The sequence below is a fragment of the Myodes glareolus genome, chromosome 18, assembly GCF_982192425.1.
Source record: "Myodes glareolus chromosome 18, mMyoGla1.1, whole genome shotgun sequence".
NCBI classification, from domain to species: Eukaryota; Metazoa; Chordata; class Mammalia; order Rodentia; family Cricetidae; genus Myodes; species Myodes glareolus.
In genome coordinates, this window is record NC_142043.1 from 42,623,686 (window position 1) to 42,767,864 (window position 144,179).

The 144,179-nt window shown below is 41.7% G+C and overlaps 1 protein-coding gene across 12 annotated transcripts; it reads right to left on the minus strand.

Moving 5' to 3' along the window:
• Positions 1–41,640: 41,640 nt before the first annotated feature.
• Positions 41,641–116,844, minus strand: St6gal2 (ST6 beta-galactoside alpha-2,6-sialyltransferase 2). Of its 12 annotated transcripts, none has more exons than XM_085679637.2 (7): positions 116,460–116,691; positions 112,820–112,960; positions 77,741–78,730; positions 68,306–68,403; positions 64,372–64,473; positions 63,010–63,184; positions 41,641–46,303 (listed from the first exon to the last, which is right to left on the minus strand). In XM_085679637.2, exons 3-7 carry the CDS (start codon positions 78,663–78,665, stop codon positions 46,032–46,034), a joined length of 1,572 nt encoding a protein of 523 aa, XP_085535763.1. In that variant the 5' UTR covers positions 78,666–78,730; positions 112,820–112,960; positions 116,460–116,691; the 3' UTR covers positions 41,641–46,031. The 12 variants fall into 12 exon arrangements, with proteins under 12 accessions (XP_085535763.1, XP_085535761.1, XP_085535766.1 ...); XM_085679635.2 differs by lacking the exon at positions 116,460–116,691 and adding an exon at positions 114,491–114,648; XM_085679645.2 differs by lacking the exon at positions 112,820–112,960 and adding an exon at positions 61,719–61,771 and having other exon boundaries at positions 46,216–46,303.
• Between the last annotated feature and the right edge of the window lie 27,335 nt (positions 116,845–144,179).

Consider the following 144,179-nt stretch of genomic DNA (forward strand, 5'->3'; position numbering starts at 1 on the left):
GCATGGGATGCTGCAATGTACTAATTCATAAGTGCCAATTTTCTTCTTGTAAATTGCTCTAGATACTAATTGGATCCTAACTGTGCCCAAATGATTTTTGCTAAAAGCTGTTGCACCTGATTCCTTGGGATTGCTCGGGGTTCATTTACATGTTGTTGAGATGGGAGAGAGCTCAAGAAGGCCCAGTCTACTCACTCTAATCCCTGCCAGATTCAACCACCTGGAGATGCCTTAGTGGGTACCGTGGACAGTTTCCAGGTGCTTGTTTGTCCATCCCTCCCGCAGCTGTCCCCCTTTGCAGACTTGTTCCCATTCTGCTGGTGTTAGAGGTTGGAGAGTGAATTGAGTCTGACTGTTGAGTTTTCAGTATAAATTAAGGCACTGTGACCTACAGCAACAATGGTAGGTGACGTCTGTTTCATCATCCACACATAGAAAGATGCTTCAGCAGGTGGGATGATTACGTGGCTGCTGGTGTAACCAGTTAAAGAGATAACATTAAGTGAAGTCACCGCTGTGTGCTCTAATTCAATGTTACCAACATCCTTACAGGAAGCAGCAACTAAAACAGGGGTAAACATGGCAGAACATGCAAGGAGAAGGCCATATACCTGCTGAGGACAAGCAGCACTTAAGGATGCAAGGAGAAGACAGTATACCTACAGAAACTCTAATCTTACATGCTCAGTCTTCAGAATTCAGTGTAAGTTAGTAATGCTCAGTTTATTATATGTTGCTATGCAGCCTTGTAAAGCAAGTGCAAGCCCTGTGCCTGTTGCCCAGATCCTGGCATGAACATGCTGCTATCCTTGATTCACTGTTTGATTCATTTGTACACCATTCCCACATTTTTTACTATTTGTCACTACAACGCACCCCCGCCAAAGACACAGAGGAACACCGTGGGTCTCAACCGGGCAGCTATGAGTTCTGTACTAGTGAGGCATTTCTATATTAGCATGACAGAAATTATCCACCAGTCTTCATAGCTATATTAATGAAAACAAACAATTTTGTGATGCTGGTGTTTTGTGGTGTGTAAAATAATCCCTATAGAAACCACAACACAATGGGGAGTGGAAGTGGAAGTTTCCTGTTCCGACCACACAGTCCCAAATAAGCTACTCAGAGACTGACTATGAATTATAAATACTCAGCCAATAGCTCAGGCTTTTTACTAACTAGCACTTATATTTTAAGCTAACCCATATTCCTTATTTACACTCTGCCATGTGGCAGTACCTTTATTAACATGGCACGTTCATTTCCTGCTCCCTCTGCATCTGGCTGGCATCTCCTGACTCTGCCCTTTTCCTTTCAGAATTCTCTGGGTCAGGCTGTTTCACCCAATCTCTTCCTGCCCAGCTATCAGCCAACCAGCTTTTTTTATTTTATTAACAATGAGGGCAATGCACATTTATCATGTACCAAGATTGTTTCATAGCAGAATACCTGGTAGCATCTAGCTGAATTGTGGACTATTAAGGCTTCCCTAAAAGGAAAAAGCAGAAGCATTTGTACTGTGCCTTCATAACTCTTGTCAAGGGCAAGCAGTGGGATAAGCATAGTAAGACATTTCCATGGTACAAGTGGAGAAACTCAGTTCAAGACATGGTATTCCATAGTCTAATCAGAGACTTGGTCAACATAGACCCTCCTGTGGTCACCAAGTGAGGTAGACACTCCTTTAGTCTCTATCAAGTGGTGGCCCTCCTTTGAAGGAGAAGGGTGTTGCTTAGGTCTAAGTGTACATAGCAGTTCGCACACAGGGTAGATGGTCTCCTCTGGACCTTCCATTCACTATTATCAAGGTGTCTTAGTTAGGGTTACTATTGTTGTGGTGTAACACCATAGCAGACAGTAGTTTGTAATATGACGGGGGCCGGCTTGTTGGAATTTCCGTCCCGCCTGGTACCCCACAACCAGCAAATCCCAAAGAGAAATTACACACAGGACTCCATAAGGTTATAAACTGATTGGCCCATTAGGTCAGGCTTCTTGTTAACTCTTATAACTTATATTAACCCATTATTTTTTATCTATGTTAGCCATAATGGCTCCGTACCTTTCTCAGCTGGGCAAGTTACATGCTGCCTCTTCAGTGGTCTGTGCAGGAGTGGCTGAGGAACTTCTCTCCTCCCTAGCCTTATCCTATTTTCATTACTCCGCCTCTACTTCCTGTCTGGTTGACCCACCTATACTTCCTGCCTGGCCAATCAGCATTTTATTAAAATACATGATTGACAGAATACAGATAATTCTCCCACACCAGTAGCTTAAGGAGAAAAGCGTTTATTTGACTTATCCTTCCATATTGCTGTTCACCATCAATGGAACTCAGGACAAGCACTCCAGCAGGCCAGGAACCTGGAGGCAGGAGGTGACACAGAGGACGTGGAGGACTGCTACTTAATGGCCTGCTCCTCGTATCTTGTTCAGTCTGCTTTCTTATAAGACCCAGGACCATCAGCCCAGGGATTGCACCACGCACAATGAGCTGGGCCCTCCACCACCAGCCACTAATTAAGAAGATGCTCTGCAGGCTTGCCTACAGCACGGTCTTATGGAGGCATTTTCTTAAATGAGCTTTCCTTCTCTCAGAAGACTAGCTTGGGTCAAATTGACCTAAAACTATGCAGGACTTTCAGATAAATCACTGTTAGTGACAGAACCTCTGGCCTCCTAGAAAAAAGGTTCTGTGGGCAAGGATCCTTTCTGGTTTTGCCTTTTTCATCATTATCTGCCATTAAATTTAGCGTGTGTTTATTGTTGATGACAATGGAAATCTTGCATTTCTGCTACCTGGTAAACGTATTCTTGAGGAAATGAATGAATAGACAAATAAATTCTGCTTTCCTGAATGGGTCCGAGGGGGGGGGTCTTCCTAGATTCCCATAGTAAAGGTACAGCTCTCTTGTTGAGGATATCTGTGTTGCTATCATGCGGTTTGTTCTTATCAAGTATTTCCTATTACTCGATGTTGGGACTCAGTAGGACCTGCCCTTGAAACTGCTATTGGAGACTGTTGAAGGAGGCCGCTTGCTTGTTTCCCGGCCATCTAGCCCTGAAATAACCACACAGAAACTATATTACTTAAATCACTGCTTGGACCATTAGCTCTAGCTTCTTATTGGCTAACTCTTACTTCTTAATTTAACTCATCTTTATTAATCTGTACATTACCATGAGGTCATGGCCTACCAGCAAAGTTTCAGTGCATCTGTCTCCAGCAGAGGCTACATGGCTTCTCCCTTACTCAGTCCTTCTTCCTCCCAGCATTCAGTTTAGTTTTCCCCACCTTGCTCTGTTCCCCTATAGCTCTGCTATAGGCCCAAAGCAGTTCCTTTATTAACCAATGATATTCACAGCCTACAGAGGGCAATCCCACATCAGGGGACCACTAGAGATAACAGTACAAGGTATAAATATAGACAGCAATGTCTGGATAGAATCCTCCAGCTCATGCAGTGATGATGAGAATGGACAGGTAGAACTACATGAAGCCAAGAAGTTTCTGCACACAACTATCTGCAGAGCAAAGAGATTGCCAACAGAATGAGCAGTTGCCAGCTGCATCTTCCCGGAAGATGAATGCCTAGAGTCTATAAAAAAAAAACTCCAAAAACTGAACACTACAAACTCAATTCACCCCACTAATTAATGTACAAATGAATAGAACAGAAAGTTGGCAGAAGAAAAAAATAAGATGGCTAAGTAAATATATAAAAAAGATGTTTAGCACCCTTTGCTATTTGAGAAAGAAGACAAAGCATTGTGTGTCACATTAAGGTTTCTTACCCTAGTCAGATTTGCTGCAATCAAGGAACCAGGTTCATGTCCCAGTGCCGACTCCAGATCCAATATGTCTTTTGGCCTCTACAGGCTCCTGCACATGCATACACATAAAATAAAATAAATATATGTGAGAAAAAAACTGAATAACAGCAAATGCCAGTAGCTTTGTGGGGATGATCATACATTACTGACGGGAATGTAAGCTTATACAGGCAGTATGGAAAGCACTGTTCCTCAAAACACCAACCAACCAACCAACCAATCAACCAAACAAGAAACACAACCAACCAATCAATCAAACAAACAAACAAGAAACACAACCAACCAATCAAACAAACAAACAAAAAACATAACCAACAAACCAAACAACCAAATAAGAAAGCAAGGAAACAAACTAAAAATCTTGAAGTACCCTGTTCCTAGCTATACAGCTCCTGGGTATGTGTCAAAAAATAATCAGAAAACCACACAGACACTTACAGACCCATTTTAATCACTGCTCTGCTCATAGCTAGCAAGATATACAGTCAGCCTAGATGCCCATCAGAATAAGGATGGATGAGGAAAATATGATAGATCTCCACAATGGAGTATAGTCAGCCATAAAGGAGAACGACATTTGTCATTTTAAGGGCAGTAGATAGAACTGGAAATTGTCATGGTAAGAAAAGAAAGTCGAATTCAGGAAGACAGATATCCATGCTTCCTCGTGTGTGTGTGTGTGTGTGTGTGTGTGTGTGTGTGTGTCAGAGAGAGAGAGAGAGAGAGAGAGAGAGAGAGAGAGAGAGAGAGGAAATTAAAAAGGGACTATGTGGTTAGGATTGGGGTCAAAAGTGAATGTGAAGAGAAGAAAGACAAAACTACGTATTTTCACCTGGATACAGAGTCTAGGTTTAGATACACATGTATATGTATGCACAGACATGTATACTTAGTTACGTGTGACATGAAAGCGACAAGAGTACAATTTATGGGCAATAGACGTGGGAGGGCAGCAGGCAAGGACAAGGATAGGCAGAGCAGAGTTATTTTGTGTAGTAAGCTCTGCGGAGGGAGAAAGGATAGCGGGAAGTGAAGGCTGGACGCAGAGCCTGAATTCATGGAAATAGCAGAGAAAGTGTATGGCGATCAGGAATGAAGGATGACACTCAGCCATGTTTCTTAGAGATGTGATCTTCCTTGTTCTTGTTTTCAGTGCTGAAGACTGAGGCCAGGGTCTTACAATGCTAGGTAAACATTTCCCAATGAGCTGCATCCCTTTTAAGCCCCAGAAAACTTCTCAGAGGCTTCTAGGGACCAGAGAAGCCTGGTATCAGCCTCTCCGGAGTGGATTCCCAAGGCCACTGGTTACGGTGTGGACAGGAATTCCGAGGCTGGAGCCTGGATGGAAGCCTGGGAAGACCATTCTGCCTCTAGAAAAAGGCAGAATTCTTGGGAGAAGGGGGTATGTGAACTGATGGAGAAGTCATGGGATCAGTGTGTTATGTCCTGGGGGTGTAACCCAACATCCCACCCAGTTTTGCTGAAAACATAGCATGCTTTCCAAGCCCTTTATCACAATAATTTGCAAATACTCAGCAAACATGAAATACTTTTACATTAAATCTCCATATAGCCATTACCTAGATACTGCCATTAACATTTCATAACAGTTATTTTAAAGTCATGTATTATTCATCAGTTCTCCATCTGTTTATTAAACCACCTTAGTTTTAAAATCCGTTTCAGAGTAATTCGCACACATCAGTACCCTTCCCTCTGAATTCTTTGGTATCCACGTTGGGAGGAGTCAAGGCAGACCTCTGCAGGATATGCCAACATGGCCAAGGACCTCTGACAACCTGGCAATGGAGCATTACAGACGCAGGTGATCAGCTTCTGATTTTGAGCACCGTAACTGTGTCACCCTTAGCGAAAAGAGAAGAAGGTGGAAGCAGAGCCAGTGCTCAGTCTGCACAGACTGTTCCACACCAACCCTTGGGTGGCCTCCTTGCGGGACTCTTAGTCGCTCACTCATGGCTTAGCATTACCTACCAACAAGCTCGACCTTCCTTTCCTTTGTCAAAACGAGATATGAGCCGGAGTATGAATCCTTCTTTGAGTCCCTCTAATTTTCCATGATTCCTGCCATATAAATATTAGCTAAGGTCCTATTCTGTATGAAATATTAGTAACAACAGTGTCCCTTTCTCCTGCTTACTCGCCCTTTGTCACTTTACAGGCTCTCGGCTAGTGAATCTAAGAGGGCAGACGAAAGGTTTTTCTTTTATGACAATATCATTACCTCATGTCACCACGACACTGACTTTCTGTGAATGTATGGTTTTTATAAAAGTATAGAATGATGTAACCATTCATTCCTCCATGTGTTGGTGGCACCTTGTGTATCCGTACTGTATGGATTATACAACTGTTAAAGGACTTAGCTTTCTCAGACATCACATCAATTGTCGTGGTATTGAATTGCATGGGTTCGACTTACAGCTATTCAGGAGACTGAGGTAGCAGGGACCAAACACAAAGAGGCCCTGTATCCCAAAAGAAAGAGGGAGAGGAAAAGAGAGAGAGAGAGATGGAGAAGAGAGAGGAAAAAAGAGAGAGATGGAGAAGAGAGAGGAAAAAAGAGAGAGAGAATAAGTGAGATGGAGGGGAAGGGGAGAGAAAAGGGATAGAGGGGAGGGAGGAGAGAGAAAGAGAAGAAAGGAAGAGGTAGGAGAGGGAGAAAGGGGAAGAGAGAGAAGGAGGAAGGGAGAAGGGACAAAAGGAGAAAGGAGTGAGAGAGAGGGAAGAAGGAGAGGATGAGGGGGAAATGACGGTGGGAAGACATTGATTACAGTGTTCCTCCTTATTTATAATTTTGAGTTCTACAATTTCAATTATGTGTGTTTATCTGTGGTCTGATAAGTATCAAATAGAAAATTCCATAAATAAAGAATTCATAAGCATTGAAGTCAGGCAAGGTGACACATAGCTAAAATCCCATTATGCAGAGGCTAAGGCAGGAAGATCAGAGGTTCAAGGCTTGAGAAACAAAGTGAGATCTTGTCCAACAACAACAACAAAAACCGCACAAAACAAACAACAAAAATCCAAAAGAACCCAAACAACAGAAAAGTCAGCATGACCTTTTAATTTCAAATGGTTGGCGCTTAGTCCTATGTGAAATCCCACACTGTCTGCCTCTATCCTTCCTAGGATACAGATTACGCCTTTGCGTAGTGTAACCTATACACTGTACAAGCCACCTGTTAAGTACTCTGTAGCTTTCTCAGGTCTCAGATCAAGTGCCATAGAATTGTGGGGCTTGTGTCCAATTAAACTTTATTGTATTTAATAATTTCACTAAGGTGTAAGATTTGTTACTGTTTATCACTCTAGAGGCAGGGGAACCTGGAGGAGAAAAATTCTAAAAATGAGGCAGACTAAAGTCATAGAGCCAACTTCATTCAGAGCGTCAGACAGTTTATACTCGGAGAGTTAAGAGGAGTCATGGGAGTGAAGCACGCAATCACAAGGACAAGGCCCAGGTGAGGGGCGAGCCGCACGTGGCAGACAAGCCGCACGTGGCAGACAAGCCGCACGTGGCAGACAAGCCGCATGTGGCAAAAACATGCTTTTCCATACAGGCACATGAATAAATACCAACAGCTGGGTGTAATGAACAATCTCAAGCAAACTCACTCCTATCCACTACACCTGGAAGGAGCACAAAGACACATACCAAAAGCAATTCTGTGATTTGAAGAAAATGAGGTCACAAGACTTGTTTTCTTGAGGTTTCCTCATAAGCTCTGAGAATTCTCCTCACAGGACTCCATTTTTGGAGCATGTTCTGACATTTACAATTATTAGTTCTTAATCTGCCTGTTGTGGGAGTAACTTCCGCTGCCTCAACCAATAGTCGCTAAAATACGAGCCCACAGTGCAGCGGGGAGCGACTTCCGCTCCATCAGCCAATAGCTGCTAAAATACCAGCCCACTGGGGCGTGGTATATTTCTCTTTTAAAAAGAGAAGCAGATCCGGATCAGGCTCTCTTGGTTCTGGCTCTTGGTTCCGGTGCTTGCTCCTGGCTCCTGCTCCTGGCTCCTGCTCCCGGCTCCTGTGACTAGGCTCCCTTCCTGACGGTTTATGGTGTATGTAAGTTTTACCCCCCAAAATAAATAACCCCTTAAAACATAATTGATGTGGGATTGATTCGCCGATAATTGGCGCCCAACGTGACATGAAGCTCAACATTTGACATATGTATTTCATTTGTATTTCACTTATATGTATCTTGTATCTATATACACATATATTTCATATATATGAAAAAGACATCACACAAAACCCTGTACTCTTACCCATCCAGCATCTACGTCTATTCTCTGATGATATTTTTTTCTGATGATGATGTATTTTTTTCCTTAGTTCAATAAGTTTCATGAAAACAAAGGAACACAGTAGACTTTAAAGTATGTATTCTAGGTGGGCTATGGTGGTACACACCTTTAATCACAGCACTCCGGAGGCAGAGGCAGGTGTACTTCTGTGGGTTCGAGGCCAGCCTGGTCTACAAAGTGAGTTCCAGGATAGTCAGGATTGTACACACAAAAACCTTTTCTTGAAAAAGAATAAAAAAAAGCTTGTATTTCACTAGAAGAATCAAATACTTATTAAACTGTGACACTTTACTTGAAGACAATATTTTTTTAGATCTTGTAAATTGGCTTCTGGGATGTTGGTCAATGATTTCTTTTCCTTTCGTGTCTTTACATAAGGTAGCGATGCTTTATTTCTATAAACTATAAATACCAAAATTAAATATATATACATATTAGCTTCTCGCTTTCAATAGCACTCAAACTCTTTAAGAGCATCCCTTTTCAATATGAGGTAACAGCCAAATCTCACCCTGTAACTCCATCAGGGTTTGATGTGCTATCTCTGATCTCTACTGGAGGGTCTCCTGTGGGGACTTTTGAAGTTGAACTGAACATTTCTTGCATTATGATATGGTATAAGCCCACATATGAGTGGAATATGGTGGTTTAAATGATAATGGCCTCCATAGGCTCATGCTTTTGCATACTTAGTCCATCTCCACGTAAACTGTTTGGAAAAGATTAAGAGTTGTGGCCTCCTAATGTTGGAAGAGGTGTGTTATGGGTGTAGGTTTTGGGATTTCAAAAAACCCATACCAAGCCCAGTCTTTCTCCTCCTCTCCTCTCTGCCTGCCTATCGATAGCAGATCAGTATGTAAAGCACTCAGCTACTGCTCCAGCACCATGCCTGTTTGCTTCCCACTGTAGTGATCATGAACTAATCCTCGGAAACTGTAAGCAAGCCCTCAACTAAGCTTCCTTCTAAGAGTTGCCTTGGCTTATGGTGTCTCTTCAGAGTGATAGAACAGTGCCTAAGACAGGGACCTAAAATTCCCAGGACAGAGGTATGTGGGGTGGTTTGATGAGTTGGAAGACAGACCGAGAAACCTGGGTGTGGCCAATCTGGCCCTGGGGCAGTAGCAGGGTGAGAGCTCATCAAATATTGTTGGAGCAGGGCAGTGCCTGAGGCAGAGTGGGTGAGTGAGGACTGAGAAGCAGGCAGTGTCCTGGACTGTGGGAGGTGAGCTGGCCACTACTGAGCACCATCTCCTTCCTTATGGAGGGTGGACCCACCCATCATCTAAGGAAGGCGCAGCTTTGAACTGGAAGTTGTTCATCCCTATCCAAACTTGGTTGAGATGTGGCTGCCAAAGCATCAGACCGAAGACTTGGCACCTTTAACACAGAGACTTGTATCTTTCACACAAGACTGGCATAGCCTTCCTGGGTTGCAATGACCTGAGAGCAGGTCATGACAGATGGGTCAGCTCTTTCTTTTCATGCATCTCTCATTCATTTCTTTCCAGTTTTTATCATGAGTTTCACCAGAACTAATGGAGATGATAGTACCACGCTCTTGACTTACAAAACAATGAAGCAGATAAAATCTCTTTTCATTATAAATGACTAGCCTTAAGTATTCTGTGATATTGCCAGAACACAGACTAGGAAAAAAACATTATAGATACAGTTAATTGATGTGCTAATGAATGAGACTTCAGAACTGAAATACAAGGCACAGTGTAACTTTCTTTGTTCAACTCTATGTTAAATTTTAGGAGTAAAGCTACCTGCTGATATGGTCAACGTACTAAAGCCATCTGGAGTAGAGGTAGCGAACAAAGTGATGAAGGATTTCCTCTGTTCTTTGTTAAATCAGTAAGCATTGCCTGAATTCCTCTCCTATGCCAACATTGAACAACTATTTCCAAGTTATTAAACACAAAGAATGCAAAGAGGAGACGATGCTGACTAGCTAGAAAACTCATTCAGTACTCCTCAAAAGAGATCCATGGTGGCTTAGGCTAGTGGTGGCATTCAGGATTTAAAACATGGAAAAATCAACACCACGTGTGAGTAGATTGAATAAGGGGATGGAAAGAAAGGAGAGTCAAAGGAGACTTGCTTTCTTACTGGGCAAATGGAAGAAGAGCAATTGTAGCTATTCAGGTGAGGTTTGTGGGAGGTTTTGGAGAAAGACGGCAAGTTCCTTTTTGGCAATGTTGAACTTGTGATCTCCATTGAATCACAAGCAATGAATAAAGCATTAGATCTAAAAGTCTGGAATCTGTTTCGATAGAAAGGCAAGATATGGGAGGGGTCTGAGGGGAGAAAGGGAAGAGGAAAAACATGTAATCATATTTTAAGGAAATGAAAATATGAAAACCCTTTATTCATGACTTTGCTTCAAAATAAAATAATACTAGTAATAATGATGATAATGATGACGATGATAATGATTTTGATAACAACAACAACAACAATGACTTTAGCTAGAATTTGAAGCTATGAGACTAGATGTTAATATGAACAACTGTTCTTACAGTGGAACTATTTAAAACATCTGTTAAGTAGACTCAGAGAAAAATGAAAAGGACAAGTTACTTAAAAACTCTTTCCCTGAGGGGTAATAAAGGTAGAACTTATAACCAGACCCACGGCAGAGGTGGACAAATGGTGGAGAAGGTTGTAACTGGGTAGAATATGCCTAATGAGCTCTGAGATTATGCCTTTGGCCCAATGTGTGCACAGGGACTCAAACATAGCACCAGAATAAAGAGTATTGGGCTAGTAAGTAGACGAGAACCTGGTGGAAAGTCAGTCAGTTTTTCTAGGATAATTTAGTGATGGCCCAGGGTAGTATACTTGCTGTGAGTGGGTGGGGCAGCGGCTCTTTCAGTTCAGGCTGTTTATGGTCATTTCTTCTGATACGACTCGGACTTTCTTCTGGCGCGAAAATGAGCCCTACTTCCTAGTTTTTCTCTTACAAAGCGGATTGTGGGTCAGTGCTCAGGAATCACTAAGCTGAGGTGGGAAAAGAAGAGTCAGCCTCTGCCTTGGGAGAGCCCAGAGTGAGGACAGCAATGTAATGGCTTTCCTCCATCTTCTTTTCCACAGTGGAACATCCTGGTTTGGAATGCTGAGGGACTGAGGCGATCTACTGCATTGCCAGCCCCACAGATCTTCTCTAGAGAAAACAAAACAGCATTCCTATTAACTTAAGGATTGGGATGATGTGAACAGCTTCTTTAGGATGTCTCTTCTCTTCATTTGGTTAATTACTAAGGGAAACTTTATTTTCCCTTTACATCAAGCCCCAAGATGCCTTGCATACAGCTTGTCTGCTAATGAAGTATTATATTGCACAAGAAAGAATTAGGACTCTTTCTCTAACACAAAACTAAGTGTGCACTTTGTCAGTTGCTATTGTTCTGCCACTAATTTAAAAAAGGAGGCCACTGCCAGTCACCCCCAGCATGGGAAGCAACAATGCAATATTTGAAAGCCAATTCAGACTGTTCAAGAATGTATATTGTAAACCCTAGCTAACCCAACTAAAAACAAATAAGAACAAGTATAAAATAAGGAGTTTGAAGTCAGCTGAAAAACAGAACCATTTCTAAGAGAAAAAAAGTGGCCAATGGTCTTAGTTGGAATCCACTTCATAACTGCAAACAAGACCTCAGTAACTGTTTTCAACTGTAACATTTCTTAGGAGTTCTACATATATGCAGCCAGTGCTCATCTGAATGCAAACCTGTCTTTGTAATTATCCATTACCAAGCCATAGTGATTAGTGAATGACACACAGCAAAACTACCAAGATAAAGGCTGCTCAGTTTTTCCTGCAGAAAGGTTTTGGGCAATTATACAAGGACATGAGATTCTCATTTAAGATGCACTTGCAACCCAAGAGACGCCACCAAGCACTCAGTGTTTGCTGTGTGTGTACCCGGGCATGAAGATACAAAATTCATGAAATGCTCACGGCAATAAAACCCTCAGAACTCAGGTTTGTTAAGATCATTTGCAGACAGGGTTGCACAGATGAAGAGAAAACTGAAATGAACTGAAATATTGTCCTAGTCGCCTCATTCTGCTATAAGAAAATGGCATCAACCCAGTAGCTTACAAATAATAGACATGCAAGTCTCACACTTCTGGGGACTGGGAAACCAAGGATCAGGGACTGATGACTCAGTGTCTGGTGCAATAGTTTAAATATAAAATGTTTCTAAAGGTTCAGGTTTGATGCTTTTGAGATGCCATTGGATCATAAAGGCATCAATGCCATTAATGTTCAAGCTGAAAGGGCTATTGGAGGTGGAGCCTAGAAGGAAGTAGGTCACTGGTTTGTGTCTTGGATGGGTGTCCTGGTTTCATTTTTTATTGCTTTGATAAAACACCCTGACCCAAAGCCACACAGGGAAGGTAAAGATTTACTTGCAGTCCTAGGTTGCTGCCCGTCATTGCAGCAAATATGCAAAGGCAGGTATAGCTAGGTGTATCACACCCACAGTCAAGAGCATACAGAAACCAAGGCACAAATGCTGCCTGCTTCTTGCTAGCTTGTTTGCTCCCATCGATCTTTCTCCTCCTGTCCTATACAGTCCAGGAATCCCTGCCTAGGTCATAGTGCCACACACACTCTGCTGGGTCTTCCCACATCAAATAACAATTGAAATAATCTCCACAGACATGCCATTAGGCCAGCTTGATCTAAACAATTACACAATTACAACTCCAAAGTGTTTCTAGAGTGTGGCAATTTGACACTTACAATTACTGTTTTAAATGGCACGTGTTGCCATTGACTGCCTATATTCTCACCCAACGTTGTACACTTCTACCGTGCAGTTTCCCAAAGTTGGAGGATGAGGAAATAGGCGTGCAGATAGGTGGTGTGCGAACCAATAACTTGCACTTCTCCGAGGATGCAGCACTACTTGCTGAAAGTCCAAATAGGCTGCAGACTACGGTAGATAGAGTGGTGGAGGTCAGTGAAAACCTTGGTGTGAAAGTAAACATCGAGAAGACTGAGATATAACACATGGGAAGGGCCCACAAGGATTTTTAACATTGTAATAAAGAATCAGAGCCTCAAGCAAACAGTTAGCTTTGTCTTTGTCAGGTATTCTTACCCAACAACAAAAGCTAATGCACTGGTGCTGGTCTGTGTCCTCATTCATAGGTGGCATCTTTACATTGGGTTCTCACATGATGGAAGCCATGAGTTGCCTCTCTTGATTCTCCTCTATAAGTTGTCTCTCTTGGGTCAGTTCCATCCATGAGATCTACTCCCTCATGGCTTTCTGACTCCCAAGGTCTCTCCTCTTAGTGACAGTCACAGGAAAGATTAGGATGTCAAGTTAGGAATCTTGAGAGTGACAAAACATTTAGATCACAGCAGACATTTAATATCCATCTTTGTAGGAGCTGAGCATTAATTTTCCTGGGACAAACATATTTTCAAACATGATTTAGAAACACTAAGGAAGAAAATTAATATTTACTGAGTCTACAATGGGGCAGAAAATAGACAATACAGATTTTAAAATTCTGTCATTAGACATTCAGTTCATGAGGTCTAGGAAAGTGGTCTAAGCACCTAAACTATAACATGGGTGGCCAACAAGTTATACCTTGAAAACACCTTGGTAGGTACTTTCCAATGTCTTGGCCAGAGGAGTCAAGAGGGGAGTGCGAAGCAACGAACTACTTCTGAGCTTTGGAAAATACAGCCAAGAAGGACAGAAATACGGTTTAATGACAAAATAGTGTTTTTTCCCCAAAGTTCTAAACCTGTCAATATGAGAGTGAGGGCTAGGTACCTGGAATCTCACATTACACAGTGAAGGTAAGGACAAGTCAAAATCAACCTATACCCCTAGTCCTTTGTGTTGGCTGTCAAAGTCTCTTCTATGTTGAATAAGGTCAATTAAATTTCCAACCAGAACACTGCCCCAAGTTTCTATTTAAATTTATAGTTTTAGGGACCCTGAAGCTATATGAGGTGTCTTGCTCAGGTTATATGAAGACTAACTTGTGCCATCTTGGGCCATAGTTATGACTTCCCCTTGCTACGATATGGGACCAGGTTTGGCCTTTTGGGCATAACCAAGAACATTAGTCTGCACAGTTTTACTCCCAGACACAGGCTTCTGATTCCCAGGTTCAGCTTTTCAAACTGATTCCTCCTTTGGAAGATTAATTATTTTCTAAATCTAGCTTCCTCAGCAGCCCACCAGTGGTCAACTTTTATCATATTTTCCGCTGTATGTAGAACTTCCAGGCATTAACATGACTGTGTGCTACCCACCCTGGTTTCCTACAGCATCCTGGCTTTGATGCTTGGGAACTACATGTACAATCTCATACTCTGTTCTCAGCCTCAAACTCTCTCCCATCCAGAATTTCAACAACTCAAATACCTCCGTCCCTTATTTTCCTTTATGGAAGTACCTATCCCATCGGAATTCAGTCTCAGGGGCTTTTCAAGTGAATGTAGCCCCGTCTGTTTTAGATCACAAGCAATATTAAAGTGAGCATTTACCGAGCACCTAAATCAGCCCAGGCAAGGGAAGGGCTCCACTTTCCCCTTTTCTGATTAAAGGCAGGAAATGGATTTTCTCCCGGGAAGATGGTATAAATCATATTCTGGTCAGCCACTGGATTAGGAGAACAGCCTGTTTCTGGCAGGGGGAGAGACCCAGCAGGAAAGGAGTTTGCACAGATGAACCATACACAAGCATCCTTGCCATCATTGGTTCCCCCCAGGTCCCTTTCAGTTCTTCTACAGTAGATGTTCCTAAAAGTTCAAACCAATTTTCCATTTCATCATTTCTCTCCAACCTACAGCTTTTTTGTTAAAGAGGCATATTACTTCCTCTATGACCATAGAGTTGTCAGCATCAACTGATATCACATCTCCTTATCGCCTTTCAATGTGAATCTAGCTTCTGTCAAGTGAACTCTTAGGTCTCAGCTATTGAATCACACCGGGGAGTTGCTCTTCTTATATATGTCTGTATCAGGTATTATGATCATTCATAATATGATCATGAATATGGGTATTCTTATTCATTCCTCAGGAAGCCCTGTGTGGTATTTTCCCATTACACCCACATTACCACATAAAGCTTGAAAAGATTTGGAATGTAACAACTTTGCCTAAATTCCCAGAGACAGTGACCCAAAGGGTGTGTCTCCAAAAGAACAATGGAGGCAGTGGAACACATTGGTTATTTGGTGGGAGTTGGGGGAGACCATTGTAAATGTTGCTGACATTGGTTGTGTATTTGTAATTTTAGGGCTGATTAGAAGCTTAGGGCATGAGAAAAACAAATGAGCCAAATATATTTTTTAGTGTAATGTTAGTTGGGTTGACAAATCCCCCTCTGTTTTACTTTGCTCCCTATTGCTGTGATAAAACACTCTAACCAAAAGCAAGCTAAGGAGACAAGGGTTTATTTGCCTTATATTTCCGTGTCACAGTTCAGCCTTGAAGGAAGTCATGGCAAGAATTCAGGCAGGAACCCGGAAACAAGAACTGATGCAAAGACCATGGAGGAGTGATGCTTCCTGGTTTGCTCATCGTGGGATGCTTAGCTGGACAGTTCTTACCCCATCAAGGACCATCTAAGTAAGAGTGGCACTCACAGTGAGGTGAGCCCTCCTGTAGCAATCATTAGTCAAGAAACTGCCCCAGAGATTTATATGACAGCCATTCTGATTTCTCCGTTGAGGTTCCTTTGGTTCAGATGATCTGGGCTTGTGTCAAGTTGACAAAAAACAGCCTTCAAAGACAAAATGGTTTACCACAAGCTTTGTTTTATATCTTTCTCGTGGTACATTTCTAAGAAGTTCATTCCTAAGGGAGAGGAAGTTGGCCTCATGCACCCATTCACGGAGCCCAGAGAACAGAGAATCTACCATCTTCAGTTCACAGTTTCTTGGGTCATTCTGATATAACCAGAAAAGAGGAATGGGCCCAGAACATCACACAAGAGAAATGTATACGTTCCAGGCCAGTAGTCAGTGCCCATCATTACTAGTCATATCCCCTTATTCCTTCTGATTTAGGTAATTTCAGAAAAAGGAAAAGAATTAGCTGATCTTCGCAATGGGTTAGATTCTTTGAAGAATGCTGCTAAACATCAGAGGAAGAAAAACAATGAAAGACAACAACATGTGGACGCTGATGAGTTAGAGGTCAAAGATTATTTCCAATGGTGTTTGCTCCTTCTAATTTGAGTACAGTGAATGGTTACGTGGCTTTAAAAAGAAGACAAAAGCATTTGTGGCTGGAACTTTGGATGTGGAGATGGTCAAGGTTTTGGAGAACAGGTTGAAAGAAGTTGATGAAATGCACACCCTGCTGCAGCTAGAGTGTGGAAAGTACAAGTCCATCCTTGCAGAAACAGAAGGGATCGTATAGAAGCTGCAGCAAGAGGGAGTCCAAAAGAAGAACGCAGAGCAAGCTGCTAGCCAGTTGAAGGTTCAACTACAAGAAGCTGAGAGAAGGTGGGAAGAAGTTCAGAGCTACATCAGGAAGAGAATGGATTTACAAAGCAAGATTTACAAAGTAAATTTGTGGCCAAAGAAAATGAAGTCCAGAGTCTACATAGTAAGCTCACAGACACCTTGGTATCAAAACAATAGGTAGAGAGAAGACTAATGCAATTAATGGAATCAGAGCAAAAAAGGTGAGCAAAGAAGAGTCTTTGCAAATTCAAGTTCTGGATATTTTGAAACTTAAATAAGGCTTTAATTTGGCAAAATATAGTACAACACCTTCTGTTAACTTCTAACGAGTAATTTCTCAATGACTTCACTCCCATAGCAAGGAATGCAGAACAGGAGGCTTCCTGTGAAGCTACCAGTCTCTGTACCAGCTCATATTTTTACTCCTTAAATACAGATTAATTTCCTTACTCCATATTGAGCGTACTGACTCTGTCCACATGGGTTCAGTTTACAATGCATACAACTTCTGGACCTGGCTTGAAACTGTTCTCGGAGTAATTTGGATCTCCTCCATGAGGTGTGAGTGATGCTCTCTAAGGGTTGACAACCTAAGGAGCATGTGCACTTCTTCCTGCCTTGTCATCATGACCCAGTGATGAACCCCCCCCATACACACACACACACACACACAGTGGTGGCGAGGATATCGCTTTCAATGTCCATTGTAGTATTGGAATGCTTTCAGGCAAGCAGCAGATTGTAGTTGTACTTTCTTTTGTGAGACCATTGGCCCACAAATAATGATATGGAGACTTAATATTAATTAATTAATAACTCAAATTAGCCTGTTTCTCTTAACCTATGTTCTGTCCTGTGGCTTTTACCACTCTCCCATTCTTACATCTGGCTTGTTCTGCATCTCGCTGGTGTCTCGTATGCCCCTGGATTCTTCCCCAATTCCTCTCTCTTCCTGGAAGTCCTGCCTATTTTCTCCTGCTTAGCTATTGACCATTCATATCTTTATTAAATCAATTAGAATGTGCCTTGGCAAAGACTCATCCTCACAGTGTACAAGAAGATTATCTCACAACAGTAGATGCCTCTAGCGTACTGGAGCATTTCTTGATGTAACTCTGCTCTGCACGTGAAAGCTAATGATAGCGAGATGAAATCCTTCCTGACCCAGATGGCACTGTGAGACAAGTATTTTTCTCAAGGTTTTTTTTTTTTTTTTTACAAAGCCTAAAGGAAATTTGCTCTCACTTTACATGTACACCACAGTATGCATACATCATTTGCACATTTGCACACATAGACCTGTGGAACACAGTTTTACATCCACCAATAATGCAATAATTCAGACAGGATACTTGACAGAAACTCTTGCCCAACAACCTCATCTCCACAACTCTGTAGCAAACAAAGCACATCTCCAAATTGCTTATGCAAATTTTCCCTTTGTCTTCCTTCAAAATCTCCCCCTTTCTTTAATGTATCATTGCTATTCTTTTTTGGGGGTGGGGAGTGAAGGCATATGGAATTGGATCTAGGGCTCACACATGTTAGGCAATCACTCCACTACTGAACACATCTCCATACCTTTTGTGACTATTTTATTTGAAATAGAATCTCCCTAAGTTGCCTAGGCTGGCCTTGAAGTCACTCTGCAGTATAGAAAGACTATTGAGAAATTATTTTATGGTGTTTAGAACATAAGGCTCAGACAATTTGCCAAAATATGCATTTGGGTTAGATATTCCTTCTAGATTCTAATATTACACGATGGAATGACTACAAATCTTTCACACTAGACTGCAACACATCTTTTTTTCATGTTCTTTGCTTCCTCTAATATCTTACAGGAGTCCCCAAGTGTACAATCATCCATGATTCAGTAGTAAAACATTCATTTTGTTCAATTAAATGCTTATCAAGAATGATGGAGGTGCTAATGGGATGTGCACACAGGATCAAGCCTTGACATTTTGATTTATCTCTGCTAGCTTGGAGTATTGGTAAGGAGCATGGAAAAAACTGAAGTAGTAAGCATCTGCCACAGTGTCAGGGGAAGCAACACCACCAGCATCCCCTGGAGCTCCCACAGACAGCATGTGGGGCCAAAAAACAAAGGAGCCCAAATATTATGTTTGTGGTTCCTTTCCCTAGGGAGAGAATGACAGTTGAGTTCTCCAAGTTTGCCTGTCCATAAAATGGTAGCAGCCAGCCCCTAACACCTGAAAGTATTTGAGAGTCCTTGAATGGAGTTAACCTCCTCTTCCCTATCTCTACTCCACAAAGAAAAATAGGACATTCAAAACTCTGAGACTCTAACAACACCATAACCCCACCTGTAATTCGGGGGATGAGAACACAAGCATTTCTTTCCTGCTTGGAATGTTTACTGTCAAATGCTTTTTAAAATCCAGAATTCTCTTTGCCAGGCATGACTTTATTCCAGGACTGAAACAAATAATTCAGACTTTGTGAGACACTGCATCCTAGGGAGAAGTTATATTAGTTGGTGTCTGTGTTGCTGTGATAAAATACACTGGAAGAAAAACAGCTTAAGGAAGGATGAGTTTATTTTTGGCTCACAGTTTGAGGTCCAGTCCATCGTATCGGAGGAGTGACAAGAGGCTGAAGTAGTTGATCACCTCTCATTCACAATTATTAAGCAGAAAGAATGAGTGCATTTCTACTGCAGTTTCCGTTTTCCCTTTCCAGTCCAGGATTCCAGTCTAGAGAATGGGGCCACCCACGGTGGGCAGGATGTCTTGACTCAATGAGCCTAACCAAGATAATCATCCATAGGCATGCATATATATATATATACACACACACACACACACACACACACACACACACACACGTGTGTGTGTGTGTGTGTGTGTGTGTGTGTGTGTGTGTGTGTGTGTATTGCAATAAAGATTAACCATCACAAAAGTGCACATCCCCATGACTGGAGGGCATCCCTTCAAGGTCTGGATATCTATCAACTTTTCTAAATCTGTGCTGGGGATGATGTTGTCAAGATCAGGGAGAAGCTGACTGTGCTAACAGGCTATCACAACAAATCCTGGATGTGATGGCAATGAGTACTTTCTGGATTAGAGACTTTGACTCAGGGTACACAGCAGACTTCATTTCCCAATCTCCTTTGCAATTATACACGGTCACATGACAAAGAGTAGACAATTGAGCAAGTATTGGTATGCCCTCCACCACCAGCACATCCCTGAATTCTTTCCGTCGCCACAACCAGAGGGAAAATATGTGACCTCAAAAAGGCATATATTAGAATGAACGACGCCCCCATCAGTCTGCACGCCATAGTGACACTTATCCCCATTTAGATGAGACAGAACTTTTGACAAAGGATTTGTGAATATCACTCTGAAGATGAGGTAAATATTTGCAGGACCAGTTGGCTCCTGTATTGGGTATGGGCTAGGATATTGTGTGTGAGTGAGTTTTGTTACCCTTGGTTAATAAGGAAGCTGCTTTAGTCTGTGACAGGGCAGACTATAGATAGGTGGGAAACAAAACTGAATGCAAGGAGAAAGAAGGTGGAATCAGGCCGATACCATGAAGCCACCCAAGGAGCAAGATGTGAGGTAACAAACCACAAGCCACATGGTAAAATATAAAATAATAGAAATGGGTTAATTTAAGATGTTAAGAGCTAGCTAGGAATATGCCTGAGCTGTTGGTCAAACAGTGTTGTAATTAATATAGTTGTGTGAGATTATTTGGGTCTGGATGGCTGGGAAATGAAAGTACAGTCTTCTTTTACATATTTAGTGTCTTAGAATTTTTTTTAAAAGACCCACACCTCCAAGTTTTATATCAAAAAGGCTAATAAATACTTAGAGCAATGATGATTGATGTTTGACGTCCTCTTGGCTAAATAAAGTGATTCATTCTGATTGATGGCAACATCAGATCAAACCTTCTGTTTGCCACCCACCATTGTAGCACACAGTTATGAAAGAATTGTCTTTATCATGAGGCAGGCATGGGTTTCTGTAAGAAAAGGCCTGGTCTTTAGAAGAAGGTAAAATGACATGGCCAGAAAGGCATTCCCATTCCTGTGAATATACAGGTAATAGCCTGTGCTATCATTGTTGTACCAATATATACTATTATTATAACCTCTTACAATTATGAGTTAGTATTAAACTAACTAACTAATACTAATGAGTATTAAAATAGCTCATAATGACCATAGATTAATAAATCTTTCAAATCTCATGTCAGAAGTTTCTATTTGCAGTAGTTATACAACACAGATACCCACAACCGGCTAGAGTGCGGGAAAATAAGAGATTGCTAATTACAAACACCTGTGACACACCGTCTCCTCTTAAGGCTCAGGAATCTTTGTGGAAGAAGTAGCTGAAGGACTCTAAGATCTAGAGGTAGAGATGACTAGAAGGAAGCAAGTGTCCTCCAGACACATCAGGCATGTGCATATATAGACTCAGAGAGTGAATGTGACGGGTGCAGAAGACCTGTGCCAGTTCAAGTCAGACCCACCCCCAGTGTATTAGTCATGGTTCACTAGAGTAACAGAACTTACAGAATTAATATTTCTAAGTATAGAAAGGGATTTATTAGAGTGACTTACAGGCTGTGGTCCAGCTAATCCAACAATAGCTACTTATGTATGGAATGTCCAAGAATCTAGTAATTGTTTAGTCCAGAGGTAGATGTCTCAGATGGTCTTCAGTATACACAGGAATCCTAAAGAAGTTGGCTCTAATGCCAGTGAAGGAATGGACTTGCTAGGGAAAGAGAGAGAGCTTCCTTCTTCCATATCCTTTTTATAGGCTTCTAGCACAGGGTGTGGCCCAGATTAGAGGCAGATCATCCAAACTCAAAATACCTGAATTAAAGGTGTATCTTCTCACCTCAAAGACCCAGATTAGAAGTGGATCTTCCAACTTCAAATGATTTAATTAGTCATAATAAATAAATAAATAAATAAATCCTCAAACTTATACCCAGTCATTTGAGGTTTTAGGTAGTTCCAAATATAGTCAAGTTGTTAATGAAGTATAGCCATGGAACCCAGCAGGAAAAAGTGAAGTAAATCCCACCCTTAGCAGGGAGCTATTGACAACTTACAGTTTCTGGGAAAGGGAGATTTCATTTTCCTTATAACTGTTGCCCTTAGTAAGTGAACCATGCTTCATTGCAAGGCCACATATCCTAGAGCATATGGACAGCACAAACTGGACTTAGGGTACAATTAAAATTAGGTGGGAAGAAAAGGGGCATGAGTCTGGAAGGAGTTGGTAGAGTGGGATTAACACGGTAAAAATGTATTGTACGAAATTTTCAAAGACCTATAAAATTGGGATGCCCTCTTCCAACGCTATGAGTTTGTGTCAGGTTGACACAACAGACAAAAGCAAACAAATACCAACATGACAAGCACAGCCGCACGAAGACGATGTGAGAACATGAGCCAACAGAAAGTGGCCTCCAAGGAACAGACAGCAACTTTTCAATAACATTCAACATTTTGTTTTCCTAAATTCTTTTTCAGAGAAAAATGGCTTTAATCACCAAAGACAGAATTATGGAAAAGAAATGTCTTGAAAAATATATGTATTATTTGTGTTCAGTTGACATTAGTGAGTGACTGACCGAGCTACCTCTACTGGCTAGTTTTAGATTAACTTATCACAAGCTAGACTCATTACAGAAGAAAAAAAGGTTAAGAAAATTCTTCCATATGATTGCCATATGGGCAAGCCTGTGGTGCATTTTCTTGATTGTTGATCGATGTGGGAAGGCCCAACTCACTGTGGGCAGTGCCATCTCTGGGCTTGTAGTCCTGGGTACTATATAAAAACAGGATGAGAAAGCCGTGAGGAACAAGACAGCAAGCAGCACTCTGCCATGGCTCTCCTTCTGTTTCTACCTCCAGGTTCCCGCTTTGAGTTCCCATCTTAACTTCATTCATGATGGACCGTATTGTCCAACTGTGAGCTGAAGCAGTCTTTTCTCCCCAGTTGCCTTTGTTCATGGGGTTTCTTTTCTTTCCTTTTTTCTTTTCTTTTTTTTTTTTTAAAATCACAGCCATAAAAAAGAAACCTTAAGACAACACTAAAGTTTGGAGAGGCAGGAAGGGCAGGGCAGAAATTTTCTATCAGCTTATGGAAAAGGCTGTGACCATGTGTACTAGCTATGGGCAACATTATAACATCTACGAACTGTTCATCAGACCATATGTCCTTTGCACACAGCTGACTCATGCTGCATCGTGTAGTGATAGAGTGTGTTCCAATACCCAAGGACTTGTGGACATGGGTTTCATGCTTTGCCTTCACAAAGAATGAGCACAGTGGACGTTGGCTTGGCTTGATTCAGAACGGTGTCACAGGGGATGGAACTTTCCAAAATTTCGTGAATTAAGGCACTGACAGAAGCATGGTTTATTTTTATCTGTAATTTTAAGTGACGTCTGGTCAACCGTGACTCAAAAATATTAAAAGGAAATTAACAGAAATAAATAATTCATAACTTAATTTGCATGTCGTTCTGAGTGTCATGACAAGGGCTCCCACTGCCACTCCATCACATCCAGCGTACTCACACTGTGTGTGTAGCCTGGCCATTAGGAGCTATGCTTGTTATCAGATTGTGTTCAGCACCTGTGTTCAGGTAGTCATTGGCAAGTCGTTTGTATTAGAGAGAAACAATAAGATGTTTCTAACAAGAGGATAAATTACAGAAAGGAAGAAAAGGTGAAATGCCAAAGTTGCTGTGATCTACAATAAGGATGAATTGACAGTTTGTAAAACTGTGACGGATAAGAAATTCATGGTATTGTCACGGCTGTGAAAAAGCTAAAGTCATGGTACATGCCTAGTGATCAGTGGGGATGGACAAGTAACGTGTTTTATTTGGGTATGTATAGGAAGAAATAGTACAGAGAGGACTGAGAACTTCCTGTGGTACTAGGCGTCCTTTGGGGTACTGGAGCATCCCTTCATAGGGAAGGACTGTTACATCGCAGGCAGGGCTGCAAAACCATACTTGAAGTGATGGTTCAGCAGAATCACAGCATCTTTCCCCTTCCTTAGACTCACATGGGGTCCAATAGGCTGCGGTGAAGGATGAGGTAAAGGGTGTTGCCTGTTGCCCTGTACTGTGTTGGGCTCCTCGATCAGCAGCCAGATAGGTTTCACTGGTTGATTACCATCAGACTTCCATTGTTGTTCACAGATTTACTGAGCAAGCTTTCAGCAAGGCGGCCGAGGGAGTGCCTGGTCCAACTGTGCTATGCTGCCATTTCAGAAACACTCCAGCTACCAACTGCTGTAAAAGCCCTAAGGAACCAATGTTCTCCTGCTCTGTGACTTCAGGAAGAGCCATTCAAGGCTTGGTTCCCTGAGCCAATTGTGCTGTTGGCATCTCTCCTTGCAGCCGCAGTGAACCGTCCTGGGAAGCCTTCCCTCACCTCTTCCCCAGAGGTTGCTCACCTTTTGGCTGGCAGATTCATAAATGTCACTTTCAGATACAACTGTTTATATCTGCAAACAAGGGGTCCATGATTTTTTTATGACTTCAGTCACTTGATCCTTGGGGATCCCTATTAGGTCCCCAATCTGCATTGAAGAAGAAACATTGGGCAAGGGAAAGAGACAAACAGAAATTGGAGTACTTAGTCTTTAACCCTGTATTCTTAAGCCTTGCTGGAGCCTGTTTTATCTTGTGACAGTTCGACTTGAAGATGGGCAGTGGTTTCCCACACCCAATTCTGTAGCTGAGTGACTTAAAGCACATGTGATTTCTTAATGCACAGTTGGGACCATGTAGAAAGGACCAGAAGGTTTTGTTTGTTTCCTCCAGAAAGAGAGGATGAATTTGTTAAAAAAAATAAATAAAAACAACCAGCCAACCAACCAAACAAACAAAAAACCCTACACGTGGCCTCCTCTCAGAAAATACTCCAGACCACAAGGGATATGCAGGAAGATAGACTTCCTGTGAAGAGCATCTTGCCCAGCCGGATGGATTGATTCTAACCTTCTCTAACTATGGACTCACACTAGTCTGGCAGCCTAACATGGAGCTAGATTAGCAGCACAGGTCTGAATAGTATGTTCAAATGTGTTGCCTCCAGAATCCATTTTCATGTATGTTCTTTCCCTCAATATTTACTGAGAAAACTTTGCTTTTTCATCATGTGTATAGGGCCTCCTTTGGAATTCCATTTTCTGCTATGCTGCTGTGGGCCACAGTGGACCCATAACTGTTACTGAACTTTAACCATAGACTTAGGAAGCAAGGGGAGTTGCATGGCCGGTTTGACATGAAACAACCCTGCCAAGTGCCTATGTCATTGTGGCTATCACATGATCTTGAAGGAAGAGTAGACTCATCTGTCCAGCCTGACGAAGCTGTTTAACATGAGAGAGGATTGCCAGGGTATGCAACTCAACTTTCTCAGCAACACAGAGCTCTTTTCTAACAAACCCCACTCTACGTGTGGTGAGCACTCCGTTCTTTGCTGACCTCCTCATACTCCCTACAAGACCTGGTAAGGCTGTGATGTCTGTCTGTGTCATAATTCAGTCACTTTCAGAATTCCCCTCTAGGTCAGTCCTCCTACGTCTTCACTGTTCGGCTGTGGGGAATGAAGCTGTCTTCAAGGCGGCTCTCACAGCTTCCTGTTCCCTACACATCCAGTAAGTGGAGGGCTGAAAGCAACGCTATGCTTCTTTCTCCTCCAGATTCTGCAGCAATAATAAAAGTAATAAACAGCCATTAAACTCCACAATCTTCATTCCACTGGAGCCCGCTATTGAGCAGCCAGTCATCCCGAACCTGGCCTTCTATCCAATGTACGTTCAAACAATTGCAGTTAAGAATTTCTAGCTTTGTGCAGCATTCCATGGATGGTTAGCCCCTCATTTTCCCATCGAATCTGGCTCCATCTGAGGAAAAATATTGCGTTACCCAAATTGGCCCCATCAGCAATCAGATGTGAAACAGTTACTCTACAAGCTGGAGGATAAAGAACACTGGCTTGCACAGACTGCCAGGAGAAACTGCAAGTGAAGATTGCCGGGAAGCCGATCCTCGTGACCCCAGGCTGGCAAAGATTCACAAGCATACCCCTATTGCCGTTATGCCTCTTGGGATGTCTGACAATGTTCCATGAGCTCTCTCTGCTGAGGCAATAGAGCAGGTGGACCTTGGAGGCTTGCTAGGGAGGGTTGAACATCACGCATCTGTTCAGAGCTTCACCTACCCTCTCCCAGCAGCCTTTAGGAAGCCAAGCTGTTGGGGTGAGGATCCTGGGGAAATGAGATGGAAGGCTTCACCTCTGTGGCGCAAAGAACCAAGCAGAAGGTTCTTTTACTATCGCTAGCTGCTGGCAGGCTGGCACAGACTTCTCTGTGCTCTTCCTGTGGCCCTGTGCTGTTGTTTGCACTTCCTTTCCGAAACTCATGAAGCCGTTTAACTCACGTGGCTCTTTCAGAGATGACTAGGTAGTGCACACTCAACCCTCCCATTCCATCACATTTGTGTGGAAGCGATCTGCCTGTGGGGGGGGGGGTCACAGAAGTGAGTTCTCTCAGACTCCACGCCTCTCTGTGCCGCTCACTCACCATGTGTTTCATTCTTCCATGTTATATAACCACTAGACGTCCCTGTCAAAGCCTAGCATGCTGGGCCTAGATTTCTCAGTCTCCACAACTACGAGAATAAATTTATTCCTTCCTTCCTTTCTTTGTTTTTTTCTTTCTTTCTATATACGCTCTCTAGTCTGTGATACTGCATCATAGCACCAGTAAACACAAAGGAATAGTAGTTTCCTGTAAAGAAAATTTTATGGGAAAATGTAGTGGTTTAGGTATGGATGCAGGCTTATAACTGAATAAGTGAGGGCCAAGAGTCAACTGTCCAATTGCCACCTTACTTCCCCTATGCTGGGTGCATATCCTTTGACAAGTGTCACTTTGTCCCCATCCATCTATGAGGTGCCCTTGTTCCCCTCCCTCACTTTGAACCTGTAAGATGCGTGAGAGTTTTGGAGCCTGACTTGTGTTCGCTCAGAACTCTGTCTAGACACGGCTTAGGAAGATGCTGCCCACCTTGCAGAAGCCCTTCAGAGAAGTGAGAGAAACCACTCAGCAGGTAGCACTTCCTGCCGGAGGTGTGAATGAGACCAACTAAACCTGCTGGCCCAGGGCCTCCCACCAGTTAGGATGCTCAAGAGGGCCCAGTAGGTACATTTTCCAAACAAACAGCAGCACTGTGGGAAAGAGTCCTGTTTTCACCCATGACAGTTTGCTTCAGAACAATAAACAGTATCTGATAGAGTAGGGACGCGCAAATAGAGTGAGAAGCAAATGGTCACATCATTTGTTTTTGGTTATATTTTTCCCTGGGGAGTTTGTACAGATTTTGACAAGAATCGCTGAGGTATTCTTAACTCCTTCATTGGGGGCAGTCAGTCATAGACCTCTTGTAGGTCTATGTAGTAACTGTAGAAACGTAAGGGGGGACAAGAAAGGGAAAGAGGAAGTGTCAGGCAGGGCACATACTGACCTGTCATTTTTCTTTCTTTCTTTCATTTCACTGAAGATGATTCCTCTGGTCTGTTTAGGAAGTCTGGAAAACAAGCCACCAGACAATTTCCATTGTTTTTAAACATTAATGAGATGAATGCTCCTGAAGACATGGCCATCTAACCTCTATTAGAGTTTCTTTCTATTAATTAAGTAGATATATTAAACTGAAGAGATCAAAATATAATAGTGACAAGAGCGCTGACAATTCTTATTCACCAGGCATCACACAATGTTAAATGATTCATCTGCACTGTCTAAATTCATAATAGACGTTGGTAGGAGCTGCTGTTGTCTCTGTTTTATCCATGAGGAAAATCAACACATATGACTATGGTCAAAGCTCAAGGAGTAGTTTGGGAGACAAGGAGTGGACTCTGGTTTTCTACTTAACGGTGTGATTACAAGGGTGTCCGTGATACAGTGATGATTCGGGGCACAGGGCTTCTGACAGCATGGGTTGCTGTTGACATTTGGGGCTCTGATACAACCAGCCTCATCACACAATGAACTGAAAACAATCAACAAACAAAAACATGATGGAAATCTTCTCCTCTGACGAAGTCTCAGTGTGCTCTATCATCAGGACATGAAGCTACCAAAGTATTTTTAAAATTTGCTTTGTGTGTTCATATATATTGGTTTTTCAGAGACTGTCACTGTTGTGGTATAAACTGTTTATTGGTATAAACAGTGACTGTTCTGATAATTCTTTTGTTCTTTTAAAAGACTCTAAGTCCTACAGACATGAATAATTCAGTATGTACATTCAGTCAACCTTCAGTGTCCATGATGAATTCTGACCCCTGATGTCAGAATTGCATGATGTTTAAAACTTTTATAAGATGATGTGGTATTTACAGGTAACCTGCACAATCCTCTCATGTGTTTTAAGTTGTGTCTGAGTTATTTACAAGATGTCAAGTAAATTGTTCTCATACTGAATTATTTAAGAGATAATAATAAAATGTTGGCAAATTTTTCAGTATAGACAATTTTTAAGACATTTTTGATTTGTGATTGACTCATGTATAGTAAACCCATACATATGTTAGACTAAATGTACATTTTTATAAATAATGAATAGATGTATGGCGGGGGGAAGAAGAAGATTAAATCACTCTTTTCTATCCTGGTTTTCCTTAGCCCTAGTGTACACTGTCATTCTTGTGCATTTGTAAACATGCTTTTCATAGCTACAAGAGATTCCCTTAATATTTTGTTCTATTAGCTCAGATGTTTCACCAAATTTAGAGCACAGAAGAGCTAGATCACATGGAAACTTCCTTGGAAATTCTATCAATTCACTGTGTATGCTCTTCACAAAGGCAAGTCCTCCCAGGACTTATACCTGTCTTCAATTTTTTTTCTTAGGCAGAAAGTTAAGTCAACAAACAAACAACATCAACAAAGCAAAACAAAAATAAAAACAAAAACCACTTTAGGCTTTGAGTGTAAAGATTTTGGCTCAAATTCTGTCTCACTGCAGTGATCTTGGTCAAATATAAGAGCTCCCTGCAATCTTGGTTTCTCCTCATAGGAATTGTGTGATTATATCTAGAACCAAGGTTATGTGAAAATGGTTGCATGATGTTCATTCAGACTTCACAGTTATGTTCATTCCTTTCAGGATTTTTATTTATTTATCTTGTAGAAAAGGGCAGAGTAGTTAGGTATGTGTATTAATATGTGTATATGCAGGCATTCTCCTTTATTACTCTCCGTCTTATTTTTTGAGGCATGATTTCTCATTGAACCTTGCGCTTACTCACTGATTTGGCTAGACTGGCCGGCTAGCATGTTTCAGGGATCCTCTTCTTTTCATTACTGGGGTTACAGGCACAGGTCCATATCTGGCTTTCACATAGGGAACTGGGCATCTATACCCAGAGCCTCATGCCATGTGACAAGCATTTAAGGACATCACCAACTCCCCAGCCTAGCTAGTTTTTAAATTCTGATTACTTTTGAGCTCATAATATCAATAATGTCATTAAAGACATCTATTTAGTATATCTGATGGATAATGTGACTTTCAATAAGCTGCCTTAATCGTCATACATATCAGAAACACAAGAAAGAGGCTAAGGGCTGCGGATTCAGTTGCTGGGCTTGATTTAGGGCTCTGACACTTGAACAATGGTGCGGGTGTATTCTGTCAATAATGTTTTAAATAAATGCTGATTGGCCAGGCAGGAGGTGTAGGTGGGGAAAAACAGACAGGAAGTGGAAATGATGCAAGGAGAGCAGGAGAATTCTGGGGAGGAGGAAGTTGATTCCTCTCACTCCTGCCCAGATCACCGAAGCAGCAGGATGTGAGCTGCCCCACTGAAAAAGGTACTGAGCCACATGGCTAACATAGATCAGAAAAATGGGTTAATCAAGATGTGAGAGTTAGTCATTAAGAAGCCTGATCTAATGGATCAATCAGCTTTATAAGTTACAGAGATCTGTGTGTGATTTTACTTTGGGACTAAATAGCTGGGGGGCCGGGCAGGACAGAAAACCCCAACAAGCCAGCCTTCTCCAAGATAGGTATTTTGAAAATACCTTGGCTTCAAAATTGAAGTCAAAAGGTATGTTACTTTGGAGAAGAGATTTTTCTTTTGTTTCCACAAAAAGTGAGAGGCTCTGGATTTATTCATAGTTAAGAAAAATCATCTTTGACCAAGGGAGACCACCTGAACAATCTCCGGTAGGGAGAGATGGCCCAGATGTCTGAGTTCTTCATCCAGAACAGATTCAAGACTTCTGCCTGAGATGATCAAGACTCACAGGATACTTCAGTCAGGACTTGATCATAGATCTAAATTTTCTTTAGGCCCCCATAAGATTATCAGCACCCCCAACCAGCTGGAAGTAGCCTGGAATACTACGCCCACATTCCCAAAAAATGGACTATGGATATTTTCCTTTGATTTTTTTTAAAAAAGAGGGGGAAGTGGTGCGGGAGAATTGTCTGTATTCTGTCAATCATGTTTTAAATAAAACGCTGATTGGCCAGTCAGGAGATGTAGGCGGGAAAACCAGACAGGAAGTGGAAATGATGCAAGGAGAGCAGGAGAATTCTAGGGAGGAGGAAGTTGATTCCTTCCACTCCTGCCCAGGTCACCAAAGCAGCAGGATGTGAGCTGCCCAACTGGAAAAGGTATGGAGCCACATGGCTAAAATAGATCAGAAAAATGGGTTAATCAAGATGTGAGAGTTAGCCAGTAAGAAGCCTGACCTAATGAGCCAATCAACTTTTAACTTACAGAGATCTGTGTGTAATTTTACTTTGGGACTAAATAGCTGGGGGTCCGGGCAGGACAAAAAACCCCAACAAGCCGGCCTTCTCACGTTACAGAACAAATTAATTTTTCTTTTTTCAATCGATTTTCTCATATGCCAAAATGTAAAACCCAAAATGTATTCTCTTGGTCATTTCATAAGCACATGTGATGTGCTGTGGTAAGACACTAGCCAGCAGGGAGGGCTTTATATATGCTGCATCTGTGAGGACACATCATTTTAACAACTAGGCATGTGGTAGATTTCAGGCTGGGCATGTGGCTGCAGCTGTGCAAATGAAGGTTCTTCTTTCCCTGTATCCTCACCATCATTTCTTGTAGGTTGTTTTCTCGACCTTGACCATTCTAAGTGGAGTGAAGTGAAACTACAATGTAGTTTCCCATTTCCCTAGTTGTTAAGGATCCTGTACACTTTTAATGACATTTCTTAGGGTATTTTTACCCCTTCTTTTTGAAATTCTCTGTTCAGATCTAAAGCCCCATTTTTTTATTAGATTGTTTGCTTTCTTGATTTTTTGTTTTGAGCTTTTTGCATAGTTTATATATTAGTCCCTTTATTTTGTATATTAATCCTCTCCTAGGTAGATGGCTGGCAAAGATTCCCATGCTGTAGGATTCCTCTTCACTTGCTTGTTTCCTTTGTTGTACAGAAGTTTCTTAGTTTTTGAGGTCTCGCTTGCCATTCGTCCACTGCATATAAGCCAACTCCAACTAGTCCAGTGTCCTCAGGATGAAAGCTGAAATGAAGTTCTAGAAGAAAGCCAAGGCAGTGTCCTTCAAGATATTGGTGTAGAAAAAGATCTTCTCAATAGAAACTGCTAAAGAAATAGGTAGTTGTCTTAAGTAGCTATACTTTGTCATACTCCTAACTGGAATATATGGGGAATCCTAGATTTTTCCCATTATCATAGTGGGTATGCTGGAGTACGTCAACTTGGCACATTCTAAAGTCATCTGAAAGAGGAAAACTCAATTGAGAAAATGCCTCTATAAGATTCCATTTAAGGGGATTTTCTTAATTAGTGATTAATGGAGGAGGTCCCAGATCATGGTGGGTAGAGTTGTCCCTGGGCTGGTGGTTCTGGTTTCTGTAAGAAAGCAGGTTGAGCAAGTCAGGGGGAGTCAGTAAGCAGCACTCCTCTGTGGCCTGTGCATCAGTTCCTGCCTCCAGGTTCCTTCCCTGTTTGAGTTCCTGTCCTGGCCTCCTAGGATGATATACAGTGATATGGAAGTGTAAGCTAAATAAACCAAATTTATTGATTTTTGGTCATGGTGTCACACAGAAAGAAACATAAACTAAGGCAGTGGAGATATGGTGACAGGTGGCGCACTGTGGTTTTGATGTCTAGTTCCCTAGTGACTAAATGATGTTGAATGCTTTTCCATTTGTATTGGTATATGTTAATTATATAAAGGATATTCCATGATATCTTCATATCTGTGTGGCTTGTTCATATCCATCTCCTTTCTAGTTTTTCTTTTTTCGTTGTCCTCCTTCTTTCTCTTTCCCCTTCCGTATCACTAGTAGCTCCTATTTTACTTTTAAGCACTTCCACCCCCCCCTTATTCCAGTATGCAGAAGAGCATGTAATTCTCTTTTGGGGTTTGGTTTATTTCACTTAACACAACACTCTCCAGTCAAAAAGTTTATTAATGGGTAGGTAAAATGCAAACCCCCTCCATCTCCCTCTCCCCTCTGCCTTTCCCTCTTTTCCCCCCTCTGTGTCTTTATCAATCCATCTGCTGATATCCACCTACTCCAATCTCATAAGCTGTCTATGATGGAAAGTTCAGCAACAAAGTTGAAAATGCCCATATCTCTACTATAAATAGACTTTGATATTGAGGGTGTTTCTTCAGAGGTGGTATTGCTGAACCATATTGATCTTTTAACTTCGTGAGGAATCTCCACAGTAGTCAGATTGATTTATATTTATGTGAGAAGTCACAAGGGTGAGCAGAAGTCACCCCCCCCCCGGTAATGCTGCTCAGTTTGTACAATATATTTATAGAAATATCCATTTGAAACTTTCCCCCATTTAAACAAGGCTTCTGGACTGTTTATTATTGAGGCATAAGAGTTCTATCAACATGTGATCTGTGAATCATTTCCATTTGGTGACCTATTCTTTTACTTTGATGGCATTCTTTAAAGCATGAATGTTTTAAATTTTGATAATGACCAGTCTATTTTCTTGCTGCCTTTGCTTATGTGATTATATATGTTTACATACATATGTACATACACAAATATGTATTTTTGTACATGCATGTTTGCAATATATGTTCCAAATAAAGATTTCTTTGTGTTTTCTTAGAGACTATATGTTTTATTACTGGTTTATAATCTGCTTTATGCTAAATTTTGTGTATAGTGTGAGGAAATAGACAAATTTTGGCTTTTGCTTGATTCATTTCTTTTCATCTATGGTTATCAAAAGAATATGCACATATACAGGCTGAGCAGGCTGTACATATACACACTCACGCACACACACACACACTCACGCACATACATATAAAAGCAAATTTAAAATATTGGGCAGTGGTGGCACCTGTCTTTAAGCTCAGCACTTGGGTGGAAGACAGCCAAGACTACACAAAGAATCCCTGTCTCAAAAAGCCAAAAAAAAGAAAAGAAAAAGCAGAAGGAAGAAAGAAAGAAAGAAAGAAAGAAAGAAAGAAAGAAAGAAAGAAAGAAAAAGGAAAACGAAAATAAAAAGAGGTCATGAATTTGAGAGAGAACAAGGTGGGGAGTGCATGGTAGGGTTGGAGAGAGAAAAGGAAATGTGGAAAATGATATAGATTATAATCTCAAGAATTATAAGAAAACATTTTTGGCTAAGGAAACATAAAAAGGAATAAAATTAAAAAATAAAAAGTTAAATAAAAACAGTACATGTAGCTGGGGGGTGTCTTTCTGTGTGGGGACATGTCTACAGCCTTCAGCTCAATGTAGGACTTTCATACTGGCACACATGTGGCTGTGAGATTCACAGTAATGCACATGACCAATTCGAAGACAACTATGAGCATCTCATTTCCTAGTGGACTCTTAAGTTTGTGTCCTGTTGATTAATAGTTTTGGAGTTTTTTGCTACATGGTTTCACCAAACACCCACGGGTGGGACTGCTTCCTGAGAGCTGAGTCAAGTTTAGGGGCTGCAGAGGGTGAAACTTTTCACTGAGCGTCTTGAAGCTGAGACACAGTTTCTGGGGTCTTTGTGGAGGCTTCTTATCTATTCTGACCTCTCTGGCCTCTGGTCTTCTTGTTTCCCAAGTCCTGCAGCAAGACACTGCCATTGCAAGTCCATCGTAGAGTTGGGGAGTAAGGAAGGTGACAGGGCAAGATAAAATACCACAAGGTGTCCTATTCTTACTGAGACTGGGCAGTTTTTCTTGAATTGAAAATCCTTAGTTAATTTTATGTACACACACACACACACACACACACACACACACAATAGATGCTTTATTTTCTTCATCCATGCATTTGTTGATGGACATTTAGATTATTCCCTGGCTACTGTAAGTAGTGTTATGGGAGGCATCAGAGTGTGTAGTGGTCTCTTTGGCATGCTGACTTCATGGCCCTTGTATATAAATCTGATTACATGGTCATTCTGTGCTTATTTTAGGAACTCACATATTATTTTCCATAATGGCTGAATTAACTTGCCTTCCCAGCAACAGAGCACAGGGCTCTTTTTTGCCTCACTGTTACCAGCAGTGATATTCTTTTCCATCATAGACATTCAACTTTGATAAGGTTTCATCTCACTGTGCTTTGAATGTGCCTGCTCTTATTCTAATAATGGTGAGCTAATTTTCACATGCCTGTTGGCCATTGGAATGCCTTCCTTCAGAAATGCCTATTAGGTTTATTGCCAGCTTTAAAAATCTAACCATTCTTGTTTTTAAACAGCTGAGTAGCATCCCATTGTGTAAATGGACCACATTTTCTTTATTCATTCATCGGTTGAGGGACATCTAGGCTGTTTTAAGGTCTGGCTATTACAAATAAAGCTGCTGTGAACATAGTTGAGCAGGTGTCTCTTTGGTATGGTAGAGCATCCTTTGGGTATATGTTCAAGAATGGTATAGCTGGGTCTTGTGGCAGGTTGATTCCCAGTTTTCTGAGAAACTGCCAGATTGTCTCTGAAGTGACTGCACAAATTCACCCTCCCACTAGCAATGAAAGAGTGCTCTCCCTGCTCCACATCCTCTCCAGCATTGAGGTGTCAACTGTGTTTCTGATCTTAGTCATTCTGACAGATGTAAGATGGAATCTCAGAGTCGTTTTAACTTACATCTCCCTGGGATGCTGACTTTCTTCTTAAGTGTTTCTTGTCCATTTGAAATTCTTCAGTTGAGAATTCTCTGTTTAGATCTGTACCCCATTTTAAAAATTGGATTATTTGGTGTAATTGCACAATGCAGTATCACTTAGCTGTTAAAAACAAGGAAACCAGGAAACTTGAAGGCAAATGGATGGAACTAGAAAAAATGATCCCGAGTGAGGTAAACCAGACTGAGAAAGACAAACATGGTATGTGCTAACTAATAAATGAGTATTAGCTCCAAAGTAAAGCACAGCCATGCTACAATAGAAGAACCTGTGAGAAACTAGATAATAAAGAAGGTTCATGGCGGCGGGAGGAACATCCAGATCTCTCTGGTAAGGGGAAATAGCAGAGATTTTCATGACTGGACTGAGGAATGGTGCTTAGTCTTACTGAAACTAGATATGTCTTATGTTTTGTTGATACTCATGGGAGACTTGCCCTTTCCAAAAGGGAAACTGAGGAGTGGATTAGGGGCAAGGTGGGAACAAAGTGGGAATGGGAGGAGAGACTGGAAGGAGAAAAGGGAGGGAAAACTGACTGGGCTATAAAATAAATAAATAATAAACAAAATTGAAAGATTTAAAAAATAAGTTCATTTTTAAAAATCTAACTATTCTTGCTTTCCTTTCTGGCCATTGGGACATTGGAGTTGCTCTTGCATTCTGGATACCTGCCTAAGGAGGATTCAAAGTCAGCAAATACTCTCTCCTATTTTGTAGTGGCCTCCTCATTCTGATTCTTCTGCATGCAGAAGCATTTTGTTTGGATTGCATCTCATCTTAGCTATTTTGCTTCTGTCTTTTGTGCCGAGTACAGTGTTTCAAAATATTACCCCTATGCTTGATCTGAGCCATATCAGAGTTTCAGGCTCACATCAGCCTTGAAATCCATTGTTGTGTGTATCAAGAAGTCGGACTCTAACTTCTTCTGCATGCGACTGTCCAATTTCCCCGACACTGTCGGCTGGGGAGACTATCCCCAATACCTGTTTTCAGCATTTTTTTTTTGTTGGTCATTTGTTTTACTGGAAAGATCTCATTTTAAGTCCTTTTTGTTTGTTTTTGTTTTTGCTTTTTGCGGCAGGGTTTCAGTGTAGCTTTGGAGCCAGTCCTGGAACTACCTCTTGTAGACCAGGCTGGCTCAAACTCACAGAAATCTGCCTGCCTCTGCCTCCCAAGTGCTGCGATTAAAGGTGTACCCCACCACTGCTCGGCCTCAGTTTAAAGTCTTTTAGCAAGCCCATTAGACGGACTCATTTGGACTGATTCCTTGTAAATACTCTAAAATTACACTGTATGTGTGTGCCGCGGGGAAGGGGGGAAAGAGGGAAAGGGGAGTAGGCCGCATGCCCGCACATGTGGAGGTCAGAGGACAAGTTGCAAGAATAGGTTCTCTCCTCACGTTGTGTAGGATCCCAGTGACTGAACTCAGACCATTGGGCTTGAGAACAGGTGCTTCTACCATTGAGTCATCTTCCTGGCCCTGGATTGACTCTGGTAGAAGAGGGCAATGCTATGCCTATGTGCGTGACAGAAAGCCTCTGGCTAGATAGTAGTTTGTAAGGTCTAGCTAGCTATCTACTAATGACTTCCTGGGCAGTTCTGTATGTCACATCTCCACCCAGGTCAGCTGCCACTCAGATGTCATTCATTTTAATAGTAACCAGAGTCCTACTGTTTCGGTTCTTGGCTTTATAGGCTGTTGATCATGATGGTGGGGTCCACGCCAAGGATCCACAAGTCTGCTAACAGCTCTATGCAATTTTCTAACAAATATGGTAATTTTGATGTTTTTGTTAATTCATTTATATCCTTTTGTTGTGCTGGCATATGATTCCCGGTCCTCCACATGCTGGGCAAACAACTGACTAGTGAGCTACACTGACACTGCTGGTTTGCTTTTAATGTATTTTCCTATGTTTTTCAATGGATGATTAATATTGGTACACAGAGATTGAGTGTGTGGTAGCTCATGACAAGCATGCTTTGGGTAACCATCAAAATAAAGCCAGGCATCAAAAACATCCAAATCCCTGGCCACACTGACAGTCCTGGGTAAGAATCAGTGGATCTCAAGATGAAAGAAAGAGGCCATGAATGTGGAAAAGGGACTTGAAGGGAAGAAGGGACGGTGGCAAGTTTAGGATTGAGGTGAGAGGGATGAGCATCATTGGAATACACTACGTACTGTATTTGAAATTACAAGAAACGCATTAAAGAAGTTCTCTCTTTGAGGGCAACTAGGAATTCAAACCCCACCCCAAATAAAAAGAGCATCTTTCTCCTTAGCCTACCTGACTGCATATTCAATCGAATTCAACTCACTACCTGCTTGTTGTTGCTCTCCGGGTAGCCACTCTCTCTAGCCAGTTGATGGCGTACTGTGTCAGGAATTGCATACTGAGAACTGAGAAGAAAACCTGGAGAAACTGTGGCATTCCCTAGAAATAATCATCATTCTTTTTTTCTTGAGGTTTGAAGGGCAGAAAAGCATCTGGGTGACCAGTCAATTCAAATTAGCTGTGTCCTCTTGCTGCAAAGCCCGTCTATGGGGAGGGGGCCACCAGTTTGCAGTCCCCAAATCAGATTTCCAGGAAGATGGTCCTTTAGGATGAAGTCTGCCTTCTGTGAGTTGGTGTGCGATCTAGAGAAGTTCGTTCTCTTCCACTCCCTGCCTCTGGATGTGTATGTAGCAGGCAGATGGAGCCCTTGCATTACCAGTGTAGCATGAGGGGCCGGCTTGTTGGGGTTTCTGTCCCACCCAGTACCCCACAACCGGCAAACCCCAAAGAAAAATTACACACAGGACTCCATAAGGTTATAAACTGATTGGCCCATTAGGTCAGGCTTCTTGTTAATTCTTATAACTTATATTAACCCATTATTCTCATCTATGTTAGCCATAATGGCTCCGTACCTTTCTCAGCTGGGCGAGTTACATGCTGCCTCTTCATTGGTCTGCGCAGGAGTGGCTGAGGAGCTTCCTGCTTCCCAGAAAACTCCCAGTCTCTTTGCTCCACCCCTACTTCCTGTCTGGCTTCCCCGCCTATACTGCCTGCCTGGCCAATCAGCGTTTTATTAAAATATGGTTGACAGAATACAGACAATTCTCCCGCATCATACCAGAGCACAGTCACTTCTACCCCCATCTATTCTGTTCATGTGTTGGGTATTCATTAAGCAATTGCAGTGAGTTACGAGCTCTAGCCTCCCTACAGTGAATGCAGAGCACACACAATATTATTCTATATACCTATACGATGGTACCCCATGCCTTGTCCCTTCCCAGCCTTTACCACTTCTCTTCTACTCTCTACCTAGATCAAGTACTTCTACTTACTTCTTCTTCTTACTACTATAGCTTCTACCTATAAGAAAAGCAATTGGCATCTGTTTCTCGACCTGGCTTATTTCACTTAACACCCTTTGCTACAGAAAATGGAATCTTACTATAATTTTAATGCTGCCTTTGTGCAAGGACCATGTTAATCTCAGTGTTGTTCCAATTCCATATAAGTACTGCTAAAGGGAGCTTGGAATATGGTAGACTTTAACCATGTGTTGGAAAACTTGATAGTTTTTTTGGCTTGTCTTGTAAGAAAGATCCAACGTAGGAAATAAATTTTATAAAAATAAGGTTAACCTACTTCTTAGAGATATTTTAAAGTGGGCTCAAGTGTAAGCAGCTGTAAATGTAGGTCAGCTCTGGCTACCAGGCTAAGGCCCATTCCTTAGAGTCTGGCCTCAATCTGGGTGACCCTTCTATGGATGCATAGAGCTATTGTTTTTAACTCCAAGGCTGCATGGAAATTCTGGGTTTATATATGGATTTGTTGGTAAAAGAAAAGCATTTCTGATCCTTGCAGGATCTTCTTCAGTGGCAGATCTGCTTGGTAGTGGTTCTCATACACGTTATTAACCGCCATTGGCTCTCACTGTACTGAGCTAGGATGTCCGTGAACTCCATCAGAAGACTGTCTATCTCTTGGTTCTTCCAGAGCCCCATGGTTCTCCATTTCAGGTTCTAACGCCGTCACCAGCCTCTTTTTAAACATGCCGCCTCAACATGGGTTGTTGTTTTAATCCCTGTGTTACCGTGTCCTCCTCTACCCTCAGGATGCTAACGAAGTCAATGAGGACAGAAGGTACTGCATTTCCCAGTATTGTTGATTTCTGCCATACATTGACCTTTCTGATCTGAGTGTCTAAGCTGGAACCTCAGTCTTCAAGTTATCTTGACTTGTTTCCCTGATTATGATTGAGTTCAGTTAGGATAGAGGGAAAGAGCTATGGAGTGTCACTTAATGGTGGCCTTCTGCCAGCTACACATGGAGTTACTTTTTATTAGGTTATGGAAATGCGATTTCAGCTTTTTGTATGAGAGTAAGATGTGGACTTGTCTGGTACATGTAGTTCAGATCCCATATCAAAGCTCTGGGGATTCAGAGGACTGGAAAATTCTGATTATCCATAAATTTCAAAACATAACTTCTTCCCAATATGCGAAGTTGTCACATCTTGCTAAATAATAGAGATATGGTCTCAGAAATGCATCATTAGGTAGTTTTCTCATTGTTTAAACATTAGTGTGTATTTAAACATACCTAGAAGGTACAGCCCCCTACACAGTGACTATATGGTTCATAGAATTGAATATCTGATCTTTCAATTAACTGAAATGTCATTGTGTAGAGTTAGTAGAGTCCCACAAAAATGAGCCTTTGGTTTGCTGGGCAATGGGACTGTCAAGGATTAGGGAAGCCGTTCGTGGGGGGTGGAGGGGAGGGTGGGGGCTGGGAGGTAAGCTGCTTTAAATGACTAGTGTCATAGTTCCCAACATGCACTCTGAAATCAGACTGTAGGCTTGTAAGCCTCCATGACATTTCCCGGCTGTGTGATGGTAGGCCGATGGCTTAACCTCTTAGACCCCACCTTTCCTGGAGGTAACAGAATCTGCCTTGGAAAATGCTTCTGTGAGAATTGTACCCACACCCTCTGGTTCAGAGTTCTGGGCACACTGTATTTCCGATCGGATCGGGATCAGCAACTATTTTCTGTAACGAGCCAGAAAATGATATTTTGGGTTGAATTGGCTACAAGACCTCCATACTCAGGACTCAGGTCAGCCAGTGGCAGAAGAATCCGCCTAGGGAAGTGGGCAACCCCATCAAGTTCTGTACACTGGGATTCCTGGTCCAGCACTCTATTGCATTCGGCTTGGTTAGCGCATGCGTCTTCAGTGAGGGGCTAGTTTTCTGTGTCTGAGCTAATGACTTGGGTTTGAAAGTGACATCAGAGAGCCCAGCACTTATTTTTTACTTCCTGTTCCCTGGTCCTATTTGTTTCCATTCTCTCCTCCTTTAAAAAAAATGCCAAGAGTTCCTAGCCTGTATAGCCGTAGCTCAGCAGCAAAGTCCGCTGCAGGGGCTGAAGTGTGACCCCATTCCACTGGTTGATCACAGGACACTAAAACTGTGGCTGTAACCCTGTCCAGGGTTGCCAGAGAGGACTGGATCCCATAGATCTAGACTGGAAAAAAAATCCAAATACTAAGTCCAAGTATAGTTTCTAGTGAGTAAATTGAGTAATTCCAAACCACTGGTTAGTTTAGAAAATCTGTTTCCTTCTTCATCTCTGACCTATCTAAACCAATTCCTTTTTTTCCAGATTCTTCAAACAGCAACTTAGTTAGAGATTAAGACAACTTAATCTCTGTCTTAGTTAGGGTTTCTATTGCTGTGAGGAGACATCATGACCATAGCAACATTTATAAAGGAAAATATTTAAAGGGGTGGCTTATAATTTCAGAGGTGTAGGCCATTATCATTATGGTGGGACATGGTGGTGTGCAGGCAGACATGGTGCAGGAGCGGAGGGTCCTACATCTTGATCTGAAGGCAACAGGAAGTGAACTATCTCTCTGGGTAAGACTTGAGCATACATGAGACCACCAAGCCCACCTCGATGGTGACAGGCCTCTCTAACAAGACCACACTTACTCCAAGGCCACACCTCCTATTAGTGCCACTCCCTTTGAGAGCCATTTTGTTTCTAACCACCAATCTCCTATTCATGTGCTTGACATTAAACCACCAGCTGCCTCTGAGCATGTAGCAGCAACCTTCCACCCAGCATAGAAGGCCAGTTCTAATAATCTGGGAGGAAAGCTATCATTTTATGAGGGAAAAGAAATGGTTAATGGTGTAAGAAGAGGGGTCTTCTGCAAGTCATTACAGCTGCCCCCAGGGACTGAGGCTTCCTGAGCTTTCCAACTGCCCATGTCTGTCTTCACAGCAAATGCTGGCATTGCTGTGATTGGAGGGTTCCTTCACATTCTGGCTGGAAAACTACAAATGACCCGGGATGACTTCTCAGGACCTAATCAGGTAATTTTTCCTTTTCGTGGTAGGTGTGAAGACCAAGGCTAGAATAAAATTAAAGCCTGCTAAGAGGGAAGTATAATAAAATTGATCAAAAATACTTGATTCTAATGGTAAAAAAGGTATATTAGCCTAAAACATGTGTTTCTACTCGATTCTTACCTCTGCCATTTTTATGCACGTGACAATTTACCAGGTAGAAAATGTGATCTGAATGTGATCTGTCTCAGTTTTCTGACCACACTGCAACCCTGTGCACACTCGGGAGGTCTATGGTCACTGGTTCTGTTCTTCCCCTTCCAGGCCCAGTGGGCCTCAATGCCTTATGCATCTCCAGAAGGACTGCATGGCTGCTCACTCACTTGTGTGTGCAACGTTTCCAGATTAAGAACAGAGACACTTCAAGATAAATGAAAACATGTTTTATTTACAAGTCTGTACACTGTGTACACATAGAAATATACAAAACCAAAATAGAAAATATCCAAGTGTTAAAATGTGTACAAACACTTCTAAAATGCGTTTCTTGGAAAACCTCAAGCCATTAATTAGTTTGAAGAGAACACGTTTTGTTTTAAAAATTATCATACAAAAAGAATTCCCAAAGCCTTTAAAAAAGTTCACTGGTTTCCAGCAGAAAGATTCCGTAAGGATTTATCTAGAGCAAAACAGGGCAGGTGTTGTAAACTTAGGTTTAAACACTACTGTTGCACTTGCTTTGTTGAAATCTGTTTTCCAGAGAATCAAAAAAGGTTTCTGTTTCTTCCCTTAATCTTGTAAAAAGCATGGGCAGTCAAAAGAGTCTTCAAAAATTCAGTTATATCAGGTTTCTGACTAAAGACAACACTTGGGTAATGGTTCTATGAATTCTACCTTTCAATGTTCATTCATTGTTTGTTAAAGTGGCCATGACAAGTAGAACGGCAGTGTGTGTGTGTGTGTGTGTGTGTGTGTGTGTGTGTGTGTGTAGGCGGGCAGAGGGCAGAAGACTGGGTTATTTTTAGCAGAAGGACATAAAATATTTGCTTCCTTCTCTTAAAAATTAGTGTTTTAAAAATTAAAATAAAATTTATTGTAAAGTTTTTATCATAAAGATGAATGAAAAAGACAATACAAAAACCTACCATGTGTGTAGATAAGTATATATACAGTTATATAACTATCTACGTGCACACTCTTAGGTTAAGAATAAGAACTCTATCAGCAGCCTTAACTCTTCAAACGCCACTACCCTAATCCTGTAGAGAACATATTGTGTTTCTTTTGCTATTGAAGGCTTTATTCATTTAACAAAACAAGAACCAGGACTTGCATTTTATTTTCTTGAGCTGCTAGAGACATGCTGCTCACTCACCGAGTGTCTAAACAAAGCCCGAGTGACAGGAATGTAGAATGATCTCACAATGCAAATGTCCAGATAGAAAAAGCGTGTTGAGATGCAGGCATATTTTACCTAAGCTAGTCATGTCTACACAGAGCCGTGGAGTAGCATTCGAACTATCAGAAAACCAGAAACAGAAACAGACAGTGAGACGGGACAGGTCTGGAGACTAGTGTACCATGTGTCCTAAGAAAATCTGGCACAACTTCATCAAGTCACTGGTGCACACAACTTTTTTTTTATCATAGCATAACTTATGGGAGACAATGCAACTTGAGGCACCCAAGTGATGCCCCCTTAATCCAGAAAATGTGAGTATGATCAGCTGGCAACATGGGCTCACTCTGGTCTAGCAGATGAACTAACTCATAAATATGATAGAGTAAGCCAGGCCTTTTGATACTCAATTCTGAAAACAGTAATGACAACATAACATTGCTTTCTTTTGCTTGGATGCTATGGTTCCAATGACAGAGGACTACCAGAGAGTCTAGGTTGGCTGGCTGAGAGACCGTGAGGTCAAGACACAAGCAAAGTCCCATTTCTGAAGCAAAGCAGCTAGAGCTCAGAGATCAGGTAGGAAAAGATACAGCAATGCACATGGACTCAAGCCCCTAACTTGCCTATTGAAGCACATCTTAGATGCTGCATGCAACTTCTTATTTGATTAACACTTCTCCTTTCAGAGTTCTTCATAGAACTGTTTGTGAGGATGTGGGGAGCATGGTCAGTGACATTGGCCCAGTCCTGATATTTCATGGAGTTGTCTGTGGTTCAGCATCCTCATTATACATTATCTCTGGCCTCGTATGAACAGTGAGCCACAAGTGCGAGAGAATCTGGAAGTGACTGAATTGTTATTCTTGGACAACACTTGTGTCTTTTCTATGGGGAAAACAACAAGAAGAAACAGAGTGTTGATATTTCTTGCAACCTAAAGGAATGCGAAATCTCTCAGACCTGAGGGTGGAGAAAGCAGCACCTGGTGGCTTCTGGTGGCACCATGGGGCTCTAACCAGAGTCCCTTCACAGAAGAGGTCGGACACTTTTGGAAGAGCCAGAGCCAGAAATGAGGTGGCAGGCCGGTTAGTGTGGCTCTTCCACAGCTGCTGTGGGGTTCACTGCAGGTTGGTAGATGTGGTGTGCAAGCATTTCATCAACGTCTGGCAAAACACTGCCACTTGGGACCCATTTAGCTAATACAAGAAGCGGCCATCGCATTAGCCATCACTGTGTGACATTTGCAAGGGGCTAAGCTACTTAAACGTTTAAATACAAGAGTGCCCAGCCAACAGTATGTGAATATGGGCACCACATCTTCTGAATGTTTAACAGACTCTGAGTCCCAAGAGTCTTTAGGGCCATAATAAATTCAAAAACTTTAATTAAATTTCCTTTATGCTCCGTGGTCTCCTTGTAACCCCTGTAAAACTGAGAGCCGCCTTTTAAAAGTACATGTGTGACAACAGAATGCTATTTAACCACCTTTGAAGTGTTTTGTGGGGCTTTGGAACTTGAATATTTACACTGACCTCAATAAGTTATTCTCTAACCAAATTCTCACGCCACCAATGGGGATTGTCCAGGATAATAAGTATGCCTGTAAGTGAATCCCCTTCAGGACTACAAAAGGAAACTTAATGGTTGTGAGCATTTAAAATGGCAAAGCCTGGAAGACCTAGAAATATCCAAGGACTCCAGGCGTAAATATGCATCCAACACCGGGGCTTCCTCCTACAGAGTTACAGACAGGCTTAGACAGGTTAACATGGGAAGAGGGCCAAGCTTCTGTGAGACTGCACGGCTGGACCAGGATGAGCAGATGATGCTCAGCTGTGGGATTCAGAATGGGCTCTCAGCTGATGCAGTCATAACTAAAACCCTGACTCTACTCAATTAACTGCCGGAGCAAGCCTCTAGGGATATCTGTAACCTGCTTCCATTCTGCAGGGAAGAATAACCAAACAGAAGCTACTGGGCTCAGAAAACAATGCTTCCTTAGGAAGCAGTCCTTAGAGCATTCCACAACAAACTCATTGAGAAACAAATTTTTTTCTTTCTCTACAAAACTTGGATAGCCACACATTTTGCAAGGGGGTTTGCATTTAATTAAACTATTGTCATTGCCAAAACGTCTTAACTATACCACTGAGAGTTGCTTTGATTTGATATGGAAACAACAGCCTGTTTAATTACAGAATTCTAAAATGTTCCACTACCTTCATCGAAAAACAAATAAAAAACCCACACAAAAGGATGTATTAGTGATACAAGCTTAGGTTAGAAAATCTCAGTACAGTTACGCATTGGGAAGAACACTTTCTCTTGCCTATACCTCTGCCACACATACTTTGTTAAAAGCCATTCTGCTCTATCACATTGTTAACATAAAACATCCCCACAAAAACAAGGATGACCTCCTAGCCATTTGTCAGTAGAACTGGGGGACATTCAGAGCGTGTGAGGGCCAAGTTCTGAACATCTGAGAAAAGCCTGCAGGAATGACACATAGAAACGACAGGAGTGTACCCCTGCAGTTCAGAGTATGCACTCCAAACCTACTCTTTACAGTCTGGAGGAACAAGGGTGTCCTCTGGCTGACCTGTAGTGACCCTGCGTGTCCTGGCTATGTGACAGCTACAGAGTGCCTTGGCAGGCCAGGTGCATAAAGTGGAATAGCCAGGGGACGGGCACCTGACCAGTCACGAGCCTGCAGGCACCACCCGTACTGCTGCCTGTGTGTGCACCAAGTGTTGCTGACCAGGGAAGGGAAGCTACAGGGGGACAAAGACACTGCTTTTTCCTAGCAGCCGGGGTTTGGGTTGGCTTCTTGGGATGGATGAGTTGGACTTTTCTCAGTGTGGCCCACTTCTCAGTCCTAACATCCAGCGAGCACTGGAAAGCAGAGCTTCAAGGCCGTGGTTGAAAACCGTGTGGCTGACAAGATGCACGGAAGGAATCTAAACAGGCCTGGGTGCGAATTCAGCCAGCCATCACAGAACCCAGGCTGCTTCGCGAGGAATGCATGGACAAGTGGCCGACAGGACCTCCACTTGGCTATTTCTAAGATGGAACCCGTATTATCAGTAGTATCTCCCTAACTTGTGGCTGGAACCACCTGTGATAGAGTGTCCCTGCTGCAGAGGTTAACATGTTTAGAGGTATCGTGCCCATGGGTACGCATCTGATTTCTTTCTTTGCGTCCTGTTTTTGCTTCTTTCTTGGAAGGTTTTAAAGGCCCATTTCTGTATTCCTAGCAGTAATCGTTACCCAATGGCTTTGAATAGAAAGCATTCTCATGGCCACTAAGTTACAGTTAAAGACAGCACATTGCCTAAATCTATCTTCAAGTATTCTTCTGTGACTCTGAGGACAGCAGTAGTACCTTATTGCACATCAGTTCCCAAGGGTTCCATTTTAAGAGTATGTATTGTTGGGGCTGGTGACTGGGCACCGCAGGGTCCGGAAGCCTGGCAGTACCACCTTGCCCTTGTGGTGCAAATCCGCTTGGGTGCCCATGTTCAGGCGTTGCACCAGGAGCTTCTCGTAAAGCAGCGGGTGGTACGCCCCCAGGGTGCAGGCTGCGTCGTAGTACAGCTCGTGGTAGTGGCAGAGCTCCGTCTGCCGGACCGATGGGATGTACTCGTACACGTGCACCTCTCTGCACAAGGACATCATGATGAGGATACCTGACGAGGAAGGAGAGGGAAATACTGTGAGTGGGCGACTCTAAGAAAGGGGGGACTTTTCCTGGGGAGAGGGCATGGAGTTATGGCGGCTTCCGGGGATGACTGTGGGGAGAGACACATGCTTTGCATCTGCAGTGTTCCAGCTTCCGTTGTGAAGAGCGGTTCACGGGGGAACGAGTATATAAATATATAATCCTGCGCTTATTCAGTTATTACTGCAGACCTAAAACTGACATGCAAAGATAAGACTGAACGTAAGGGGACCTTGCTCCAGCGTGTGATGTATAACTCTCTTGTGCTACGGGCAACAAGCGTATTCCCCAAAGGACTGTTACGTTCTGAAAAAACAAACGCTATAAAAATCTGATTATGAAAGTTTATTATACATTAAATAGAAACCATTCTTCTGAACTTTCTAAAGTGGAATCCTACAGTGTAACAGCTCTATACAATGGAGTTGGGATGTAGATTTTAAGAAATTAAATTTAAGAATGTTAAATTGTTAACAAAATTACGTTTCCCAGCCACATGTCATGGGGTACCCATGTAGCCTGGGCTACTCTGGGACAGGAGGATTGCTTGAGTCCAGGATTTAGACACAAACTTGTACTCTCAGAATGCAGTGAGTTAGGATACAGGTTGAGTTGCCACAATGACAATGGGTTACGACTCTCATTAAGGCTATCACTATTAATCTGTCTTCAATTCTAAGTGTTTCCAGTAAACAACTACAAAATCTCATCATTAAATGATGTTGATCTTCACTCAGGCTAGCTCTTCTTTTCTTTTCCCTCCCTCCCTTCCTTTTCTCTGCTCCACCATCATGAAGCTATTTTTGAGAGAAGGCCTTACTATGCGGCCCAGGTGACCTTGGATCAGGTGGATCCTCCTCCACTGACTACTGAAATTCTGGCATTAAAGGTGTGTGAATCTAAGTCTGATTCACTTGAAATTTATGAAAAAAGTGTACGTAATCCATTCTCTGAAAGTGATGTCCTTACGTATTGTGAACAAAATATAAAGTCATGCTGTTTCTGTTACCTCTGACTTGTCCTGCAGAGGACTGTCATATTTTCCAAGAAATTAAACCATGTTTGGACCACAAAAATCTAAAACCAGGGCTAGAAATATGGAATGTTTGTCTAGCATGGGAAAAGCCTGAGCTTGTCCCCAGTACCAGAAAACAAGACTAATCCCAAATCAAAGCAATTCTGCATGAGCTCTGCTGGGGAGAAAAACGAAGGAACCTCCTTTGGCCAAGCGGGATCCAGAAGTTGAAGTTGAAAGGGTTTCCTGGAAGGCAAGGCATAGAGGGGAACAAAGGGTTGTTCGAGAGACTACCCTGCCTCTCTGTGCTGAGAACCCTAGACCATGGTGGGTACTGTGATATCTGACCCAGAGACTATGAAGAGAAGTTTTTTTTCCCCAGAATGATGTCAAAACTTTGCATCACTGGTTAGTTCCTCTCCTTTCTTTCCCAGGTCTATCAGAGTTCTCTCTTCCACCATAGCACACACACTAGCCAGATGCCATCCCTGCCCTGGACCATCCTCAACGAACTGATGTTGGCAAGGCCAACGGAGAATGAGGAGTTGTCACCTGCTACATGACCTCTGGGGTATCTATCCATTAGGGCATGTAACACATGCCACATTAGTCCCTCCACCTGTGTGGCAGTAATGATTCTGTGCGCATTTGCTCTCCTTGAGTAAAATCACCAGTAAGGGGTTGTCTTCTTTGAATCTGAACTGTCTTGCCCATGATGCCTTTCCCACTATGATGTGTAGAAACCCTAATGAAACTGTGAGGCACAATAAGTCCTTCCTCCCTTGTTTCTGTCAGCTGCTGTGATCCAGTGGTACAGTAGGAACCCACTGCAGACACTGGTCTGGTGATTGAGAAAGCCATCCACATAAAGAGGAGTAAATCTTTGATCCTTGTCAAGTTGGCATCTCTGTGGTTTGTCTGATACCAGCAGGTGTCAGATTCTTCTAGCAGATTCTTCCTAGCCCCACAGTCTACGGAGCTGGAATGATATGCGTTCTTTGGTCTAGCTGTGTGATTTTTTACCTTTGCATCAGTTACTTTCAGCCACCCAAGCTTACACATGCTGTGCTGCTGTGTCTTCTCATCAGTGATTGACAGCCTTTGAGGCTTCCTATTCCTGGCTTCCATACATATGGATTCAACTGGAAATATTCAGAAAGAACCAAGTCTGTGTTGAACATACACAGATCTATTTTCTTGTTATTATTGCCTTGAGGATACAGAATAGGGGCCATTTACATATCGTTTTCATTACATTAGGAGTTATGAAATCTAGAGATGATTAAAATTCATGGGAAGAAGTACAGATTTTATGTAAATAATATACTATTTTATATCCAAGACTTGAATTCCTGTGCTTTGGTGCCTATAGTATCCTATAAACTCTCCCCCAGATACCAAGGGACATTCTTGTGTCTTTAGAAGTTTCATTTATACAAAGGCTAGTCACCATACTATAGGTCATTTTTTTAAATGAATATCTTATTTATTATTTGGAAATTCACATAACGCACCCCAAACACATTCATTTCCCAGTCCCCCCAGATGCTTATGACTCACTCCAAAATACAAGGAGAAGGAGAAAAATACCAAGTCTAGTTTGTGTTGCCTATATACTCGCTGGAGCATGGGCAAACTGCCAGTGGCCAGTCCTTTTAAGAAAACAGAGTTCTTCCCCTCCCACAGCCCAGCCAGAAACCATCAGCTGTGAAGGGCTACAGTCCAGCTTCCCTATCACAAGTTTTAAGGGTCTCTTCAATGGCTTCATGTCTAGACTGTTTCTTTCTTTCTTTTTTTTTTTTACTGATTTTATTGAGCTATACATGTTTTCCTCTGCTCTCCTCCATTCCTCTCCCCTCCCTTTCAACCCTCTCCCAGGTGTACTACAGGTCATCTCTTAAAACCTGTTTCTATGCATCAGTAACATAACTGAATCCACAAGGACAGTTATCTGTTCTCTATATCTGAACTGTGACATTTATATCTTTGGTTCTTTTCTTTTCTTTTTTTTTTCAAAGTTTATTAAATTATAAAAGTTTCCATTTCCGCCCCTCCTCCCAACACCCTCCCACTCCCCCCACTCCCCCTTCTCCTCCCTCTCCATCCCTAAGAGCAGTCAGGGCTTCCTGCCCTGTGGGAAGTTCAAGTTCCTCCCCCCTCCCTCCAGGTCCAGGAAGGTGAGTCTCCAAACAGACTGGATCCCCAAAATCCAGTATATGCAGAGGAGACAAGTCCCAGTGTCATTGTCAATGGCTTTTCAGAAAGACTCCGGGCCAGCCACGTTCAGAGAATCCGGCTACATTCAGAGAATCTGGTTGGATCACGTGCTCGTTCAGTCCCAGTCCAACTGGCCTTGGTGAACTCTCATTAGATCCGTCCCCTTGTATCAGTGGGTGAACGCACTCCTCACAGTCCTGATTTCCTTTTTCATGTTCTTCCTCCTTCTGCTCCTCATTTGGACCATGGGGGGCTCAGTCCGGTGCTCCAATGTGGGTCTCCGTCTGTATCACCATCCAAATCTCTCTCTCTCTCTCTCTCTCTCTCTCTCTCTCTCTCTCTCTCTCTCTCTGTAGATTTCTACATTTGAGGGCAGGTGTTGAAGAGGTAAGATGTATTGGATTCCTTGGAGCTGGAGTTACAGGTGGTTGGAAGTCTCCTGATGTGAGTGCTGGGAAATCAAAGCTGGGTCCTCTGGAGGAGCAGTAAATATTCTTAACCAGCTCCACATCTTTTGTCCTTGAACCAGAGAGCTTTCCAAAGGTGGTGCCATGCTAAGAAGAACATGCTGATCACACAGCTGGCTCTGGGCTTCCTGGTAAACTAGCAGCACTCAAACTTGACAATGGAAAAACAAGCAACTAATCCGATGGATGTTGTTGAAACTCGTTCCCATGCCCAGAAACAGGGGTTTCATTGGTTCACGTGTGGGCAAACTCTGAGTCTTTAACAGACGTTCCTAGGCTAATTGTAGTAAATTCCCATTTAAGAGAAAACATCGCTAGCCATGGACCAGAGCTTTTGTAAAATACTAGGATAGACTATTAAAGAAATGATGCTGAGCTATGTCAGACCTGAACACTAGTCAAGCTGGAGCGAGTGACAGATGCTCCCTGGACAGTGGTCTACTGGTCATGCCTTAAGACTCAAGCTGGTCTAAGACAAACTCTATGAAGAATGGTTGTGAAGGGTCTCTGACCTCCCTCAGTAAAAAGGCTACAGCCTGTGTGCTGGCAACTATACTAGGACTGAACACATAGCCTACCCATGTAGGGTGACTGTAGGCGCTTTCTGTAGATGTTCCTACTGTTATTTTAACCAGAAAGAAGAGATCAAACAGACTACTTTTGTTAGAGTATTCTGGAAAAAACTTTTCTCTTGTTGCTAGTTGGCTGCTACATTTAAATTCCTATCTCTGTTAAACATGAAATATATATTTTTCCTAAGCCTAAGCAAAAAGTTATGTTTTCAATATAGTAGATTGTACAGTTTTAGTATTTTCGTGTTTTTTTTTTAATATATGAAAACATCTTTAAGACTCACCAAAACAGAAAAACTTGTCAGTGTTTTCAAAACTGCCCAAACTAATAGTTGGTGGAGGCTATGCCAGTGCAGGTATCTGTCCTGAGTTACCTGCACAATGCCTTCTGAATTCTGCCTCTAGACAGAGACTTAGCGACAAAGCTTTCCCGTTTCATTCTGCATTCTCATGTGAACTTGTGGCTTCCTGGAACTATGAACCTGGTAGCCAGCGTACCCTAAAATTCAAGTAATAATACATTTGCCCACAGTATGCATGAAGTATGGATATCATAACTGGTGTGGAAGTTCCTTCAAAGAGGAAGAAATAGCTAATCTTTTACCAGGTACATGTGAAAGGTAGGCAGGGAGACCTGATGGCCTAAAAAGATTATTACTTAGTAATTCAATCTTTTATAAGTCACCACAAGTGATTATTTTGCATAAACACACTTTGTCTTTTTTCAAGGCTATTGTTAATACATAAATTTATACTCTAGACCCTGCCGTAAGATAAATACAGAAATCATTAGAGTAAGTTTAAATTTATATAACATCTCCCAAAGTTATTAGTACACAGCAATAAACAAAAATCTGAAGAATATACTTTTTATAGTTTGCAGAAGGACCTAATGAGACATCAGTGATGGAAGATGGTGACAGCTCTCCATGTGTGTTGGGACAGGGCACGTGGGAATAGGGACTGTAGAGAGGTAGAACACAGCTCAAGGACAGAGGCATTGAGCGCAGGTGGATACCACCTCAATTAATACCCAACTTTATAAAGGTAGGTACCATGAAAACCACTAGAGTTTTAGAGAAATGCCTTTAAACAAACTCAAGAACTCATACATAAGTGAAAAGATGGGACTACGCCCATTTTTAGAATGACTTGGGAAGGTGTCTAAATAGTATGCTGAGAAAAATATTTGACTTCCACTGAAGAACCTCTTGGACAGCGCTGTGGTGACCTGAGCATCTACAAATGATGTCAGAGCAACAGCACTGTGCTCGCTCATCTTCTGACTGACTTAGCTACGGTGTCCGGGTCTCACACAACGCTACAGTCGATGACCCATGAGGGATGCCACAGGATCTAGCATAGAGCTCCACTAAAATCAGCAAAAGAGAAGCACGTGGAAAGCCAGACACAAGCTTCTGTCAACTTCTTCCAGAAAGTCCCACAGGATGCTCTTCACTCCTCCAGCAGTGAGAGTGACACCAGTTGAAGACTGAAGGCATCCCGCCGAAATCTGTCCCTTGAGATCCTCACTCTCAGTTGGTGATGGAGGGATTACGTGAGCACATTACAAATGCTGAGTGCTCATGGATGGCGGCAGTAACTTATGGATCTATCCCTATATCATGTGCGTACACAGCAAGAAGGCAGGACGGGAGTCCTCCCCAGGACATGAACTAGCCAGAACCTTCATCTTGAACTTCTGTCTTTGAACTATGGGGGACATAGTTGCTGCTGCTTAGGTCACAGAGACTATGCTATTTCTGTTACAGTAAGCTGAGATGACGAAGGTAGCATGGCATCTGGAATGCCAAAAGGGAAGCATGTTAGATGCTTGGCATTCAGGGACTGGTTGGGAGCGGGTCACAGCAGACCTCTGCTTGCAATGTTCAAAAATTTCAAACTCTCAAAAAGAAAGTAAGAGTTATACATGACCAGCACAGGCTCATATAGGTTCAATGAGCAACACGCTAGATGCAGAGGCTAGAAACCTACTCTAAGATCAAGTTCCTAGGTAGTAGCCAAGGGCCATCCTCACAAACAGATCCAAGAATGAGCAGTCACACCATCCTGGACAGATGTTCTGTGCAGATAATATAGACATTAAATTCAAATATCACTTTGTAACCATTTCCCTACAACAGACCGACATAGGAAATTCACATCTGGCTATACTAAAATGTTAATTGATCTTATTTTTAATTTTTTTCTATTTCTGTTGAGGATTACATAAATTAAAAAAACATTAAAGCTAGGTGGTGGTGGCACATGCCTTTAATCCCAGCACTCGGGAGGCAAAGGCAGGCAAAACTCTGTGAGTCTGATGCCGGCCTGATACAAGAGCTAGTTCCAGGATAGCCAGGGCTGTTACACGGAGAAACCTTGTCTTGTAAAACAAACAAACAAACAAAATAAAACAAAATTCAAAAGAAAAAGCAAACCAAAACCAAAACCCAGGCTCCCTAATTTAGCTGCCATGTAATTCTGTAGCTACTAACTTTGAAAAATTACTTAAAGAATGTACTGGTAAATAGTCTTGTTTACCAACTACCAAGTTTTAATTACTTTTGTAACTAACAGAAGTCTTGCCGTTTTCAACTTGGAGCTGGATTTCTGAAAGCCAGATAAGTACCTAAGTGTTTTTGATATATTTCCCAAGTTAATCAAATGGGAACGAAATCACCTACTTAAAATCTTTTTAACAAAATTCAACTCATGTCTTTTTATAGAGGCAAGTTTTTTTTTTTCCCCAGAAAACGCCTTAGGAGGAATTCATTTGAACAAACAGTTATCAGTATGTTCTCAGAAGTTATGACTCAAGAGGCATCCATTTGCCAAACTGTATGTTTTTAATATTGGACATGGCCATGAAATTATTGAAGCAATTAGAAAGCATTTCCATTGGTCTTAATAAATGGCATGTTAGATGACTCAGCATGATGAGCAGATGGATAATTATTTGCTTTGAAAGCAGAACCAACGGTAAAGTTGACCCTTTGTTCAAGTTCTGAATGATGTTATCTAAAAAGCCCCACGGGTGTGCATACATTTATAATACGCAGTGAGAGCCGGGGTCCTCCTGGGCATGCATACATACACGTGACACACTGTGGGAGTCGGAAAGTGCTATGGCCATGCATATATATATATATATATATATATATGCATGATATATATGAATGATAGGAGTCAGGCAGCCCAATGGGCATGCATGCAGGCATGCACGGTACACTCTGGGACTCAGGTAACAGTTAGCATAAGCAGAATTTGATTCAACAAAAGTTATGCCGTTTTCACCTGGCAGAATATTTAATATTGTCAAATTCTTGGGGTAAACATCTTTCCATCGAACAGCAAAATGAACTATTGGTATAAAACTGCAAATTGATAAGTAACAGCAAAAATCAGTTTAAGTTACTTTTTAAAAAAACAGTTGGCCATGTGGAGTCCATTAGGAATTTCCCAGAATGACCCACAAAACAAAGAAGACACAGTCTGGACGGGTGGTAGTGAGGGGGAAAGACTTGGGGCACTGAACCATGCCAGGCGAATGGAACTCTTGTAGCTGCGTTGTGAGTCCTTCTGTACATTCGATCATAAGATGGAGTGATACAGATATGAATAATTTGCATTGGTATGGAATTTAAGGTCAATTTTGTTATATGTATATGTATTTCTGATCTTGATTAAGGTATTGTGATTGTGTAGTTCATTTAAAAATGTAATGTATAATTAGGAAATATAGGTTGTTAAAGGATAATCATCAATAATAGTCAAGCTTATAGTCATGTTAGTTAGATTTTCTAGACATATAGAGATATATTTCAGTAAGATAGGCATTCTTCATGTTTTTCAAAGACTACAGAATATGGCATTTAATGTTTTAATAACTTAGGGCTTTTCATGACAATGAGACACGTCTGCTCCTGGCAGCACCAATCTACTTCAAGAGGAAGATGGGCATCAAAGAGGCTCCTTATGTAGTTGGTTAGCCATTTGGGCAAGAAACTGGTCTTGCCTGGGCTGTTGTATAAACTGGACACAGAGAACCCATAGAGAGAGGACTGCTGAACTTGCCTAAAGGTGAGATGATCTTTTGGGGTTCCTGATTCATGAAAGAGTCTGCAAGACATTCTGCAGGACACAGCAGATAGTGACTGAACTGTCTTTGAAATTTCCTGCTTCATGGAAATGTCTGCTGGATACTATGGGCATGTAGGCCGAAGATGGATGCCCCAACGTTACAAAAGAACTTTGGGTGACTGTCCAGGCAGTGAGATGTCTCTGTCATTTCTGGAGTTTTTGAAGTTGCTTATTTCTCGTTTGCTTAGGTAATGTTATATCCTTCTGGAGTCTTTGATGGAGTTGAAGAATATATAGTCACAGTTATAGTTTTCCATTATTATGATAAAGATGTAGATATAAATATTGTAACTGTAATTCTTACATGATAACTTTTTTTTATATGTAATTTTGCTAGGTTAAAGTTAAAGCTTTTCTTTTTTGTTTAAACAGAAAAAGGGGAAATGATGGAGGAAGGTCATCTGTCTATTGTGTTACTTTCATTGGTTAATAAAGAAACTGCCTTGGCTTGATAGGTCAGAATTTAGATAGGCGGAGTAAACAGAACAGAATGCTGGGAACAAGGGAAGTGAAGCAGTCTCCATGACTCTCCTCTCTGAGACAGCCGCAGGTTAGAATCCTCCTGGTAAGTCACCACCTCGTGGTGCTACACAGATTACTAGAAATGGGTTAGATCAATATGTAAGAGTTAGCCAATAAAAGGCTACAGATAATGGGCCAGGCAGTGTTTTAAAGAATACAGTTTCCATGTAATTATTTCAGGTAAAGCTAGCCAGGAGCCAGGTGACTGGACAGAGCCCGCCACTCCTTTTACAATGGAGCACTGAACAGGTATACCTCTGAGTGCTTCAAGAGAATAAGTGACTTTTAAAGTGAATTTACAGAAAATATCTATGGTTCAAAGTTGTTGGAAATACAAACATACATAATAAGAGAATAATTTAAGACATGTCTAACACATTGAAGAATATAACATGTGCAATAATAATACTTGAAAGCCAATTTTACTTCTTTTATATTATGTCATTTGATTCATTATTTATAGGAAGATGCAAAAAGTTATGATACATTTTGTACTATCATAATAAGGACTTAATTGGTTTGTTATTTTGCTTTAATGTTCTCATTTTGAGCAGTATATTAGAAAACTGGATCCTAAAATGCAATAGAAAATGGAAAAAAGGGACGTTATGACTTATTTTCAAGCACATAATTTTTGTGTATGTATTAAATAGCCTGAAATTATAGTGTTTGCCTCTGTGAATTTAGAAGTAGTACTTACAATATCATCAGTAGAGGCTGCTTTTGGTAAATGGACGGAGTGGTAGTGGTTTACACAATGAAAAAATTAGCAGTAGGTTGTTACTATAAATTTCAATATCACCAGCAGAGGTTGCCTTTGAAAAACGGATGGAATGTTGGTGGTTTCCATAACAACAACAACAACAACAATAATAATAATAAATTGACAGTAGGACATTACAAACCAGCTCAGTGTCTAGTGTGCTAGATTCCTGGCCATAAGTTGCCCACTAAGATCCAGGAGGCTGGTCTTTCCTGGGTTGCATGGGCACTTTCTGTATATTCTCAGCAGTGAGCCAGGTTCCAAGACTATCACTGAATATATCCACCCTCTATAAAAGTATTTAATCTCATATGGGCAAAAGAGAAGCTGTAGGAGGTCAAGGAAAGAATTCCCTATTCAGTCAGGCTGCAGCAGAATTAATGACCTCACTGCGGCAAGTTCCAAGACACAACCACTAGTATCTAACTAGGGATGAAAGAGAGAAATGGTAATAGATTAAAACACTGTCCAAAGAAATGGGTCCTTTGGGGTCATCTAAATGATCCTAGGGCATCAGCTTAATTTATAGTATTGTATGGCTCAGCAGGTTTAAGGTTGCTGTATGCTTCCCTGGGGAGTTAAAACTTACAATATGTCTCCAGGGTGTCTTCTAATGTACCTATGACAGATGCAGACTCCGATTAGAAATACAACCAGGTGACTGTTGGAAATAAATTATGTATGCTCAGGATGGTCACCTAACATAAGGCTTGGGACTTAAGGAAGTAGCTTTAAAAAGGAGAAATTTCTGTCACATACGGAATAAATTTGTAATATGTAATAGTACATGATTGAAGCAACGACTCATTGACATAATTGGCTCCACGATATCAAGCAGTCTGAAACAATAAAAATACTCAACAACAACAGCAACAACAGCCCCCAGGCAACAACTATGGTATGCAACTAACTTCCATGGCCTTTTGACCATAGAGGAAATGAAAGGCGATTTCAGCTTGATTAGGCCTTTAATGATGGAGCAGTCTATGTCCAGTTGGGAGTGAGGTATTATTTCACCTGGAACAAAACGTTAGATGAGGCACAGCAGAGTTATAGCTAAGGATTACTACCGAGTAGTTATTGTGCTGAGCCACATGAAAACTTCATTACAAAGAGTTTGTTTCATGTGTAAAAAATTTGGAGCTTAGAGCCAGTAAATTAGGGCCCTGATTTTATTCTGATCTCTGCGGAAGTCAAGGTTTGAACCACAAAGTGACCCAGGAGGAGGTAATTACCCTGCAGGAGCATACATCACACTGATGGATGATCCAGAAGTTTAGAGACCTCGTCCCACCTGCTCATGCTCATTCTCCCCAGCAAGTGTTGAAGGTGAGCTGGGGTTGTGGGAGTCCACTAGGGGCGCACTTGCCACACTGAGACCTGATGTGGGAGAGACTTGAACTGGTGCAATGTAAAATCAGAAGGTGCTGATAGGAAGGAGAGGAGAATGAGTTGGTGTCTTCCAAATGCTTAAACATTTAGTCAGCAATGTTATTTACTTCCTTTTATAGAATCTATAAAGTTACAGGAGATTCCCTCCCTCCCTCCCTCCCTCCCTCCCTCCCTCCCTCCCTTCCTCCCTCCCTTCCTTCCTTCTTTTCTTCCTTCCTTCCTTCCTTCCTTCCTTCCTTCCTTCCTTCCTTCCTTCCTTCCTTCTTTTCTTCCTTCCTTCCTTCCATCCTTTTAAAAGGCTGCCAATTATTCCTGTAATTTCAACTTTCAGGAGGCCGAAGCAGGAGAATTTCCATGTTTGAGGTCAGCCTGGATCACACATCAAGACCTTCACCCAAAATTGCTGTCAAGCAAGGCTAAAGAAGCCAGTAAGCACTAATTTCATTAAGGTTTGGTGAAAGTGTTGGGCTTTCATATCTATGTGAGAACAAATAATATCTCCAGGCTTCTTTTGACTTACATACTCATGAAATGGATTTTTTGGGGGAAAAATAAAGTATATTTTGGGGTCAGTGAGACAATTTAGTGGATGAGAGCACCTGGCAGCAAACTTGGTAAGTTTGAGTCCCAGGACCCATATGCTAGAAGGACTCAACCAACTCATGCCAATTGTCCCTTGTTCTCTACATGTATGGTGTGGGATATGTGAGCGTGCGTGCACACATACACACACACACACACACACACACACACACACACTTTTAGAAATCAGATTTTTCACTTATTTTAAAGTAATGACCATGGCACCAAGTCAAAATAGATCCAGGATTATGTAGAATGGTTTGAAAGATAACTTTCAGTTATTACTATGTAATTGAGTTAATTTTTAATGTTTAAATGCAATAAATATTCAAATTTTTAATAATGATTCTTCAAAATATTTTGACAGGCAGGGTTGTTAATTTGTAACATGGATTTGATGCTTAAAATGCAGAAAACATGATTTTAAAGTACTCACCTGTAACATTAGAGGGATGACAACATTATAAACATAAAAAGTTTAATAAGTATCTTATTAATATTCATGAATATAGTGAAAGTATAGCTTAATTAATTTAATATGAATATGTATTTAATCATAATTCTTTACATGTATTCTACTTTATTTATTATTACTATTTAAAGATTTATTATTTTTATTTCAATGTACCTGTGTTTGCCTGTGTCAGTTTATGTGCTCTACAGGCACGCAGAAGCCTGTGGAGGCCAGAAGAAGGCATCAGATCTCCTGAAACTGGAGTTACAGATGGTTGTGTGCTGTCATGAGGGCACTGAGAATGGAGCCCAGGTCCTCTGCAAGAGTAGCAGGTACTCTTAACTGCTGAGCCATCCCTCTCGCCCTATTATTGTTATTATTATTTTAAAGGGATAATAAATCCTTAGCTTTGATAAACTCTACATACAGGAACTGTAGAACTCTGAAAGAGGTAATTTTCCAACACTGCAGTGTGGAGAGGCTGTCGGATGTTGTCGAGTGTTTCCTTAAGTAACTAGATAGGCCCCATTATTGCAACAATAATAATTGCTCAGTTGTAAATGAAGCACTTTTGTTCCAAACTGATTCTATTGGAGAAACTGACTGTGAGAATGGGCAGATTCTAAAGCATGGGGAAATGGCTTAATCCCTCACTGGGGTCCAGTCCCAGTGACGACACAGCTCTGAGCTCACCAGGGAGCCTAGACTGGAGCAGATCTTCTGGACATCTCTTCCCTCTAACACTTTGCTGTCTTGAACTACTTGTCCCTGTTGTGCAAACCAATCTAGTAGACTCTCTTTTGTAATGGACATGTATTGTGTTCTTCTGGAGGATCCTGGATAAAGACATCTTCTATCATTTGTGGATTCTATGTATTTTATAGACACATGGTATGGTGTGTATGAAAGCCATGATGAGCTGGGAGCAGCAAGTGGGAAGAGTGAGATCCAAACAAATAGACTTCAAAGAAACACTATGTACAAGAAATCGACACCAATACAAACAGTGAAATATATGGCTGCTTATGTTTGAATTTTCTGCTTGTGAGTTAAAGAAAGGAACGCAGGAATACAAAGGCAATCTACATCTAACAGGGTCAAAATGTAAGATTTAATGCTATGCCATTTCGAAAGATAAACGTTTATATTATACTTTATTGATCCCTGTATAATTTAAAGTAAATATAAATAATGAATTATTATTTCACTTGTGTTTAATCGTGGCCATAATGAAGTGATAAGCAAGAGGGCAGGTTGGAATTCTGGGTCCTCTCATGGCATCCAAGTCCAACAACTTTTGATAGAACCAACGGAAGGAAGACTCTACAGTTTCCTGCACCTTGCATTCTTTCTATGAGGCCGAGAGTGGGGCTCTGAATATCCCAGAAGCAGCATTAGTGCTCTCTGAGACTGTAAGAAATGGAAATGCCAACCTCTTCCACTTCCTCAGAATCTTTGTTTTAAAAGGCTGCTGCAGCGGGCCTCCAAGCTGGCTCTCACTGGTTCCTGCCTGCAGTCATGCCTCTGCCCCCCTCCCACAGCAAGGCTACTGACTTGCATAACAGGAAGACTGTAGCTAGTCCGATAGCTTAGTGGAAATGGGTGATTACAAGCTCTGAAGAGGCTGCGAGCCAGAATCATCCAACCGATCTGTCCCCAGAGTACTGACTCGCACAGGTCTGTAAGGCTATACAACACTGATCATTCTTTTCAGTTGCTGAGTGTTGCTTCGCAGGAAATGGGTTTCTAATATAGAAATCTCACAGGTGATGCGGGGTATGCTAAACTTTAAGAGCTTGTTCATTTACCAAATACTGCCATTCCTCAGTATCTGGGGAACTGAACCCAGGGCCCCAGGCAGATATCCAAATCCACAGGTGTTCAAGCCACTTATAAGATGTTACAGCATTCCATAGACCTTTGCACATCTTCCTCTGTGCTTTATGTATCTCTAGATGGCTTACAATACCTAAAACGATATGCATGTTATATAAATATTTGTTATTGTCCGGGGAATAAAGACGAGAGAAGAGGTCTGCACACATTCAGAAAAGATGCAATTTGAAAAAGTGTTTTCAGGGAGCGCTCTTTGAATCCAAGGGTGTGGACCCCAGATGGATGTAGTCTCTCTACTTCATTTGTGCAAACTCCTCAGCATGTGTAAGAAAACACAGGCTGTGTTGGTTGCATGGGCAATCACCCATGAAACCACTCCTTCTAAATGGATAGTTGTGAGTGAAGAGAGTGATTCCCTCTGCTTCACTCAGCAGAGTCTTGGACAGGAATGTAGTGCAAGGTGAGGAAGACCCCGCTTTATCTCTGAATAAAGACCTCCATGTTGACCAGCTCCCAGGCACAGGGACAAGCGTCTAATGAAACTGTCTAACCCTCCTTACCCCTCTGAAATGGGATTTGTTCTGGATCTGACGCTAGAGCTTGCAGTACTTAGCGATGACAGATGCTGAGTGACCAAGTCAACACTTCGGCAGGACTTTAGAGCAGGAAAACGGCATTTGGAGCATACTTCTGGTCACAACAACAAAACCAAACAGCCCATCTCATTGATTTCACCGCGGTTCTCATGGGAGAGAGACTGCGATTGGTTGGCATCATCCCACATCTATCTGAGTATATCCAATAACCAAACAGATCGACTCCATCTCAGCCAGATCAAAGAGGAAGCATAAAGGCTACAACAGGATGGGGCTGCCCAGAGGGCACTAGTAACTGTTAACTACCCAGCTGTTTCTACTGCCCATAGTGGTGAGACTCTCACACCCTTCCCCATGGTGAGGCTTAGAGGCAGAAAGTGAGTCTAATGAAGCGGATGGCCTCCTCTAGAGCCTGATCTCCACCCACACAGCATAGACTGCCTCGGGGGAATCCAATGTTTTCTTATCAATTTGTTGCATTACAGTTTCTTTTCATTGGCAAAACTCAGCAGCGCTTTCCTACAGGGCCCCGTGACAATGGAAGGACTCCCCATTAGTGCTATCGAATATGGTAGACACCAGGAGGCTGTCACAACAGAGCACTTGAAATAGGACCGGTCGGCCACAGAAACAGACATTATATGCTATTTAATTGGAATTAATTGAAATGTAAATAGTCGTGTGACTAGCAGATGCTGCACTGAACAAAGACAGCACTACAAAATAACACTTGCGGCTGGCCAGCGATCTACACTACCTCGCCCTTTAGAAGGCTTTATGAGATCCAATGCCTGCAAGTTGCAGAGAAGAATGCAAATACAAACCTAGGTCTTCCCAGCCTCCTTGGTTTCAATGGCAATGAATTGTAGCTCACCTCCTGCACGGACAGAAACAAAGAACTCCACATCACAATGAACAGCCTGGAGGAGGGCTGCCCATGTGGCCCGAGCTCCTTTTCAGTCTGGGAATTACCTTCCACATCTATAACCATCTGTCTGGCTGAACCTTTCAACTTTCAAATCTCTAATAGTCATGTTTGATTCTACCCCCAATTCTGCTTTAAAATTCTTGCCTGATATGATGAGGGCATGAAACAACTTTATTAAACTTGGCCGTGTCCCCGTATGCTCTCTTTGCTGAAAAGTGCACATTCACTCTTTGTTGAAAGTGCACTAAATTTCCTCTCCTAAATCAATAGGACTTTGGAAAACTGGGATTGTATAGGCTGGGGGTGGGGTGGGGTCATGACAAGAAACCTACAGAGACAGTTGATCTGAGCTCATGGGAGCTCATGGACTCTGGACCAACAGTTAGGGAGCCTACATGGGACCAACCTAGGCCCTCTGTATGTGTGTGATGGGTATGTAGCTTGGTCTCTCGGTGAGGCTCCTAGGAATGAGGTCAGGACCTTCCTGGCACTTTGATGAATCTGTTCCCCATGCTGGATTACCTTGCCCAGCCTTGACTCAAGGGGAGGATCTGGATCCTACCTCAACTTGATGTGTCTTGCTTTGTTCAAGACCATGGGAGGCCTGCCCCTTTCTGAAAGGAGACAGAGGAGGGATGACCACATACTGTGGTCAGTATGTAAAATAAATTTTAAAAATGTTATTTAAATAAAATAAAATACATAAAACAAAAGAATTGAGGATTTCAAATGAAACTGTCAGAGGCATTGCTTTCAAAGCAGTTATACCAAGGTTTTTCTGGGATTTTATACTAAATATTTCATATCACTATGATGATATACCCACTCCAAAAGCTTCAAGCCTCACTTGAGGATAGTGTCCTTAATTTAAATGAAGCCAATGTTGCCTCTACAACTCTTCCCTCAACTGATGGAGACCTTCTGAGCAGCTCAAGAAATACTATAAATGGCATAAACTTAAGGTGTCAACAAACCCAGTATTTTTGGTTCAGTTACAGGCTCTCAGATTTCCCAGGGCATTCGGGACATGCCTTCATATGCCCTACATAGGTAATATAAAAAAAATGAGGTAAAGAGACTCAACACAGATGAAGAAATGGGGCAAAACCATAGACTGTGAGTATCGAACCATGACTGAAAAACACAGTACAAGCCACACACAATTAACAACTTCTAGGCACACCTACCAATGAACCCAGAAGATGGTGGGTTGGGCTGGATCTTCTCCCTTGTGTTCTCCTGGATAATGTCCCAAAGCTGCCATATGAATTTGGGGTGAAGAATGTAAAATGGCTGAGTTGGGTTTCTCCGGCGGTGCTGGATATATGGAGTGAAAAGGTTGTAATCTGGCTTCTGATACCACTAAAATGAAACAAAAGCAACTCAAATTGAGTACAGAAGATCACGGCATGAAAAGAAAACAGTGCCGTGTATGTCTGGGGAAACCTAGAGGACTGTGGGCCAGCCTGGAGCTGGAGAGAGGGGAAGGATCCAGTTACTCAGGGAAATACAAAGAGATACCATAGTTCTGGCCCTAGCAGGAATAATGCTTTACTTTTTCATTATTTCTTATATTTTTGATGTTATAATTTATAATTTCTCCCTTCTTTTTCCTTCCTCCAATCTCTCCCAATGATGATTTATTCAGTCTACAATGAGACCTGGGGCTAGATAAGAGGTGGAAGGCATTTGCTATTAAAGGTCTGACAGTGCACCCGAGAGGCTCTGGGCCAGGGTTCTTCATGGCCAGCATGGAAGCAGACAGAGTGGGAGAGGCGGTAGGCATGTTGGGTTCTACTCCAGCTTTACGAATAGAACCACAGCAAGGTTTGGCTCATACTGTAGTATGCTGGTTGCTTGGTACTCAAGCAGTGTGTTTTGAAAGTATATTTTCCCAATTTTACCAAGAGTCATCTTAAGAAGGCTCTACACTCCCTGGTTTTAGTAAACCAAGTCATGGACATTTGTTCCTTTCGCCAACAGCCTCTCAAAGTAGCATGACTATCACCTATTTTACCAAACCCTGTGAAAAAGAGCTCACTGGCTTTTCATACAAAGTTCCATCCAACACAGCTAGTTTCTTCCTTAGGAAGGTAACAGTTTGCTATGAGGTAAAAAATACATCTTGCTTGTATTTGATGGCTATTCCATAAAATTTAACTTATTCAGAAAGAGCCAAAGAGAATTATCCTTAGGGAAGTCAGAGACAGTCTTCATTTAAACAACAATGAACAGTTTAGATTTTTTTTTCCCCCAGCACACCAAATTTATTTCCAAAGCCCTTATTGCCATCCTATCACTTTGGAACACACAGCAGTGTGAGCAGTCTAATTGTTGGTGTAATACAACTTTCTCAGCCTGTATATTTGCTGTACTTCCCCTGTTTCTCAGAGACACAGCGCCAGAGCACCGGGAAGCTCTGCTACTCTAAGTGATACCAAGAGGACTATTACAGATGTGTGAGTTAGCACCCATTACTGACCTGCGCCTCTGGGTAACTCATTGGGCACTGTCTGACCCACGGTCCAGGGCATCAAGAAACTACTTACCAGGTTCAGATTAGCAGAGTAAGGAGCTGGGTCCCAGGCCACCAGGATAACATCTTTATATAAAGAGCTGTCAATGAAGTGATGGCTGGGGTTGGCAAGAATCTGTAAGCACATGATGGGGGGGGGAACTTTATTATTAGTGTTTGTTCTTCAAAATCATGTTTTAAAACAAGACGCAACTGAAAAGCGGAATGAAAGCAAGGCTCGGGTTTTCTCTTTTCCTTTGGGAGAGGGAGTAAGGCTGGTATCACGTGACAAAACACTTAAGGCACATTTAAAGGGATTTGTTTTTTAAAAAATAAAACAAAAGTGAAGCTACAGAGTTCTTAATGTTTATCAGGGCTGCGCCAAATCTAGTGCTCTGGATGCCATTCCTTGTAACAGGAAATCCCAGCGCATGCAGACTCCCAGCTCCTCATTACCTTTGATGTGTGACACGGGTGGGGGTAGGTGAGGAACAGCCAGAACTGAGCTAAGAGGTGTCAGCTGTTGCCCCTCCTCCCAGGGCCTGTCGGATGCTGAATGGATCCGTCAATTTCACCTGCCATCCATCTTTTTAAAAAGCTATCAAGCGCAAGGCATTAAGACCAACCACTGACAAATGGGACCTCATAAAACTGAAAAGCCTCTGTATAGCAAATGACACCATCACTTGAGTGAAACATCAGTCCAAAGAATGGGAGAAATCTTTGCCAGCTATACACCTGACAGAAGGGCGGTGTCTAGAACGTTCGAAGAACTGAAAAGCACGAAATACGATGAAAACGACAATCCAGTTAAAACTCGGGGCATGGAACTAAACAGCGTTCTCAAAAGAAATGCATATGGCTGAGAACATTTTTTAAAAAATATTCAATGTTCTCAGCTATTAGGGAAATTAAAGTTAAAATTATTTTGGGATTTCAACTTACCCCAGTCAGAACAGCACAAATAGCATTTTAAAAAGACAAGAAACACAACTGTAGGTGTGGGCAGGTGGGGAATCTTATCAATTGTTGATGGGAGTATAAACGGGTATAGTCACTATGAAAATCAATATGGAGGTTTCACATCAGGCTAGATATAGATCTAGTCTCAAACCCATATAATGCACTTGGGCATATACCCTAGGATTCTGTATCCTATGACAGAGATACATGGCCAGCCATGCTCATCACTGCTGGACTCACAAGGCAGGCAAATGAAACAGCCTAGGTGTCCATAATGAATAATATTCATAATGAATGAATAATGAACATATAGTACACATACACAGTGGTTTATTATTCAACTATTAAGAAAAAAATTGAAGTTTTTAGACAAATGTCTAGAACTAAAAATAATCATTCTGAGTGAGGTACTGGGACCCAGAAAAGCAACCATTGCAGGTCCTCTTTCACATCTGCATGGTAGCTTTGAATCTTTAGATGTGCATTTTGAAGCTGGAGTACTGAAGAAGTCAGAAGTCCGGTAAGAGATCATGGGAGCTGGGTGACAGAACACAGATGGCAGGAAGGGGAGCAGGGAAACAATGGAGCAAGGGTGGTTAAGTGGAGTGGGGGATAGGAAGGCAGGGTATAGAACAATGTGTGTGTAGGGAATACCTAGGTGGAAAAGTCTTATAGAAGGAAGCCCATTATTGCAGAAGCTTCCTAAAATACAAATATACGCATGTAAAAAGAGTTTAAATAGAAGTACACTACAATGGGGGGAGGCAACACTTCTCCCAGACACCACAGGCTATAAAACCAGAAGTCCAGTGCCCCAGATTGATTGTCTCTTTGGGATTTTTTTGATCAGTGTGGCTCCAGAGACCCTCAAACAATTTAAGTTATAGTCACTGTACTTCATTCCTCTCTAGACATTGACGTTAAGATCCCACTACTGCAGACACCACCCACTTTAGTCTAAGATACAAAGAAATCAATCTGGCACTCACTGGAGGCTTCAAGCCTACTGAGTGCCTTTCATAGTGCTCTGGGGTGCTAGGCATGCTACCGCAGGTGATAAGTTATCATCAGTCTTACCCAGATGTGAACCCTGCGAGCTATGTAAGTACTGGCCCAGCAAGATGTGCCTACTCGTGCAACAGTGACATGAAAATTATGGGAATAACAAAGCACCTTCTCCCTGGATTCCAGGCCCACTCCATAAAATGGAACTTGTGCCTGGTACTGTTAATGGGGTCATGAATTTATAATAGGTAGGCCCCAGGGAAGAATCTACTACTATTCTGCCAAACAGCATCAAAAATCTGTCTCCTAATGAGTTGCTGTTATACCCACAGATGCATTCATCTTTCAATCCTGATCAGAGAAACTTCTATTTGCAGTAAATGGTGATTAACACAGACACCTCTGACGGCTCAATACACAGAGAATACAAGACTTCAGAATGCCCAGCACTAAATTAGACAGGTAGCACACCTCATCTCCCCAAGGTTTAGGGAATCATTGTGGAGGAAGGGGCAGAAAGAGTGAAGAGCCAGACACAGGGGATGTCTACCCCTGAAATGGTGATTCCCAGATACAGCAGCACAGTTGCTCATTTGAACAGACAGTAGCTGTGATAGCATGCATAAAATTAAACCAGACAAAATTCCAGCATAGAGAAGGGTGTTTGATATTAAGCCCTACCCCTAGATGAGGAGCTATTAGCAAGGGATGGTTTCTGGGAAGGGAGAGTCAGCTGTTGTCAGGGATATAGCTTCCGAATGACTACTAAGATTCCAGGAGATGGCCCTGCATCCATGCACATATAGGCTACACTGAGTGGAATTTGTGGTTTATAAAACAAAAAAAGAAGATAATGCATGAAATGGGGAGGAAATTAGGGGTGATAAGGGAAGAATTGTGGGGGGAGTGGAAGGTGGGCGTGATCTAAGCACATTTCATGCATGTATAAAATTCTCGATCAATTAAACATTGTCGCCATTATGAAAATGCATTTTTCATCACATTTTAATGCTTCTGAAATGAGGATGTATCTTACAGGATACATGCATTTTAATTTGGTGGGGCTTATCACTTTCTGAGAAATTACTAAATAAAATGTAGATCTTACCACCAGTGACATCTATGAATTAAGAAAATATGGTAATTGTTTTTACTTCGCTGCAGGCTGCCTGGTGCAGTGAACGATGCAGAGTGTTAATGGCTTGTTCCGCAAGAGGTTCATCATGAATCATGTATCATCTCATTTTTCTACACATTTTGGAAATTAGAAAATGTGGTTTGTTCTGAGAATAATTTTTCCATAAATTTGGAAGACATTCTTATTAAGAACATGGAGAAAAGAGATATCCCACTTCCCATTAAGCAATTTGTTTTTATTTTTCAAATTTCCAAGTCACAGATAGAAGTTTCAAAGATTTCCTAAAAGCTCTAATATTTCATGTGTTTCTGTTCCCTTTAGCTTTACTGCCATGATTTCTTCTGTAATTAATAGCATTTCACAGTTCACAAACTGAATAATTCTCTATGGCAGTGATTCTCAACCTGTGGGTCACGACACCTTTTACAACCCTAACTACAAATTCATCATTCCTAACAATAGGAAAGTTACAGTTATGAAGTAGCAAGGAAAATAATTTTATGGTTGGGGGTCACCAAAGCATGAGGAAACTGTATTAAAGGGTCACAGCTTTAGGAAGACTGAGAAGGTTGAGAACTATTGACCATTTTATTTGTGTGTATATAGCAAAAATATATACACACAAATAAAAATCATTTCTCAGTGCTTAATCTAAGTTTTCATTGGGTCTTACTCATCTCTTCCTATTCAAATCACATCTAAATTCCCTCTTTTTGTATTTTTCTTCACAAATTCTTCATTATTAAAAGATCCTCAGAAATAACAGGATCCTGTGGTTATGGCTAGTCACAGTTCTGTCCACTCGTCTAGGTGAATGACCTGCCTACAAAATGTACCAATACAACCACTCCATCCATCTTACCTGGGAGTTAATGATGCGCATTGTGGTTTTATTTCCGACATCTTTCTCATAGCCACGTGTAGGGGCAGAATTAAATCTCAAAACTGCATCATGAGAATCTAAGGGCACATAAGTGACATTTTTTTCTCTGTGAAATCACATAATCTAGGAAAAAAAGCATTAAAACAAATCTTGCAATATCTGAAACTTAGAAACCACTAATAAAGTTAATATATACATACACACAGAGCTTTAGATAATTTTCTTCTGTTTTAGGATGACATGGAATCTGAAGAGTAACATGGCACTAAGACACACCAGTCAATACAAGTTCACAGATATCTATAAATGTGGCCCCAAATTGTACTGCCTAGTAACTAGAAACCTTTTGTTTCTAAGTATACTCTACGATGTTTACTACTGGCAAAGTCACCTAATGATACATTTCTTGGGATGTGTTCTTGTTTCTTGATAAATTACTATGTGTGTAAACATACACAAAGTCAACTGATTACAGGTAACCTCATTTTGTCAATAATTGATCAATTTCTGCATTACCTTATGCTAGAGGACTTGGCAGACCCATATGGGACCGGATGTGTGTTATGTACATCCTAAATACTCAGGTAATATTATTTCCCTTTTCAGATCTTCCATAGGGTTGAAGACTAGATAAATGTAGCTACTTTTCTCTCATGACTTGACCAAGTTATTTATTATACAAGACTTAAGATAGTTAGAATAGGATATTTGTTCTTATTGTATATAATTTTGTAGTAGGTTTAGAACTCTCTTACTTAAACAAAAGGGGGAGGTGCTGCGGGAGCTACTTTTGCTCCTTCAGCCAACAGCCTTTGAGATACCAGTCCACTGGGGTGTGGTATCTTTCTCTTTAAAAAAGTGGGGCAGCCCTCTGCTGGCTCTCTCTTGCTTTGGATTCCACTTCTGGCTATCAGACACTTATCCTGGTTGTGCAGGAGGCTGTTGTCTAGGACGGTGATCTGTAAGATTTTCCCTTTAAATAAATAACCCTTTTATTAATTATAATTCCAAATAGGTGTGGAATTGTTTTGTGACTTACTTCTTTAAAGTTACATTTGGATGCTTGTTACACACACACACACACACACACACTGTGTGCAAATGTCATGCTTTGTATAATTATTCCCCTTAAAATTTCAAAACATGTGGGAAATGGATCTAGAGGAAAAGGTAATGACGCTGGGAGCCCAGAGGCAGCTCACCTGGAGTTTCCTAGCCTGTAGAATTGAAGTCACTAGGTCACCCGTGGTAAGAACTGCATCTAATCTTGCTGCCTTCTCTCACATACCAAAAACTACAGCCTCTGATTCTGCTTTACTCGCTTTTAGTGAAGGTTTAAGTTTAAAAGAAAAACAGTCCTGGTTTCTATGAAGCCTCATCTTCCACTGTGAATGTCAGGGAGTCCCTGAATTTAGAGAAAAATAGTCTTGGTTTCCATGAAGCCTCATCTCCCACTGTGGATGTCAGGGAGTCCCTGAATTTAGAGAAACTACCAGTGTCATCAGTGGCCAACGTTCTGGTGCAAATAGTACGAGAATTTCTACAATCGCCTTTAGCTCTTAGAATCCTGTGCATGGGGCTGCAGAGATGGTTCAGCAGTTAGGAGCACCAGCTGCTCTTGCAGAGGATCTAAGATCAATTCTCAGCACCCACATGGTGGCTCACAACCACCTGCAACTGCAGCTCTAGGGGATCCAGCAACCCCTCTGTCCTCTGTGAATACTGCATTCACACACACAGACACATAGACAAGCACATCAAAACCAATACCAACAAGCAAACAAAAAGAATGCCATGCACATACAAGTTTAATTTGCAGCAAGCATAGTGGCTGGCAGTATGAGCGAGGGCAAACTCACAGCTTTCTGACATGGCTGGGGGTCACAAGGACACAGAGATACTGCATTTACAGTGACCACGCTCTACATAAAATCCTTGTGACAACCTGCCTTATAAAAGAGGGCTCTGCTATTTCTTTCTCAGAGTCTTTATCGTACTCATTAAAGATTAAAGGCCATTGGGCATGTCCCACTAAAACAATGGTTTTAAGAGGTACCTACTTTTATTGAGAAATTCTGAGCACAATGAATACATAAGTGGTATGTTTTGGCCATGCCATCAAAAAAAATATACAGTATTCTTTGGGAGAAAAGTTTACAGGAATTGGTAAACTATGATCAGTAGGCCAAATGTGGTCTGTCTCTGCTTTAGTGACTGAAGCTGTACAACAGACACACTTAATTTGTGCAAGGGCTAGCCTTGCACAACTGACCTTAAAACAGAGACTTCGTGGCCCACTGAGCCTGAAATATTTACTATATGGCTCTTAAGAAAAAAAATAAACCTTACAAATCTGTAGATTTCAAGGACTCTAACCTCTGCAGAGATAATGCAAAAACCTTTGAAGACTTTCACAGGTTAAGTATTGCTTTGTATTTTTACAATAAACTGCTTTATTTATATTTTAATTATATATTGCATAATAAAAGTAGAAAATTTTGAGCTATAAAAATTGTATTATACAGAACAGAGAGTTCATATTTTAAACTTATTATCAGGATTTTTTACACACACACACACACACACACACACACACACACACACACAAACAGCCAGATAAAACTGAGAGATCTTTTTAAAAAGATTAGACTTTATAACTTCTTCCAGAGAACTGGATATTCTTCGATAGTTTACCCATACTTGGTAGGTGGTAGTTTGTTAAGAGCTGGTTGTACTGTTATATCTCAAAAGCATGTTAATGGGGTTTTTTTTGGTTTTGTTTTGTTCCAAATAAATTGCTGACAACGTATGTTTATGAAACGCAAAGCAGGGTTCCTCTGCAGTCTGCGCCCACCATTCAGCTTATCTTCCTTGTGGAAAGTAATACATGTGTGTCTGAAATAATAAGCCTTCCAAAATAAAATGTTTTTTAAAATTTAAATGAATGGCTATATAAAAAGAGTCCAACTAGCTTGCAATTTTATTTTATAATCTATTCCGTCTTGCTCTTAAAATGGGTGTCTATCTATGTAAACTTTTGCTCAGTGTTAATTTAAAAACTCTCTGGAAACAAGTTGGAGAGTGATTCTGAATATTGTTATGTTCCACTATAGATTATCCACAGGCCATATTGGTTAATATACCATGGATCTCATAAGCCTTCAGGGGTGGGAAGCTTCCAAGTTCCTTGTCGAAAACTTCATTTTTTATCACTGCAAAAAACCCTGTCTGTCTCAGAGTGACAGTCCCATTTAATTCCTTCCCGAGAAGACATTTGCCGAGCGTCCAGGTCTGAATAATTAACGTCTGTCTGTCAGTTATTCTATTTTTCAAATAAAAGCTGCATTGCACGGCATGAGTGGCTGGTTCATCCTTCAGCTCCGTCCCGCAGGGCCTTCCCACTGATCAGCATAAGTGCCTTCTCCCATTTCCTTCTTTGTTCCATGGGATCTGAAAAACACCTGCACTCAAAGGGCCGAGCCCTCGTGAAGGCATCGTTTTGAACGCAGCCCCCCAGCCATTCACAGTGAACACGAGGCTGCTCCATTGTACCGTTCCACTTAGTGGTGACGAAACCATGGTGACCAGTGTTTTCTGCACCCTACCCCAGGCGTGGGCTCAGAGGTCATCAGGATTGTCACCCACTGCTTTTGTTTTAACAGTACAATGTTGAAAAAGAAAAAGACTTGGGGGGTATAAACAAAAACTGAGTTTACCTTCCAGAGCCCTCAAAGAGTCCGGGAAACCATAGATGAACCACAAATTTGAAGTAGTCATTCAGGCCAACCCATCAAAAATTCAAGAGAGAAGAGGAAGACTCCAAGCAGTTGGTATACTATGGACTCAGAAGGATTTGGGGGCAAGACTGGGGAACCAGTGTGACACTGTCTCCACAACCACAGTTCTTAGGAAGAACCTTTCTCTTAGGAAGCCATGCTGCCCATCCCTGTGACACAGTCTCTGGGTCACGATCTGATGAGCATACCCAGGGTCCTAAGTAGTGGATGTGTTTCAAGTAAATTGACTGTAATTTCAAGTTAATCAAATCACCCTCATAAATCTCCAGGCATTTGAATGTTTGTTTCCCTAGGTGGACCAGTCAGTATTTTACAATGTCACAAGGCAGAAGACCATGAATGTTTCTGGAAAGAGTACGCTGGTTTCAAGAGTCACAAAGTTACCAGGGTACAGGAGGCGGAGTGACGGTGGAGCCTGGTGGAAGGGGTCAATGAGCAGGACCGGGGACAAGAAGTTCAAATCGTCCATATTCATTTGATAAATACACATATGCCTGTATGGTAATGCATCGTTAGAAGCTATGCCGTTCACTCACACGCACAGGAAGGGAGCAGACAGACAGTGAGCACAAGATGGATGAGGTCAAGCTTCACTTCTACAGAAGGCATTACTGGGCCAGAGCAGAGCTGTGCTGACCTTCCCACAGGGCCCATCAAGGAGCAACCAGGCATGCTAGAGGCCTTAGCATCACCGTCTAGCCCTGACTCAGACCCTGAATCCTCCCCTCTTCCTCCTCCTAACTTGTGCTGACCCAAAAATAAAAACAAAGCAATCATAGCATGCAGCCTCCAGACACCAGCCAATGGCTTGCAGGGACAGGACAAAACCATCAATTATCTCTATCAATTCCCACTGTCTTGTCCCTCTCCCCTCTGACCTGCCTGTTCCACTTGACTTCTCTCATGCCTCCAAACCTGGGCTCATGTGTGATGTCTCTAAAATCAAACATCTATGCTTAGGTTTCCTTGCTTCAGCCCTCATTGCCCTCAATTCCTAGAGATTGCAACTTCAATCGACACTCAGTCCAGTGGATTCTGGATGCCTGTGTCCTATCTAGAAATGGAAATGTATGTATCACTCAGGGCTATTGATTTTACGGCAGTCAAAATGTGCTAGAACAGGTCTTTGTTTACAGCAAACACTCTCAGCTGGCAATACTACTGCAACTGGTAAATGGAGTCTGACAGTAAGCATCAGATTATCTACGCATTGCCCTCCTCCCTTCCTTGCTAGTTTCTTTCCTGCCTACTCCTGGCCCTTGTACTCACTGAAGTTTTGCTGGTCTTATGCCCTATACTGGACCCTTGGCCTGGACCGGCTTCTGCAGAGCTGTCTTTCCTGACCTCCTCTCTGCCCACCAGTAAGAATTCCTTTGAGAGGGTTAGTGTTTTGCCATCACTTCAATCCTGCTTATCTCTACGTTCCTCTGCCTTTGTCCCATTCTCAGGATGCCGGAATTGTCTATTCATCGTCTGGTTCTCCCTAGAATTGTACAGAATTTGAAATCTTCGCTGTCCCTTATTCATCTTTGTGCTTAGCACAGGATCTCCTTGAGAAATGGTGATCAGCAAACATCTAATGACTTAGGGACTACATGATCTTGGCTTTTTAAACGTAAGATTAAAGAACTTGCCAAATCCAAGACCAGCTCCAGATGTTACTGTGGGTTCTACACCCAACATACCCCACCCCTACCTCCCATTTTCCCACCTACGTGATACTATCCAGTTGTTCAATAACACAGACCCTGTCTTCCACATCAAGACTGCGATGTCTCCCCACAGCGAATTTTTATTTTCTCTGGGGGATTTCCATAGAACTGTCAGGAATGACCAGCAAATCATTGTCATTTGTTGTCTGGATGATAAGAAACTGTCTCATAACTGAAAGGAATATTTCATGTTTCCAAAACAGCTCAAGTCACGCATTCAGAGTAAAGGTCTTTAAAATCAGTATACCTCTATAATCCCAAAGAATTGTTCCATAGGACTTAGTCTAACAGAATGGGGCCTTGGGAGAAGGACTCAATGCCCACAAAACAAACACCTGGGGGAGTCAAAAGGTAGTCAAGTAGCAAACTATTAACTGGGCCTCCTCTGGAAAAACAAGGAACAGTAGAACCGTAGCCAGAGAGCCTCTGGCAGAGCTAAGGGTGGACTACGGCATATGACTGCCTTGGACATGCTTTAAATTTTTCACCATGTCATCTTTGGGAAACTCATTAGAACTTCACTTAGCCATTCCAGAGGGGGCAACCTGAGGTTAGCTGCAGCATGCTCCTATACCCCAAGGTATATGAAGAGATATAAAGTCTACTACATGAGACTGTTTTTGCTCTGAGACCCACTGATGACCATAAGGGTTTGCAATGGCAACGCCAGGTGAGTAGGGAGGACAAAACCCAGCCCTTGGCATGTACAGGATTGATCCAGCACACCAGCTTACAAAAGTGAACAGCTTTTTTGTTTCTACAAACTAAGCAACACTATGGTTCTAAGAACCAAAAATCTCAGGTATAAAATCTGAACCTAGACAAAACAAGACAGAACCAACTAACCAGCCAAAGTAAGAAATAACCCCACAAATTCCTTAAGCCTGTTCTTCATTTCTGACTTTACAATTCTTATCCTGAAGTCATACAGTTGAAATTAAATTTGGGTACTAGAAACGAACAAATATGTAACAGTGGTCTTTCATGTTCCCCAGAAATATGGCTCTCAAAATGACTTTCACATCCTCTTCCACATTTTGAGCAGAGTTTGAAAGACTCCAGTCATGATCCTTTATGCGTGAAAAAAAAGGCTAAGATTTCTTTTTGGTATGCAAGAGCCATTTGAATACTCTATATTTATGATGCAGAGGTGTTTAAAACTAAACAAAACCAGAAATAAGTTACCGCCTGCTTCAAAGCATAATACTTAAATTCCTCTTCTGCATTATTAATATTGGTCCTTGGAAATGAGAAAGAGCTGTGGTGTTATTTCACCCTGGGGACCTTTAAACCACTGTTTGTTCTTAATAAATTGCAGGCTGCTTTGCTCTGGGTTTTGCTACAAGCTCATGTGACGTATGGATAATGTTATTATGAGCCTGATGTAATGTCAGCATGGAGACATGGGGACCTCATACCACAAGGCCATAGTTGTTGTTCTCGGGTTTTAACTTAAAAAAAATTCCCATTCAGTCTCATTCCCCAAAAAACAGCTGAGTTGAGGGTGTTTCTGAGTGTGCCTTTCCGAGTTGGCTGCAGGACACCATCACTCTTCAAGGACACAGAACTAAAGGCTCTGTTTAGAAGAATCAGGGCAACAGTGAATTGCTTCTCTGTTATGAAGAAGCAGTGTGCCCCCGAATGTCACTTCCATGCTAATGCCTTAGGACCTGCCACATCTACAGTGAGAACTTTTGTGTCCAGACTTGAGGCTGAGGCTATGTTTGAGCCACATTTGTAGTCTGTGCCCAGCTAAGAACCCACAGGGGGATAAACGCACACTTGTAAAATCAGTGATCTTAAGGGCCAAACTGCTTGCCCTTAGGTGCTTGCCCTTAAGGAGAGACAGCAATGCAATCAGCTGCATTAGAGGGGTCCTAGAGGGAAGGATCTAAAATTGCCAGGGAGAGAAGAGTGGGGGAGGGACAAGGCAGATGGGTAGATACTTTCTCTGGCAAAGAATGGTGTGGGAGCCAATGCTATCCACCAAGAACTGAGCTTCTGTTGGTGAGCCCATGTCTGTCTGCCTGTGGCAGGAACGACATTCTACGGTGGCAAATATACTTACTACAACCCTATTCCATGCCCTTCAACCAAGAGATTCCTGCCCTGAAGTCCTGCCACTTTAAGGTGGCAGAGAGCTGTGGCTGTTGACACTGTGTGTCAACCTGGCTATGCAATGAGGCCTGGTAGTCATTGTGAAGTTTTTCTTTTTGTTTGTTTTTAGAAATCACATTACTCTCTTTGACCGATGAGTCAATTCCATCTTACACCTGTAAGAATGGCCAAGATTAAAAAAAAAAATAGAAAACACTGAGGACAGCTTATCCTGGAGAGGGTGTGGGGTAAAGGGAACACTCCTCCATTGCTGATGGGAGTGCAAACTGGCACAGCCACTTTGAAAATCAGTATGGTGATTTCTCAGAAAATTAGGAAACAATTTACCTCAAGACCCAGTAATACTACTTTTGGGTATATACCCAAAGTATATATTCAATAGTACCACAAGGATATGTGCTCAGCTGCGTTCATAGCAGCATTATTTGTCATAGTCAGAACCTGGAAAAATCAAAATGCCTCTCGACTGAAAAATGGATAAAGAAGATGTGGAACATTTACACAATGGAGTACTACACAGTGATAAATAATAACAAAATCTTGAAATGAATGAATCTAGAAAACATCACATTAAGTGAGGTTACACAAACCCAGAAAGACAAATATAATATGTGCTCACTCACAAGTGGTTTTTAGACATAAAGCAAAGAAAAACCAGCCTGCAATTCACAATCCCAGAGAACCTAGATAACAAAGAGGACCTTAAGAGATCTAATCTACGCGGAAAGTAGAAAAAGACAAGATCTTCTGAGTAAATTGGGAGTGTGGAGACCATGGGAGAGGGTTGAAGGGGAGGGGAGAAAAAAGGAGGGGAGCAGAGAAAAATGTATAGCTCAATAAAAACAGTAAAAGACTTAATTTTTTAAAAAAAGAATTCACACTATTCTCCACATGTATTGGGCCTCGTTCAATGAGTTGAAGGTCTTGAGAACATACAAAGGGGTATCCTAAAAGGCTCTGCCTCAAGATTGCAGCATAGACAGTTTGAAGAGATGGCTCAGCTGTTAAAAGTAGAGGACCTGAGTTCGGTCCCCAGCACCTACATGTCTGCTCATGACTTTCCAGAGGTCCTCTTCTGGCCTCCACTGTCTCCAGGCATACTCATCACACACTTAGGCATATGCAGGCAAGATGCTCACACACATATAATAATAATAAGCCTTTAAAGAACTTTTTTTAAAGGAATGCACCAAAACCCTGCCTGACATCCCCTACCTGTTCACTTGTCCTAAAAACTTCAGACTTGCAAGCTCAGGTATATCCTTTAAGTCTCTCCCCCTCTCTCCGTGTACTACTGACCCACAGAGACAGTTAAGAAACCTATGCTCTGCAAACACACGAAGTTTTGAGGACAGCATGGCAAAGTAGAGTGCACTCTTGAGTATGGTCATGTTGCTCACCATCCTGGAAAAGGGCCCCACTATGCACATGGGCTGTAACCTAAAGGTTGGACTAAGAGAACTTCCAGGATTAGGACTCACATTTGCCTGAGAACTGTTTTCAGTTGCAGCTTAGCTCTCCTCAGAGTCCCTAAACCTTGGGTTTAGTCCTTGAGTGTTCAATACCATCATTACCATTCACTTTAAGGCTGGTGCCCATCAAAGCATCCTCCAGCATCTTTGACCTTCTCCTCCTCTCCCATATTTCCACCTGATGCCCCTGTCCCCTGTTGCCCTCTGCTCACATAGACCACAGATTCTATAAGGGATAAAGTTTGTCCAGTATCCTGGGCACATTCCCAGCTTGGAACTCCAAGTGCAAAGAATCACAGCCCCCGCGGGACCCACCGATTTCCTCCCCTAGGGAGGAGTTCAGGATGGCACCGGCGGACATGACGACCGCGCAGCTGTGCAGGCCGCGCGGGTGGAGCTGGCTCAGAGGCACCCCAGGTACCAGCGGCCGCCAGCCCAGCGCTGAGAAGGGTGGCTCCTTGCCGTCCAGCGTGCGCACGCGCACGCGCCTGCGCAGCTCGCACAGCAGCTCGGGCCCGGTGCGTCTGGCTTCGCGCCGCCTGCGGAAGCGCACGCCGTGCTTGTTGAAGGACATGTAGTAGCGCATGGCCTTCTGCAGGCGCGGGTTCAGCATCTTGGAGGACACGGTCCCCTTCCAGAGCCGGTACAGGAAGGCTCTGGACATGGAGGCTGACAGCATTTCGCCGTAGAAGGCCTCCTCGGGCACGCGGCTCCGTCTTGCATGGTGAAGCTTCTCCCGCTTGTGCTGGGCGGGTCCTGCCCGCCTCGATGGCTCTCCCGGGGAGGGCTGACCCAGGGCGCCCTGCGTGTGGCGATGCCACCCTGGCTGACCGGCAGCAAAAAAGTAGCCATCTTCCTCTTCTTCCCGGTAGAAAGCACTTTGCGACTTCCTCCCGACCTGGGATGAAAAAAACTCATCCTCATCGTCAAAGCCATCTTGGTCCCATTTCTGTGGGTCCACAGGCCCACTGTGGAAGGGGCTGGCAGGGTGACTGCCCAGCAGCTCTTTGCTTGCCTCCAAATTCCTGAGCAAGGAGGGTTCCTGCAAAGCGCCCATGATGGCCCGCTGCTTGCCCTGCACGGGTAGGAGGCCATGGTTCTCCAGGAAGGAGAAGGAGCTGGGTACAGGCGCAGCAGGATTGCTGTTGGTAAAGTAGATGAAAATTGCCAAAAAGAGGAGGCCCCAAACAAATATTCCAAAGAGCATTCGTTGTCGCCATTGCTTCAAGTGTGGTTTCATTGCAGACCTCTGAGGCCAGCACTTCACCTTAGGTTTCTAACGTACGGCGGCGAGGTGGGCAGAACCTGAAAAAGACAGGAGTCACAGTTAACATGGGAAGCCTGCTCAGACGCTGCTGGGGCAGTATTCATGAAAAATCAGCTGAAAGGGGCATCAGAAGACAGAATATCCAGGACTACTGAATTCACCTCTCCCCTACCTTCACAATAATGCAAGGTCACACCATCTCAGCAGAGCCTTGGGAGAGAAAAATCTTTCCTAAGGGGCTCTAGACATGTCTGCCGTTCATGCCTGTGCACTCTTGTGGGGAACCTATGGCTGAACCTTCCTTCTGCATCTAGTTAGGGGAAGCAAAGCCGAAGAGTCTAGTTTGTTTGCTTTTGTCTGCTAGCAGTTCGTCAACGTCTCAACTCAGATATTTTACAGACTTCTATGGTATGCATTTCTAAATTCTTCATGATCTACCTGGAACATGCCAGAAGTCCACCGCTGGTGGTTCTAAATAAAGCAATGGGGTGACTGTGGCTGCAGATAAACGCTGTACAGGGTACCTTCTGACTTGGGTGCCCTCAAGGATTGTCCTGCCCTTCTGCAACCAAGACTGAACCAGCAGGGACACAGAGTTAACCTAGAGGAAATACCAGCAGTTGCCAGGCTGTGCGCCAGGCCCTGTGCTTAGCACTTGTCCTGGTTTATCTCCTTAGGTGTTTTTAGTTTTGAATAAGACAAAAAGAACTGTTATATCCATTTTCAAGAATTAGAAATGGGGGGCTGGAGCCATGACTCAGGGGTTAAGAGCACTGGCTGCTTTTCCAGAGGTCCTGAGTTCAAGGCAACTACAACCATCTATAGTGAGTTCTGATGCCCTCTTCTGGCATGAAAATATATATGCAGATAAAGTACTTATATACTTAAATTTTTAAAAAGTTAGAAACAGGTCCACAAAAGTAAACCAACATGCTCAAAAACATGTTATAGAAAGCAATGTTGTGTACGAACCCATCTTGATTTTAGGGCTTGCTAAACTTTGAAACCATATCAAGAAAAGTTATATTTTCTAAATTTAGCTTGTTGTATACCTGTGGTAAAGGATCATTTTTGCCCAAATTGCCACTTGCTGCTCTACTTTGGTGTTTTCTTCTGTAGCAGAAGGTGACAGCCATGACAATTACTATCAAAACTTCTAAGTGCTTACTCCTTATGTGTTCACACATCTCACTAGGAAGTGATAATGGATAGTTTCCTAAAGTGAAGTCTGGGGCCATGATTTGAGCACCATCTTCTATGTTACTTGACTAACCTGTCTATTCAGGACACAGTTATATGTCCTGTGTTATATGCTTCAAGTTATAATGTCCAACTAAAAGGTCTAGGAGCTTTATTTTCTAGTATTTTAAGGATCCAGTGGAAATCAGAACATTATGCTTAGTAATAGTTATTCTATTTCCATTAAAACTGTGGGCATTGAAATGCCATTCCATCACTTGCTACCTAGAGTTGGTGCTTACACTATAAGTTGGGGTTCATATCCACAAGACTTGCCTCACTGTGGATGCCAGGAGCAGGTGGAGTCAACTGGCCACACCTCTGATGGTTCAGCTATCAGGCAGGAAGTCCCCACAATGCCTATTAGGTTTGATAATCTGCTAAAATGGCCACCAAACCCAAGCAAATTGGTATAGTTGATTACTTTAGTTTTATATACACAATGCCCATAAGATGGTAGATACATGAAACACTCTTGGTATATCAAATCTTTACCAGTCAGTGAGCCCTGCTAGTCCTCAGTGCCAGCATTTTATGGAGGTTGTGTTATATGATTATGCCTGGGTGAACTGTCAGCCCTGAGACTAAACTCAGTCCACAACTTTCCTTTCTTTGCTAGAGGCTAACGCCAAGTTCCCACCCAGAAATTTCACATGGTTAGCCTTTCTGATGTCCCCACCCTAAAGCTTTGTAGGACCCATGACTCACTTCATTAGTATAATGAGCATAGTCCTATTTAAGGATATTTGAAAATTTGAAATAGAATTTCAGAAAGGATCCTGTGACAAAGATAAGAGGGGTCCTCCAGCGTTCACCTCACCCCCACGGCTGCAGGTGCAAATTTGAGAGCCTGCCTTCCTGCCTCTGACTAGGAATGGTTTCATCACTCTGATCAGCAGCATTTGGGTGGGTAACATGAGAAAGATAATAACATCATTTCAGCATTAGCCCGTAAGAATGTTTTTATAACCTACAGATAAAGACGAGGTGTGTGCAGAGTCGGGGGGTATAAAATAAGAAAATCAGCTTTGAGCTGTTGGAAAGGAGACAGAAAACTCTGGCCACAGGGGCCATGCCCCCATGCTACATGAATTCATGTTGCTTTATAGTTTAGTGGCTGCAGGAAGCTGCGGGGAAGTCAAATACGAAGGTGAACCTGCTGAATTAGACAGAAGGCTTCCCAAGATCAGAGACTGGCTGCATCATACATACGAAAATGCTGCTTTCCTTGAAAGAGAGATGGGAAGCCTTTTCTGTCAAGGGAAAGGATGGCTGGCACGGTAGGGAGGGAAAATAATGAGAAGATGTCTGGGGACACTTGGAAGAGAAGGTCCTGCCGGGTACCCAAGGCCCCGTGGCCATTTGTTCTTTCCTGCCCCATGTGCTAGGCAGGAGAAAACTGAAGATCCTCGGAGCTGCACAAAATGAAAGAATCTCATTCTCCATCAGGTGAGATGCACATGCTTCCTGACACAGTAATTACAGAGAGGAGGAGGTTAGCTGCCTCCACTCATGATCAGGTTTCAACTTTTAATAATCCAAAAGCCTTCACTGCAACTTTGGTGAAGCTGCAACAACAAGCCTGTTGTTGCTAATTAAGAGACCACTCTCCAAAATGATTAAATCTCAAAGCAGCGACAGATCCTTGACTAGCAAAATACACAGAATTCCTCCTGCTTATTCTCGATATCTGTTGGGCGCATGTTTCTAATAGATCTAGGACATACAGGCGAGAGGCATCAAAGTTAAAGCAAAACCCTCTTCCACATGAAATGGACGCTTTTATTATGCAACAGAAAGCAGCTCTTCCCTATTATAGTACATCTGAAATATCATAATGACATCACTTAAGCAGAGTTACCTGTTACCCTCCCTGCTATATGTCATCATTAGCTAGTGTGATATAAATGCCACCAGAGATGGATAAGAGGCCCATCAGGCAAATCATCTGTCCCCAGATGCCAGGCGAAAGTGCTCCCTAATCAGACCTTCATGTGTATATTGTCAACGAGGGTTAAGTGACTGGGGCTGTCAAGTCCCTGCCACTTTCCCCCTGAGAACAGCTGTGGCAAAATTATCAGCATCCTGGACCAGCATGGCTTTCTCTCCCTGCCACAGCCCCTCACAGTTATTACCTAGCGGCAGGAAGGATTTGGTTCCTAGTGGACCTTCTCTGTTATTGGCTCTACCTCTGTCCTATTCCCACCCTTTCTTCTACTTCAGTTTCTTGTCTAGACAAACCTCCAGAAAAATTCTATATTTTTACCTTGGGAACCTATCCATCACTGAAATTATTCTAATTTCTTTGCTTATCTAGAAAAGTTTGTGGGTTTCCTCAGCTTAGACGTGGATTCCCCCACCCAACCAAAGAGCCCAGTTGTCTTAGGGATAATCATAATGATGCAGAGGACTGTTTAAATTCTCCTTCAAAGTGTTCTGAAAGAAATTATGGTTTCTCAAAGGCCCAATTTATCACATGTTGTCAGATGAAATTATCAAATGTAAACACTTCTTCAAACGATACAATACGGCATGATGTTAGCCAGCTAAGTTCCTATTTTGCACAAGAGCAAAGAGTTTAATCGCAGGCCTCTTTAAGGATGTCGCGCTACAACCCTGAGTTTGACAAGGTTTATCACCAGTTTTGGGGGTTCAAGTTTGTTGTTGGTGGTGGTATTTAATACGCTTTGATATGTTTGCTGTGACCCCAATGGCCAGATTTTCTGTTGAGTCTCAAACCACTCACATTTCTTGTGTGTACAAAGGAGTTGTGGGCCCCAATTTCAAATCTAAATATTTATCTAACATTGAAATAATAAAGATTTAACTAGTGAGCTATGGAGCGACACCTGTATCTTAATGATTGTCACAATATTTTTCCTTCAAATTAGCTCTTGTTACATCTGAGAGGGTGCTGGACACACAAGAGGAAGGAACAGTCCTCTGCCAGGAAATCTATCACCTCCTAACCTCATGGGCCTCTTTATAAATGCCCCCTTTCTTTTCTTCACTTTGAAAACATAAGAAAGTCTCTACATAGTTAAGTACAGAAGGCTAAGAAATCCAGCCAAATTTTAGGCCAATATTCAGAAGAGCTATTTGGTGATGGGACACTGGCACCTTTCTAAGAAGCACATCAAATCTTTGTCTGTGGAAGGGCAGCCCCCCATGATAGAGTGATAGGTCTCTTTCCTGTGACAGGGTTGGGTCATGGTTTGTGTCCAGATGGATGTGGAAACACAGGCCTCTTATATCAGGAAGGGGGAAAGGAGGACAGGCTAAATGGACCTCCCTTGGCAAAGGTGTGAGTTGGCTTGCTTGTTTCCTTCCTCCTCCCTCTTTCCCTCCTTCATTTTTGTTCCTTCCTTTTTATTTTCAATACATTCCAAACACCTTTTCCCCTCCATTCACTCCTCCAGATCCACCCTACAGCTAGAGCCAAGGATATCAGTTGAACTAGGCATAAACTGTCAAATAAAGGCTGGGCAAGAAAACCCAGTAGGAGGAAAGGGGTCCCAAGAGGAGGCAAAAGAGTCAAAGACACCCCCACTCCCACTCTTTGGAATTCCTCACAACAAAATCCACCAATCTAACAACCATATATGTCAAGGACTTGAGGCAGACCCATGCAGGCTCCATAATTGCGGCTTCAGCCTCTGTGAGCCCTGCTTAGCTAATTCTGTGGACCACGTTCTCTTGGTATCCTAGACCCCTCTGGTTCCTACCATTCTTCCTTCCCCCTCTTCCTCAGGGTTCTCTAAGCTCCAAGGGGAGGGTCCCAATGGAGAGCTCCAATTTGGGCTCTCTCTGTGCCTAATATTTGACTGTAGATCTCTGCATCAGCTGCCATAGAAAACATCTCTGATGGCGATTGGGCTAGTCAGTGATGCATGAGGGTGCCAAGGCAATGGTTAATGATCAGATACTGGGACAAGCTACAGTGGAGATGACTGCAAGCCTCCTATAGGTGGCAGCAACATCTTACTCAGTTTTTAACAGTCAGAGAAAAAGTGGGAGGCTTATGGGACCTTTTTCACCTTCTCTTTCAAATAAATGATTGGGAATAGTAAAATATAACACATGGAGGAAATTCTTTGCTTTGTAATTGCCCCCCAGAGGTTCCTAGTGTTTAGGAGGATGGTTGTTTCAGTGTGTGCTTCTCAGCCTGTGAAGAGGATCTAGTCAGCTCCAGGAACTTATAGTTACCAGAAAAACATATAGTTAAGATGTTAGGTGGTTAGGCCTTTTGCATGTCTAGGCTGTTATATGGTTATATCGTTGAATGGTTAGACTAGTCTCTGTCTATAAGGTCGTTCCATTAAGCTATTGAATGGCTATGCTATAGTATGTAGTAGGTTGCTGTATGGTTAGCCTGTTGAATGGTTGTTAGATGGTTAGGTCTTTTGCATGTCTAGGCTGCTGGATGAGTATATCATTGAATGTTCAGCTGTTCTCTGTCTATAAGATCATACCATGAAGCTACTGAATTACTAGGCCATAATATATAGTAGGTTGTTTATGGTTAGGTTGTTAAATGGTTGGACTGTGGTACATGGAAGCTGCTATGCAGTTAAGATGTTGAATGCCTAGGCTTTGGCATGTGTTGGCAGCTGCATGGTGTGTGTGTGTGTGTGTGTGTGTGTGTTTATGTGTGTGTGTGCTAGGTACCATACCAAGTGCCACACCTACAACATCTCATTTAAATTCATGTTAGCATGATATACAACAAAATCTTCAGTAAACATTCTCTCATCCTGTCTGAACCTGAGCCTCCAAGAGGCTCTCTTCAAAACTCCTCTTTTCCAGCTATGCCCTAAAGCCCTAAAAAAACCTGCTATGTGCTATGCAGGCACCAACTCTAGCATTTCAATGTTTTGTTTTTATTTTTGTCTCTGATGCAAACTATGCCCTTAACTTCTGACCACCTCCTTAAATTTACCAGCCCCATGCGATCTCTAATCATCCACCATCTCAAAAATCTGATTTCATTTGCTGCTGTAACTGCTTCTCCCAGTGAGGCCTCAGGAACCATGCCACTGTGTGGGTAGTGTTCACTGGAGATGGTTTAGTCTTGGGATCACACCCCTACATGGACTTCACTGTGTCACAGTGTGCTGATGGACAACACTTGCACAGAGGTCACACATGTTGAGGCTGGTGACCCATGATTGTGCGCTCCCCCTCCGTGTGTGTGTGTGTGTGTGTGTGTGTGTGTGTGTGTGTGTGTGTGTGTTTAGAAATGTGTACTAAAGCAGACCTGGAGTACTTCGGTAGAAAGAAGGCCTAGAGCCGGATACTGATGTTGAGCGTGGAAGAGGGGTAGTTTTTCCAAGCCCGACAACACCTAGATTTCTTCTGCATGAAGATATGTCCAGTGGATAGTATAATAAGTATAATAAGAGTGAAAGGTTTGGGTAGGCTGAGGGTGAGTTGCTCTCACAATATGGTCATATTTAGGTCAGTTAATTTTTACAGTACAGTGAGTGCTTTTACTGATGAGTCAGACAGGTGAGAAGTAGTTTTGAAAGTAGATGTAGTCTCTCAAGCAGCTTTCAGTGGGAAAGGAAAATGATCCTAAAAGGTTACCAGTGGTTGTACAAAGACAATACAAGCTGCCTACTGCTCGGATCTACTGACTTCCTGAAACAGCATTCAGGCTTTGGGCACTGTGCGTCTTTGTTTTGCTATCATTAGCATTCAAATATTTACAGTTCACATGACTAATGTGCCCAAGCTTGTGACTAAAGTTGTCAATCTGATTCAACACTGATGTTCAACTGTCCAGAAGATGTGAAGTTGCAGGCCTGCCCTGGAGACTTGGAAGGTTTATGTGAAGTCCTAAAATGGAAGTGGCCTTGGAAGTAACATACAAGTGGCACTTGAAAAAGTTTCTTACAAACATAGGCTACCATTTCTTGCAAAAAGCAATGTAGGTTTCTCCCAATTCTAGTCCAAGAGGTATCTAGAGTATCACCATAGGTTGGAGTGCATAGGCATGTGATGGGAAGAATGGCATGTCAGAGCCAACATCTCTGACCTTGACACTGTGTGGTAGGGAACAATAAAGGTGACAATGGTTGGGGATGTGGCTCAGTATGTGCAAAACCTTGGATTCGGTTAGCACCACATGAAGTCACATGTGGTGGCTCACACTTGTGATTCTGGTACATGGGAGGTGTTACCATGAGAAGCAATAGGGCATGGTTATCCTTCCTTGGCTATTTAACACTATACCCTATCTTCAAACAAAAACAAGACATCAAAAACAAGAACAAGGCAACCTGTGGTTGACTAGAAATCTCTTTGGTTAAAAAATTGTCACTTTATAATAGGACACTAGAATCTTAGCTTCTATATCAAACCTGAATTGTGGCTTTGTTTAATCACCATTGCCTTATAAAGTGAATGAATGAAGTGACGTGCTCAGCACAGGGTCTAGTTCACACTGAGAGCTCTGATGTGGGATTCCCTCTGTATGCTGTGAATATCATTGGTTAATAAAGGAACTGCTTTGGGACTATAGCAGAGCTATAGGGGAACAGTGCTAGGTGGGATAAACTAAACTGAATGCTGAGAGAAAGGAGGCAGAGTCAAGGAGAAGCCACGGAGCTGCCACCAGAGACAGATATGCTAAACCTTGCTAGTAGGCCACGACCTCGTGGCGACACACAGATTAATGGAGATGGGTTAAATTAATATGTAAGAGTTCGCCAACAAGAAGCTAGAGCTAATGAGCCAAGCAATGATTTAAATAGTATAGTTTCTGTGTGATTATTTAGGGGCTGAGCAGCCAGGAACTAACAAGGGGCCTCCCTCTAACAGAGCCCAGTTCTTATTTTTTAAATGTAGATTCCATAGTTTGTTAAAACAGAAAGAGTTGCCTAAGAAGTTTGGGATCTATTGTTTTGGACACTGGGTCCTGTGTGTTCACCTGAGCATTTACCATTAGGCATTACCCCTCTCCTTAAGTGCTATAAGTTGAGGTAGCACTAGTTATACAAGCACTACTACCTGCCTACAGCTAATAAGTCCAGAATAAATCCCCCCTAAATAAAGCCCTATCCCTGCTGCTTCAGTCATGAATGTAAACCTGCCCTGCAAGGACTGATAAGTATCTGCTAATGGATTCACTGTGCTAATCAGCTTCTTATAGTTCATTCTGCTATCATTCAATAAATATTCATTAGGCTGAAGGGACGAGTGGGTGTGTGTCACATGGTGCTTTGTCCTTGGAGAACCTACTTCATAGTAAAAGCAGGAGCAGGAAGAATTCTGCAGAGTCAAAGCCCCATGTCCCTTAAGGCCAGAAAATGAGGCCCCCTCAGAAGAACCAAAGAAGAAAGGGGACTTCAGGAAACTTGGAGCAGATTTCAGAGGCTCCATGTGACATTTGCTTCTCCCTCTGAAAGAGAGTTTGTGGGTAAAGACCTACATGAAGAGTAAAAATAGAAGACAAACTGAACATATTAGTGCTGTCTCCATGAGTAAATATCAAATATGGCCCGGGAGGATGTCAGAGCCTGGCAAAGCAGACACACAGAGTAGCCATTTATGTAACAGCGTAAAACACATCACAGAGCTCCATCAACTAAACGCCTCTAAGGGGAGCAAAGAAACTTCAATAAGTAAGGAGGGAAATAGGGTGTATGCAACATGCAGAAACATTTAAAGACCCAGAATAAAAAATATTACCATCATCAACTTTGAATCTATAAACTCCTTTATTAGTGTCTGCTTTCTCACACCTAAAGTATGTAATAATCTTAAATAATAACAACAATGATAAAATTTATAAAAAACAAGACAGAAATATCACCAATTGCTATTACTTTCTTGTATCTATTTCCAAAGCCCTTTAGGTAAGACTTCCTGCTAAGAGAGCAATATGAAACAGAAAATGTGTATTTTACACTAGATTCCAGATTTAGTCCAAACTTTGATGAGACGATGTTATCAGTTGAAAAGAGACAGACTTTAATAGACTGGTTTATTAACATGAAGAAGGGACACTGAGATGGCTCGGTGGGTGAAGGATATGCCTCTGAGCTTGCTGACCTAATTGAACCCTGGGATCAACATGGTGGAAGGAGAAAACTGAACCCTCCAGACTTTCATCTGACATTCACACACACACACAAGTATATTCTGATTTACACACATGAAAAATGTAATATTTTTTTAGGGAAATGAAGAACACAGGGCTCACACTGGAACAGGCTTTAAGTCCACAGCTCTCACACCCACATGAACTTGGGTGAGTTTCTGCATTTTAAGCCTCAACTTTGTATAGAAAATGAAGAGAATCCAATCCCCAGAGTTACTTTTTTTTTACTTTCACCATCTCTTTTTGAATTTTCCATAATAATTATACATACTTATGGAGTACAGTATGATATTTCAGCACACTGTGTATACATCAGAGTATGGTAATTCCCATTCTTATCTCTTTTATTGTTTCTTTCCTTGGAATGTTTGGCTCCCTTCTAGTTTGTTCTTCACAAAGTAAATAGGAAGTTATTGTGGAACACAGTTACCCCACCGTGATAACTCACCACTAATAGGACTCCTCAGTCCTATTGCTGTTGAATTACCTTAATACATAAGTCCCAATGCAAAATCACAAGAAACACAATAAAGTAACGTGACACAACTCCTTCCTTAAGCAATTTCAGAAACTATTTAAGGGGAATTGATGTTTAAAGAGAGACTGTTAGTTGTTTGCTGATTGCTACATTTCCACAGTGGCTCTAACCTTTGAAAAAAAATTTAAGACATTATTATTCTACTCTCACAGGAGTTTGGGGTGTTAACCTTGTACCCTGAACACGTGTCTAGAGTAGGAAATGACAATTGAGTCCTATTCCTGGTCCATCTTGAACATTGTGAATATAGGCATCAAAAGAATAGGGGTGTCTTCAATTAAAATAAATAAATAAATAGCCCTAGATGCATAAATCCCAATACAAACAACAGAAATATGATAAACTAACTCAATACAACACCCCCCCCAAATTAACAATTTAATCTGAGTGAATAAAATGAAACTCCAGACAAAGGATACAAAAGAATTATTATAGATATGTTCAAAGAAATCTAACAGGACAAAAATAAACTCCAGAATGAATTCTAACAGAAACAAACATGGGAAATAAGTAAGGAATTCAATACAGGATAGGAAAATGAAATTCAATAAAGAGGTACAAAGAATGAAAAAAATAACAACTTGAAATACTGGAAATGAAACTTCAATATGTCAAATAAAAATGTCCCTGAAAAATATAATAATTCAGAGGGTGTTCCAAATATCAAGCCTTAAAAACAGAAAAGTAATTGGAACAATTAACCAATGATAAACATAAAGTAATTAAAACATATTAAAAGAACATTGAAGATCTATGGGATATGATGGAAAGACCATGTCTATGCATCATGAACAAAGAATAAGGAGCGAGACTTCATGCCAAAGGCTGGGAAAACATTTTCAAAAACCTCATAGCAGAAAATTGCCAAAGTTATGGAAAGATACCCACCTCAGTACAGGAGGCATTTAGAAAGATAAGCAGATAAGACCATAAAAAGTATAGTTAAAAGATTAGTAAAGAGAGCAAAGAAAACATATTTAAATCTACAAGAGAGCAACAAGTGGCATATAAAGGCAACCACATCAGAATAATAGCTGGTTTCTCTAAAGAAACTTTAAAACCCAGGAGGACTTATAAGTATATTATACCTAGCAAAATTACCCATCATAATTGAAGAAGAAAAAAAGCTTCCCACAATAATAGGCTAAAAGAATTAATAGCAATCAAGCCGTCTCTATAGAAGACGCTACAAAGATTCCATCAGACTGAAGAGGAAGATGAACACATCCATGAGGCTACAGGAAGGATGAAGCCATGCTGGAGCAATAGTGAAGCAAATGAGGAATAGTAAAATAGCAAAGATTACAAATAAAAAGTAGCAGAAATTGTATAGTGACTTTGATACCATAATCTGAGTAACTGATAGGTCATTCTGAGGAAAAAATAAATGAGAAATATTTAAGTTAAATGCCAACAAATGGATCTAACAGACATCCACAGTCTGTTAGATACACACAAACAGTACAGAACACACATTCTTCCCAGAAGTCTTCAGAAGTCTTCTGCAAATGCTTGTATAATGTGACACCAAGCAAGCCTTAGCAAATGCAAGAAAGTTGTATTTTCCCTGACCACAATGGAATGCTAGCTATCAACAGCAAGATAAACTACGGAGCATATACAAACTCAAGGAGATTAAACAAAATACTAGTGATTAAAGAACAGACCACTGAATAAATCAAGAAAAATTAACTTCAAGAATGATATAAAGATGAATGCAACACAGGAGATTGTAAGTACTGTAGTGAGAGCAATCCTAAAATGAGAGCTTACTGCTCAAGTGCCTACACTAAAATCCAGAGAGGTCTCAAATAAATACAAAAGTGATGCACATCGGGTCTCAGAAAAACAAGTCAGATCTTATGCAGTATACAGAAATAAACATAGTTTAGGGCAGAATTTAAATAAATGAAATACAAACAATTACAATAGCAGCAACAATAAAATACAAAGCATAAACATAGCTATTTTTAAAAAAGATAAGCAAGATTGCAAAGCCTTGGCCAGACTGAATAAAAGAACCAGAGATAAGACTAAAAGCAATTAGAGTTTCAAAGGGGCACGCCACCACTGATACTAATTAAATCAATATAACATACTTAAAAATATTTATGGGATGTGCTGGAGGGATGGCTCAGCAGTTAAGAGCACTGACTGCTCTTTATGGGTCTATGTTCAATTCCAAAAACCCATGATGGCTCATAGTCATCAAGTAACTCCAGTTCCAGGGGATCTGATACCTTCTTCTAGCCTTCAGTGGACACCAGCAACAAATGTGGTACGAACATACATGCAGGCAGAGCAGCAATGTGCATAAATACAAAGGCTAAAATTTTTAAGCAAAACCACGTACCACAAAAATATTAAATTTGAAAGTCTGAAAGAAATGGATATACTCTAGACTCTTAAGATATACCATACTTAAGCCAAAGTGAGATAAATAATTTGAACAAATTTATAATAAGCAACAGGATTAGAGCAATGATAAAACATCTCTCAACTAAAAGAAGCCCAAATGAATTCACTGTTGCATTCCAACAGAATCATGGAAGGAAGCAACCCCACTCTATCTCAAGCCATTCAATGAAATATCTTTTTTTTTTTAAAAAAAAAAAGACTGCTACAAAACTCTTTCTACGAAGCCAGTATTACCATGACACCCAAAGCTAATAAAGTTAAAATATACAACACATGAAACATGAAGAAAATTAGGGGCTGGGAAAATAGGTCAGTCAATAAAGTGCTTATACTCAAGAGAACATGAATTTAGATGTTTGAACCTAAAGTAAAAAAAACTAGGAATTTTGGTGGGCTTTTGTAATCCCATCACTGGGGAGGTAGAGAAAGACAGGACAGTTGAGAAGTTCTATTGCAAACAGCAAAGTGGATGACTTCTGAGAAACAACATTCAAAGTTGTCCTACATACCCAAAAATACACATTGTACACACACACACACACACACACACACACACACACACACACAAATGCACAATAGACAAATCTTTCTCATGAATATAGATGCACAAATAATAAAATAGTTCACATAATTTAAGAACATATGAGAAAGCTTATTTACCATGGCCAACCTGGCTTCATTGCAGAGATACAAGGATGGTTCAATACACATTGTGATTATAGGTGTTTACTGTCAAAGCACCTGGGACACAGACTTCCACACACATCCCTAAGGCGTTATTTAGTTTCTGGTCATGCTTGCCGAAGATTATCTTGACTATGCTCATTGATGGGGGAAGCCCATTTTAACTGCAGAGACGGCCATTCCCTGAGAGTGGAATCATGAAAGGTAGTGGAAAGAGTGAGTTGATCATGGACATTCATCATTTTGATGTGTAAGCTCATCATTGGGGAGACAGAGACAGGCAGCCTTCCCGTGGATGCAATGTGCCCAGGTGCTTCAACTTCCTACTGCCCTCTTTATCCATGACATGATAGACAGTAGCTCAAACTGGGAGCTAAAATTAATCCTTTCTCTTTTAGGTTGTTTTATTAAGTTATTTTATCATTGCAACAAGGATAGAAACTAAGCCATATGGAAATCAATAAATGTAGTACATCATACAAATGGGCTTAAGGGCAGAAATTATATGATCTTCTCAATACATCAGACTATTCTTTTGACAAAATCCAGCATCTCTTTATGACAAAAGAGCAAAGAGACTAGGGAGAAAAAGAATGTATCTTAACAAAGTGAAGATTTTATTTGAAAAATGTACAGCCAAAATTACACAAAGTGAGGAAAAACCCAAAGCATTTCTACTACAATCAGGAACAAAGCAGTAGTCACTCAACACCTATTTCAATATAGTTCTAGCTCAAGCAATAAGACTATAGGGGTATGAAAGGGATACGAATAAAGCAAAAAAAAAAAAGTCAAGGCCCCCTTAATTGTGGGTGATACAACTCCCTATACAAGATACTATGAAGACTTAACCAGACTCTTACAGCTGATATACACTTTCAGCAAAGTAGCAGGCTACAAAATGAGCATGTAAAATCAACAGCCTCCCTACATACCAAAGTTTAACATACTGAGAACGCCATTGAGGAGCAATCCTATTTGCAACAGACTCCAGAAAGGGACATGGGATAAACCTCACCAACAAAGTTAAGAGCTCTATGATAAGAACCCAGGTAAAGAAAGAAATTGAGAAAGACACTGGAAAATGAAAGGGCCTCCTGTGTGGATTGGAAGAATCAATATTGTGAAAATGACTATCTTACCAGAAGCAATCTAAAGACTCGGTGAACTTCCCAGCAATCTCCCCCATGTTATTCTTCACGGAAAGGGAAGTATCCGTGGTTCTTACACAAACACCTAGAATATAAAATTGACGCTCTGCTATGAAGCAGCACTTATGTGCATATGTGCACATCTTGACTTCCAGCCTCCAGGGACAAGGGAGCCTTTCCTGGTGCTCCTGTTTCTCCTTCCCCCAACATCAGTTCTTCCTGAGTAAAGGGTGTCCGCAGTCCACTGAGAACCCGTGATCCTGGTGTGATACTCTGTCACAGGCTGTGTAGCCCAAGCTGTTGTTCATATGGGTTGGTCAAGATATGCAGGAAAAAAGGCTGCATGACATGGCTTATCAGAGAAAGGGTGAGGTCTGCATCACAGTGCTGCTAAACAGTCAAAAGAAAAAGATGTATTGGGGAAAAAGCTTTAAATTGGGACATTCTACCAATTTATCCAGTTTTTATTATATGAGTCACTGTCGAAACATAGATTTGGTGAGTACGTCACAGTGATCCTAGTCAATTTTTTTTTTTTGTTTCACAAAGTAAGTTTAAAGGTAAACATGACTCTTGTATGTGTTTAAGAAAGTCCCAGTGGAAATCACAGCCAGGTAAAAATGCCAGCAGAGACGGCGGTTTTTTGTGTGCCGCTTTACAAAGGGTGTGGTGAGGAGGGATTAGCACTCCTGAAATTTGGTTTTGGAGATGGGACTGGAGAGATGGCTCAGTGGTTAATTAAGAGCATTGACTGCTCTTCCAGAGGACCCAGGTTCAACTCCCAGCACTGACAGGGCAGCTCACAATTGTCTGTAACTCAGCTCCAGGATAACCAACACCCTCACATAGACGTAAGTGCAGGCAAAGCACTAATGCACATAGAATAAAAATAAATTATTTTTTTTTAAAAAAAACCTACTGGAAGAATTGTCAAGTTGTGAAGGCGCTAACACCTTGTTCCTAATAAGACTATATCCATAAAAGTCATGGGATAAGTCAGCCACATCTTTTCAGGTAGAGAACACAGGAACATTGATTTTACATTATAGAATGAAATATAAAATAAAGTTGAGTACTTACTATGTAAAGTTGGACTTTCAAAACATTTCACAGTAAGTGTTAACCTCTAAGCTCTGAAGTTGCTCTGTCCTTACAGAAACCTTGAATGGTACTGGCTTAAGGGACTGCTAGATAAGAGTCAACACTACTGTGGAGGGAGAAGCCCTTGGTGGTGGGCCAGGTCTTTCCTCTCCAGCACTCTGGTCTAGTTTGCATCAGGTGTTTTCGTGCGAGTGTGCAAGCATACAGATGTCCATTACACACTCACCTACGGCTTTTATCATTTATTCCTTTTCAGACATCCAAGCACCTACTTTACAATGCTGAACAGACAAAGTACCACTGGCTCTCTATAGCCAGGGCTTTAGCATTTATATAAAAAAGTCAGCTGCAGATCGAAAATAATTTAGGAGAATAATTGTGTTGGTACTGAGCACCTACAAGCCCCCCCTTTCTTTCTTCTTGTCATTTCCCCCTAATCAATACAGTAAAACAAGTATTCACCTGGAACCTATATTGTATTTGGTACAATAAATCCTTCAGAGATGGTTAGAGTATATAAGAGTGTGTGCAGATATTCTTTGTAGATGCTACACCATTTTATGTAAGGGACTTGAACACCCCAGATGTTGGCAATCATCGAGGTTCTTTAACCCTCCTCTGTGGGGACCTAAGAAGGACTGTATAAATTTTCCTAATGGAGCAGAGAGGGGTGTGGTCAAGTTTAAAAGGTACACTTCCAGAAATGAAGCAGAAATGGATTTGCTGAGTCATTTTCTTTTTACTCCACAAGGGATAAAACTGATCCCTTGGTGTTGGAAGGCAGAAGAGGAGCTAGGACTTGGAGCAGAAGAGTCAGATGCCAGCAAACGTCCCTAAAGAACACCCCATGTTGGAGCAACCCACACACAGTAGCACCACGGTGACTGTGCCAGCACATCATAGACTCCGCTGTCCCCCAACATGGCCCTAGCACAATCTGAGCCTGCTTTTGCTTCCTTCCTGTCTCATTAGCAGATGCTCTATGTCAAAGTGATAGGTTTGGGGTGTTTGTTTATTTTTTCAAATTCTTCATTAGTTTCTTGCATGAAATCAATGTATTTATATCACATTCTCCTTTTGCTTCCCGAATACATCCCCTTCTCAATCTTATTTCAAGTCTCTCCTTGTCCTCTTCTTCTTTACCCACGGAGTCCAGTTGGTCCTGCTCATGTACACATGGGTGTAGGGTTTCTCTCCCTGGGGCAGGGCAACCTATTGTGTCCCACACTGCTGAGGAAAACTCACTCTTTCTCCCTCAGAGGCCATCGACTGCCAATCATCCCTCAACTGCAGGTTGAGCTTCCTGAGTCCCTTCTACTTCCATACTGGGTAGGGCCAGCTTGCCCTATCCAGGTCCTGTGCAGGCTACCACAAGTGCTGTGAGTTCATGAGTGCAGCTGCTCTGTCATATCCAGAAGTTATGACTTCAAAGCAATTTTTCTTGCCATGTGGCTTTTATAATCTCTCTGGTGCTTCTTCCCCCCAAGATCCCTGGGCCTTGGGGATGGGAAAATTTAGCACAGTCTCATTCCTTGTTCTTGACCTAGTATTATTTTCATTCTTAATTTTTAAATACCTGGAACATTTATGCACTGTGCCTGGTGTGGCCTTGACCCCTTTTATTCTCTCCTCTTACTGGATGACCCCTTCCTTAGCCTCCCCTCACACATACAATCCTTCTTGAACATGCTCTACCCATGTTGCCATGTGGTGTTTGCATAGCCCCTTTCCTCTGCCTAACCAATCCTTCTCCAGATTGGTCTAGCTTCCTTTTGGTTTTAGTGAAGTGGAAATGCTTTCCTAATATTCCTGTGTCCTCCTCTCTGCCCAGGTTAGGTGGCTTTGTTTCAATGTTTGACATTGGCCATGAACTTATGTGTGTTGCTGGCCTTTCTAGCGGACTGTAGACTCTCTTGTGAAGCATACATCCTTAGTGCTTACAGCAGTCTGCCCAAGGAAGGAGGTTGAAAAGAAAAGAAGAGGTTTTAGGTGAGATTTGGAGACATAATAATTCTAAGTGAGTATCCTAGGAAGACCTTAGGGAGACTGAACTATTTAATCTGGGAAGGAATGGATCATGAGGAGTTAAGATTGTTGAATGCATTTCAAGAGGAAGAACGTCAACAATGAAAGGCTAAAGCAGCTAAGAGCCTGGCCAATGTGCACTATAATTTGGGAAAGTTCTAGCTTATTTAACATGCCCTTTAGAAGGATCCAGCCATCTCTTACCAAGCCCATAAACACAGTGAATTGGCCATGCTGACTTCTGGGATGCACACCGCCTGCTTTTGGTAATGTCAAGGCTGTTACGCCACTTGAGGGCATACTGAACGAAGCAGACTGTAGGGTCCCTCCTGAAGCTCAGTAAAGACCCTTCCTCACAAATGGTGTTGTTAAAACTCCTTTGAAACAATGTAACGCTGACTTCTAGAAGTCTAACTTATGATATATAGAACTAGAAAAAAAAGAGAAAGTAGTAAGCCTGCCACAACTTTAACAGAAATTGCCCACCTGCCCCTTGAGGTGAAAGCTTATTTATAGACACATGATTATGTATCTAAAATTCAAAATGTTCCAAGAGTTGAACCTTTGGGGGCCAACACTAGGCCACAAATAGAAAATTCCATCTTTGATTCCTGTGAGTGGTTGCAGACAATATGAAAGCACACTAAAAATCTGGAGTGAAATCACCTTCATTCTGCCTAGAAGGTGCACACAAGACACAAAACAATTCCATGGTTAGACATGGGTCCCTTCCCCAAGACACCTCATTACTCACATTTAAAAAAAATTTCAAATCAAAGTCATCTGAAATCTGAAACATGACTGGGCCCAATCACTTCAGACAATGAGCACACACCACACACCTGGGCATTAGCTAAGTGCTCAGGTACTGTGCAAAGTGGTGCAAATTCAATAAGAATAGTCTTATCTTCTATGGTCCCAGAATTAGGGAAGATAACCAGCAATGATGTCTTTATGACATCTGAGTCACATGAAAGCATTCCATAAATAAGGGAAAGAGCTGATGTCTATATGTCATGCTCTTGGGTAAGTATATAAATGACATACAATTATTGTATCTGAAACTAATATCTACGTCAAGTAAACTACATTTTTTTTGCAGCAGAAATTATTTTTTTCACTCAACAAATATCCCTTGTAAGCCACGTATATTCAGATATAAAATTGCTAGAGATCATTCCATATGTAACACACAGTTTAAATGAAGTACTAAAGTCACTGCCGTGCACCCATAAAGCAGCCCCATGTTTTACATGCTGCCTTTCATTCAAGTTTGCCTTTGCTCATTTTATTTCGGCTCTTGGCACTATTTGAATAAAAGTTCTTTTTTTTTCTTCCCTCTACAAATGTTTGTGGCAACTATTTTACACCAATTTAACACAGCCTTAACTACACTAAAAATACACACTCCCTAGATGACTTTTTGAAAAAGGAAAATGTTTATGATGTCTATCAAAGACACAGTGAATTCATCAGTCAAATTTCACTTAAGATGTCAGATGTGGTGGATAAAAATCTGTATCCACAACTCATTTCCGAACAATGTAAGGTCACTGCTTTTCTTCCAAAGGAAAAAAAATATACTCCCCAAAATGTTCTGATTCTCTCAGAATATAATGCTACTGTGGGTTTCTAACACACTATGTACTTGCCAGCTTGGTTGACTCTCTTGTCAGAACAAAAGTTTGAGTCCCAGTTCTTCAATGAGATAAAGTGTCAGATCTAAAGTAGAATCAATGGAGAAACATGATGAGATGAATGGAACCCAGGAACAAATCTGAGGCAGATGCAGAGCAGACACCCCCAGACATAGACAGTCATGCAAACAAGCAATGTGACCAAGTATTGAGCCAACCAAATCATTGAGCTATTTAAATCTAAAGAATTTGACAGGCAAAAATCCACTGCCATTGTCGCAGGCTCCAAATAAATATATGCAAGGGCAGAACCATGAGTCTGTGACTTACATGCAAATATTTTGTCCTAGACCAAAGAACATGCTATCAGTGGGGTTATAGTCTTTAGAGCATGCTTTCCGAAGACTTCAACATTCCCTTCTAAAAGAAGTAGACAGATGGAGCAAGTTACACAGGGTCACTTAGCGAGCTGAATGAAGAAAAGATGAAAGTACAAGTACCTGGCATCACATTCATTGTCTTGTTCTCAGTTTTATTCTGGCACCATGCAATGAAAAGAGACAGATGTACTGTACTTAAAGCTTGTAGAACTCTAAGTTGTGTGAATGAGCTCATCATCCAATGGTATTGATTGATGGGATGGATCATGGATGCTGGTCCAGGGCACACTCATATGTCACTTAATGGCAACGATATGCTCTAAGGAATGTGTCACTAGTTATATTCAGGACGGTGCAGCAACCTTAGTGTGTATTTTACACAAACTCAAATGGTTATGGCTGCTCCTAGGTGCTCTAACTTCAAAGGGTTCCCTCTCATATAATGTAGTTCCTGTGGGTGGGAATGTTGCAAACTTTGTGACTGTGGTTTAGGATCAGTTGCTGTGTGAATTGAGACCAAGGAATCTCAAAAGTGAGTTTTCTCACTGTGAATCCTGAGGGATTATTCCAAAGGAACTCACAGTTATTTGGCAAGCACAGGGCATCCTCCCCGCAGCTGAAAGCACCATGGTTCTGAGACGGGTGCTGAAGCAGGCCACCATGTAGTGACAGCCTCACAGCATGTTGGCAGGAGCTACCGTGAGGCTGTGTGCACCCAAGAAAAGCACATTGGCAAAATACCCAGAAGCCTGGGTCTGGCAACAGCTAATGGGGAGACCTGGTGCTGCTTAATTAGCCTGTGCCCTCTGAAAATAAGTTCTCTCAACTGTAGACTAAGAAGAATAATTAACTCCTTGCAATCTCTCATGGCAACTGTGGAGATCCGTGTAGACTGGGTATAAAGTGAAGAGGAGCTGGGAAGATCACGGTGATCGAGGGCGTGTCCTTTCTTTCCTTGTGGGTAGCCAAGAAGCTGTAAAACAGCAGTTCCCAATGTTCCGTGCCTGCTGCTCCTTTGAAATCTCGAAGAAGGTGTGTTCGAAATGCACCAATCCTGGGTTCGACCCATGACTCACTGGACCACGGCCCAGGAACTGTTTTAGGAAATCTTCACACTGGAGCATATGCCCGAGAGAAATCCAGAAGAAGATGCATTCCAGGTGTGCTTTGGTGGTTTGGCACTCTTGGGAAGTTTCTCACATAATGTTCAACATACTGATTGGAATTAGAAAATTACCCTTAGATGTCCGTCTGACCATAATCTGCCAATCTTCTACCTCCTAGAAGCTATACCAAAACAGCCTCTCCTTTCAACCTTGGAGACCACATAGGATCCCAGGCACATATGTCCTGGCTTTTTGAAAGCTCAGTTTTTCTAAGGCCTTTCCTGGCCTTCCTAGATCCCTTCCTCCACACACAGCACCTCACAAGCAACTCCACCCCTGTGGTGAGGCTATAGATTAGGGATAAATCACTTGCCTAGTACATGTATGACCCTGGGTTCCATCTCCAGTAACACACTACAAACAACGAAACCAAATGCATTCTTAGTCCCATTGACTAAGGCAAGGGTAATCAGCATTTGAGTCACAAACACCTGGACTCAGAAATATTTCTAAGCTGGGTTTTGTTTTATCTTTTTTTTGTTTATTAAGTTTATCAACTTGGGAAGATTCAGAAGTCCCAGAGAAGCTTCTCCAACTGCAAGACAGGGTAGTCTCATCTGGAAGAGGATATTAATCAGATTTCAGATAAAAGACAATTAATGTCTCACCAGCTATGGTTGCTCAAGGAACGACCACCCCACTCTCCTTTTCCTTTCTGCATTCTCTAATGGCTACTGTAAGAACAGCTACAGTAGCCACAGCATGGAATGACTCTTCCAAAAGGCATTTGTGATTGCGACTCTGCAGCTTGCTGATGTTTTACAGCTGACTCTACTAGAAGCAGAGTGGGGAAGACACCTGGCTGTTAGCCTGTGTCCGTCGGTGGCTATTCCCCGTCAGATAATTTTAAACTAGCAATGTGATGTCACCGAGCAGAACACAGGAGAGATCTGCAAAAGTCCATCGCTGTAGACATCAGATAGAGTAACATTGTCTGAGAACACATGAGATGTCATCAGGGCTTGGAAGGCTCACACCAGCTAATGCCTTTCTGCTACTGTCTGAAAAGTTTGTTCCATAGAGGAAGTGAATTGGAAGAGAAAGGAATGCAGCAAATGAGCAGAGCACACACTAGTAATGTGTCAAATGTGTACCCATCATGAATTGCCCCCAATTGCATATCAGCATCCTTGATATCCCTCAAGCACAGGACTCGGTCAGTCACAACTGCACAGAGTACAACAATCCCAAGTAAGAACACAAGGTCAACAGGCTGCCTTATGGCAAGAGAGGATTCAACTGTCAAAGAGGTCAGGCTATCTGCTGGAACCATGTGCTGCTTTCAAAGCAAAACAAAACAGCTGCATTCCAAGAAGTTCAAATGATAGAACCCCTCCTGTACTTTCGGGTTTCTTTTTCTTAGTCAACCCCTTAGACTAAAGAGTACAGCACAAACATGGAGTCCTACCTTCCCTTCTGGGCACATATTTCCTGCTTGTAACAACAACAACAACAAAGTAAACCAACAAGCAAAACTTGGTTTTAATTTTGATCAGCATCCCAGCGTTGTAAATAGCAGCGTGAAGTCCCAAGCAGGCTGACTCTAAAGTTACCCTGCCCTGGCACACGTCTACCCAGTTTCCAGTAAAAGGCTCCTCAGTGTCCAAAACTCCCACTGCTGTCCCAAGGTCGGCTGCAGAGCTGGAGATGGACACCTGGAGACTGATGACTCATTCCCTTCACCCACCCTTCTTTACTGAGCATCTTTCAATGAAGCTTCTGCCATCCACTCGCTGCATTCTAAATACACCTAACTGCCATGGAGGACAGACGCATCAGCCCAACTACAACTTCAGGAAGGGGCAGGGCGAAGTCACCTCTCATATCCTTAACAAAAACAAACAGACAATAAGTGTCGCATAGCCTACACGCCTCTCTTCAACTCATCTCATATTTAATGACTGCTCTGACCAGAGGCTGTAGCTCCTGGCAGGTCTGATCGGTTAGAGCACTGTACAAACAGGAAAGAGGGGCCGGGAAAGTGCCCTTGGCTGCTGAGAGGCATTGAGTTTCAAAGGACTGTTTCCAGAGAGGACCAGATGTGCGCTGGAGGTAAAGGATTGAAACTGTAAGCTGGAGGAAGCAGGACTGAGGATTTCCACCGCAAAGCTTTACGGCTCTTTCTCCCCCCAAACCGCCATCTGGCTTTTAAGTGACATCAACCAAAAGTCCCTTCTCAGAACAAGGCATTATCCAAAAAGTTAATGTGAAACAAAAATGCCGCGTGGCTTATCCCAAGCTGCTAAAGTTGTACGGGCTAGACGGTAGTCAACTCCACCTCCTGTGACTAGCTTGCTGTGTTCTGATTGGGAGCCAGGATACTGACCTTGAGTCCTGTGCATGTCTTCTGGGTAGCCCCGCAAAATACTGCTTGACACAGAAGAGCCTTTAGTAGAGAGATAGAACCTGAAGCTTAGGATGTACTCAATTATTTTTCTGTTTTTGTTGTTTTGTTTTCTTTACTTTAAACAAAGGAGGCAGGGTTGAGGGGGAGAGGAGCAATAGCAAAATGGATGGTGGTGAAGAAGAGTGATTCTCAGTTTTCCTCCCGGATTGGAGCCTGAGCTTGGTGAATAGAGCCTGGGTCTGTTCCCTGGCTGCCCTCCACAGCTTGCCAAGCGTCCTGACAGGTGGTAGAACTCAGTGACAGCGGTTTCTGATGAAAAGCCTCACTCTGACCTTAGCTACACTCTGAAAAATAAACTTTTCATAGGTCATAAATTTTTAGAACCGGCCATAATAAACTACATATCTATGTGCAGGTCCCAGAGCAACAATAGCCTTGCTGACCATGCTTCCCGGAGCATGCCATTATCACTGTGTGCTGCTGTGCTGTACTAGAAAAAGACAGTAGGCCAGCAAGACAATCCAGGGGATGGAGAAGAATGACTGCAGACTTCTGGGGACAACCCAATCTAAGAAAACACCACTCACCCTTTCAGCCTGTTATCTCTGTTCTTAGGGAGGAAATTTCCAACCTTCAAATAGGCTTTCCTGCTCCCAAGTGATGCCCAAAGGCATCGCGTATGTCTGGAGAGTATGAATCAGTAGATGATTTAAAAAGAAAAACTCCAAACCAAAACAAAGCTACTCACTAAGTACATGACTCACTGGAGTGCATTACTTTCTATAAGTTGGTACTAAATCAAAAGAGTGTAGGGGCTGGTGAGAGATGGTTCAGCAGTTAAGAAACTAGCTGTTCATGTAGGGGACTTGGGCTTGCTTCCCAGCTCCCAAATGATGGCTCAGAATTATCTGTCACTCTAGTTCCAGATGATCCAAGGCCCTCTTCAAACCTTAACAGGTAGCAGGCTTAGATGTGGTAAAACACTAATACACATAAAAATGTGGTTTACGAAGAGCCCGCTGTTACTATGACATGGTTTCTTTGTTTTGGTGGAATTTCTATTGCTGTGATAAAACAAAACACCATAATCAACAGTAAATTGGTAGAGGAAAGGGTTAATTTCAGCTTACAGTTTATCATGAAGGGAAGTCAGGACAAGAACTCAAGGCAGAAATCTAGAGGCAGGACCCAAAGCCAAAGCCATGGAGGAGTGCTGCTTCCTGGCTTGCTCCCCTAGGTTGTTCCATTTGCTTCCTTACACACCCCAGGATCACCTGCCTAGTGGTAGCACATCTCATAACGAGCTTTCCCATATCAATCATTAATCAAGAAAATTCTTGAGACATGAGCAAAGTTAGGAGGGCAGGAAGGAGCTGAAGACTCACAGGAAGTCCCCATATGGAAGGGAAAGGCCCCACCAGGAAGGGAGGCAGCTGGACCCTGGGCAGTTTCTGTGTGCAGAGCTGGCCATTGGGATATTCTGAGAAAACTAACTTGATGCCGAAGTGCTGATTGTCCATTGAGGGCAGAAACTATGCCTTGCCTCACCTTTTCCTCCCAGGAGCTCTCAAACTTCCACCCTCTCAAGTCCTCAGAGTGTGCCTAAGCTTCCTACCCTGTGAAGCTTCCAGACCCGATGGGGGAAGACGGAGCTCCCTGATTCCCTGTTCATTTTTCTGACACCGAGGGAAAGACCCAGGAAAGTTGTAAAAGGTGCCTTAACCCCCTCCCACTATCTAGCTTCTGGGCAGTAGGTGGGGTGGACTTCACAGCTACGGGATAAGTCTTTGCTGAACATCAAAGAGGCTGAGGAGGACAGAACTTTCACTTGCTTCTAGGCCCTTCTCATCAACTTCACAGGTCGCCAAGCCTTGATCCCGCAGGGACCCCACTGAGGTTTAAACATATCCAGCAGCTGGAGGGCTTCTGATGTGCTCCATCACACCTGCTCAGGTAAGGGCCTCTTCGGGGCTGGGAGGAGGATGGAACAGACCACCCTGGGCCAGAGGCTCCTAACTTTAGAGCTGGGACAGGCAAGTTATTTGTGAAGAATGTAACAAGGTCAGCCACTGTGGGAGGGCCTTTCTGCTATACCTGATGTGACTGAAAGACGCAATTAACTGCTGTGGCTGCTGGGAGCCCCCTCCAGTACAGTGGCAAGAGCGGCCAGGCCAGCTCTACACAGCCGTCACCTCGGAGTCACCTCCACTTTGCTCAGGGCTCTTCTGTACAGACATTACTCTGGGCAGAAGTGTGAGGAAATAGATGGAAAAGGGCACACACACACACACATATACACACACACACACACACACAGAGAGAGAGAGAGAGAGAGAGAGAGAGACAGACAGAAAGAAAAACACTGATATTAACTCCCACAGTACATGTCACCCTAAGCTTCCAAAGGAAAGGCTTTAATAGGCCACCCCCTCAAACAAGCAAAGGCCATTATTGTGGTGTGTGAAATAAATGGTTAATAGCAAATTTACTAACAGAACCCAAAAATGGTGAAATTTCCAATTACCACAGATGATCGTGGTAAGACAATGGCAAGACTTCTGGCTAATCAGCCTATTTTGCCAGTTTTCTAGGAAACCCCCACATTATATTCATTTTCACTCCCAGGGATTATAAGGCAGTGCGAAAATCTAGCAAATAGACGGGCACAGCGTCTACCGGCCTGTCGGTAGAGAGATGTCAAGGCCAGTATCCTCTCCCGCCTGTGCCCGGCATCCCTTTAGAGGCACTGTCAGTGTCCGCGCTCATGGATTTCCAGCAATATTTTCTGACTGATGGGTTGGTTTCTTTCTTGGCTGGCACCAGTATTCCAGCAGAAAAGCAGAAGACTTTTCTAGCCACATCCTATTATCAAATCCTTGTTAAGGACAACAACATAATTAAAAGTACACAGAAACCAGCTGGCGATGCAGGCCTGTTAAGCTGGCCTAGTATGACTCAGAAGGAGAATGAAGAGAGCTTGGGGTGTGCAGAGATCTAAGATGATTACAAAACATGAAATAATTTTCCCAGACTTTCGCATTTTGCATATCGCTGTGAACAACAGTAACACACAGATGCTCCGAGACCCACCTAGGCGCCTCATCGTCGACCTGGCTTTCTTAATTCGAAAACATCATTTTCTTGGTGTGTGAATTCAAGACCAGTTGAATCTGTGCTGCGCTGTGCTGTGAAGACAGGGCACAGCTTAGGTGCTGACGGGGCCATCAGGCAGCAGCAGTGCCAGGCTGTGACAGCCTGGAGGATAACGGTTAATGGCTAACCCACACAAAGCCATTAACACTCACTTAAAGTGATTATGAATGCCAGTAAAATGATTCCCACGGCGTGATGAGTCCACTTCGGTTCTCCTCTCTACTTCTAGCAAGTCCTAGTCCCTCATAATGGTCCAGCATCTAGTCCATCACAAATGGACAGTGGACCAATTTATATAAATGCTCTAGGCACTCTCCTTTGTTTCCGTTTCCACCTGGGCGATTTAGTAAACGCATCATTTTCCGCTCACAATTAGTCAGTGTCTCCAACTTCCCAGCACTGGTAAACATCTGCTATAGCCCGAGAGGGAACGGCATAACCCTTTTAATTAAGTAACATGTCTCAGGCACGCTCCCAGTTTCAACCTGACCTTTAGGGAGACAGCAAGATTTCAAAAGCCAAGATAAAACTACACAGATCCTAGGGAGGGGAAGGTAGAGTGCTTAGGACTCACAGAGGTGGGAGTTCGGGAAGATACGCTGAAGATACACAGAGAGCTCCCGACAGACTCTAACGGGCCGTGGTGGTGCCCAGTGACTGATGCTGGAGTACACTGACCCTTGACTTAGACTCTCATCACCGTTTCTAGCTACAGAAGGAAGCATTGGCAGAATAAGATCAGAGCTGTGCTTTTGGAACTCTCTCTCTCTCTCTCTCTCTCTCTCTCTCTCTCTCTCTCCCTCTCTCTCTGTCTGTCTCTATCTCTCTCTGTCTGTCTCTCTGTCTTTCTATCTGTCTGTCCCTGTCTGTCTCTGTCTCTGTCTCTGTCTCTGTCTCTGTCTCTCTCTCTCTCTCTGTGTGTGTGTGTGTGTGTGTGTGAGAGAGAGAGAGAGAGAGAGAGAGAGAGAGAGAGAGAGAGAGAGAGAGAGAGGACATCACAGTACATCCTCACACCCTCAGGTTGTAGGTTAAAGATGTGTCAGATTTCTGACCTGTAGTTGGGCTTAGACTAAACTCAGGGTCAAGGTCCTGCATATATATAATCCTTCAGGAACCCGAAAGCAATTTTCCCATATTCTAATACCTATTTGTGGATGGTACTTCGGCAGCAAGAATTAAACACGCAGCCTAATAACAAAACACTGCTGAGCCCATTTGCCCTAATGCTGCCTTATTATCTTTGCCAGGTGTTGGTACTGTGTGCCATCCTAATTGTCAGGATTTAATACAGCATTTATGAATCCTAGACGATGTGCCTTCATAAATCCTCCACAGACAGATCCTACCCAATTTATGTCCTAATTATTTGCCAGTTTCTCATGTCCTTCAGTTCTGAATGGGCTGCTGAAGAAAGAAACAAAGCCGTTCAACCTTATTTGTAACAATTACAGAAATGAATGCGCATTTCAGGTTTCTCTTTGAGGTTTGCAATTGTCACAAAAATTTTAAGGTTGAATGGTTTAATGCTGATTTCACAACATTGCTCATGAACATGTCTCTCCAAAATGATTAAAAGAAACTCCAAGCACAAGATAACCTATATTCAAAAGGATCCATCTGGCCTTGGGCCCATAACTTTTACTCTGTTTAAGTGGGGAGCAACATCCATGGGGATTTGACTTGAAATAAGAGGGGCAATGTATATTGCCAGTCCCTTCCATTTTTAGACCTCGCATTTTAGGAGCCCTTATTTCAGTGTAGTATAATTCTTAGAACTACTTATTCAAGCAGCTTTCATGAAGCACCTGTTGAGTTGAGTTCCATGTGCTATGTAGCTAAAACACAGATTCTTACTTCTAGCCAAGAAAGGGAGGAGAGGAAGCACTTGGAAGCACTTTTAAGTGGTAAAGGTATCAACAGAAAACTCTCTCTCTCTCTCTCTCTCTCTCTCTCTCTCTCTCTCTATATATATATATATATATATATATATATGTGTGTGTGTGTGTGTGTGTGTGTGTGTGTGTGTATGTATGTATGTATATATATGTATGTATATATATATACAAATATATATATACATATATATCTTTGTGTGTGTATGTGTGTATGTGTGTCTCTTGGAAAATTAATATGAATTGCTGGGTGCTGGCATTAGGGAGAGAAAGTATAAAATGGCCAGGGTTATTGGGAATTAAAAGGTAGAGAAAACAGCAAATAGCCTGAAAGCAGAAAGAGCTAGAAGGAGAGTAGGAAAGTGCAGACCATGAACTGTGGAGACAGTGAACTGTGGAGACCATGAACAGTCCAATCCTGCAGCACTTTACACTGTTGCTTGAGATCAGAGGTGTGGTCTTACAAGCCTTGGAGAATACCTGGAATATCTAAGGAGGACAGCAAGTCACATGAGAAGGTAATTCTGCCAGAACAGAATATAGACAGATATAAAACGGGGGGGGGGGGGCACTAAACAAACAAAAGAGATAAATGTTTAATTGTATACACATATCAGCATAACCCAGTGTGTCTTTTAAACATGAAGAAACAAAAATAGATAGACAAGCATTCTTAAAAGATTGGAGAGAATGAGAGGCAGCATAGTTTCATAATTTGTAAATAGGGGAGCATTTACCCTTGATATTTTCCCTAAAAGATATGAGACCCTGAGACAGTCACACTCCCGAAAAAAGCCACTGTCTAGAATAGGAAAGGGGCTTGACTAGCACAGGGGGCAAAATCACTTGTTTTGTAGGCCCCAAATAGTTCTTGCCCCAGGGCATGTTGTGGTGAAGCTAAAGTTACTGGCAGCAAGTAACTTTACTTGCTTTCTCCTCAGGAGTTGGCCATAGAACCTCCCTGCGTGTAGGTTTTTCTGCCGTGGGTCTGGCTCTACATCAGCACCTGCAGCTGGCTTTGGATGTGAGCCAGCTTTGGCTTTAGGGGAATCCCGAGCTCATACAGCATAATCTAAGTACCCCCACCTTTATTAAACAGTCTGTCTGTTATCCTTATCGCCTAAATTACATTTGCTTTCTGTGTTTTCACAATTTTCTATTTTTCTTCATGTGCATGTGTGTGCCTGAGTGTTTACGTGTGCACTACATGTGTGCAAATGCCAAAAGAGGCCACAAGAGTACATGGGGTCCTCTGGGGTTGGAGTTACAGGTGTTTGGAAGCCTTATTTACAGTGTTGTTGCCAGTAACCAAATGCAGGGAAGCTGCAAGGGTTTCTGCCACTGAGCCATCTCTCCAGTCACACATTCTAGTTCTCCCTCTCCAGTAAATTTCCAGGTGTCTTTCTACCTTTGGGATAAAACTGCCTTTTCACTTTCTGAAAAGTAGAAAGGTCTCTCTTGCTCCTCACACTCTAGTACAAGGTAAGTAATGTCATGGAACCATCTGGACTAGGTTTTCAGAATCTCCGTTTATTTTCACACTGTAAGGCAAACCTCTTTAAGAAGGTAATAGTGTCAAAGAATTGGTCCCACTTGACTCCTTCAGCTGCGCTACCTTTTCTACCATATTTCCTAGGAAAACTAGGTTGTGCAGAATCGCTCTTATAACTATCTAGGTATCGATGTCCATTTGCTGATATTAAATTACCCCAAGTTCACCATCCATACGAGATAAATTTAGTTGAAAATCCACATTTCACTGACTGTGTTTTTGTTCTGCACTTTGTCTTCATGATTTGAAACACAACACAGTAGCTTTTAGAACTCTCTAAGATTTACTTCTAAGACATGTCTGCAGTCAAAAAAAAAAAAAGAAGAAAAGAAAAGAAAAATCTTAGGGTGTTCACCCAATGACAAAACGAAGCTCTTGTGGCACAAACAGTTCTAGAGCGGTTAGTGCCCTGTACAAAAGTTTCCATGATGAACAAATTCAGAAACGTTCAACTAAAAGCTTCCATTCCTACTTTACTTTAATTCTATATAAAAATAAGCTAGTTTTGATTAAATGTAATGTAATCAGGAAGAGAAACCAAGCAGAGACGCTGGAGACAGTGACAGAGAGAGGACAAAAGAAGGCTTGATGACCTGACAGCATCTGTTTCTCCATGTTTCCTACAAACATATCCCATTCGTGAAGAGTCACAAAATGGTGTATTTATAATTCCGGCACAGGTGGCATTGGCACAATATTTAATATTTCCTAATGTAGCGACACTTTATAGCTCTGAGAAAAGCCAGACAGTGCAACGGGCCCTTTTGAGCCAAGGTCTCTAGGGCCTCTTGATCCAAGGTCTCTAGACCTGCATATGCAACAAACTATGAATAAAAAAGATCCCTTACTCTCCCCTACCAAAGGCTGCATATATATTGAACACAATAGATTTTCTTGTTGTTTTCTTTAACATATGCATTATAACTATCATTATTGGGTGCATGTCATCTGAGATGATTTAAAGGACACATGGATAATATATGTAGATTTTTGCAAATATTATGCCTGTTATAGAAAGGATGAGAGCATTGCATACCGACCAAGGCCTTGGATTCTACAAAAGGTGTGTTTAAATGCCTTAGTGAAACTGCCAATCCTTGTGAACTTGCAATACTTAAAAAATTTGAGCAAATAATCAAAAAGGCATATGAGTTTGCCGAAGTACTGATGCATACCCACCTCTTATCCTATATACAACTTAAATTGATGTTTGGGAGGGAAGACAACCTGGATTCATGGGAAATGTGGACCTGAAGAAGCAAAATAATCACTATAGGTATGCCATCTAGCTTGGCAAGGAAGAATCCTACCAACGGCTTCTCAAAGAGAACTTGCTGTCTGGATGAAGTAGAAACCTGGTACTTGGCACAGGACCTGGCTGTCCTTTGCAGCATCCACAAAGCCAGCACCTAAGGACCATTTCTCAGGCACCACGTGGGTTATTTCCCGGAACACTGTGCAAATCACTCTTTTATAAGTTTCAACATCATACCCTATTCAACATCTATCACACTAAGTACCAAGTCACTTGGACTGAAACTATACATGGAGATTTGGGGTAAAATATGTCAATCTTGCCAACACAATGGGCACACCTGATTAAGCTTAATCAGTTCTCCATGACAATTACGTTACGCACACCATCTAGAAACAACCCAAACAATTTGGTGGAGTATTCTTTTAACTGCTTGAGGAGATGAATATTATATAATGTGTACTGAAGCTTCTCTTCTATCAGATGATGTATTGCTAGGGTGTAATTTTAATATAGTGTGATATATTTTAACTCCAGGGCACAAAGAGTAGCAGGAAGCACATACGTCCCATTATTTACCGGACACCAAGTGGGTATCTGCTCTCTATACGACTGAGTTTCTGAAACTCCCTCACCTCAAATGATCAATAAAATAGTTTCTTTAAAGGCATCCCAACTGTTGTTATGATGTAGGAACTGCTCTCAGACAGTGGTTCTCACATGTGGATCACGACCTCTTTGGGGTCAAATGACCGTTTCACAGGGGTCGCCTACGACCATCAGGATACACAGGTATTTATATTATTACAGTTCATAACAGTAGCAAAATTACAGTTATGAAGCAGCAATGAGAATAGTTTTATGGCTGGGGGTCACTACAGCATGAGGAACTGTATTAAAGGTTACAGCATTAGGAAGGTCGAGAACCACTGATTTAAGACCACCTGGGTACCCAGGTCCCACATATCAAAGGACAGCACATGTACAGACACTACACACGGCCTCTCACTCCCTTCAGAAGATACATGTGTTATACCGAGTCATTTATGAATGATGCCAAGATGTCCAGATACGTTCAGAATAGATGCAATTTTATGAAATGATTTCTAAACTGACTGCAGTTGGTCCAAATTGTTTGTATAGGATCCATGGATGCAGAGGGCCAACCTTATTAAGCTGGGCAAATTACTTAATGAGTTCAAATCTTCTCTCTACTCATTTTCTAAATGAAAAGCAGAACAACTGTTAATTATACATGAGTCAAGTGGCGGTTGCCATTGAAAAATGGAAATTATATACCCACAAATAATCCCATACGTATTACAGATAGACAGAGTTTTAAAAACCGTTAACCCTGACCCACGTGCCATTTACTCACAAATTGTACTCAAAAAAATTCCTTTGAGAATTGGGAAGTAGTAGTAGTATGTTAAGAACAAAAGCCTTGGGCTTACTGTTTTAAATTCTTTAACCTGCTATCAACTACAGTGCGATAAAAGACACCAATTCAGGATGACTTCAAACAGCATTGTATTCCCTGGCAGAGAGGCTGAGTCACCTACACTGTTTCCCCAACTTCAGGCTGATCTGAAACAAGTGGCTCAGTCTGTCACCTGGGGACACTGCTTCCAAGGGACAGTGGTCATGTCTTCAGCCTGAGACCACTCCACTGGGTACTCTGCCCAGGGCCTCTTCAGAGTTAGTCTCTTCAGTCAAGAGCAGTTGGAAAAACCCCAAAGGTACCACAAAGATGCTGATGGCTATTAAGGTTACTTATAGGCATGTGCCCCATAAATACACAGACACATAAATTAATACATATGCTTCCACATACGTTCTGTTGATAATAAACTGAACGTTCCCTCAACCCTTCCCATTTGGGTAAGTTCCCATAAGCCACATGTAAGGTCTGAGATAATTTATACCAGAAAAAGAATATTCTTTCCGTAAGAAGGGCTGTGCTCCAGTCCTGATTAGTTGTTTAACAATGGTAAAATCCCAGGTCAAATACCCTTTATCATTTCTAATTGTCAGTTTAAGATAAAAATCAAGAACTTATTCCTTATGTTTTCGTGTGTGCGTGTGTGTGTGTGTGTGTGTGTGTGTGTGTGAAAATATGTATCTATTTAAAGGCAGTCCTCTTTTTCTCATATAAAAACTTTTCTCTTTCTTCTTCTCTACCTTTTCCCAGTAGGACATTAGACAGCCCAGGTTGGCTTGGAATTTCAAGTGTTTATCACCATGCCCAGCTTCACATGGAAATGCTAAAAGATTTTTTTTTAAATTTAAAATGTAGTTTACATAGTTAGTCCCCTCCTCAACAGCAAAAGTGAATTCATTCATTTAATCACACATCACAGATTGATCTTTCATTTGAGAGAACCAACATGAGCAAATCCCATGCTAAGTTTCACCTCCAAACATATACTGTCATTCATAAAAATCATCCTTACCACCTTGCTTTCATGGAAGTCGCTTCTCAGATTTATTCCTAAACATGAAGTAATCGGATTGCATAAGGCTCAACTTTTCAGAGTTTAATTTAAAGTCAAGTCATTTTAGAAACCACAGCAAGAATCTCAAGTTCAAAAAAAATCTGTATAATTCAGTTAGGCAAAACCAATTGTTTAAAATTTAATAAAGCACTAGAAGCAGCACTAAAAAGAACTCAATGTGTGAACAATGAAGTTTATGAAAGCAGAGGCCAATCTTCAAGAAGGCAGGTTCTGCTGCACGGTGAGCCCTCTGAGCTGTCGCCAATATACTTCTAAATGTCCCAAGAGCCTACGCTCTGAAAGTCTGCTCTTCGCTACCCAACAAGTCAAAGCAGAAGCACCCTTTTCTCCAATCTCAGCCCAAATCTTTCCCTGAAACTTCCGCTCAACTGGGTGACCTTCATATAAAGCAGGGTTTCATTCTAACCCTGCTTGTCTGAGCTCTCAAAAATGCTATAGTCCATTTAAAAATGCTCAAACTTTTCTTTCTTCTTGCAGAGTCTCTGAGGACCCCTGCCTTCCCATTCACACCTCTGTGTATCTGTCCCACCCAGCAGCTCAAGCACTGGAGGCGGTGATAGCTTAAGGTCGGTCTCAACAATCTCTGGCCAGACAAGGTGATGACTGTGGTCGTTCTTGTTCCTCTGTAGAGCAGAGTTCAGCCTAACAGCATCAGCTCTGGGTAAACTCCCCAGCTTTGCTAAGACATTTCACTTCTCTGAGACTCAGTCTTCTCACTATTAAAATAGGGTAATAGTACTTCCTAGGTTTATGGCTAAAGTGGACTCACATAATCTATGCAAAGCAAATGGCAGGGTGTGGTACACAGTACCTGCAAATCAGTTGCTATTATTATTCTTTGGATTGCTACCTTCTCCAGGGATGGCAGGGCAAATCGATTTTAAGTACATCAGAACATTAAATTATTGATCTTAAGAATCTAGCACCAGAAGTCAGCTTGGAGTAGACTTGGTCCCTGTTTTTCCTTACCAGCCCTGGGAACTGAACTCTGGTGCAGGGAGACTTCCTCCAGAATAAATCACGACCACCAGCCTTCTCGATCACTTTCTTATTCAGGGGAGCCCATCGCAGGAATTGTAAACCCAGTCTTCGGCAGACTCTTCCATCTCTCTAGAACAAAACCATACCTTGAATTTGGGATTCTTTCCTTTCCTAAGGAGGAACAGAGGAGACAGCAGGAAGTAGGACAGGCTCGGAACGGGTGTATAGAGACAGCAGGCTTACGAGTGGGGGGGGGGGCAAGCCTCAGGTGTCATTTCCTATCACAAAGCCACCTCCTGTCCCCCATCTTCGCACACCAGAAAGCACTTGGTTCTGGGAGGTTGTGGAATGCACATGATGGCTGACTCTGCTGAAATCCAGCTTTTATCCAGTGGCCAGGTTAGGGTCCTTGGCGGTGCTGGACCAGATCTTGAGCCCCTGCTAGCCCCAAGGACAGCCTAGTGCCTCTTTTAATGCATGCCACATGCAGACTGGGTAAGTTCCAGGCACATATTCCACACTGCAGCTGTTCCCTATCCACTCAGGGGGTTCTGGGAATTTCAGATCATAATAAACTTCAGATTTGATAAGCGACCTAAGAAGTCCATCCCCCCACACTGTAGTCTTTGCACTTAATGTGTGATAAACAAATCTCTCAAAAGGGGTGCATGATGGGCTTTCCAAAAAAGGAACAACAGTTTTATCAAACTGAAGGTATGTTAATTTGCTAACAGTAGCTGGTCATCATCCATAGCCCATTTAGTCCTTGGCACTGCTATCAATAGTTAGTGCTAAAAACAGTGAAAATTTCTGTGTAAATGTGCACCTGTTTTCATCAGATTCCAAAATCAGTGCCTGATTCCATGCGACTGTTTCTTTTATACTTATATGACTTTCTTTAGTAAAGCATAAGTTTCCAGTTTTAGAGCGTAAAACAATTAAAACTTAACACCAAGGTACCACAAAAGAACTCTGCTTTGCTTATACATTTGAGCAAGATGAATAAAACATTAATTTAAGCAATTAAATTTTAAGGTCTCACTCCAGGATACTCCAAAGGAGGAAGAGATAGGGAATACCATAATATAGCACTCTTATAGAGAAACCCATGTTGAAAACAAGACATCCGATTATGATGCACGAGATATTTTTATTCAGAGTATCAGAAACCAGGCAGCAGAGTTGCAAATTAATTAAGAATATCCCAAGGGATAAATGTCTGCAAGTTGCTCTGAGACCTACTTGTCTAAGCAGGGGGCTGCATGGGGCCTAGTGTGCCAGTGCTTATAAAGAAATGATTGGATACATTCTGCACTAGAGGATAAGAGTTCCGTTAGCATATATAAGCAAGAGATCTGCTCAGAATAAAAATCATCTCAGAAGTAGAAGGAGGAAGAAGAAGGTGGAAAAGGAGGAAGAAGAGGAGGAGCCCTAGATCCAAGGACATATATATAAGGTACCTCTGCAACCAAGACTCTATCTGATCTGTCCTGACAGCTGCCTCGGCTGCACTCAGAAACTCACATCCGTCTCCTCTTAGTTTGCATTGTCAGAACTAAGCACAGATGACTGCCCTTTTCTGCAGAATCCATCATTTACACATTCCAAATATTAAAGTCTCTCTGCCCAGGCCCTCCAGGTGTATGTCTTCATCCTTACCTTAATTCTAAATTGGGTACACCTCCAGCATCCTAAAGCGCGGAGTTCGTAGCTCTGTCAGGAGAGGATCCATGCCAAAATCTCTTAGAAGATTTAGTTCAGAACTAAGGAAGCATCATTTTTGACTGAGCAAAAATGGATGCAGCATGCTCCAATTTCTATTGGCCCTGAGAAGCAGATCGAGAACTTCTGCATATCTGAGATCTACCCCACCCCAAACTTGTAAAATTCAGAACCCAATCATCTATTATTTTTATTTTCTTTTTTTCAGTTGCACTATCCAACCACCATTGCTGGCAGTTTTTCTAAGATATTAGAACAAAATAGGGGAGAAAATTGGTTGTCAGTTCCAGAAAAATAGTGATGGAAGAAGCTAAACGGCCACGCGTTGCTTTTCCTTTGAAAGGAAGTTACCCCAAATTTACCACCCCAAATTTACCACCCCAATATCCTGCTCCTGAAATTCTCCCCAGAACATACACTGTATTTCAAAATGGTAAAAGTATTGAACGGAAAATTTAACTCAACCACCAAGTAACTTTCATGAAAAATAAAGATTGAAAAGGTAACTTCTGCTAGTTTGTGTGTGTGTGTGTGTGTGTGTGTGTGTGTGTGTGTGTGTGTGCAGAACGTGCAGTATTTAAGTCACCCTAGGAGTCTCCTCACCCAGAAAGGCAGTCCGCCGGAGGACCACAGAATGCTCAGTTATCCAAAGACAATGATTTCCACCAAATACGACCTATTTCTCATCAAATTTTCAGCAGGACCCACCTCCCGTCGTCTCCCCTAGAGTTTACCAAAATCCATGTACACATAGCTCCTCACCCCACAACGCTTTTGAATTCCCACACGGCTTTGGAAGTTCTGCCCCAAGAAACACAGGGGGAGAAGCTGAAAGGCAATCACAAAAGTCTCATTTAAATTCCTGGAAAGCACAGCTTTTCCAAACACACTATTCAGCTCTCTTTGGAAAGCCTCATTTGCGTCGAACCATGAGTTTACCTTCACTGGTCCCACAGCACCAGTGCCATCAGGTCCAAAGGAGATAGATGTCACATTCCGTCTTAAGAAGAATTCATCACATAACCTCTCTACACGCTGGGAAGTAAAACAACCCAAACGCGGAGTTTTCGCCAGCTAAGAGCACAAGAATTAACACTGTCTTTGGCGGGGGAGGGGGCTCCGGAAGATCCCTCTGCACCTAAACATTATAGCCACACAGGAGAAGAAGAAAAAAAAAATCAGGATGCTCTCTAAGCTGTAAGTGCGCTAATTTGTAAGAAGATGTCAGGGAATTTGATAAAAGTCTCCACTTTCTTTTACAACCAAATCACATCAAATCAAACCAATGCACAATTTCGCATCTCCAGAGTGGACTGTGTCCACCTGTCCCCAAAGTGGAAGCCTTCCTTCGCTCACCCTCCTTGGAGTAGCCTGTTCTTGCACAGCGCTGGCTTCTGGTACTGAGCTCATCTAACTCTGAGTAGTAGCTCAGCGCACCAGCAAGGAGATTCCAACAGGACACTGGTGGGTCGCAGATTCTGCACACCCGCGAGCTACTCACTCACCTTGTCCCCACGCCTGTGCTTTGCGCCGAAGTAAGACTCGTGCGTGTCACATTTTATTCCCCGGCAGCCACGCGGGCGGGCGGGCGGGCGGGCGCGCGCACAACGCGCTCCCACACTCACAGGGACGCCCAGGGAAGCGCGGCCTCGCTGGGGGCTCAGGCGACCCCGTACTGGCGTGGTCCCCTATCCGGCAGCTCGCGATCGCGTCGCCGCCCGCTACAGCTCGGCCTCTCAGCCAATGCGTGGCTGCGCTCAGCCCCGCGCCGCGCGCTTCATTGTTCCTACCCGGGCTGCTGTGGCACGGTTGCTGATGGCCCCGAGGGCCCGCTATCAGAGGCTGCCCCGCCCCGGAGCCCCGTACACCCCAGCCCTCCCGGTTTCGGTCTTCTGTCTGGGCTCACCTAGCGGCTGGGCGCCGGGAAGTTGCTCGGCCTCCCGCGCGCAACCCCAGCCCGCAGCTTGCCCGGCCGGAGCAGGCGGGGACGCTCCAGCGACGCAGAGCCTGCCTCTCGCACAGCGATTGCAGACTCTGCTGTGTGGGGCGGCGCGGCTGCCTAAAAAGGCGTGCTAATCCGAGCCACCGCCTCCACCAGGCGAGCGGCTCCGAGGGCTTCCCGCACGGCCTCTGCTCCCCAGTACCTGGCACCCGGGGGCGCAAAAGTCCAGGTGGTGACCGCAGGAATGCTACTGACCACGAGTGGGCAGGGCGGTCTGGCAGGCTGGCCCCAAGGAAGTGAGTCTTTGTGTGTTGGCCTCGAACACATAGCCTTCTGCAGAGAGAAAGACCGGCTACCTGCAGGCCAGGCAGCGCCCTGGCCCGCTGGGTGGGGCGTGGGGAGCGCAGCATCCTTTGGGTCACTGGCTCCCTTTGTTCAGTCTCCAGCTCAAGCCGCCTGCCTCTTCACTCTGGCAGCTACAGAGGGGCGCCCTGCTGTGCAGGGACAGAATTGGGAACGGGTCGCCTTTCACTCGGAGCTTCCTACTTGCCCACCAACACAGGCCGGTCCAACTCTTGGAGGGGTGGTCAAGTTCTGGCCTCTCAGACTCTCGGGATTGCCCATAGGGCGCAGGGGTGACCTAGAGCTGGGCTGCAGGAGTTGCAGACCGGGTGTGTCTGTCTGCTCACGTGCGGAATGTCCATTTGTCACTGAGGCCCTCCTATTCTCCAAAGGCAGCCACAGCTGTCCCGGGTTGCCGGTAAACATGTTTCTGTGAACTTTGGCCCTCTTGGTTGTGGGTGTTTCCCTATGAGTTCTCTGGCAGAGTTAGAGAAGGGCAAGTGCAAGGGGTCCTGGGAAAACAAGACTCAGTTGCTGATTGTCCATGGCGGGACTGCTGTCAGTCAGATCAATCCCATCCTCCCAAACTCTGGGTCCTTGCAGGGATGAGCATTTTGGAGACAAATTCTTTCACTGAATGAATTGTTTTAAAGTTCCTCTCAGCGATTTCTTTAGTGCCAACCATGTGTTTGTGAGTAGACACCACGGCCGATGAGCAAAACTCAATCCAAAAGTTTACAGACATTTAAAGCATCATAGCAATTGAACTAAAACCCCCAGAGTAAAATGCACTATGTGGGATCAAGTGTAGCGGGGAGATGCTTACTTGGGTTTCCGCAGTTATTAACTTTTTCTGACATATAGAATTTCTAGGAACTGCCTGAAGGGACGATGTGTCACTCAGATTAATAACTGCATCTTATACAGATGAAATACATATGATGTAGATAATTCTGTACTCTGATCCTCCCCCACCAGTCTCCGCAATGGACTCTTCGGGACACTAGGGTGATGTAACCTGCGGCTCTAAGCTCTCTTCTCTGTAATGGGTTCACATGGAAGTAGCATCAGGTGTGGTGCATTATGTCCTAAAAGTATCTTTGCTAGTCCTTAAAGTCAACATCAACTCAATTCGAGTAATAAAAAAAAGATAAGTAGCATTATTAAAATATTTTGTTGCAAAATTAAAAAAAACTTATCATATTCCTTTGAGACTGAGGTTATGTTTTACCCACATCCATGTTGCTGTTTTCACAGAAATGCTTCCAAAGCTGAGGCTCCGTGACTACCTTTTTAAAAAACAAAACAAAACTTTAAATATGCTGCCCAGAAGACAAGGAACTTTATGCTTGTAGAAAAGCCACCCAGCTTGCAATAAATGTGCAAGTTTCTGTTGTAGAAATTTAAGTGGGTTTAGTTTATCATTGATGGTTCGTTGAAACTGATGGGGGCATACCCGACAGCCTGTAGCTTCCCAAGCAATTCATAAAGGCAGTTTGTATGCAGAAGGCAATATGTCAATGCTGGCTTCAGTCGGAGGGTAATGGTGAATGAAATATTTTCACATGTTGCTCTGCTCAAAGGAACCCCAAACAAGAGAAGACTTTTTTTTTATTGGTCTACTGCAGAGCTCTGCTGATTCTATAATATTCCAGTGTTAGCCCGGAATTATTTTAAAACTTACTGTATATGTTTATACTAACTTGCGTTTCTATTCTCTGTTAAACTCAGGGTTCCTCCATTATCCTTGTCCTAACCCACCACTTGCCAGGTACTCCTACTGTGGTACTGAAGCACAGTTCAGTACCAGCTTGATTTGTACATGTTCTGTGATTACGTAGATGGTGTCTTCATCAATAGGGGCTTAGCATCAAGTTCTGGACTGGAACCAAGAGCAGTGGAGGGGAAAACAAACTGTAATATTAAGGGTCTATGGGACTTCACTAAGCAGGAACTCCTAAAGAGGAAACACATTCTTGGTGTTGGAGTTTTTCCTTATTAGTTGGTGGAGTCTAGTAGGGGAATTGTGATCCCATTATAGGGTAACTCTCTTCAAGCCCCTTTCAGATAAGTGTGTGTTTAAATTACAGGAAGACTTTACAGTAATGGTTTTTCATGCGGTTCTTAGGGTTAATTATCCCTCCCCATAATCCCTCCTCTACACTACCCTCCCATCCCCCACCCCATTTAACCCTTTCTGTTCCTTTATTTTGATATATATATATCTCACAACATGTTCTTTCTTCTTTTCCTTCTGTACCCTCCCCTAAATCCCAGGACTCTTTACTAATTCTCTGACCTCTATGGATATTTCAAATGAAGCATATATAGCTAAAGATTTAAAGCTAGCATCCACAATTGAGATTGCTTTTCTATGTCTATGTTACCTCACTCGGGAGGATTGTGTGAGCTCCATCCACCATCCTTTGAATTCGTAACTTCTTTTTTCTTAACAGCTGAGTAATAGTGCATTTTGTAAATGTACCACATTTCATGATCCATTCATCAGGTGGATGGGTATCTAGGCTGTTTCTATCCACACCAGCATGCTGTCATTTTTTTAACCTTAGTCATTCTGAATGGAATCAGGTGAAATCAAAAGTAGTATTTATTTGTAATTATCTAGTGACTAAACATGTTGAACACTTAAAAAAGAAACTAATTCTCAGTCATTTGTATTTCATCTTTTGAAAAAGCCCCAGTTTCGTTCTATGTCCAATTTTTGATTAGGTTGTTTGCTTTCTTGATTTTTTTGGTTTTACTGTTCTTTATGTGTCCTCGATAGTGTTTGTAAATTACATAGTTGGTAACAACTTTTTCTTATTTGTTAGGATGCTGCTTCTCTAGAGAAAAGCTATTCTTGGCTGAACAGAAGCCTTTCAGTTCCAGTTGGTTCCATTTCTCAGTTACTGATGTTAATACTTACACTGTCGAGTCCTGTTGAGAAAGTCCTTTCCTATGCCAGTGAGTTCAAGTAGTTTCCCCATTTCTTCCTTATCAGATGCTGTGTGTCTGGTACTGACACCCCGTGATGTTGAGATTTGTGAGGGTAGGTGTAGAAGGAGCAGCGCCAATTGTTGTAAATAGGAACCTTCCTGCTGCCCAGCTCCTGGCTTTACCTGAAATAATTACACAGAAACTGTATTCATTTAAACACTGCCTGGCCCATTATATCTAGCCTCTTCTTGGCTAAGTCTCACAACTTAATTAGCCCATTTCTAATAATCTGTATGCCACCACAATGCCGTGGCTTACCGGCATGAGTCTAGCCAGCGCCTGTCTCGGGAAGGGGAATCATGGCATCTGCCTGACCCTGCTTCTTTCTCCCAGCTTTCTGTTCATTCTACTCCACCTATCTAAATTCTGTCCTATCAAAAAGCCAATGAAAGTAATACGTAGACAGATTACCCTCCTACATCAGGTAGGTTCTTGTTTCATTCTTCTACAGGAAGCCATCTTGATTGACTGGTACCATTTGTTGACGGTGCTGCCTTTCTTCTGGTATGCATTGTCGAACTCTGTTTAAAACCAAGTGACTGTGTGAGCTTGGACTTAGAAATGGGTCTTTAATTCCTATTCATTGGTCAATGAGTCTGTTTCTATGCCACTATGATGCTGCTTTTATTGCTGGAGCTCTGTAGTATAACTTGGAAACTTGGAATCAGGAGTGATAATACCTCTAGCAGCTTCTTATTGTTTCAGGTTGCTTGCCTATTCATGGTCTCTTGTCTTTCGCTTGAAATGCAAGATGTTGTCTTCAATTTCTGTGAAGAATTGCGTTGGATTTTGATTGGGCTTATACTGAATCAGTAGATTGCTTTTGGTAAGGTGGCCATTTTCACAATAGTAATTCTACCAATCCATGAGCATATGAGGCCTTTCCATCTTCTAGTACATTTTGCAATGTCTTTCCTCAATGAAGAAGGAGAAGAATAAGAATAAGAATAAGAATAAGAAGAAGAAGAAGAAGAAGAAGAAGAAGAAGAAGAAGAAGAAGAAGAAAAGGAGAAGGAGGAGGAGGAGGAAGAGAGAGAAGGAGGAAGGAAGAGGAGGAAGAAGAAGAGGAGGAGGAGGAAGAGGGGGAGAAGGAAGAAAAGGAAGAGGAGGAAAAAAAGAAAAAAAAGAAGGAAGGAGAAAAATAAAAGAAAAATTAAGACCACTTAGACTGAAGTCACACCTAGTACTGGAAATCTAGCCAACTGCCAGAAGCAGTGATATTATGAATCTTGGAAGTAACCTACAACTGCCATTTTACTAAATCAGCACAATCCCTTATTACATTCTAAATACTTCTCCTTATACTAACAGATAAATATAGGACTCACCCTTCACCAAAGAAAAACACCATTGTAGAAAATGGCATCATTCAAATATGTAGAGAAAAAGAGACCATAGGGTGCCCAGCCTCAACTGATACATCTACAACACAGTTCTTGTACCTAAGACTCGGAATCATTGCAGAAGAGGTGGGCAAAAAGATTGTGAGATCCAAAGGCACAGGAAGTTTAGTGTAAGACTGTCTCTCTCTGAAATATTAGAGAACTACACCCATGAAGTCTCACCAATGTGGCTACCTAAAGAAGAATTGAACAAGAACAACACCAGTATCCATGTGAACATGAAAGGGGAAAATCTCATGTAGTCTCAAATCTAGACAAAGAATGACGGCAACTAAGGAATGCTGATATCAGGAGAAACAGGTTTTCCCAAGGAAGAATGTCCAAACTGATTATTCAATAACAAGTGGTCAGCCATGAAATTATACACACACACACACACACACACACACACACACACACACACACGGAACATTGTATGAACTGAGAAGGTTGTAACTATTTATTTAGGAACGCATTCACAAATGTGTGCTTTTACATACATTGTTATTTTTTAAACACACAGACACATACATGTTCACATTATGTGTATGTAAGAACAATAAAAAAGATAAAAGGTTATGAATCTCAGAGAGAAAGGGGGTAGGTATATAAGAAATGTTGGAGGGAAGAAAGGGAAGGGGAAACTATGTAATCATATTTTAATTTCAAAAAATAAAATTTAAAACTATTAGAAATATTGCTAATCAAATAGAGATCCCCATTACAAAGAAACAGTCTTAGAGACTCTATTTAGGTGTACATAGAATCCAACTCCCTAAGCTATCTAAGGCTCCCTGTATTTCAGATAGGAAGGAAAATAAGTTTGGCATCAGACATAAGAGAGATGCCATCTGCAACATCAGCTGTGGGAGAGATGACACACAGATGCTACTGGTGGCCTTTAGGCTTGCCAGCATCCAGTCAGCTCTCACCTTGCAGGAGTGAGCCACCAGCAGAGCTGTGGAGTCACAGCTCTGCCTAAGGGAACATCACCAAATAGGCATGGAGAAACATGTCAGAAAGAAAGAGGCCAGACTCTTCTGCAGTTCCAAGGCCAGCAGATGGAGCTGAAAACTGGAAGACATGATTTGCCTCTGTCCTTGATCCCCTCAGTTCTACTTTCTGAGCTTCGACAACCCACTCCGTGGTCTGGATGAAGGTCATCTAATCATTTAGCAGAAATAGCTGAGATCACTCATGAGGTCCCCATCACTCACAAAGGCTTGGCATTTCATCCTTCATATATACCTTCCCATGAATTATCTCACTGGATTTTGAACAGTTTGAAAGATGAAGTGAGGATGTGAAAAATGAGGGACAAGTACAGGCTCCAGGGCCAAATAGAGATGGCCATGTCACTTGTTAATTGCATGGCAGTAATAATGGTACCTGTTTATTAAAGCTGCAGGGCTTTTAAAATGCTAAGTCTTGTAGTTATTTAGCAAGCTATTTTTTACCCATATAAAATTATGTTAATAGAAAAATGTAACCCAGATTTCCTGAAATATTGATGCCTTCATATATGAGGTTTGTCATACTTAGACCTCCTCTCTATTTAGAGTTTTCCTTGGTCCAGCTGAAGTAAACTGTATGTATCAAGACCCTTTGCCCCAAAGACTCTTTGGTATTTCTTAAGAATAGTGTTCCTCCTTCCACCACACTCACCATAAATAGACAGAAATATACAATAATTGTCCATATCTATGAAACTCAGTGTGATAATCCAGTACTAGATGAACAATGTTCAGACAAGGTCATTAGAGCATCCATCTCTCAAGCATTCATCCCTGGAGACCCTTTCATGTCTAGATTTCCTGTCTCTTTATTCCCTTTAATGTGGGACTTTTCCTTAGTGTACCTGTTTTACCTGATCTTGGAATATTTAAAAATTTCAAACCATTTTCGAAGTGCCTCCCAGTTTGAGCCTGTTTGCCTACAGAGTAGACTTTTGGGCCAGAAACACTCCAGAGAAGCATTTTCCTCTCAGCACATTGAGAAGGCTGTTGTTCTTATTTCTCCCAACAGTGGGTAATGTTAACTTGCTTACTCAGTGACTAGGACCTCTGTCCCTTCTCACCACGGTGAAGTACAGTTCCCAGGGAAATGGTAGTTTATGTGGACCAACTTTGAGGTTGCTTCTTCTTCAGTCCACTCTCTCTAATTTTTTATTATTTTAATTTATTTGATTTTTTGAGACAGGGTTTCTCCATGAAACAGCTCTGGCTATCCTGGAACTCGCTCTGCAGTCCAGACTGGCCTCCAACTCACAGAGATCCACCTGTCTCAGCCTCCCGAGTGCTGGGATTAAAGGTGTCCACCACCACTCTGCTACTCTCTCTAATTTTAATTTCCATTCATGAATCCACCTGCATATTGGTTCTTCTCTACATTGTTTCTTAATTCTCTACATTGTTTCTTTTTTCTCTTTTCTCTACATTGTTTTATCTTTCTCTACATTGTTTCTTTTTTCTCTTTTCTCTATATTGTTTCTTCTTTTTCTACATTGTTTCTTCTTTCTCTACATTGTTTCCTCTTTCTCTACACTGTTTCTTCTTTCTATACACTGTTTCTTCTTTCATATGATGTAGTTTGTAGTTTTCCCTGGGGGAGGAAAAAAGTTTTTTCTACTCTATTCACAACATTCTTGGGGGAAATTTTTTTTCCTTAGTGAACGACCTCAGGATAAAATGTGAGTTTTCCTGATTCATATAGTCTCCTAGCTCAAGTAACTAGACAAGACAGTTAACTCTGAAGCAATTTCCCCATTTGTAAAGTAAGAATAATAGCATCAATTCTTAGGGTGGTTCAGAGTCTTTAATAAGATGTTGATGTCAAAGCGCCCACTCCAGTGCAGAATATTGTCACCGTCAATAAATAAAAACTGTTCTTAGAAAGATGGGAGAAAGCCCAGATTGCAGATACCAAAATACAGTGAGCAGGTGGGAGGGATGTGTGCTGGGATTTGCTATAGAACAGGGTAGGTTCCATCACTAACCCATTCCAGCCATTGCTTGCCAGTGGTCAGTGCTGTCGCCAATTTAGGGGGTAACATCTGGAATTGCAGAAAGGGCAGTCCTGTACTTGCTTTTATTTCCTTTCATTGAATCCTTGTAAGAAACAGGCAGACACATGCTCCTTAGGAGCTACACAGGACACTCACTTCTAGACATCACCCTACAGCTTTCTGGCCACCAGGCTGTCACCAGCTCCCATTGCCTCCACTCTGAAACTCCTCCACTTGTCTGTCAGTTTTTAGCCTCTGCAACACACCCAGGGTGGTCGTTTACTTCCCTGCACATAGCAATCCCCTCTAAAATCTAGACTTTTGTTGCTTTTGTCCGACGGTTTTTTTTTGTTTTTTTACACAACAGAGAGGATGCTATTAAGAAAAATAACAGAAATACATCTCGGGACCATCTGGACATAGTCTGAAGACCAATGGAAATACTTCCCTTTGAAACATTATCTTAAGGGAATAAACACCCTATGTGTGCCTCTCCTTTGATTATTTTCTCAAAGCCTTTATTCAGCAAGCGAGCGTTGTAATTAATTAAAACCCACCTTGACGGCTGGTTAATTTTCCCTTGATTAGTCCAGCAATTTCTCCGCCATCCCTCACTAAGCACTAATCATTCTGCGTTGAAGTGGCCCATTCTGGAACCTGATTACTGTGGAACTGAAAACACCATGCCATTTCAGAAGTCTGAATCCTACGGCAATTTGAATTTTGTTCAGTCACAGATAGAAATGATACAAAATAGCTTTCATTATGGAAACTAATGGGTAATAATGGCACTAATTTAAGACTTCAGAGGCATGAACACAAAGTGGAAACTTTGGACCAATTAAAAAAAAAGCCCTACATATTTTTGAAAGAGAAGTGCTAAGTTACCTGATAGGCTTCTCCTCTCGCTCGCTGGTCCAGGTCTCCGGTAATGACTTCAAAATCAATGCATCTTCCCGGGACTGCTCCTTCGTGATTGAGGCTGATGGTAAATTACATATGGAGCAGCATAGCTCAGACAGCAAAGCCTTTCTTCCAAACATTTCAAACTTTATAAATAAATCCCAGTGTGACTTACTCCTGTAATCCTAGCTAAGATAGAGCAATTTCCACAGATAGAACGATAGCTGGGGCTGTAGAGTGAGCGCCTATCTCAAAACAAAACAGAAACGAGCCAACAGACATCACCAGTGTAAGTGGTATCTATATGACACGCCTGGGGTGATATTTAAATTTTTGAGTGACTTGCATGAAGGGTACTAATAATCATGTGACTGGGACCGATTTAATCTTTTTGAGTCTTTTGGCTCAATTGTAGCTTATGATGACAACATTGATAAGACCCACGGGATAATGTGTTCTGACAAGGCTAGCAATTTGAGCTCCTATTTTACTTCCTCATTTACATGGATTGCGAAGGAGGCTCCTACCTATTGCATCACTGAGAAACAATGAAAGAATGACACATCCATGATTTGCTTTTTAAAAATTCCCCACGTAGGACCCTATTTACAGAAGGCACGGTGTTGGCCTGGGCTGCTGAAACAGATAGATTGGTTTCCCCAGGCATCATCTCAAATGGGCATCAGAAGAATCCCCCACCCAGAGCACTGGTTCTCTATTTCCCTAATGCTGTGACCCTTCAACACAGTTCCTCATGTTCAACACTGCTCCATAACTGTAATTTTGCTACCGTTGTGAACCGTTATGTAAATACCTGCACTTTCTGATGGTCTTAGTGACCCTATGAGGGGGTCGTGTGGCCATAAAGGGATCAAAAGTCACAGACTGAGAACCACTGCCCTAAAGTTCTGCTTAGCATCCATGGGTCCTCGGGATCCTCTCAGAAAGAGTTCTAGAAGGCACTAGTGTTATTCTTGTAGCAAAACAAAACCCCTTATCTGTGGCTTCACATTCTTAGGTTTCAGTTACCTGCAGTCATTCTTAGGTTTGAAAACACTAATTGAATACATGTAGAAATAAGTAATTCTTAACTGTTACTGCAGGGTATTATTATAATTGTCCTATTTTATTTTTTAGCTATTGTTAGTGTCTTACTGTGACTAATTTATACTTTAAGCTTATCATAGATTTGCATGGCTAGGAAGAAGTAGAATCTATAGGGTTTGGTACTGTGTGTAGTTTTAGAGACCTATTCAGTACCTTGGAGCAGAGTTTATGTAGGCAAAGGTAGTGATAATGTAGGTGAAGGTAAATGATATTTAATGCTTTTACTCTTTCATGAGTCCATGGTGGAAATTTCAGTATGCCATGTGACACATGCTAGCCCTGCACATTAACTTCAAAAGCAGTCATTAATATCTAACCATGTTTTAAAACCCAGTTATGAAAATGACCAGCAAAAACATAAAGCAACATGAGTCATGTGGCTAGTATTCTGAAACATGCACTTAGGTTTTCATTTGAGAATGTTTGGAGCTGGTATTGAATGCTTGTTGTTATTCATATTGCTTTTTTGTGGAACTGAAGGTTGAATTCAGGGTCTCACACGCACTAGGCAAGTGCAGCTGAACTACTCACTTGTTTGTCTATTTATTTTATTTAGTCAGTTGTTTAAGGCATGGCCTCTAAATTGTCCAGTAAGGCTTTGAAAGTTCAGCCTCCTGCCTTAGTTTTCCAAGTAGCTAGGGGCACAGGCATGAACCATCATATTCACCCAGCCCAATATTTTCAAAGAAATTATGTGTATCTCAAATTTCCCACTTGTAACTTCAAATGAGGCAAATATCAATACATAATGTATAAATGGAAGTGCTTTGGGGTTCTCAGTAGACTTCAGACTGGCAAGGATGGCAGAGACAAGCGAGTCAGAGAAACAATGTACATGACTGCCCACTCTTCCTTGATATGTTCTAAGATCTTGTGGATCCCTGACTGTCCAAGTAGCCTGAACTCCAGCTATCTCAGTTCAGATCAAAACCGCTTTAATATTTGGTTAAAGCTTTTACCACTGCCCCTCAGGTGGTCCCTTTCTCTCCCTTCCTTTGAACATCCCCCCAGATCCTGTGCTCAGGCCCTTCTCACCCAACCTGGGCTTTACCTCTTTCCTCCCTGCCTTATACCTGCTTGAGCAGAGATTCCTCTCATCCTTCACATTTCATCATAAATAAACAAACCCAGAAAACTCACTGATACCTCAAGCAATGATAAATCCTTTTACTTTTTAAAGGTGCATCACTGTGCGCCTTATTTGTGCTTGCAATTTAGCAGCAGTGTGGTCACACTAAATATTTATTGAATGTTTTCTCTACGCTAGGACTTTCTCTAGGTGAAAAAATAAAATATATAATCCCCTACAAAGATGAAAATATGATCAGAAATCTCCAGTCCTTGTGGATCTGATGTTCTTGTGTGCAAGGTGGCAGGGAGGGGTTAGCACAGAATTAGTAAATAAATATAAATTATATGGCAACTCAGTTAATAATAACAGCCACATAAAAAACAAACACACGAGGATGAGCTGGGAGTATTGTGAGTAGGCATGTGGGTACAATTTTAAAGACCAATCATGGAAGGTAGAAGGTGATGGAACAAAATACATGGGATCAGGTTACTAGGCATTGGAATGTAGAAAGCTTCAAGAGGCACTGGGAATAGATGTTCATTGATATTAAACATTTTAAGGACAAGTATACTTTTCCAAAGATTTCATTTTTAATTATTCGTGTATATATGTATCTGTAGATTTGTGCACAAGTGCAGCCTGTGGATCCTCTAGAGCTGGAGGAACAGGTGGTTGTGAGCTGGTCAGTGCCAGTGCTGGGAACCAAAACTGGGTCCTCACTAAGAGGACCTTTTAACTATTATACCATTTCTAGGTTTCCAGCCCCATAAATCTATAACTTTTAAGTACACTGACACATGTTCTTTGGCCTCTCTTTTCTCTGCTAACATCAATACAGGCAAAGATGCCCCCTTTTGTTCTTTTAAAAGAATATGATGATGGGATGGCCCCGCAGCTCGCGGAGTCCGACAAGGATGGCCGTGAGTCCCTGCAGTGCCATGCGGCCGGGGAGTCAGGCAGGCGGTTACGGCGAATAAAAGGCTCATAGGACATAGTATTATTTAAAGAAGAGGGAGACATTTATTGCTTAAAGGAGAGAAAACAGAGAGAAAACAAAGACACACGTACATACGAGATGAAACAAACACACACACGCATACGCACGCATACACACACACACACACACACACACACACACGAGAGAGAGAGAGAGAGAGAGAGAGAGAGAGAGAGAGAGAGAGAGAAAGAGAGAGAGAGAGAGAGATGGCGGTGAGGGAGGGCCGAAGTGGCTGAGGTGGGTGTGGTTAGTTCTTAAAGTGATAGCAAAGAATAACATCCCCTGTTGTTGATGGAATGATCACCATGAACTCTTCTTTTGGAGACCACTTCCTTTCCAGTCAAACACAGAGTGGCTTGCTTAAACTGACTCTGCTTTTCAAATCTGGCTTTCTTCCTCAGTTTTCTCTGTAGTAATGTTTTATGCAACCAATAACACAGAGGGAAGATCCTCTCAGTAAGAACTTGTCCTCTAGAAGATCCATCAAGGAGGGCACCAACCAAGATTTTCAAAGATGATATCTATTTGTCTAGACTGTCCAGTGATCTCTCCCCAAGCCACATGGACATGTGCCTGCTGGGACCCTTAGAATTCCGTTGAGTTTTAACTGGGTTCAAAGTCTTTACCCTGGCCCCAGATTGTTTCTCCCACAAGAAATTCTTTGAATGGACAGGGTCATAGTCCTGAGGGGAGGTGTGCTGTAGCTGTTACTCTGTGTATTCCTCTTAGAAATAGTGCCAGATATGTTTAGCAGAAGCAATGCATTTGATTTCAAGAGGTTTGAATGGAAAAGGAGATTTGACTAGAGCCTGGAAGTGACAAGTGACAAGTTTGGGCCCTTAGCGAGAGTCCATTAGCACTCTGCATGGTTGCCTTTGAACAGAACAGGAATTCAGGTATGGACACATGAAGCGTTTAACAAAGGCATAGCTAAAAAGTGATCCATTTAACTGGATCAGGGTAGCAACTGGGGTTTAAGTTTTCTTTCTTAGTGTACATGCATGAGAAGAATACTAGAGGTGAATCATGGGAGTTTGGCTGACTGCATTACTTCCACAAAGGTACACAAGCTGGGAAACCAAGATCTGAAGCACAGGCATAAAATTTCCTCCCTAATGCCCATTATATACTTCAAATCCTAAATTCACGCACACACACACACACACACACACACACACACACACACACACACACACACAAAACACTGACCTTGTATCTTACACAGAAATAACTGGATGTCTACCTCTTTACCATTATTTTCTTCCATTCTCCATGATGACCAGATTGGTCTCCTAAAAATAATATTGCACAAACACGATGTAGTTAGGTGTTCCTATGTATAGTTACACCTACATCTTATATAAAATGTTATGGGAACTCGCCCAAAGTGGCCTGGTATCTTAAAGGCTATTGACTGAAGGAGTTCCCACAACATAAAACACACCAATTTGTCAATCTCTAATCTTCTCTCAGAAACTCTCTTTTACTTTATGAATAAAATTTAAGTACTTTAAATGAGTCCCTCCCCTGACTAGTTTTTGGCAACTTGATACAAACAGGATTACCGGGGAAATAGGAACCTCAGTTGAGGAATTGCTTCCATACTGGCCTGTGGTCATGTCTGTAGGATTTTTTCTTAATTGTTAAATGATATAATAGGGCTTAGCTCACTGTGAGTGGTGTCACCCACCCCTTGGCAGTTGGTACCATGTTTTATAAAGAAATGTAGCTAAGCAAGGCGGAGGAAGAAAGCCAGTAAACAGTGTTCCTCGTGATTTCTGCTTCAGTTAATGCCTCCAGGTTACTTCTTGAGTTTCTGTCTTGGCCCTGCTAAATGACAATGATAGCCTGTAAGCCGAATATTTCCCTTCCTCCTCCAGCTGTTTATGGTCATGAAACTTTTATCATAGCAACAGGAAGGCAAGCTAGAAGAGTGTCATGGTTTGGAACTGTTCACCAAAAACCTACAGTGAGTGTGGTTGGCCAAAATCACTTATAGCATGGTTAGGAGGTGATGAAACCTTTAGGAAGAAGGATCTATGGGAAGAAGTTGGGGGATTTCTCTTGAAGAGGGCATTATGACCCCACAATTCTCCTTTCTTTTTCTGTTCTCAGGCCACTACCAGATAAACACATTTCTTGTGCTACATGCTTCTTGCCACTGTCCCAAAAGTCATGGGGCCAAATAATCATGGCCCAAAGTCTCTGAAATAATAGCCAGCTTGAACCTGCCTCATTATGGGTTGATTTTTCTCAGGCATTTCTTTTTTTGTTTGTTTGTTTGTTAATCAAAACAGAATTTTTTATGTAGATCCTTGGCTGTCTTGGAACTAGCTCTGTAGATTAGGTTGTCCTCAAACTCACAAAGATCCACCTGTCTCTGCCTCCTAAGTGTTGGGATTAAAGGCATGCACCACCACCCCCAAGCTCGGTGTTTCTTATAGTGACCAAAAACCCTAACTGCCACCAAGTGGTCCCCAAAGTTTCCAACTGCTACTTCACAGGTTATTTTCAGCCATGCTCTTGCCTTTTCTCAAAAATACACAATTTCTTTCTATACTGAGAAAAATGGTGACATTGGTGATCCCTTAAGCCTTTACCTTCAATCTGTTCTTTTTAGCTCTATGGTTTGTGGGAGGGCCCAGCCCACCAGGAGCTGCTCAGTGGGCTGCTGCCAGGTTCTTCACAGTTCTGAGAGAAACAGAGATTACCTGGTCTGTCATTGGGCTTATGGAGATTGACAGCCTCAGCATTACATGGCTCCACGTTTTTATTGGTGATGTCACATCTCCATGAGATTGTGATTCCAGGATTTACTGTGGTTAAAACATGATGTGAAAATCTAAGTGAACTAGAAATAAAACTTGTGAAGTTCAACCTGACTGAGGTCTGCAAAGTTAAAGGACACCAGCTGCCTTTTGATACATAGATGTTACAGAGTGATCTGCTACTTAAGGATGAAATAAAGATACTGTTTCTTCTAATTCATTTATGCTACTCCTGAAAGGGCTCCGGTTGATTCCTACTGTTTGAGGTGGTTGTATTCTGGGAACTCCCTGGGGATTCTGAGATCCCCAACACTGAGCTGTTATTCTTAGAGAAGGTAGAGGCACATTTCCCATGAGTCAATAGATACTCTTGCTTGATCCGAGTTTCAGTTAGAGTTACCTTATTTAGCATGTACTTGTTTCATTTAAATCCAGAAGCTCTCAGTCAACATTATGGTAGCTCATGCTTGGGTGAAGCTTATATAACACATTGTGCCGTCTCCAGCAGGCACACTGCCGCCTTTTTGTGCTTAGCAGTACTGCGGTAGTGTGTGCAGGGCAACAACTCAGTGAGAAGCCATTCTGCCCCTGAGCTCTGAGACTTGGAAATCATGTTCCACTTTCCCATGACTCAGGGTTGAAACCCAAACAATGTTTCAGAGTTAAGGGCCAAGCAATAGTTCTGGCTGCCGTACTTCTCCACCAGTCCACCACCCGTGCTCTACTAGCTCACGGCCACATAATCCAAAAACCCTGTAAATGCCTGCCCCTCCTCGCAGCCCTCTGCCATCTCTCTTCTCGTTCAAAGGCAGCTGCCTTCCTGTTCTTCTCTCCAAATAAATCTCTTAGGTGAAGTTTGTTGTGTGATATTCCTTGACTCTCAACTGCTAAGATATCCACGTGACAGGCAGACCCTTACCATGGGCTGGCAGGTTATTCACTGTACATGGCAACTCCAAGAGCAACCGATTTTTAGAGAAATGTGACACTCAGTAAAGCCAGGACGACACTGACTCACAGTTTGGGGGCTTTTAGTAGGAAATCAGGGTGCCTTGTTTTAAAACACATTCTTCTGCGCTGCAGTCCCTCCATCACGGTCTGTTCCTCTATTGGCGAGTGCCCTCAGTGAGCACCCAGTGCTGTTCTGGGACCCTTCTTGCTATTGACTCAGCACCTCAAAACTGATGTAAGGACAATCCACTGCTTCCATTATGGACTTCCTTCTTCCTAACAACCCCGTGGTTATGGAAACAAGCTAGGCCATTGGTCTCTCCATTCCTTTGAGTTGTGGTTGCAGAGTAAGATGTCTCCCACAAGCTCGTGCATCTAAACACTTAACCAATGTTTTGCTGTGTGGTGTGACTTTGGGGTATTCCTTGGCCTCTAACTGCTAAGATACCTTTGTGACAAGAAAACCCTTATAACGTGCTGACAGATAATTTTCCTTGGCAACTTCAACAGCAACCAGTCCTGAGAGAAATATGATACGACATGAAGCACCCAGGAGAGTTGTTTGCAGTGTGACATCTGTGGAAGTTTGTGGGACTTTTAGGAGCCGAGGCCTCTCTGGAGCAAGGAGATCTCTTTTTTATCTTATTGGTTTTTTATTGATTTTATTGAGCTCTACATTTTTCTCAGCTCCCCTCCCTGTCTCTCCCCTCCCCTTCAACCCTCTCCCATGGTCCCCGTGCTCCCAATTTACTCAGGAGATCATGTCTTTTACTACTTTCAAGGAGATCTAAGGAGAGGCTTCGGAGATTGCCTCTCAGCTCTGCTTTCCACCATGGTCTCTCTGAGCTTCTTGCTACACTGGCCTGTAGTAGACCAGGATCCTTTCTCAAGCTCCAGTCATTACTGGCACCAGTCACTCCACCACCATGCCTTCTCCTCCATTAGAGACTGTATCCCCTTTAAACCAAAGCCCCAAATAAATCCTCTCTAGAGTTGCCTTTTTGTCAGGTACTTGGTGGTGGCAATGAAAAAAGTAATACACCTGGGATCTTGTTCTGGAGGTACTAAGGCCACAGTCATTTTGTAAAAAGAATTTTATTGTTTTTATTGAGCTATGTATTGTTCTCCACTCCCATCCATTCTTCCCCCTCCTCTTCTATCTTCCCCCAATGATCTCGACACTCTCAATTACTCAGGAGATTTTGTCTTTTTCTACTTCCCAGGTAGATTAGATCCATGTATGTCTCTCTTAAGATCCTCTTTGTTGTCTAGAGTCTCTGGGATTGTGAATTATAAGATGATTTTTCTTTGCTTTATGTCTAAAAGTCACCTGTGAGCAAGTACATATTATATTTGTCTTTCTGTGTCTGGGTTACCTCAATCAATATGATGATTTCTAGGTCTAGCCATTTGCCTACAAATTTCAAGTTGTTATTTTTTTTCTGCTGTGTAGTAATCCATTGGTGCGGAAAAATTCTGTATATAAACGGTGATTGGCCAGTAACCAGGCAGAAAGTGTAGGCTGGACAATCAGACAAAAAATAGAGGCAGGGCAATAAGAACAGAATTCTGGGAAGGAGAAAGATCATTCCTCCCCAGTCCTGTCCAGACACTGAAGAAGGAAGATGTGATCTGCATCACTGAAAAAGGTACCAAATCATGTGGCTAACATATACAAGAACAATGGGCTAATATAAGTTATAGGAGGTAATAAGAAATCTAATGGGTCAAGCAGTGTTTTAATGAATACAGTTTCTGTATGATTCTTTTGGGGCTAAGCTATCCCTGTGGCTGGGGAAAAAAGCAGACCCTCCTGTTACACTCCATTGTGTAAATATACTACAACTTCTTTATCCATTCTTTGGTTGAAGGGCATTTAGGTTGTGTTCATGTCTGTTTATGGCAAATAATGCTGCTATGAACATAGTTGAGCACATGTTCTTGTGGTATAATTGAGCATTTTTTGGTATATACTCAAAAGTGGTATTGTTTGATTTTGTGGTAGATTGTTTCCTAATTTTCTGAGAAATCACCATACTGACTTCCAAAGTGGCTATACCAGTTTGCACTCTCACGAACAAAGGAGGAATGTTACCTTTACCCCACATCTTCTCCAGCATAAGATGTCATCATTGTTTTTGACCTTGGCTATTCTTACAGGTGTAAGATGGAATCTCAGAGTTGTTTTGATTTGCATTTCTCTGATGGCTACCGATGGTTGATCATTTCCTTAAGTGTCTTTCAGCCATTTTAGATTCATCTGTTGAGAGTTTTCTGTTCAGATCTGTACCCCATTTTTAATGGATGATTTATTTTTTTGGTGTCAAGTTTCTTGTGTTCTTTGTATATTTTGGAGATCAGTCCTCTGTCTGATGTGGGGTTGGTGAAGATTTTTTTCCACTCTGTAGGCTACTGTTTTGTCCTGTTGACTGTGTCCTTTGCTTTACTGAAACTTCTCAGTTTTAGGTGGTCCCATTTATTAATTGTTTAGCTCAGTGTCTGTGATACTGGGGTTATAGTTAGGAAGTGGTCTCCTGTGCCAATGAGCTCAAGTGTACTTCCCACTTTCTCTTCTATGTTGTTCAGGGTGTTTAGTTTTATGTTGAGGTCTTTGATACATTTGGACTTAAGTTTTGTGCATTGTGATAGATATGGATCTATTTTCATTTTTTCTACATGTTGATATCCAGTTATGCCAACACCATTTGTTGAATATGCTTTCTTTTTTCCATTTTATACTCTTTTCTTATTTGTCAAAAATCAGGTTTTCTTTGGTGTGTGGATTGATATCCTGGTCTTTGATCTGGTTTCATTGGTTTTCTTGTCTGTTTTTATGCCAGTACCAGGCTATTTTCAGTACTGTAGCTCTATATTAGAGTTTGAAGTCAGGGATTGTGATGCCTCCAAAAGGTCCTTTACTGTACAGGATTGTTTTATCCTGGGCTTTTTGCTTTTTCATATAAAGTTGAGTATTGCTCCTTCAAGGTCTGTGAAGAATTTTACTGAGATTTTTCTGGGCATTGAATTTAATCTGTAGATTGCTTTTGGTAAGATTGCCATTTTTACTATGCTAATTCTACATACCCAAGAGAGTGAGAGATCTTTCTATTTTCTTGTATCTTCTTTAATTTCTTTCTTCAAAGATTTAAAGCAACCTCCATGAATTACAGTCATTGTTAAGAGTAAATGCAATTTTCAGAATGAGAAAATAGACTGGCAATGTTCACAGATCAACAAATAACAGAAATTGTCCCTAAAGAAAACAAACAAGAAGACTGAATTAAGATCTCATGAAAGGAGACATAAAATGAACAATTGTTAGTTTACTATAGATTTTTAAAAATATTTTCTGTTTTGTGACCACTGCTGGTGTATTCATTGGCTTCAATCAGTTTTAAATGTGTTTCTATATCTTATCTGATTTGATATTGTCAATGTAAGAGCAGTTTGTGTTCTTCATTCTGTAGGGTCTCGGGGCTTGAGCTCTCAGAGTTAGGTTGCTCAGTAAGAAGGTTACTAAATAAAGCAAAGAGAGACCTCTAATCTAAAAGATATGTTAGCTGAAAATAAGAAACTAAAGAAAGCTGCAAAATCAGGCAAAACAATCACTTCAGAAGATCCTAACCCATCTGCTTTGAGTCTGCATGGCTAAACAACTGAGGAGAACTTCACAGGTTTATAAGGAAAAATTATAAATGACTCCACAAACAAGAATGTAGGTGAAGCAAGGGAATGGATTCAGGTCCTGGAGATGAAAATCACAAACACAGGGAAGAAAGTTTCCAAAATGGATAGTAAGTCAGCAATATACCTGAAAAAGCCAGTGACGTAGAAAGAAAACTCAGCCAGGAGTTGAGATGTTAAAAAAAAGAAAGAAATGTCAGAAATAAGGGCTTAGTTAATCAAATGATGGACACGGCCATACACCTGGTCAAACAAACATTTTTTCAAGGACTAAGGATGTGATTAAGTAAAACTCAATTCAAACGTCACTAAAGAAAACACTAAGCATGCCTAGGATGTCTAAAAACAATGAGAAAAATCAATAAACAAAACCTACATATTTACATGGGAAGAAAAAGGGGTTCATATAGAGAGTAAAATCAAAATTTATTTAAAATTATAGTAGAAAAGTCCTTAAATTGAGGGAAAGATTTTGATATTCAACACAAATAGCATTTAGAACCACAAAAGGCAAAACTAAAGAAAGACCTACCATGACGCATGTCTCAAAAGTACAAAACAAAGCAACAATGGTAAAAACTGTGAGGAAAAACAGCCAACTCACCTGCAACAGAAGAAGTGTCAAAATTATAACAGATAGCTCATCAGTAGCCTTAAAAGCCAAAAAAATAAAAAAAAATGATGGAATGACATATTCCAAACCCTGAAAACAAGCAACTTCCAAGTAAAGATTATCATACCTAGAAAAAGGGTCAACATAGTAAATTAGCAGCTAACCCAGTATGAATAGGAGAGAAGGAAAAGAGCAAATAACTTCTAAATAACCAGGGGTTGTTTAGAACTTTTCTCTTAGATTAAAACCTTCTAATTCAGTGATAAATTCCTTAAGATGTTACAGGGGAGGCAAAACAATGTATGCTCTAAGGGAAGGTGAAACATTTCCACTTAAGGTAACTTCTTAAGTTCAGGAAGTAAACAATTCAAAGGCTTCAAGGAAATCCCTAGTACCGACCAGATTCACTAGGCTCCTCCCTCTTCAAGCATACATACACTGAAAGGATTGTTGAGTGAAAGTTTGACGCAACCTGAGCTGCCTAGAGTCTTAGACCTTCTGAGATACATGGAAAAAGTGAAGCTCAATCAATTGTCCTTTAACTAGCCACAGTGCCTGGAAGATGCTCAGAAGGCCAACGGAAGCTCCTGGGCAGGGTATTCTTCAACAGGCTAAGCGGCCAGTTGTACAGCATGCTTCAGATTTCTAACTTTTATGAACTATCATCAGTCTTGAGGTCAGCTTTGGTGATCTATCTACATCTGAAGCATTTTGGTTCTTGCAAGCAACCACTCACTCATGGTCCCTTAAAACTTACTGGTTCACTAAGTTGGATTGTGGTGATATCTGTACTTTGGTCTGTTGACTGCTCCATGCATAGGATGAGGAGTCATTTGATAATGTCTCCCTAAGAATAGTGTCAAATAACACTAGACAAAAAGCAATAAAATTATAGGAATTAGTAAGTACTTTCCAATAATTCCCTCAAGTATAAATGACTTCAACTCATCAAGAAAAGTGCACAGTAGCTGACTAGATAGCCTGGCATCTATTAGACTCTCTCTCAAACAACAGCAAATCCAAAATCTTAAGTAAGTAATCTAATGATGCACTTCAGGCTTTTAGAACTAACAGACTAAACTCCAAAGCAGTAGATGGCAGGCATAATAAAGATTGAGGTAGAAATGGATGAAATAGAGACAGGAAGAGAAATACATAGAAGCAGAGAGTTATTTTTTTATAAAAAAAAGAATGACAAGCTTTGCTGAATGTATCTGAAAGAAAGAGAGGACTGAACTCAAAACAATTAGAGTTTATGTTTTAACTTTTATGTCATAAAAGTTAGACTTTTATGACAGAGTCCCTTGAAATTTAGAGGATCTAAATATATAACCAACACATATTTGAAAGGTATTCCACATCCTCAGCTATCAGGAATTTGCAAATTAAAACTTCCTGGAGATTCCTCTTCACCTGATTTAGAATAGCCATCTTGAAGATATCAAGAAACAAACTCTGCGTGGGTTGTGGGAAAAGCCGAATCTTGGTACTGCTAGTGGGAGTGTAAACAGATGTATCCCTGGATATCAATGCATAGTTTCCTCAAGTCTAAAAGTGGAGCTTCAGTATGATCTCTCCATGCCGCTCCTGGGTATTTTCCTATAGACTCTAAGTCAGCATACCATGTGTAGTTGCCCGTTCATGTCACTGTTGTGTTCCTCATATAGCCAAGTTATGGAGGCAGCGAAGATGTGAATCAGCAGAAGAGTGAAGGGAAGGATGAGATAGTACATATTCATAATAAAATTGTATTGAAATGTAAAAAAGTGAAGTAGTCACATTTAAAGAAAAATGGATAGAATTGGAGCTCATTATATTAAATGTAATAAATCAGATTTGAGAAATGAGTATCACTTTTTCTCTTTTCAACATCTAGATTTAAGGTACACACATATGCACATGATATGAAAAAAGTACCGTGAGAGCAACAAAAAGAGTCTAAAGAGGGGAGAGGGTTAAATTTCCAAAGAATCAGTAAAAAATTATATATATATATATATGTGTGTGTGTGTGTGTGTGTGTGTATGAAATATGCAAATTAAATCTGTGACTAGTCTGTATGATAAAATAACTAAAATTTCTTTAAGGACTGATAATACCAATAATTAAAAATGAGAATTTTAAACAATATTGTTTTCATTATCTTAAATTGAATGCATTGTGAAGACCTTCAAACACAAAGCATAAAGAACAAGATAATAAAACATGCATTTACTATTTTTAAAAGGTTTACTTTATATTAGTTACCTGTGTATGTGTTTGTCTATATATGAGTATTCTCACAAGAGTGGGAGTACCTGCAGATGCAAGAAGAGGGTGTCAGATTCCCAAAGCTGAAGTTGCAGGAGGTTGTAAGGTGACTGATGAAGAGGTGGGAAGCGTATCTGGGACCTCTGCAAGAGCAGCAAGTGCTCTTAACAGTTGGGCTGTCTCTCCAACACCATGTTTGATCATTTAATAGTTTACTTCTCAATTTACTTTGAGTTAGGTGTGAGGTTAAGGTTGAGGATCATTTTTTTAATCCTTCAAAAATTATGATTTGATGTTCATGGATTCTGCCTGTATATACGCGTCTTCTCAGCACAATCCCCTGAAAATGGAATCACAGTCACCTGTGCGGCATCATGTGGGTGCTGGGAATCAATCCCAGGTCTCTGTATTTGTAAATCCTTTCCAACCCTAGCATCACATAGCACTGGCCACCACTGCTCTGTCTTATGATAGGGGCGCTCCTTCCCACTCCAGCAGGAAATGATAACTTCCACATTGTTCTTTATTTTCATAAGAAATTCAGTTATTTCATGATGTTTTGTTGTCTTCGCAAGTACATTTTAGAATCTTGTCTAAATCTGCAAAGATTATTTCCGGAAATTAATAGGTTTTATTTTTGTTTTCTTCTCATATCAATTTAAAAGGAATTAATATTATTTCAATTTGCAAAAATATATGAATTCACTGGAAGCTGACAGCTTCTTAAACTGTTTACCTTATGATTTTGTAATTCTTTTTCAACGTGCAACTCCTATACAGGTGGTGTTAGATTTATTCCTAGAAATTTCCTTTTAAAAATTCCAGTTTCAGTATGTTCCTTGTTATTATATAGAAATAAAATTGATTTGCATAATAATCTTGTATCTTGCAACCTTCTTGAATTTACTTATTCTAGGAGTTTGGGTGGGTACTTTTGTGTTCTCTATGTTGATCATCATGACACTGGTAAATGTGGGCAGTATTTTCTATTTCTTCATAATCTATTCATCCCTTTGCTCTGACTAGAACTTTCACTACAAAGTAAAATTGCAGTGATGATAACAGACAGATGTGCTTTGCTAAAAAAGTTAAGAATAAAGCATTCAGTTCTTACAATGAAGTGTGATATCAGCTGTGGGTCCTTAAAATGGTATTTATCCCCCTGAGTAGATGTCTCAGGGATTGCCTGGAACTGTAGTCCTGGTGAAAGTTCACAAGTGTTGAGGCAGTAGGACCTAGTATAGAACTGCTATTATTATTTTACCAAACAGCCATGCTATCAGAGTGGCTCCTAAATATTTATGCTTACACTCAACCATGGTCACAGAAAGCTTCTTACAGTAGTGGACAGCAGCAGAGTGCGGAGATGCGTAAGTGGTCAAAGTCCTAGACTAAGTGGCAGAGTGCTCAGCCTTAAATGAGACTTCCATGTTGACCCCATGACCACTGCTACCACCAAGGCTCAGGGAACATCATAGAAGAGAGGCAAAATGAATGTAAAAGCTGGAGGATGGGCAGTTGTGCTGTGAGGGTTTTCTGCTGGACACAGCATGGCTATCACAATCATGGACTCGCAGCAGCTGTGCTTACTGGCACAAGACCTGTAGAAGAACGAGCCAGACAAAAATCCCAACTTACGAGATGGCAATAGATGATCTGCAGACCCTACTTCTTACTGAGGAGGCTTTAGCAGCGGATAGGTGCTGGGGAAGAGAGAATCATTGTTTTTGAGGGTGAGGTCATTGACGGATTTCCTGTGTTCCAAAGAATGCCCTACACCTATGTATGTAGGAACAGTAGTAGTTGGACTGCTGGCTTATGAAAAGACAAAACCAAGTACACAAAAAGGACAAGGAGAAGGGAGGGGCAGCTTGGAAGGGATTTGGGAGAAGTTGGAGAAAGAAAATTAGGATTGTATATGATGATCACAATAACATTGTATACATGTTTGAAAGTCTCAAATTTTCTGTCATTTGCATTGTTTTTCTCCTGTTTGTAGTGTGCCATTACTTCCTACTTGTTTCAAATACCTGAGACATTCTTTGTGGTTTTAGTCATCAGAAGTTTGACTGTAATGTATCCTATATGAATCTTTTCTGGTTTAAGGTCACAGCTACCATCTTTATTATTAAGTTTGCGGTTTTGGGCCAAATGAATTTTTCCTCCTTTTTATTCATTTTAGGCTCTCTGAGTCTGATACTATGAGGGTGAAAGACTTTCCTGGAACACCACATGTCCCTAAGGATTTTTCTTTTGTATTTGACCTTCATCTTTTGCTCTTGATGTTATTGTTTGGTAATTTATGTGGTTTCATCTTCAAATTCATTATTTTTTGATTTTAGTAGTAAAAAAGCTTCTTTTAAAAGAAATTATAATTATAGCCTATAAAATATATAATAAAATATATTAAAATTATAAATATACTTAAATATATAATTATAAATTATAATTTCAGTTATGTGAATATTTGAACATATTTTGATATTTGAGAAACATGTTAAAGGACTCTTAATTTCAAATTACTTTTTTTCTACTGGAAAAATGTATTTTTATATAACATATTCTGATCATATTTTCCCTCTCCCAACTCCTCCCACATCCTTTCAACCTCCTTATCCACTCAATGTCATACCGCTCTTCTTTCTCTTTTTCTTTAGAAAACAAAAAACAAAACAAGACAAAACAAAAGAAAAATAACCCTATAAAAACAAACAAAACCCACAACAAAAGAAAATCATACATACTTACAAAGTTACAAAAAGAAAATAAACTCCATGAAAACATAAAACTTAAAGACATACTATGAAAGATCAGTAAGACAAAAAAATACTGAACAAAACAATAAGAAAAGATCTACAAAATACCATTGAATTCACTTTTTTTCGCCATCTACTGTTGGACATGGGACCTACCCTGAAGTGTGCCTAATATGCCCAGTGAAGTTTCATTGGAGTAAAAAGATTTTCCCTTTGAAAGTGTGTGTGTGTGTGTGTGTGTGTGTGTGTGTGTGTGTGTGTGTGTGTGAATTGCAGATATCTTCTTGGTTAGGGGTGAAAACCTTTTTCCATTTAGATGGAAAGAAACTCAAAGCAGTTCCAGCTAAAATCAGGAACAAAGCAAGGTCATTTACTCTCTACATACTTATTTAATAAGTTCCTTAAAATCTCAGCTAGAGAAATAAGACAACTGGAGAAGATCAAGGGATACAAATAGGAAGAGAAGAAGGAAAGGTATTTTTTACTTGCTGATGATATGATCTTATGCATAAAAATTCTCAAAAGATCCACCAGGAAACTTCTTAGTTGGTAGTTCAATAGGGTAGTAGGATTCAAAATTAATACACGAAGATCAGTAACCTTTTTATAAGCAAATGCTTATTTCTTTATTTCTCTACTTTCGACAGTCGATCTTTTCATTGACTCTTTTGTTTTGAGTTGATTGTTATATTCATTTAGTTCCAACTTTCTCATTTGTATCATTGCTTTATATCATCTCTTGTTTTTACTTAGATATGTTGTTAAAAAAATTTCTATTTAATCTTTTTGGTTTTGGTTAGTGAGGAATTCTTTGTATGTGCGTGTGTGTTTGCATATGCACATGCACGAAGGTGTACAATTTGTTTTATATATATATATGTGTGTGTTCTTGTAAAGGACATAAGCTAACATTGGAATTCCTTCTATTCTATATATACACACATATATGTATATATGTATATGTGTGTATTTGTATATATGTATATAGAGAGAATATGTATTCTTTTGTGTGTGTGCACATGAAGAAGGTGTACAATTTGTTATATGCATGTTCTCATAGAGGACAGAAGCTAACATCAGTATTCCTCTTATTCTTTACACATCTATATCTTCACCTTATTTTTTGAGACATGGTCTGTTACTGAACTTGGTCTTGCTGATTGGCTACAGTACATGGTCAGCGTGCCCCTGTCTCTGCTTCTTCAGGGCTGGTATTACCAATGTGATGTGTGCCACTATGGCAAGAACATGGGATACAACTTGAGTTCTCATGCATTTGTGGCAAGTACTTTAAAAAACAAGCCATTTCTCCATCCCCCAGAAAAGTACTCTTAGACTGTCAGGCAAGCCCACTGTCAGATGATCTTGGTATTGGTATCCTTTCTTCTTTAGTTTAAAAAAGGGTTTGTGTCTTGTATGACAAGACTAAAACAAACAGCAACACACACACACACATACACACACACCTTAGCATTCTGAATATATGATTAAAGATCTTACAAAAATTCAGGGTTTATATGTGACTTTATTGACATTATCTTGCTGGTGTGGAGGGGAATGGTGAAAACATACATTCGCCATTTGGCTCTATTGATATTTAGGGAGAAGGCAGAAGCACCCATTATTTCTCCTTGAGTGTGGGCATTTATATGCAGCTCCAGGCTTCTACTGATTCCACTTTGGCACCCTGGAACACTGTTGTTTCTGCGTTAAAAATGGTTGACCTAGAAATATTTTTAGATTAACAATTACATCATAAACCAAGACAGAAAATATGTATCTAAACCGTATGTGTATCATGTCTGATCCTTTTTAGAAAGGATGAGCTAATGCTCTGACAGAATCAGCCTTTGGATATACAAAGGAGGCATTTAAGCCGAACATCTCTGGTCACAAGTAACTGTGCTTAGTTCGGCTTCCGCAGAAGCAGACTGTGAGACAAGTATGTGTTTATTTGGAGTTGATCGCAAAAAACCAAGAAGGTACAGATGATAGATAGGAAGGCTCTGAGTACTTTCTGCAGGAGAGTATTGTGAAACAGTGGCTAACCTGGGCTAGCTGAGATTTTGAAGAATTTGTACTATTTATGCTTTAGTTCCTATTGGTCACTGTTCAAGGGGTTCCCAGGGTTGGCTGAGAAAACTGCAGTGACCAGAAAATGCCCTCAGGTACATTGACCTTTGTGACTAAGCCAGATGTGTGCCAATGGCAAGCCTGAAAGAGTCGTAAACAATACCAAAAGCAGCAGCATTGTCACCAGCCAAGGTGCTACCTAGAAGGTACCTAAAAGCTTCATGGCCACATTTTGATATTCAGAAAAAAAATATGATTAGGTGAAAATGTGCCTCTTTCAGTTAGAGTCAGCCTGCCCTCCACCATGGGACTGTCTTCTCCAAGTTTTGTAAAACACATTTGCAGAGCAATGCTTCTCTTCCTTGTGTCTGCCTTGATGAGCATGCCCACTGTGGTAGTTTGAATGTATTTGGCCCCAATAACCTTATAAGGAGGGGCACTATTAGGAGCTGTGGCTTTGTTGGCGTGGGTGTGGCTTTGTTGGAGGAAATGAATCACTGTGGAGGACCAACTTTGAGGTTTCCAATGCTCAGGATTTTGCCCAGTGTCTCAGTCCACTTCCTGTTGCCTGTAGGACTCTCAGCCATTCCTCCAGCACTGTGACTGCCTGCATGCCACCACGCTCCCTGCCGTGATGATAATGGACTAAACAACTGAGTCTATAAATGAACCATCCTAATTAAATGTTTTTCTTTATGTGAGTTGCCATGGTCATGGCAATAAAAACCCTAAGTAAGACATCCATCAACCTTTCTTGTACTCTCATTGTCTTCAAGCACACC

Bases quoted from the DNA above. Each gene is read 5' to 3' on its own strand.
- St6gal2 (XM_085679640.2), bottom strand. From the start codon at position 78,665: ATGAAACCACACTTGAAGCAATGGCGACAACGAATGCTCTTTGGAATA. The intron at 68,404-77,740 runs GTGGGTCCCGCG...ATGTGCCCTTAG, and splicing joins CTCCCTAGGGGAGGAAATCG to ATTCTCATGATGCAGTTTTG. The intron at 46,304-63,009 runs GTAGGTGTGCCT...CTTCCTCGTCAG, and splicing joins ACCATCTTCTGGGTTCATTG to GTATCCTCATCATGATGTCC.